The following is a 121,884-nucleotide window of genomic DNA, read 5'->3' on the forward strand; positions in this document are numbered from 1 at the left end:
AGAAACCGTAAAAAAGCACATATCACAAATACTCCGAGTAAAAATTCTATCGCCATGGTGAATCCTTTGTATGATTCATCATATTCGGACTGAAAGGATTTCTAGACAATATATATGTTCATCCTCAACGTGTTTTAAGTGTGAGAGCGTGATATGAGATTGAGAATACACCATTCTTTATTATTTTGTTTTATCTTAGTATGTCTATAAAAGTTACTCCCTCCCTTCCTTCGAAATTGCAGGTTGTTTTAGTTTTTTTCATAGATATTATTATACATCTAAATATAGTGTATACAACATAGCCATGCTGCGCCTTGTTGTTTGAATTTTGATATAGACTCATACACCCACCGATCTTAGGGGGTGTTTGGATCCCCAGGCTAAACTTTAGCCCCTGTCACATCGAATGTTTGGACACTAATTAGGAGTATTAAACATAGGCTAATTACAAAACTAATTTCACAACCCCTAGACTAAATCGCGAGATGAATCCATTAAGCCTAATTAGTCCATGATTTGACAATATGGTGCTACAGTAAACATTCGCTAATGATGGATTAATTTGGCTCAATAGATTCGTCTCGCGATTTAGCCTAAGAGTTTCGCAATTAGTTTTGTAATTAGCTCATATTTAGTCCTCATAATTAGCATCCGAATATCCGATGTGATACGGACTAAACTTTAGCTCGAGGATCCAAACACCCCTTTAATTTGCCGCGAGGGCTGCCACCGCTAATATATTTTATCGCAATTGCAGAGACACGAAAGGAAAGTAATGCTGTCCATTAGTAAATTCAATGATAACAGAGATCGAAGTGCACAATTCCAGATATCTTACCACACAGTGCTAAACATGCAATCGTCTGCTTTTAACCATGAACTAAGTACATCATTACATGCGTCATCACAAGAGCTACGAGTTCAAAGAAGATCGACGAGCAGTATCAGGCATCAGCTATGATTCAGAAACTCCAGCTTCAAGTTCTTGTATGTTAGAAAGCAACCTCCGATCTGCCTCCACATCTTCTCTTGAAACTAGCCTCCTGTCTCTGAAACTCCCCATCGGCCAACCCTTTCCTTCCATGGCATCCATCTTGGTAGTCGACCGGCACGGGGACGTTCGTGTAGCCGCCGGCGTAAGGTATGCCGTAGTACATGTAAGGATCACATGCCCACGGCGCCGCAGCGAAGGAAGGATCGTAGCAAGCCGGGCCGAACGGATTCCCGTAGCCGTACTGCTCCGGATAGCCGGCGTGCGCACCGGTTTCCGCCGTAGTCTGCTTCGTTCTTGGCGCGCTCTGCCGGAGGTGTCGCGCTCTTGGACGTCGATGACGCGCTCCCTTCGCTGTGCTCCGATCCTGCGTTCGCCGTGATGCGGCTGTGGCTCTCCTGCGAGGCGGCGGCACTCTGCGACGTGGGCTCTGCGTTGCTGCCGGCCGAGCTCTTCCGATTGCTTGTGCCGGCTGATCCGCTGCCGCCGGCACTCGTGGCAAGAAGTTTGGCGATCGTGGCACGCAGCGTAAGATTGGGGATGAGGTCGTCGGCGCGAGACTGCGCGCCGCACGCGCACCTGGACTTGGCGGCGATCTGGCCCCTGATGCACGCGTTGCAGAAGCTGCCGAAGCAGCACCTGGAGGCCACTACAGCATCGGCCATCACCTTGCTGCAGATCTTGCAGTGGAGCTCCCGCGGGACCTTGTCGTCGGGGCTCGTGGACACCGGCGTCGGAGTAGGCAGATTGGTGTTGGACGATGCCCTTCCCAGGTCGTATCTTGGATCGACATTGATGGGGCAGTGCTGGATGAAGTGCCCCGGGACGCGGCACCTGTGGCACACGTACCCAGCCGGCGGCGCCGCCCTCCCCTCGAGACCGCCACGGTGATCGTAGCGACGCCCTCCCTGAGACTGGTGGTGGCCTTCCCACTTGAGCTGCGCGGCGTCGATCACGGCGCTGATGGCCCTGTCCTCGTCGTCCTCGGCACTGGAACTCGACGTCACGGCGGATGGAGCGACGGCGATGGCATCGGCGGGGGGGCCGGCGACCCGGCGCACCAGCACCGTCGAGCTGCGGGGGACAAGCGCGCCGCCGTCCGTGTGCTCCTCGCCGGTCCGCGCGTCGTACAGCATGACGCTCTCCCTCGGCCCACGGCCGCGCGTCCGGCCGTCGCCGTGGCGGGCGGTCCTCAGGATGAGGTTCTTGAGGTCGGCGATGGAGACAGAGGGCGCCGCCATGGGCACGGAGAACGTCTGGACGCCGCTCTTGTACCGGTAATACACGGCCATGGTTTCGGTCGGCGGCACGACGCGGAGACTGGTCGCGGCGGCGGAGAGCTGCTCGCTACGAGGTGGTCGGCGACGTGAGCGAGTGATGACGCTGGGGTTGAGAACTACTCCGCGACGGGGATTTGCAACACCGACTAGGATTCAATTCTGGTGCACGGAGCACGGCGCACCGAGTCGGATTTGCATCACCGACTCGGATTCATGTCTAGCCGGTTGCTCTGCCTTGGCGACGATGGAACGCATGGGTGGCGATCCGTTCCTGAGCAGCGTGCGATCCATAGACCTCTGGCGATTAGGGTTCGTTGCAAGGGTTCCTCATCCGCTTGCCTGTTGTGCGACTCCTCCTTGATGCGCTCCGCTCGATTTCGCGAGTTGTTTTTTTTTCCAATCAATGGTGTGCCTCTAGAACAATCTATTTATCAACAACTTGTCCTAAATCCTAACAACTAACATGCTTTTCGGATAAATGACGATTCACCTTTGTAATTATTATACGGTGCTTACTTTCACTGAGAGTGCAGCTATCTGTTGACAAAGCATCAGGTTCTTATATGGTAACCACAGAGATATCAGTCATGTATATTTCCATCTGTTTTTGGAGCAGCAATGCACCATTGATTTAATCACTCCTTGTAAATACCACAACCTGCTACCACATTAGTACGATTTCTAGTAGTTCATTTCAAATAAATGCAGAATGAATTGTAGATCCCAAGCTGGACAAAAAAAATCTAAATCCACACTTAAAGTTGCCAGATTTGTCACTTGTAGAATCCAAATATGATAGATTCATTCAGTTTTTATTGGATTTGGACAAGCACATTTGCAATGGTTTAATCATTCTGCGGATAGGACATTGCTTTTGTTATCTCATCGTTATAGGAATTCATATTGTCTTATATGTATTCCTTCGAACAATTTGGGAGCAAGGAGACAAATGGATTAAGAGCAAGGAGACAAATGGATTAAGGATCCTTTTGGTGGAGCTTCCAAACCTGCTATTGCTTCTTAAAAAGCTAAAAGCGACGTGGTAAGTTTGGGGGTAGCGGAAGTGCCCTGCGAGGGATGACGCCGGGGTTGAGAACTATATATCGCTCCGCAACGGGGATTTGCAACACCAACTAGAATTCAATTCTGGTGCACGCGCACCGAGTCGGATTTGCATCACCGACTCGGATTCATGCCTAGCCAGTTGCTTCGCCTTGGCGATGACGGAACACATGGGTGGTGGTCCGGGGCAGGCGATCGTTTTCCTGAGCAGTGTGCGATCCATAGGCTTCAAGTCAATGCCCTGTGCCTCTTGACAATCTATTTATCAATACCTTATCCTAACATGATTAAGTTCGTCGACAACTAAGGATTTGGTAAAACTTTCTAATGTACGCTGCTCAGTTTTACTTAAAGTGTAACTACCTATTTTTATACAGTAACCATATAGATCAGTCATGTATATTTTCATCTGTTTCTAGAGCAGCATTGAATTAACCACTCCTTGTAAATACCACAAATCTGCTACCACCCATTAGTACCATTTCTAGTAGTTCATTTCAAATAAATGCAGACTGAATTGTAGATCACAAGCTGGACAAAAAAAATCCACACTTAATGTTGCCAAATTTGTGAGTTGTAGAATCCATTAATCCAAACACGATATTCCTTCAGTTTTTATTGGATTAGTACTGGAACATTTGCAATGTTTTAATTATTCGGCGGATGGAACATTGCTTCTGTTATCTCATCTATGAAATCTTAAGAGTGTGCGTAGGAATTCATAATGTGTCATATGTATTCAGTCGAACAATTTAGGGCTAAGGAGACGAATGGATTAAGAGGTCACCACACCTTTGTATGTTTGGTCAATAGAACCTACAATTATTTGGCTCGTCATCACCAAATGAGTTCAGCAGACTAATATTCTAATTTTTTTTTAGGAAAAAGGTTCCAAGTTTAAGGTTCAGAAAGATGAACCAAAGCAAAATTACAGAGTCTGAACATGACCTAAGCTGATGCAATTATTTGGATGAATTCTGAAAAAAAACAATTTCTTGTCCTCCACTTGTCTATACTTTAGTCATCAGCGTACTGGATGATGTTGACTGTTCCTAAATCGAGGTCATCTCCACACTTATGGCCCCATTGTCTTCACACGCCACACTCTGAGCAAAAATCTTCCACTCCTCTCACCATCCTGTTCCTATCATCACGTCTCACGGATCAGTGAACTCGCCACTCTTTAAGTCTCGACCGGCAACACAAACGATGCTGGTGCCCTGGTACACCAACCTTAACCATCCTCCACCTCCTGCCCCCTCCTCTTCCGCTGCCAGCAAGGCGAGCCCTCGATCTCGAACCTTCCATCCATCGCCCACCCGTCTCTCGACTCGCGGCGCGAGAAGCAGCCAGCAGCAAGGCCAAGCCGCCCCCAACCAGCAGACGCCAGACGGCGGCGCCCGCCCGCGCCCCCACGACGATGCGGCCGCCGCGGCGAGACGCGCTCCCGCTCGCGCTCGGGCTCTCCCTCGTCGCCCTCCTCGCGGCGCGGGGCGCCGACGCGTCCGTCCACGAGTACGCCGGCGGCGGCTTCGCGCCACGGGCCAACTCCTTCTTCTTCCACGGAGGGAGCGAGGGGCTCTACGCCTCCGACCCGTCCTCCAACTCCTCCGCATCCTTCATCAGGTACGCGCCCGCGCCCCCGCCCTTTCCCAGCAAATCCGGCCATTCCTCACTCCCTCGGCTCGAGGGTTTTGCGGATCGCGTACGCATCGCGGGGGTACCTGGGGCCAGGATCAGATGCGAATGCCGAATACAGCGCTTTGCGTTGATCTCGAATGGATTGTTCCGGGTAATGGCGCGTGCGGCGAGTAGTGTCAAAGGGTCAAGTTGGGACAGCGGACTTGCATTCCTTGTGGTTGCGCCTTGAGTGTTTTGGTATTACGTGTTGTTTCAGGCGGAAATTCTTTCAGTTTTGTGCTCGAATAGACTGATCTGTTGACTTAATTTGATACGGCTGCTACTAGTTAATTATTGTTTGATGTGAATAGTTGTGACCTATGTGTCGCAGTCATTTTGACTGCTTTACCTAGTTCAGCTCTAGTTTTGTTTGCCTGGCGTGTGGGGAAGCTGGGAATATGGAGGTCCTAAAAGTTGATGGATTTGTTGTTTTAATGGTTTGTGATCCACTGTGTACCAGGCAGCTCGACTACTACTTACCTTGTTAGCTTTTAATTTGTTTGGTTGTGTCTTGAGTGTTTACCCCAATTCCTAGGATTCTTGCTGTTGATGTTGGTATTATGTGTGAGGGATCAATCCTGAATTTCCTGATTTTTTTTAGAATTTGATCTGCTGACTTAGTTGGACACAGCTGTAGCTGTTGAAAGTTAGTTCTTGTTATATGTGAATTGTTGTGATCTAGTGTGTGCTGCAGTCTGTTTGACTAGCTCAACTAGTTCAGTTGATTTTTGGCTGCCGTGTTATGACTTATGGCGCTGGAATTAGGGAGCATAACTGCATCTTTGCACCAAGCCTCCAGTAAGGGGATACAAATAATTGTTATTTCGATGGTATGCATCTTTTGTGTATCAAATTGCAGTATGCTTTGCATGCTCTGATGCCACGAACATGTGGCAGACAGTAAAGTTAGCTTAGGTTATGTATCATGGCACTTGCTTCGTGACACTACTCTGTTATTATGCTGCAGAGCAGTGGAGTAATGGATATTAGGACCAATTATTTGGAGCATGCATGTCGTTAGGCATTGTTTCACAAATTTTTTGTGTTAAACTGCATGGGCTAATATTAAAGCAATGGAGATGAGAATGACGTGGTTAGATGTCCTTCGAATCTATGCCTTGTTGTCATCTAACGGACTGCTCTTTCAGGTTTGACACTGTCATTTTCCGCCGGACCCTGGAGTCAGCATCTAGGCATGAGGAGATGCAGCAAAAGACAGGATTGGTGGAGGCTATAATTGTTGAGATACAGGACAGGGACAAAATTGGAGGTTCATACCTTCATTCTGATGCAATATGCTGCACCCCTGAGCTTGATAAGGAGAAATCTTGTAGAGTAGGTGAAGTGATCATACGTCCAAATCCTGATAATCCTGAATGGCCTAAAAGAATCCAGACATTCTTTGAGGGTAAAAATGAAGAAACCACTATGTTACCTCAGTTGGTGTCAATAAACAAAACAGGGATGTATTACCTCTATTTTATGTTCTGTGACCCTCAACTTAAGGGATTGAAGATTACAGGCAGGACTGTTTGGAGAAATCCACAGGGTTATCTCCCTGGTAAAATGGCTCCAATGATGACATTTTATGGTTTCATGTCACTTGCATATCTTGCACTTGGACTTCTATGGTTCATTCAGTTCGTGCGGTGCTGGAAGGACATTTTGCAGCTGCACTACCATATAACAGCTGTCATTGCGCTTGGCATGTGTGAAATGGCTTTCTGGTATTTTGAGTATGCTAACTTTAATTCAACTGGAACCAGACCTATGGGCATTACCTTGTGGGCAGTTACATTTACTGCTGTGAAGAAGACTGTATCTCGGCTTCTTCTATTGGTAGTTTCAATGGGCTACGGCATTGTTCTACCCACTTTGGGAGGAATAACATCAAGAGTTGCTGCTCTTGGTTTCATCTATTTTGTTGCTTCAGAAGCTCTTGAACTTGTTGAAAATCTGGGAAATATCAATGACTTCTCTGGAAAGACAAGGTTATTCCTAGTGTTGCCTGTTGCAATACTTGATGCTACCTTTATCATCTGGATATTTTCATCCCTCTCTAGAACGTTAGAGAAGCTACAGGTAGCTACTTTATGACCTCAGAAATCCCCGAATATGTTTCCTTTTATGTTCAGCTAGATCATATGCACCATGCAATGTGCTACTACAAAGTATTGTCATGTATGATTGATTTTTAGCACTCCCAATCCTTCTGAAAAATATCTACAAGTCTCCATACTGCACTTGCTTACATTTTTGCAAATCCTTAGCTAGTTACACAGAATATTAATCTTCCAGTTTTAAATTATGATCACGTTTTTCATGTGTTTTACATGTTCACTGTTATAAAGTGACCGTGCTTTTATATCTTACTGAAATGAGCTTTTATCCTGTCACATTCCCAGCGTTTCATCTGTTTTTAATTTTTATTACATTGCAGCTGCGGAGAAGCATGGCGAAACTTGAATTGTATCGAAAGTTTACAAATTCTCTGGCTGTGTCAGTGCTTATCTCGATCGCTTGGATTGGCTATGAGGTATCTTTTATCAGCTCTAAAGTTTTCATCTATGTGGTCCATGTAAAAAAAATACGTGGTCCATGTAATGTAGATATCATGTAGCTACTCGAAAATATTTGCCTCATGCAAATGATTTCAGAATGTAAGAGCAAGAGCCAAGTTTTAGGTCTTTCCCCTCTTCTATACGTTTATCATAAAATAGATTGAAGAAAGATGTCCGTAGACATTTTATTTTAGCCATTGTGACCACAGATTGCTTGACAATGTTTAAGAGACAAAAAACAGTGGTGGCCTTTTTGCAACTCATATTGATTATGGTCTGCTTGTTTTGTCTTGAATCAGCTATATTTCAACGCAACTGATCCATTGAGTGAACTTTGGCAACGGGCTTGGATCATCCCTGCCTTTTGGAATGTCCTTTCTTATGCCCTCCTTGCTATCATATGCATTCTTTGGTCTCCATCTCGTAATCCAGCAGGGTAATTTTTTGACTATGAATTTCACCTTCTCATTTCAGTTAGATTGTTTGTTTGAGTTGGTTTTCCTTCTTCTTGTAAACATTACGGATTTGTCAATATTAGCACTATATCTCATCGTATAAGTTGCCATCCATTTATATCATGTCAAGAAGGTTCATTTGCTAAGTGGAGGTGGTTGTTTTTAGCAGCAGCACAAACACATATGCTGAAAGAGAGAATTTCAATCACATTCTTTATATTCAATAAGTAACTCTGCTGTAAAGCAACCCATTTGATCCTTCAAGATTTTCACTGTTTAAATATGTATTAATCAATTTAATCTTGGCAAATATCTAGCTCATATTGATAATTAATCTAAGCATGACTAATTCCTGATACAGTGTGGTTATTAGCTTTGTACTTCCATTGTGAACTATGTACGGGATTCCAACATTGGTTTTTGCTGTTCCTGTCATGGACAGATTTGCATATTCGGAGGATGCAGGCGAGGGGGTTGATGAGGAAGGGCTCTCTCTCGTAGGCAGTGCAATGAAAGGAACTGGAGATATGGTAAACATGCATATCTTTCCGGAGGATAAACGTGCATGATAAGTTTTGGCCCCAAATGCAGCTGTACTCCTGGCGGAATGCTATGGTATGTGCTCATTTTGTCAGGAAATGTACTTGTCAGTGCGTGGTATTGATGATATCTACTGTCTTGCCAGTTTGTTTCGCCCTCCATTTCTTTTTATAAGGCAGGCACGGTGTTCAAGACTCAAACATTATAATTTTCAACTAAAAATTAGTTTCACATAGTACAAGTGTTGTAATACAAAATTGATATCATTGGATTTGCTTTTGAAAGTACTTTCTTATGGCTATAAATTTGTTGGTACAATCATTATAGTGAGAAATCAGAAGCCAAAGTCTAGTTTTAGAAACTGTGCCTAGTCAAACACCATGCCTTGAATTTTAAAACAGAATAAGTAGCATGTTGGTGCACGGTGAATTTGTGATTAGTAGACTCTAGGTAACAGGGTTGGATATACATGGTCTAAACTATACTTTGACTTTTGTTATCCTTATCCCCACACTTCTTGTTGAGTGACCTCAAAAGCTTGTCCCTGGATCTTACTGACTTTGCACCCGTCTTGGACCTTGCCTCTTTCTTTTAGTTTATCCTGTTTGTATAATACATATTTGTTTACCACACATTTCACAATTTTACAGCAAATGCATAGCAAAAGCCATTTCCCTATTATACACTTAAATTATACTAATGATTAGGCTTGTAAGTTTCTTTTTAGCTAGGGATATCCATCTGTTTACTGCAGATCCCTATACGCCTATTTGCATAACAGATCCAATTACAGTTTTGTTTCTGTCTGGACCTTTGTTTAATTGGACTCACTTTAATATTTTTTGATATTCCTCAATTGCAGTGAAGTACCGTTTCCTCTGGATTCACGACTAGCTGACATGTTCAAAAGCTTGCTTAAGATTCCAGATGTACAGGTGGTAACTTGTTTTGAACGATTTGACCAAGAGATTTTTACTTGCCCAGTTGTGACTATTCAATACAAAAGGTTGGCGTAATAAACTATATCAGTTTGAGAGCATACGAGGGTTGTCTTTGTAATCCTTAATGGTGGTGTAGACTCGTAGCTGTAGACATGTAGCGTTGCCAGAGCTGAAATGCATCGCGAGTTAGTGTGGATCTAGTTATATATTGGCGATTACAGATGTACTTATCATGTTTATTAGCAACGCAGTATTCTTGGGTTCACGGCTAGAAATGTTGAATCGTTTGAAATGTTGAACCCTAAATTTGCATGTCTAGCGTTTTTGTTCTTGCGATGGTCTGGTCTTTGTTTTTATCGATTTGCCGTGGCATATGACAGTGAATTTACAATCTAATCCTAACCTTTAACTAACCTTCTTAGGTTTGAGTAAAAATTCCTCATTCCTCATGAGTAAACGCTGAAAACAACGAGAAGCGAATCCTATTGGGACCGTTAACTTCAAAATCGAAAGCAATTCCACGGTCCCGCGATGCCACGATCCGATTCCTTGATATTCCTAGGCAGTACGCAAACCTGTTTGGTCGTATAATTTTGTAGACTTTTCTCACATAATCTTTATGGAAACAGTACACTTTCTGCAACCATCATTGTAAGATGCCTTAAACAGAGTATAGCACTCCCGTACTCTCTCCATACAAGCTCCACCCAAACACCTCTACTCGATGCTTGCGTAGTAGCGCCATTTCATCCGAAAAATTACATCTAGGCAAGTAGAACTAGTACATGAATCATATGTCCAACATGTTCGATGTGTTTTGGAGCGACTGCATTAGGGAACTGAGCCTTGTATTGCTGCAACACTTAATTCGAACTGGACAAGCCACTACCTAAACGCCCTGACAGCTGGAAGAAAATGAAGGTGGTTAACATAGTCAGATGATACAAAAGATTTGCAGAATGCGAAAAGAATCTGTATCTATTTACGTCTTTGTTTCCTAAACACAAACTACCACAAACTCTACCTTACCTAAATACAGAGTGTATGTATCGTTTCTCCCATATCTGTACATTTGTGATCAGGGGAGCATATTGTTCTGAAATTTAAGATCAAACCTCTGATTCAAGATCTTTCTCTAGAACATACACAAGGAAGCTCCCATCAATTATCAGTGCTAGCTTGGTGCCATCAAAATTTGTCACTTTCTCGCTGTACTCTGACTTGTTACCAGCAACTCCAGTTAATTCGAAGTTTTGTATAGCACTTTCAGACATGTGGCCATTTGACGATCTCAATTTAGAAATATCACCATTACACAAACCTTCTGCGCCATGTGAATCCCTTCGAAAATCAGCAGACTTTATTCCATAATTCGATTTAGCCTCAGCTAGAAGACGCCTGCACTCAAACTCCGAGGAACCATTTGTGATAATCGAATGCATGCTTTGAGTCAACAACCCACATGACAAACCAATAGATATAGCAGTTTCTTGCTTATCTCCTGTGAGAACCCACACCTTGATTCCAGCCGGTCGAAGGGATTCAATGGCCTCAGGAACACCATCCTGCAACATATCTTCAATTCCGGTTGCACCAAGAAGAGTCAGATTGCACTCTACTAGACCTGCTGCCTGACGGAGCTTTGCTGATCTCTCCTGCATGGAGGTATTAGCTTCTTCATACCTTTCCTGCCATTCAATGAATTCGGCATCCGTCAGGCTTTTAACCAATCACTAAGGTTCGTAAACCCTCCGATGAATAACCTGACAAATGATTTTCTGTAGCTTCTCAAATTTTAGCATGCAACGAATCGTAAAGGCCATCACCAATCTCTGCTATCAAAATGCTCAACATTGATGTATCAGCACCTTTCACAAGAAACTTTATGTTGTTGTCCGGAAACCTTACAACAACAGAAATTCTTTTTCTGACACTATCAAATTCATGGAGACCAAGAACATCCAACCTGATTATAACAATAAGATTGGTTAGTAAATACACCCCGAAAAAAGTGAGAAGGTACAAAATGCATTCCTTGGAACTGATATTGGTGGTAGCTACAATTTTGTCACAGAGAATTTAAAAGGTTGCAGTATTTACCATAACCTCTCCCCCAGAACATCTATAACAATGTGACCGGTTGTTCTTTCCACAAGAGTATACCTGTAAGCAGAAACTGCAGTTACTAAAGCCTACTCATCAGGTCTCCCTGGTAACTAATTGCACATATCTCATCTACTTTGTTTGTCAAATCGTGAGAAGCGCAATCAATGGTTGATTCAGAAGCACCATCAGTGCTGAATCAACCTTGATTTTGGGCTTCCTGCCGCTTTGTCTCAATGACTCTGCAAAATGAGACAAGCTTATGTATGGATCGAGGAATGATCTATAATGAGGCCGAGAAAATAAATGAATAAAGACCACAATGAAATCATTAGATTTGCTGGCACAGAGACAAGAAATCTGAATAGTTCTGAATTTTGCATAGTATGGACCAGCTTTCAAAGACCATTTTTATAAAATCCAAGACCTCAGGCAGGAGCCAAGTTACCGCGGTACTGATTGTTCATTTAACCCAGACACTTCTTATTTTTTCAATTCAGACATGCTCACTATGGGCTATTCTAGTCGGGACTTGGAACCATGGTTTAGAGAATAATATAGCTGCTCTGCTATCCTAGTACGGTAGTACCTAGCAGACTAGCACCCAAATGAGAAGACCACATATACAGAAGTGCACAATGGTAACATTAACACACCTCTTTCAACCCTGGATAGCCAAGGAACATGGTCGGTACTAATTTCAGCTTTCGTGTGTACCATCAAACAAATCCCACAAAGTCAACTGACTTATTTTGTAAGAAGAATATAAAGCCAGCTGGTGGCCACAGTATTCAGGCCATGTAATTCCCAGTCAAACTTCACACTTGGATGAATGGTCAGAATCAGAAAGGGTGTCATCACCAGAAGTCCCCACAAGAGCATACACCATTGCTGAACTTGTGGAATCTGACAGCGTCCCTCACAAGAATATCACGGCCAGTTATCTTAGATATGAACTTGGTAGCATTGTGACAATCTACACAAACCCGCAGATTCTTGACTATACGAATCGGCAGTTCTTGTGGAACAAATATTAATCCAAAGGCAATTGCAAGCTTCTCGCTGTGATGGCTGAGCATGTGAACCTTATCAGAATCTGCCACATCATGCAACACTGAACTGACATCAGGTTTGTATCCTTCTTCAACCATCTTAGAGTTGAGCCACTCAAGCTTTTCATAAATCTCCTTGGAGAAGGGGTGAGACTGATCATCAGCTGAAAAGATGTGAACTTTATTCTTATATTTGATCCAGCTACAGCCTGGCTCCTTCTTCACTTGCCTGTCCCTCATTCCACGCCTTAGCTGTGCGACCTCATTCCATTGACCTTTAGCAGCATGCATGCTGCACAGCAACACATAGCTAGCCGGGTTCTGGGGATCGATTTCTAAGAGATTCTCGGCAGCCCATTTGCCGATTTCCATTTCACCACGCAACCTGCAAGCGCTCAGCAACGTGCCCCATCCAATTGCGTCAGGGTACACCGGCATTTGCTTTATGAACTCCTCAGCTTCTTTTAACCTCCCTGATCTGCTGTACAAGTCAATCATACAGGTGTAGTGATCATCTGCGGGCGCAATACCATGGTCCTTCTGCATGGAATAAAAGTAGCTGCGGCCTTTCTCTACAAATCCAGCACGGCTACAGGCAGAAAGGACACCAATGAATGTTACTCCATCAGGCTTCACACCCTTAGACAACATCTCCTCAAACAAATCAATGGTTTCTTTTGCCTTCCCAAATTGAGCATACCCAGAGACAAGGGCTGTCCAGGAGACCTGATCGTGAAATGGCATCTCATCAAACAATCTGTGCGCATCCTCAATGCTACCACACTTGCCATACAAGGTAACTAGTGCATTGGACACTGTGATATAAGGCATCAATCCTGACACAAGAGCTAGGCAGTGGAACTGAGCACCTTCCTCCAGGCTTGCTAGGTTAGCGCAAGAACTTATTACACTTCCAAGGGTGTAGTCATCAGGATCGATGCCATCTCTCTGCATGTCAGAGAACACCCTCACAGCCTCCTCACTGCATCCATTCTGTCCATATCCAACAATCATTGCAGTCCATGAGATGATGTTTCTGAATGCCATCCTCCTGAAAACAGTTTCTGCCATCCTGATGCTCCTGCATTTTGAGTACATGTCAACAAGCGCACTCCCGACAAAGACATTATCATCGTAACAAGTCCTGATTGCGTAGGTATGGATCTGTTTGCCGTGTTCCAAGGCTGAAAGGGCACCACAGGCCGTAAGGATGCTTCCAAAGGTGTACTGATCAATGGTGATACCCTGTACCCTCATCCTCCTGAAAACGTCCAGAGCCTCAGACTCCAACCCATTCTGCGTCAACCCTGTAACCATCGTGGTCCAAGTAATGGAATCCCTGTTCGTCATCACCTCAAACAGCCGCCTCGCCTCTTGAACCATCTTGCAGCGGAGCAGCCCAGTGATCATGGTGTTATACATCACCACGTTCTTGCCCTCCAGTTCATCGAAGACCCTCTTGGCGTCCCCGATGAGACCCATCTTAGCATACATATCCACCAGCGGGCTCCCGACAAAAGCGTACGCCCCAAACCCAAGCCGCAGTATCTGGCAATGAAACTGCCTACCGAGTGCGCGGTCGCCCAAGGCCGACGCCGCCATGACCATGGCCGACATGGTGATCCTGCTAGGCCTGATGCTGGCGTTGTCCTCCCGGAGCAACGCGCGGTACGCCCCGGCCGCCCGCGCAGGCGAGCCGGCGCCGGAGAAGCCAGCGACGAGCGCGTTGTAGGAGACGACGTCGCGTTCCGGCATTGACGCGAAGAGGGCCTCCATGTCGTCGAGGAGCCTGGCGTGGGCGAGCGTGGAGAGGAGCGCGTTGTAGGTGAAGAGGTTCGGGTGCGGCACCGCGTCGAACAGGCGGCGCGCGCGGGCGGGGCGGCCAGCCTTGCCGTAGGCGGTGAGCAGGTGGTTGAGGAGGTGGACCGGCGGCGGGTGCGGCAGCGTCCTGAGGATGAGGCAGTGGACTGCGCAGGCCACGCGCGCGCCGCTCCGGCCGCCGGCGGCGGCGGCGGAGAGGAGGGCGGCGTAGTGGTTGCAGAGCGGGTGGCTCATGGCGCGCAGGAGGGAGGTTAAAATGTTAAATTATGACCACGTCTCTCATATGTTTAACATGTTCACTGTTATAAAGTGACCCTGCTCATCAACTATATTTCAACGCAGCTCATCCGTTGAGAGCTTATGGGGGTTGCCTTTGTAATCCTTAATGGCGGTGTAGACTCGTAGCTGGTAGAGATGTAGCGTTGCCGAAGCTGAAATATATCACGAGTTGGCGATTGCAGATGTACTAGGAGTACTTATCATGTTTATTAGCAACACAGTAAGTAGCTGACTTTTGAGTAATAATTGAGCAGTCCTTGCTGCCTCATTCCTCTGGAGTGAACACTGAAAAAAATGAGACAACTGGGACCCTGAACTTCTAAAAAAGATGGCACTTCCACGGCCCGCCAGATTCCTTGGAAACACCTCCTGCAATCACCTTTTATAAGATCTCTTGCACTTTCAGCAAGATTAGGGCGCACTAGTACTCTCCGGAAAATGTTTGCGTTGAGTAGGCGCCATTTCATCCAAAAAAAATATACATCAAGCCAAGTAAAAACTGATACTTTATGAAACATACGCAACATGTTCGATGTGTTTTAGAGCGCCTACATTAGGGAACTGAGCCTTGTATATTGCTGTAAAACGTAAAACCCCAACTGGACAAGCCACTACCTAAACGCTCTGACAGCTGGAAGAAAATGGAGGTGGTTAACATATAGTCAGATGATACAAAAGATTTGCGGAATGTGAAAAGAATCTGTATCTATTTACGTCTTTATTTCCTAAGCACAAACTACCACAACCTCTACCTTAAAATACAGAGTGTATGTATCGTTTCTCCCATATCTGTACATTTGTCATTTGATTGATTACTAGCCCCCGAAGGCCCAAGCCGTTGTTGTCACTACCATTACAGTCAGTTCCCTTTGTCAGCTGTTCCGTCGCATCTTTAAGTCTCTTCCGCGACCCAAATTTGTACACCTTACCAATTCCTCTGCGTATAATCTAAGACCATGGTTTTCAAAACAAATAAATTAGTCATAAGTACAGATAGGCACTAGTAAATATGCTGAAAACAGTAGCAGCTAGATAAAGTGAAAAATGTCCACGTCTGACCTACAGATCACTCTGCAGATCAATCAATTTGATTCTACAGAAAAACAGCTAACTCTTGATGCAGGCACAAAATACAGATTGCAACTATAAATTCCTCTGCTGTGATAATGTCTAACTTGGCTGTAGTAATTTGATTTGTTCAAGTTTACGAGAAAATACTCCCTCCGATTACAAATATTAGTAGTTTAATTAGGTTTTCTAGAGTCAAATGTTGTTAGCCTTGAGCCCTTGACCATGGATAGCTAAAAATTCAAATAATTTTGCAAGATATGATGCTAGATTCATCATGAAAAGTAATTTCAGAATATATCATTTTTCCTATCTGCGATAAATACAATTTTAGAAAATTGATAGTCAAACTTTCACCTTTACATTTGTGATGGGGGAGCATATTGTTCCGAAATTTAACAAAGTGCACAATGAACACGGATCTCATGATGTATACATCATATAAAAGGGTAACAACTAGAACTTACCAAAACTTCGACAAAAATCAGCTCAACAAATGAATCAACACAGCCTCAAAGATGATTGACAAAATAACCATGTGAAACTGTTGTTAGCTGATGTCACTTTCAGGCCTTGAACCTAATGGCTGAGGCAGCTTTTTTAGAAGCTCAGCTTCTCTTGCTATTTGAATATCTGATGGCCAAAAGGTCTGATATATTACTTTGCAAAGGAACCGAGGAAGTAACCCAAGGACTATTATAAGACAAACACTAAGCCAGTAAGTCCTTGAAGCAGCCATGTTGTATATTGTCCTGCCAGGAATAAGAAAATAGAATCTCATGATGCTTGCCTTAGGTGATAAAGTAAACCAGTCAGTCAGAACTTACCCGTAGTTGGGGAAAATTGGTATTGAGTCTATTAACACCATGCACAAAAACGTAGCAGCTATAGAACCCCACACAGCAAGATGGGTAATAAGCACCCAACGTCGAATGTCCATGGCCAGATGAATATTGACAATTATAACCACGGCAATTGTCCACAAACTTCCCATACTCCATATGTCCATTGTACTGATATTGTATGTGAAGAAAGGAACATAGAAAAGGACAAGGCTCTGCCACAAGGTATCTACCATTGTGATCCAGAAGAGTGTCAGGTTGTAGCCCTCATTTCGAAGCCCTGCTTCATATAGTCTAGGGTAATATAGAAGGGTATTATGACTCAAGTCCTTGTCCAGAATGCCAACTACTACAGTTGGAACTGAGGTGTATATAAGGGAATAGAAAACACTACTCCAATCTGTTAATGCCAGAGTTGCAGAATAAGCTGTATATAAGATATACCTACAGAGATAATGAAACATGTCAAACTTTCAGAAAATAAAGAGTATTGCAATAATAATTTTTGGCACTTAGCGAACTCTAATGGATCTCAAATGAACAATTACTGTAAGTTGGGCCCTAAACTGCCTGATTGTCATTAAACAAACAAAATAAATATCAAACTTACAGTAAATCAAGATGTATATGATATCACAAATGAATATAACCATGTGCAAATGATTTCTCTACAAAGAATCACACATGGCACATGGACATGCATGCACAGATCAATTCACACCATCTGACAACCACCATTTCAGTCTTCTATACTGTTTTGCAATGTTTGTCCAGTTCACATATCTAAGTGGGTATTTGATTATTATTTAGAACTATGTCGAATTTGTACTCATTGGATAGACCAGTAGTTCATCTGTCGAACAAAACCAATAACGACCTGATTTCATAAAAACTTGCTTAGCTTATGAGCCTCCAAGGTATGTGGACCAGAAAAACATTGTAAAACAGAGGTGGTACTATGCAATGCTAAAATTCTGAAATCTAAATGCTCAAGCACCAATGAAAAAAGGCTCTACAGGGAACACACAAGCATAGTGAGGGGGAGGTCATACCAGAAAAGCATTAACACAAAAACAGCATTCCGATAGAAGTTGTAGAGGATCATGTAAGCGATGCGCTGATAATTCCAGTGCCCATGTACAAGAAGTAATCTCTTCAGAAAGCGGAACTGTCCCATAGCAAAGTCTGAAGCCATCACTGCCTGACGGCCTTCTTGACCGCATATACCAACACCAACATCTGCCATCTGTATCATTGAAACATCATTTGCCCCTGCCAAAAGATGAAACAGGATCACAATAGGAAGGTGTGTTGCTTGGAAGGTTAAAGAGTAGAAAAAATTATAGTCACAAGAATAAGATGACAAAAGGCAAATATAAGTGTAAGTATCTGTTTCATTGTGGTCCATCAAAAATTTTCATCTCTGCTGTTGAAAGATTATGTTCAACATATAGTGAATTAATAGTACAAACTATTACCAATATACACTTGAACAGGACCCTTTTGAAATGCAGCTATCAGATATGGTCAAGATAAATAAAACAATTTTTAGCTCTATTTACGGATAATGCAGTTCAATTATAACGGGAAAACTAAAAAGGACACCATTCACTAGAATTTCAACTCTTGTTTAAGAAAGTTTCCATCAGCCATTACTAGCAATCACACATAAAATTTTAAGCAATTGATTGTTAACAGATGGACTGAGGTACTAACTAGAAAAGGTATTCAGTATCTCACCATCACCAATCGCTAGGGTCATGTCACTCGTTCTGCTTTTAATCAAATCAACAATGCCAGCCTTTTGCAGAGGAGCAACACGGCAGCAAATGACGACTTTACATGAAGTTGCCAAGTCAAATAACTGTCAAATAGAAAGTAGCAAAAGGTTAATTCAAGAATGAAGGCACAAGAAATTCACTTCAACTCGATAATAAAGCTATTGCATGTGCATTGAGGGATGATCTGTGGAAACGATAGTGCATTTAACTGACCACCAAATTAAAAATATGTGACAATTATAAAAGGAAAAATTCCTCGCATGCCACTGGGTAAAACCTAAATCCCTCATATGCCACTGTCACTGGCTGCGGGGTCCCCAGATGTCATAGACACATCGGTGAGACGGTGACATATGATGGATTATGATTTTTCAAACAGGCATATAAGATTATAAAAAGTCAACTAGTGCAGATGAGATCAAACCTCAGATTCAAGATCTTTCTCTAGAATATAAACAAGGGAGCTCCCATCAATTATCAGTGCTAGCTCAGTGCCATCAAAATTTGTCACTTTCTCGCTGTACTCTGACTTGTCACCAGCAATGACTCCAGTTAATTCAAAGTTTGGAGTAGCACTTTCAGACATGTGGCCGTTTGAGGACCTCAATTTAGAAATATCACCATTGTACAAATCTTCTGCACCTTGTGAATCCCTTCGAAAATCAGCCGACTTTATTCCAAATCTGGCTTTAGCATCAGCTAGAAGATGCTTGCACTCAAACTCTGAGGAACCATTTATGATAATTGAATGCATGCTTGGAGTCAACAGCCGACATGACAAACCAATTGATATAGCAGTTTCTTGTTTATCGCCTGTAAGAACCCACACCTTGATTCCAGCCTGCCGGAGGGACTCAATGGCCTCAGGAACACCATCCTGCAACTTATCTTCAATTCCGGTTGCACCAAGAAGAGTCAGATTGCACTCTACTAGACCTGCTGTCTGACGGAGCTTTGCTGATCTCTCATGCATGGAGGTACTAGCTTCTTCATAGCTTTCCTGCCATTCAATGAATTCTGCATCCGTTAGGTTTTTTGAACCAATCACTAAGGTTCGTAGACCCTCTGATGAATATCCTGACAAATGATTTTTTGTAGCTTCTATAATTTTGGCATGCAATGAATCATAAAGCCCATCACCAATCTCTACTTTCAAAATGCTCAACATTGATGTATCAGCACCTTTCACAAGAACTTTTACATTGTTGTCCGGAAACCTTACAACAACAGACATCCTTTTTCTCACACTGTCAAATTCATGGAGACCAAGAACATCCAACCTGGTTATAACAATAAGATTGGTTAGTAAATACACCCCTGAAAAAAGTTAGAACATATAAAATGCATTCCTTGGGACTGATATTGGTGGTAGCTACAATTTGTCACAGAGAACTTAGAAGGTTGCAGTATTTACCTTAACCTCTCCCCCAAAACATCTATAACAATGTGACCGGTTGTTCTTTCCACAAGAGTATACCCGTAAGCAGAAGCTGCAGTTACTAAAGCCTGCTCATCAGGTGACTCTCCCTGATAATCAATTGCACCTATCTCATCCACTTCGTTCGTCAAGTCGTGAGAAGTCTCTGTGCTGACAGGGATTACTGTGTTGCATGCAGCCAGAGTAAGGAAAAAGTCATGAGCAGCAAGCCTTTCTTCCCCAATCAATGGTTGATTCAGAAGCGCCATCAGTGCCGAATCAACATTGATTTTGGGCTTCCTGCCACTTTGTCTCAATGACTCTGTAAAATGAGACAAGCTTATTATGGATTGATGAATGATCTAAAGTTAATGAGGTTGAGAAAATAAATCATTTGATTTGCTGGCACGGAGACAGGAAATCTGAATAATTCTGAATTTGGCATAGTATGGACTATAGACCAGGTTTCAAAGACCATTTTTTAAAAAATCCAAGACCTAGAAGGAGCCAAGTTACCACCTTACCAGTTGTTCATTTAATCCCAGACACTTCTTATTTTTCAATTCAGGCACACTCACAATGGACTATTGGAACATGGTTTAGACAATAATATAGCAGGTCTGCTATCCGAGTATGGTAGTACCTAGCAGACTAGCACCAAAATGGGCAGACTGCAGATACAGGCTTCCATTGTTCTCATCAACAAGCTGTGGTAAAATGTGGTGTTTTCTTTCTTCTCATTGGAGCATCGACTTTTAAAATGAAAAAAATTATAATTTGCTGTGCAACTTGGTCAGGCAAGGATCGCAACAGAAATGAACAAGTTATATGGTGTACAAGTTGGATTATTTATGCAAACAAGCTGCAAAATACAGCTCCTCCAATAAAAGCAGGATAGTAGGTGGAAATTTTATGGCTGATCAAGAAATTTGAAAGTTTGGGTTTAACCTAGTATAGTGATGGATGGAATATGGGGCCCAACTATGGTTGCTTCTCGGTTTTCTCCTAGAGAACAAGCTATCTAAAAGGTTACTCAAAGTTCTTAACACAAAAAGAAGAGGCTGATTCAAAAAAGAAAAGAAAAAACAGAGGTCGGTAGCCTTGCCTGTAGTGCTTATTTCATGTGAAAAGTCACTAGTGACTTGCAAAGAACTGCCATAGTTCTTCCCGTAGATGCTAGCTTGCTGAAATTCCATCTTGTTTTGTGTCAAGGTGCCTGTTTTGTCAGAAAATATGTATCGTATTTGGCCCAGGTCCTCGTTGATATTCAAGGATCGACACTGAAATCTTGAGCCTGAATTACTGTCATACATGCGTGTATCTCCAATCATGAAGTATGATTGCCCCACCCTGACTAACTCCATTGTGATGTACAGAGATATCGGTATCATTATCTGAAAGATTATCACGGAACTGAGGAAGGAGAAAAATATCTCTAAAGCAATGCCATAAAACTTGAAATCTTTTCGATTCTCCCGGCCAAAAGTAAAGTACTTTCTTCTATAGTATGGCAGGGCGTCCAGGTTTTTAGAATTTTTAAACAGCCAAACCCCCATCCCAGTAGCCACAACTGAGCATATGATCAAGAGGAAAGCTGATAACCAAAGTGTTTCCCTGTTCATGTAACTCTCTAGGTTGCTGCTCTTTGAAGGAGATATCGTGCTGTTCAACATAGCTTTTGTCTCCTGACCAGCATAGACGACGACCCCAATAATCCATTCTGTGTTTTTAAGCTGACATCCACGTAATACAATGTTTGATTGTCCAAGTGGAACCCTCTGGCTGTTCAACTCCATGGTAGCTGTAAACTCGTAGATATTTCTGTTGGGCTGCTCACATTTGATCAAGCCTGAATATGAGGCATCGCATATCATGGAAGTAGTTTCCTGGCGAGCATACCTTGTTTTTAGGTTGGACTCTCCATCTAAATTCATAGTTTGGATATAAGCGATACCATTTGGATCACTTGTACCCAGCAAAACCATGTCACATGGCATGGTTTCATTGGCATGAATTTTGACAACCTCCCCTGCACAAATGTTTTTCCACTTTTTCAACCGAAAATCACCATGTTGAAGGACAAGTGCCTCTCGGTTATTTTCATTTCTGTCGGACCTGTGACGCCGCCAATCCTCATATCCATCTTTTATAGCAGTCACAAACAACACAAAAAGCAGCGGGAAAAGAGAAGCAGTTCTTCCAAATACAGCTAAAGGAGGGAGCTGGTTAAGAGCAGCTATGACTAGGAAGTATACGTATGCCAGCCGATGAAACTGTATGAAGAGGTTCTTAGGCAGGAAAGTAATCAAAGTATACTTGCTTGTCCTGATCTCATTCCCAGTAAATTCATACCGATCGTTTGTCCTGTTAGGATCATTAATGTAAATTAACCTTGGCTCATGCTCAGATGAAAATGGATCTTCAAACTGTGAACTCTTGTTCCTGACTCTCTGGGAGCGATTTGGCTTCTCATGGGAAGTAGATACCATTCCGATATCTAGTGATGATGGAGAACGCTGCATCTCCATTGCACCACCCCAAGAAACCTTCCGCTGCCTCTCCTTCTGAGAGCATTCCACCGAGAGACGATGGAAGAAGTGTGAATCAGCAGACTGGAAGTGCTCTGCCACCCTGCTCACATCAGACACCTCCTGATGATGTCCTGGTTCAACCTCCCTTTCATCTGCAAGGCTTACAGAAGCCGTGTCACAATCCTCGTACAGTGATGAAGAGAATGAATCAGTAGTGCAGAGGCAGCCTAATGAGGCTACCGAAGGCCGAGCAGGAGCCTGCTGCTTTAAAGGTGAATCTGCACTTCCGGACGACGACGGGAGCAAGGGCTGACCAGTAGTCATATATAACTGCCGGCTCCCAACCCCAACATCATCACAATAAGAACTCCAGCTACAAGGAGGGGCTCAGTTGAACGATGCAGGATTCCAGCATACTGTGTGCTGAACCCGTCTCATCTTTGCACAATTTAACACCATGCGCAGCTCCACAATTACAGATTACTCCAACCTATTGAAACAAAACATACAGCAAAAGCTTTAGTATCATCAGTCCATGTACTACTCTAAGGACAATGGCTCACTCTGGAGCACACCTCGACAGCTATTACTCGAAGCTGGATCAAAAACTCCTCGAGCTTCTAGTGAATGCAGGTTAGTTAAAGTAAAAACAGCTGAATCAGCAACTACTGAACTTCGTAAATGTACAAAAAGGGAAACAATATTGCACACGCAAAGGGAAAACTCAAAACCTAATCAATCAATCGAGTACCGATTCAAGCACCTAAAATTCAAATTCTCTAATACCGGAGTTATGTCCAGAAGCTAGATCAAACAATTCGCACCGCTTTAACGAGATAAAATCAGCCGATAAACCCCCGAAGAAAAACTTCACGCGGAACATTTCCCAGATCACGCCAAAGGGAGACAACATGGGGACCAGGACAGGATCAGGACACGCACCGGCAGCAGGGGCGCCTCTGGATCGAGCCAAACCAATGCCGAGCCGAGCGTGCGGCGGCGCCCTCCCTGTCGGCGCGGCGGATCCGGCTGGGCGCCTCTGGCGGATCTGACCGCGCCGCGGCGGCGGTGGCGGGGGCGGCGGGCTGCGGCGCCGCGCTCCGGGGGTCGGATCGCGCGGATCCGGCGGGGCCGCGCGATGCGCCTGGGGTTTCGCCCGCGCGACGGCGGACGGCGACGTGGCGAGGGGAGAGGAGGAGAGCGGCGGGCGGCTAAGGTGTGTGGTGTGAGACGAGATGAACTACAATTTTTTTTCCTCGCCTTTTTTTTTTTTTGTCTTCGTTTTTCCGCGTTCGTGAGATCGGGGAGGCGAGGCGAGGGGGAAGGGAGGAGGCGCTGGAGCTGGGGTGCTGGACGGGTGGAGGAGCGCGAATTATTCACCCGATTCGCGTGTGATTTGTGCGTCGCTTCGCTGCGTTGTATCGTTTGCGGGGGTTATTTCCAGTTTTGCCCATGGCGTTGGGGTTATTTTGGGGGGACGAGCTTGTCGTGAGCTGATTCTGGCAAGTACAGTTCAGGTGTGGCAGTTCAAAATCTCCAACTTCTTGCTGCTGCCCAACAACTTTCGACCTCTCCAGCTCAGAAGGCATATTTTTGGCAAAGATTTCTTAATTTTTTTCAGGATGCCCTTGAAAATCTTGTGCAGTGCCAGCCTGCTAGGAAACAACACTTGAGATGTGGGAATTGGACTTCACTTTTGGTGAAAAAAATGGCACTGTTTCAATCAAACTCTCACAAAAACCTAAGTTCATTTTTGCAATGAAATATGTGAAAATTTACAAACCAAAAACCTACACATGGCTATTTCTCCAAGCATATTGAGTCAACCTATAAGCGTATAGAATGTCTTCTCCTTTTCTTTTTACACTTGTCTGTTTAAATACAAGACATTTACCTAAATACCATCATATGGATCAGATATTGGGATAACAATGTTCAAAAAGAAAAAGTATGTACTCCGTACAAGAAAGAAAAGACGCAGCGATACTTTTTCCCTGCTCTAGCGCATTTCATATATGTAGTCCTTATTTCTATTTTTTCATATTTCTCTCACTTAATATACATAAAAAAGGTAGCCATCTAGTAGGTTTTTTACGATAAAGAAAGCTTTATCACGCCACCTCCATCGCTTTTAAAGTGTTTTCTAGCATTGAAAGCAACTTCACATACAATGGACTCGTACAACTATTATCCACCTAGTGTAATATCGTTTTCCATTTATTATTATCCTTTCACGAATCAAAATTTCTTTATTATGAAGCGAAACACAATACATGTGATTCTTTTTCGATTACAAACTGAAAAATACTCCCTCCGTTCCAAATTGTAGGTCGTTTTAGCTTTTCCAGGTTCATAGATATTATTATGCATCTAGACATACACTGTATTTTAGATGTATAATAATATCTATGCACCTTAAAAAGTTAAAACGAACTGCAATTTGAAACGGAGTGAGTAGAGAGCAAAAGCCACCGAACGCAACCTCTGTTTCTCACCTTTTCATACTACTAGCGACCAACCATGCATATTAAATATTATAGTCATATTACTTTCACAATCAAAAGGTTTGCTTTCCCTTTCCTTAGTAGCATAATCAAAGTGCGCAATTCCGATAAAATTAAATGAATGTGTTGTTTGCTTCGCGAAAAAAAAAAGAGGAAATGCGTTTGCCGTGGCGTGTTTCCGCGGGAGGAGGCGACGTGAAGAGAGGTCTTCGCGCTTTTCTTCGTCCGTTGGGAAATCAAGTCACGGATATCCACGGGCCCACCACGCCACCACCGTCGTCCCCGGCCGAACTCGCATTTGACGACGACGAGTGGAGCGCTGGCAGCCAATACCCCTGGATTGGATCGCAGACGGAGTGCTTTGGTGGATCCAGATCATCCACTACCGCGTAGGAAATCCACTACAGAGACCCATTGCCGGCGCCGGTGCCCTGAACAGAGATCCCCTGATCTCTTCTTGTCCATGTTGCTGCTTCGAAGAGAACCCATGTGCTCAATGCTACGGAGTAGTAGCTAATTTCATCGCTGCGAACACAGGCATCCGGGCATGTGATGTACGGTACCCAAATCCAGACGCAGCACGATCCGGCCTCGGGGCCTCAGAGTCTAGTGGTCTTGCTCAAATTCTTTTTCGCAGAATTCACATGCAGGAGACTGGAAGAGTGTACTGCAAAGTCTCCGCCGATGACGAACTTTGCGGCGAATTTCGTCACATCGGCAGCGCTGGCCACTGAACTTCTGGAGTTCTGAATGCTGCTGCACCTGCACTTGCGCAGCTCGGGTTCTGGGGGGCCAATGGCGCAGAGGGCAGGGTCTCAGAAGATCCGGGGAACCCGTGCGTGCGCGCACGTTCGCCGACGTGGATCCGTGAACTTTTCCGGCTCGCGTCGTCGTCGCCTGGTTCGTTCGGTTGGGTTGGGGAGTTGGGACCATCTTTTTCCTGGGCCTTTCCCTTTTTCCTCCGCCGTATTGCTGCTTGCTTATCGCCACGACCCACGAGTGTTCCGGCCCAAAGGTAAACAAACACTATCCACAAATCATTCTTTCAAAGAAGGATTTGCACAAATCATCATGTCGTAGCGTGTCGCCGCGCGGTCGGTAACCGCGGAACGTTGCGTATCGAGCCTCGAAATTTCTGAATTTTTAGCTGCCAGCCTGCCACCATACTCCAAGTCTCCAATCCTCTCTGCGACTCTGCCTTGTTTCGTTGCGTCTGGCAAACAAAGAGGCGGCGAAAACCTACTTGCCGCACGCGATCAAGCCACGGAGTGCGCGTTCAGCAATCAGAACGGGAACGTGGGACGGCAGCAAGTGGAAATCGTGCAGCTGCAGATAAGCCAGCCGCACTGGCGCGCCCGGTCACTGAATCACCACCCCTCACCCGGGCCCAAAAGTCAGCCGTGATCCATCCGTCCGGTGCAGAAGCGGAACGTGCCGCGCTCAGCTGACGCCACCAGCCCATCACCGACGCCACAAGTCCACAGGCCAGGCCCCCACCGCCCATGCCTCGCAGTCGCAGTCGCAGGCGCGCGCCCGTCCATCGAACGCACGCAGGCACCACCACGTCGGTCGGGTCCGGCGGCAGCTCCGGCCCCAGTCACCCCGCCACGCCACGGCGCCACCTCTGCCCCCGCGACCCAACGCGTGGTCGCCCCACGCGTCTTGTCGCGCGGCCCCGCCACGCGCGCGACGCGCCCGGAATCTTCGCGTCCCGGGGCCGGCCCCCGCCACGGATAAAGACGCAGCATCCGGCATCTCCCACGGCCGGATTCTCCGGCTCCCCTGATCCCATCCCATCCCCTCCAAACGTGTTCACCGATCCCGACGAAGCGAACAGAGAGAGACATGCAGCCCGTGTCGCGCTTGGCCCCCGCGCGGCCGCACGCGCGCGTGGGGACGACGACGTCGAAGTGCCAGGCCCGTGCCGCGGCCACGACGAGCCGCGGCTGCGCCTGGCCCTGCAGGCGCGTGGCTCCCGCGCCGCGCCTGCGCGCCCGCGCGACGTCGTGCGGAGGCCGGGGCACGACGGAGCCCGTCGAGGCGCGGGAGGACAACGCGGAGCCGGCGGCGGTCGATGAGGCGGAGGCTGGGCTGGCGCCGGAGGAGCTGGAGGTGCTGGAGGAGGCGGCCATCGCGGGGGTGGACGAGGGGCGGCGGCCCACGGACTACGACCGCCGCGCGCACATCTTCGAGGAGAGCTCGCGGGTATTCCGGGAGCTCAAGCACCAACGGGACGGCGACGGCGGAGGCGGACACGGTGGTGTGGCCGATGCTGCCACGGCGGCTGGAACAGGAACGCGCGAACATCAGCAGCTTGGGTGAAGCACCGTAGTAACGCTACTACGGTAGCGAACTTGTACGGTTGGAGTGATCAATCGTGCACGCTATGCTCACCGTTCAGACAGCGTTAGCGAGAACAGAGAAACGAATACGAGTGTACGACTCGAACTAATTGCGTTGCAATGTAAATGTTCAGATGGCTTGACTGAGGCGAACGAAAGCTTGTGCACACTCCGGTTCTGAGCTGTATGAAGCTCGTGCGATTGTGGCGACTGACGTCGCGTAACAAGCCAGGGTCGTGCATTTCGGTTCACGTCATCTATCTATTATCTTCACGTCATCGTTCGCCGAGACATTAATCAGAAAATACAACTCTTAAAAGAAGTCACCTTAGTTAAAAGAAGTCACCTTAGTGTAACAGTCTATATTATTCTAAAGAACAAAGAATCTAAAGAATCCATATTAAATTAAACATTTGATATTGTTATCAAACTTGGAGTCCATTGTAAAAAGGCCTACTGCTATTTTCTACGGGAATTGGACTCCATATGGCCATCTTCCATAATCATGACTCCGGTTAAGTGCAAAAAGCCTCAAAAAAAGAAAGAAAGATGACATCATAAACCGTGTCCGTTTCTAAATATGTAAAAAAGGGGAAGTTCACGTCACGAGGTTAGGCCGGTCAGGTCCTATGACCGACTCTGATACATAGTATATGCTCACACTCAATGTATAAATAAAACATTAGTGCAATTGATACAATTAATTTTGGTTGCACAATTTTTTCTAGCAGAAAAGTATTTTCTATGTTCTGTCGACTGGAACTCAAACAACATGGACAGTGATTCTTCATTATCGTATTAATAGTAATTAAAAGAAACCACCATATTTAAAGAGTTTAAAAATTCTCACATTAATTAAAAAGAAAAGGATATGATGATCTAACGAACTACAGTAATCCTAAGAGTTCATAACAAATACAACTAATCAATATATATATATGAAATATTTAAAAAATAAATTAGAAGCGGACTTTTACAAGGTTTGGGAAGTAATAAAGCTAAATAAATAGTCCATGCCAAATACAACTAATCAATAAATAAATCTTTGTTTAAAATAATGAAAAAATGCTTCTCCAATTGCCCTGGATATTGGGAATCAAAATTCTTAAATGAATAACCCATTTATAATATAATTAGTTAATATATAAAATAAAATGTATAAAATGTTTTGATATATAAAGAAATAATCAAATCCAATTAAATGAATCGATACAAACAATGTAATAATAAATATCCCATGAAAGATGTAATTTAACTAAATAAAAATACAATCTTTGTCCATTTGGAATTATGATGGGATTAAAGAAAAGAGCGCTCCGAAAAAATGAGTTGGACGTAACCTTTTATTGCCATGCACCCTCTCGCCTTATACGTTCCTTTACATGTCATCTCTCACCTTGCGTGCATCGCCATGGTTAATACCAATGTCATTCATCGTCCGTCGATAAGTATTGATGGTCAAATATAAGCAACAATGTTGTTGAGGGACAAACTAGAAATTATCATGTTAACCGAAAAAGAAAAATATACACCGTTAGGTTTATGAAGATCTAACAGCCTAGACTAACTTAAAAAGTCCATGTTGAATACGACTAATAAATATGTAACGGTTCGAATCAATAGAGTAGACTATACACATTTGATTAGGGTAGATACAAATAAGAGTCCATTCTTTCCTACGTTAAAAAATAATTGTTCATAGTTGATACTCCGACAAAAGAAATAAATAAAAAATTCCCAACATATTCTAATACAACTACCAATCAAATGCATACAGTCTACTCTCTTATTTAGTATCCATATTAATATGATCTTCCTTGAATCAAAGGATAGGCAAATAAATAAATTCAAACACCCTCCTCCTACATGCACACGAGAAGAAAAATCAGTTGAGATGGCATTTCTTCTGCCCCCCTGGTCCGTCCTCCAAAAGTGTAGAAATTCCTTTGAGCCCCAATGATTCCAAGGAGGAACTAGCAGAGAAAAAAATCATGAAAGCCAAGGCATAATCACGGCCATGAAGCTGGGAAAGTCTAGGCAAAGTGATGGTGCGATCTAATTAAAAACAACTCGAAAATCAATGCTTGGCATGCGGGGCATGGCATTCTAAGTGTAGTGTTCAACGAGAGGGAACATTGATTATTCGGATACAATCAAGCATGCGTCTTTGGTGATCTAAGCATAGCAGGCAACTCTCCTTCAGAGCAGTAGCAGGAGAGAGAGGTGATGAGCATAAAGACTAATGATATAGCTTCCTAGCCACAACAACATATTGGGGAAAAGATGCAACAGTCATAAGTCAAATGGGATGATGCATGTACAGGGCTATAGCAACCGGTGATCGGAGAACAAATAAAGGAAAGGAGATTTGGATATATAATAACAACTACAAAGGTCAAACTCAAAATGAAATTCTAATTATTAGAACATTCTACTAAAATATAAGTCAACGTAGCAAAAACTTACAAACAAAAATGTACATCGCAAATAAAAAATCAAAAAAATTATATTAACGTGAAAAACGTATATATCTTTATGTTGCTTGGTAAATAAAAAATGTGTTTCTATATAAGGTATTCCCTTTTCTCATAAATTCCTATTGAAAAAGATACGCCACAGAATATGACAATAAAAAGGATGATAATATATTGGTTGTTAAAATAACATGACAAAAATACAATTATTTATATCTTTTTATTTAGAAATAAAATATTCAAATATTGGTATAAAAAGCTAGCTAGCGCGGGCCATCTAGTAAACTTTGTGGCTCAGGAATTTTTCAGGAGAAGCATACGCACGAAGTGGACCGATGGACAGCAATGCGCTACGAAGTACGAGCATGAGCATCACCTGTTGTTGTTTTGACTGGCAAACGGGGATGAGGACGGTTGCTTTCGTGCTTTTCACGTCCTGAAGAAAGCACAGCCCGAGCCAAACCTGCAGTTTGGCAGAGTTCAGCCATCCTGCCAAGCTGGGGGGAAGTCAGTCTTTAGCTCCGGTGGTCACCTCGCATTCGGCTGCCCTTTTCAGCGGGCTGAATCAGCCGTACTGCAGCTTATTCTCTCTCACAAAACACTATTGAATCAGCAGCAAAAAATCACAGCCGAACACATCAGCATCTGTGCCGAGTGCAAACTGCAAACCCTACATAGATACACACGTCAAAGAGCACACAAAAAATTGCCAAACCAACCAACTCTTCAAGCACAGATGAACTGCAAAGCAAACTCAACACACCGATCAGAATGCCTAACCACACTAGAAAACACCCATCAGAACGCCAGCGACTAAGCCTAAATCTAAACCTGTCGGCTGTCATGTTTTGTGCTGTCACCTCCTAAACTCGCTGCGCTCCTGCCAAGCAACAAATGGTCTGCGTGATCTACGATCTGAGCTTGAGCGATTCCAGGCTATGGATCCCCTTCTTCAGGATCCCCTGGAGCGGCAGGCCACCGCTCCTGGCCATCGATCGCTTCCCCGCATCGTCTGGTTCCCCTCCATGGCAGACGCCTTTGCCCTTCCTGTCGACGACATGATGCGCTCTCGCGTTGTTGGGCGCGCGCCCGTCGAAGCTCTCGAACAGGTCCGGGGAGTGGCGCAGCAGCTCGCTCGCCGACGAGTACCCCATCAGCCGGTGGAGCTTGCCGTCCCTGCCCCCCGCCCTCTCGTCGACGGTGTTGAAGGACGAGTTCCTCGACACGTACAGCGGCTGCCCGTCCTCGGTGCTGGTCGACTGGCTCACGCCGAACGAGAGCCCGTACTCCTCCGAGTAGGACACCGGGTCCGCCTGCTCGAAGCCGGCGGCGGCGTAGTGGTGGTCGTGGGCCTCGTAGTCGTCCGTGCTGTACTCGTCGCCCCCGAACGGCGACTGCGGCTTCTTCCTGCCGGGGTCCCTGTAGGAGTAGGACAGGACCTCGGAGCAGGAGCCGCACTGGAGCCGGCGCGTCCCTCTGCTCGGGACGGCGAAGTCGGTGGGCAGCTGGACGAGCCTGACGCAGTTGGAGCAGATCACGAACGGGGCACCGCGGAGGACCGGCCGGCAGTGGTTTCTGGGCACGGGGCGGCGCTTGATCTCCTTGGCCGGTGGTGGCTTGTGCATCGCCGCGGGCTCTTGCTTGCAGGATCTGTAACAGGGTGGCTGGCAGCTGTGGCAGCACTCGTGACGGCAGGGTCTCATTTCCATTTGCACGTTGTGATGGCACGGATAAACCCTGTGCCGGCGGTAACGCAGCGAGGGCAGGCCACGGGGAGCGACCTGGCCAGACCTGCTTATGCGAGCTGCGTAGCCAGAATGCTTGGCAGCAGGATGGTATGCTGCAAGCGGTGCACTGGATGTGAGTGCTGCACGAGTCATGTGGCCATCTTGTTTGGAAGGGCGTGGAGGATAAGCCTTCGGCTTGGATTCTGAGGGTTTATGGAACAATTCAGAAAGGTCGTCCTTCAGTTCATCCACCGTGTTCATGATCTTCGATTGGAGAGGTTCACTTGCCCTGAAGCTTTTTGACTGAAGAGAAGTCCGTGCGGAATGGAAATCAAGCGAGTTAACCGATGCTCGGAGATCACAAGACCGAGACAGTACCCTCACAAGATAACTCTTCTTGTTTGCTGCATGCTCGGCTTGGCCTGATTCCTTCTGCTCTTGGCTTGATTCCTTCTGCTCAGCATCTTGCATATTGACAGCTGCTTTGCTCATCTCAGAAGAAAGCATGTTGTTTTCAGAAGCATTCAAGTGGCATTCCGTACCATCATCTTCTCTTACTCTGCAAGTCTCTGAATTCTCTGCAGGTTGTTCCATGATGTGGTTTTCTACTTCGCCAGAATCTCCACATGTGCTCTTTCCATTGGAGTTTTCCAGATCAGCAGGATCTTCCATCCTTGAGTTGGTATCCTGGCCTTCAAAATCGTGATGATCTTTGCTCTCTTTATTCTCAACCTCCAAATCATTCTTCTCAGGTGGCACGACATCACCACTCTCATTGCTCCCTGTGCCATTTCTGCCATGCTCGGTGCTAGGAGCATCGGCAACGCAAGAGCTGTCCATGGTAATTTCAGTGGAAGCATGATCTTTGGTTTGCCGAGGCACGCCATTGCTCGCTGTGGTAGCAACCGAGTAATTGTCAGAGTCTTGCCGAACTTGTTTCTTGGCCACATGTTGTCCATTGCTAGCCCGAATTTTAGCTGCATAAGCGCAACATGAAGGCGCACTTGAGAAACAAATTAACAAACAAATGGTAAGCATTAGGTATCCTTGTTAGCACAGTGAATTGTCCTTACCTCGCAGAGTGGTGCCACATCCACCGCACCTGTAGACCGCAACATTGGGCGGTTCTGGGAGAACGTTCAAACACTTTGGGCATCTCACAAGGCGATAACCTTCTGTGTTTGCCATCAAGGAAGAAAGGACCATAACATCACCCACAGCTCACAATTTCAGGCTGCAGTTACCAGTGACCACCAAGTAGCTAAGGTTGTGAAGGATGTGTCTATCAATCCTGAGTTCTAATACCAGAAGACTCCTGCTGCTGCAAAAATTCAAGGGAAAGAGGATCAGAAATTCAGTTGCAGAGCAGAATAAGAGTCTTTGTTGGATTCGTAGCATGAAAACTTGCTCTGCAGTTAAAATTTGCACGCAGCACAATGAGAACAACCGGTCCTTCTGATCTAATGGCAAAATAAAAGTAGGAACCACAAGAATTCACTGACGGAAAAAAAGAATAACAAACTGAAAACGCTAGTGATTTCTTTAGAATTCAAAAGCCACTAATTGTCCTAACCCCTTTGTCCTGTTCATGAATCACGAGGTCATCAATCATCCCCCAGCTGCCCCCAGAAATCACAGCCTCCTGCAAAATTAATCTACAGTACTTGAACAAACACCCAAAATGTTCAACTATAACCAACGCTTTTAGAAAGAGTGATAATTTCGGCACCGTTACAAAGACCGCAAAAGACCTCTTTCAGAAAGAGTTAATGCTGCCATGATGGCTGGTAGGTAGCACAAAGCACCCACAAACGTCGGAGCAGAATCTCCTAGCCTAAAAACATGCGATCTCGCAAAGGCAGGACAGCAAGACAAGCAAGGAATCAACTCCTTGGCATCATCAACACCCGAATCACCCTACTTGTACATTCAGAATTCAGAGCAGCCCTGAACTAGCCTGGGGAAAAGGGGATAGCCGAGAGACGCTACCGGCCAGACTCCAATCTCAAGCCACCGACTGGATCAAGCTACCGTACCCGTGATTAGAATCCTCAGTTGGGGAGAGAGAGAGAGAGAGAGAGAGAGAGAGAGAGAGAGAGAGAGAGAGAGAGAGAGAGAGAGAGAGAGAGGGCAGCCAAGCCCAAGAACTCACCTTTCTGCAGGGGTCTGTAGCCTCTGGACGCTTCCTCCTCGTCCTATCCTCTTCCGAGCCCAGGCCGCGTCGCGTTCTCCTTCCCCTTGTTTCTTCCTCGAACCCCAGTTCTTGGAAGTTATGCCGCACTCGCTTCGCAAGAGGCCGCAAAAACGACCGGAACACTAATATAAATAGATAAGAAAAACAAGTCGCCGTTCCCGCGGCGAGGTGAGCAGTTGACTGGGGAAGGAGGGAAGCTAGCGCCCCATCACCGGTGTGAACGGAGCTACAGAGTGAGGGTGATTGGGAGGAAGAGGAGGGAGCAGGCGGAGGCCCAAGGGGACCAGGGAAAGGGACACGCCCCGGTCCGTGGTCAAACGTGTGCGCGGTAAAATAAACAGCAACAGGAAGCGGGCGCGGGTTGACAGTTGACTGGTTGGCTGGCCGGGGGATGTGTTGACCTGACGGCCGCTCGCCCTCCGCGGCTTCGTTGAACTTGAGCGGGTTGGCGTAGGCGGGCGGGCGAGACCGAGCCGCGTCGCGCGGCGGGGCAGCGGGGCGCCGGTCATGGTCGGAGACTGAAGAGAGGCGGAGAGCCCTCCCGGCCGCCACCTCATCCCGGCGCTCAGACTGGAGCTTATGGTGGAGTAGTGGACTCGCGGTGCCCGGTTGCCGCCGTAACGGCGTGCGGGGCCCGGGGTTCTGTCCGCGCGTGTCATGTGCCGGCGTGCCAATTTGCCTGGCGGTTAGTCACTTGGTTGGTTCCGTCCATGGACTCGCGGTGCAATTTGCCTGACTACCCTGTCGAGTCGAGCCAAGCCAGTGGATGGGACGGACGAGAGGTGCTGCGGGTTCCCAAAATTCCAACTTTGGCACTGTAAAAAAGAAGATTCTCCATCACATCAAACTTGCGGTACATACATGGAGTACTAAATATAGATGAAATCAAAAACTAATTGCACAGTTTTATTGTACTTTGTGAGACGATCTTTTGAGCCTAATTAGTCAATATTTAGACAATAATTCACAAATACAAACGAAATGCTACAGTTGTGCATTCATGGCAAAATGTCAATTTTACTACTTCCAAATTGGGAACCAAAGCTTAATAGAAGTTCCTCTTTGTCATCTTCTCGTCTTCTCGATCTGTGTTTGGTGGGTCGGTGGTAGTGCAAGTCTGCGACACACAAGTAGTAGCCCAGTAGGTCTTGCTTGAGTCAAACTCAACTCTCTATGACTTCACGTGGCGGTGATAGCCGCGGCCGATATCCGCTCCCCGTTCCGGAGTACGGAGTACTCCATGCCAGATACCGGGTCACGGAAGTGCAACGGTCTTGCTGTACGCTCCGTAACGGGTTCTGGAGAAGCGAAGCTACTAGCCACTAGGCTACTACGGTCGCGTACTGCCGCTGCTACCAGTTTACCAGCTGATCCGTATTGCATAGGAGGAGAGGGCAGCGAGTTCCCGGAAGGGCATAACGCATTCATAATTCAGGGAGCGTGGACTGCCGGTGAGACGGAGATCTCGCGCCTCCGCACGGGCACGCCCCATGTGCACGGTCGTCTGGAGATCCTCGTTTTGTTCGCTTCAGCTTATCAGCCGGTTTATCAGCCACCGAACAGTATTTTTCTCTCACAACAAATCAACCGTTTCAGCTTTTCAGCCAGCTTATAACTCCAGGAGAACAGCCCCTCACTAGCGTGAAAAGAAACGCGCGGCACTCTGCTGCCCCTCGGGCGGGCCATGTGAAGGGACGAGACGGCGCAAACGCCAGGTACCTTGGCATCACGAGAGGTATTTGGTTACTCGTGTAGCTGGCCGGCTGGCCCCCGTGGCCCCGTCTCCGTTCAGCTTCCAGGTTGGCCATCACCAGCGACGCGGACCAGGCGGCCAGCCAGCATCAGCCTGCAGCAACTGTGGGGAACGATGGCCATCTTCGCTGCACGCCGGCAGTATTGACTTTGCTCGGGCGAGCGTCGGCTGGTGCCATCAATTGGCCGGCGGAAACTGGTGGGCGTGAATGTAAACGGGGCATTCATCAGGCCAGGTCCCCTCCATTTCAACCCCTCAAAAATGCATTCACACAGGGACAGATCACAGACGGATAGTGATGGCTAAGCTGGTTGGTCGCTGTACTAGTGCCAAGAGTGTAGTGTAGGGCCCAGTTTAACTAAGGTCGGCAAGTCACTCGCTGCATATGGGCCTCCACTGGCAAAAGGTTACCAGGCAACAGAAAGTGAGACAATAGACTATCCATCAGCCATCACTGAATACCACCAGTAGTATAGTACTGCATCACTGTATGATTATACAGATATAGTGCATTCAGTGCCATGCGGAGTCAAAAGGGTTTGGCTCCATCATCACATGGCAAAACGAACTCGCTTTTCACTAACCCACCGGGCCAAAGCGACCAAACGATGACCATGTTGAAAGGGCCGGCCTTTCGTCAATCGTGATCCTCCAATATGTACAACAACTAAAGCAATATCCTAGTATTGACTACTGACCAGCAGAGAAAGTGGCACTAACCAGAATACTCAATACTGGCAGGGAGAGTTTCCTCGTCATGCAAGAATGCAACCAGTACGATGTATCAATAGTCCATTGGAAGCTCAAATTCATCCTCGGGATCCTTCGCTTTCCTATGGATTTTTCGGCCTCCCTGACTATTCGTTCTTCTCCCAGACCTACGGTACCCATCCATCTCACCACCGCCAGGTCCACGGATGTTTTGAGTGCCCAAAATGCCCTAAAATTCAGTTAAAGGTTACTTTAACTCAACAAAGGTTTTCTCTTAATCCAATATAAACACTTTTCAAGGTTTATTTAACAATGTATAAGTTAAGTGATTGTATCAGAATCAGTCAGTAATGCAGACCTGTGTTAACCGTTGAACCCGGGAGACTGCATCTTCGTGCACCACGATTGTATCAGAGAGTATATCCAGCACATCTTCCACAAACAAACAGTATGTACTTACCTGAAAACAAAACCAAGTGGTGTATCAAGACAGCAGCAGAATAGTATTCAGCAGGATTGTATGTAAAGCAAGATCAGGATTTGAATCGAATTACCAGACTAGAAGGGATGATAGAAAACCCAAACGAGTCAAGCTCAAGAGACTCCATAGCACCTGAATTGATGTCGAATGTGAAGCCACGCACCTAAGGGTTAAAAAAAGTGAACTTAAAATAATCCAAATTCAAGTTCAATATTTAGATGCAAATAGGAAATGAAATCATGCAGATTACCTCTCTTTAAAGACCACATGGACTCACCTTGCCAACATTGCGCCGCCTGGAAGTTACAACATTGTAGCCCACCTAACAAGATTATCATGTTGTTAAATATCAAAACATTTGAATAGTTTTTGTACTTGAAAAGAGGGGGGAAATCAAGCAGTGCTCACATTGTGAGCAATTTGAGACAAAGAAACTGCACCCTTTTGAAGGAAGATTGTACACATGGGAAAAAGAGAATTCCACAGAGGTTGTTCTTTAATTTGAATTATTCGCTGAACAAATATAGTTTGATGGACTATGGTTAATAAACCTTGTTCCAATTAATAAAGCTGACATACCAAGCTGTGCAATCCAACCAGATTATATTCATTCTCGATCACAGATTCATCCTCAACAAGCACCACATCTCCAACCTACAAAAGGTATCCATTCCTCGCACATCAGTTAAATTGGTGCTATACTGGATATAAGAACATATTCTCCCTTATGTTTGTATGGACAACAAAGATAGAGCTGTGCGTGTGTGTGTGGGGGGGGGGGGAGATGATCGAGTATTCAGTACAACGGCACCTGACATATGTCCTCAAAAAGGAATTTCTCTGCTTCCCCTGAAAGCAAGCTTGGCCTCACTTCAACCAGTGCAACAATCCACTGAAAAAAAAATAGAATGGGATTGTATAAAGAAAAGATGATATCACTTTAAGAATTGACTACTACCTGTTGTCATTTATGGTAACGCCTAATTCAATGTAGAAGCAGGTTTATCTTTTAGGAATAATTCCTTTCACGCCACTGTAAACTTGAAAAGATCCAGCTTGTCTCACTGACAATGTGGGTCCTGGGCTTCTGGCCCACATGTCATGTGCAACGGATGGCATAGAAGGGATTAGGAAAGTTTGCAATGGGAGATAAGGAAGAAACAGCAGAGTAGAATATAGTTGCCACACAGAAATGGTTGTCTTCAAACAAGCAGAGATGCCTAGCAACTAGCTCAAGAAAAGTGGAAGGTGAAGTGTGGTGTATACAGTATGCCTTCATCTATTTACTTGTAGGGAACAGTGGGGAACTACGGATCTTAGCTACTGCTACTAGATTCTCCATGAGATCTAGCCAGTGATTGTAGACCGTCAATAGGTTTCGGATGTCTGCATTGCATATTATTTTGAATTTTTAAACTTATACAACAATAACATGACTCAGTCATAAGGAATGTAATGATCCTTGCATAATTTGGGTAATTATCGCTGCGAAGGAGGCTGCATGGCAGCATCTTGGATGTTTCATTGAGGTAATAGGAGACTATATATGGGAATGTGTTGACACCGGATTTTGGCTGATAAAATCCCATAAAGCCTGGAATAAGGAAAGGAATATTCTTTTCTTAAAAGGAAAGGAAACATACATATCGAGCCTGTGAGATCCCTAGAGAGTCTAAGTGTTGCATGTTCAGGTTCATACGGAGGAAGCAAAGTTGCGTGTTAATAGCTCACGTATGAAAGGAAAGGAAACAAGAACCTGATGACGATACAAGACAAAAGCTTCATCGAGAGGGATTCTACATAAAGGGAATTAGAGTCCATGTATCTTAATATTTCCTTTTGTTTAGATATTTATTGTTAGGCAAGTTTTGTACGAGTCATTATCATAGCTGACTAGGAGTCATTAGTCTAGGGTATAAATATGTACCCCTAGCCATTGTAACAGACATCTCTCGATCAATCAATACAAACCTTTCGGCGCCCGCCACCAACCCTTAGGAGTAGGAGTAATGTAATTTCCCGATGAGTTTCTTCTAGCGCGCAGGGCTCCATCGGCTTCGATCTCAGGCGAGCTTGTAAGTACCGTCACCCGGTCATTACGATCTCTATCAGAACTTTCTAAGTTAAGTCTTATATTCTGATATTCGGTTGTGTGGCTAGTTATTGAGTTAACTTAGATTGCAAGTAGAACTTTCTAGGCTTTGTCCAATATTCTGCTTGTCTCCGACGTTGCTCACAGTTATCGAACAGTTTAGATCTGGTTAGGTTGTCTTCATCGGCTCCCTTGCCTTGTTTAAACGTTCACAGTTATTAGATCGTATCAGCTAGTAGATCTTGGATGCTTTTATTGCTTTATATATGCTAGATCCGATAGATCTTTATTCCTGCCCCTCGTATTGTTAACCGTCGGGCCCTTGACGTCAGCACGCTACTGTTGAGAGCCGATGCTTCGGTCGGGTCTTATCCGTACCTCACGGAAGCATACAAGGCCTTGCTGCTGCGAGCTTGTCTAGTTGAGTTAATGGGCCGAAGTTAATGCCCTCTTACCGTGTTACCTTGTCTAAGTTCAATTACACGGTCATGACATTGATTAGGTTTTATTAGCTTAATTAGCTTGTAAGCGGTAGCCAAGAGGTCCTTGTTTGTGTTCTAATCTTTTAGGTTAATAGATTGATGTCAATGCCCTCTCATTCGTGTTACCCTGTCTAAGTTCAATTACACTTATCAAGACATTGACTAGATCTGTTAGTCTATCTGATGTGCGCATGGTTGGCAAGGGCTCCCTTTCATGGTTGTTGTTTTACATTGCTTCTATCTTAGCCCGTCGGCTCATACTGCTAATGGCACATGCCATTAATGCTTCTATTTGTTTACACCGCATGATTACATTGAATATATCTTAACGGAGTTTATTCAAAGAACGCCTACCTATGAGCTCTAAGGCTTCGCCGCCTATCGGCTCATGAATTTTACGTTTATCTTATCAATTGCATGTCAAATTGACTGGCTCGCCGCGCACCTACGGGAGCCGATTTGGAGCCTGCACTGGAGTTAAGCAGATCTCCCAGGTCCTCCGTGTTGTTCAACGCAGAAGCTTGAAGCCCAGATTTTGCGTCAACAGAATGGCTTGTTCTTTCTTCATGCTTCATTCTAATGGTAGTATGTGCCTCTTCTTTATAGAGGTCGAGCCTCCCAATATTTCATTATAATATTCTCTAATCTCTATTCATAAGGATAACCTTCCAAATAGATAAGATTCGGTCCTAACACTAATCTTATAGGTCAGGAATCATAGGCAGCCCTAGGCTGGAAAGTGCTATGGTAACACAATATTGTTAGCTTGATAAGCACCATTGCACAGAAGAGGCATCTTAAAAAGCTTCACCAGCATCAAATGATAGATTAGACAATTTACTTTCACTACTATAGCCTACCTTCTCTAATATAGCTAGATTGACACAAATGATGAGGTGAAAAGGTGAGCAGAAGCCAGTTCTGAAGGTATGAACCAGAAAATTCAGGTAGGACTGATGACTTATATCAAAGAAGATACTGGCTGGGCATTACAAATTGCAATTAATTGAGGTGTGTTCTCCTGAAGATGATGCAGTGCTGGCGTGAATTTTATTGTCTATCGTCATCTTTGCTTAGGTATAGACCTTTTTTCCAGTGTAATTTGGAGTCAAGACCCACTGGAGCTGTAAGTTGTGAATGACAAAACCACCGCTTTTCGGTTCTTAGTTTTTACAGTCAGCAAGGGACTTCTCGAATAACCCAAAGATATAACCTATTAGTGACCAGTAAATGGTGAATGCAGATAAGACACACTAGGCCAAAGCCTGAACCCAAGCCCCTCTCTGCCTATACCTGTACCCCCAACTGGCACATAAACTTCCCACATCCTCCCAACCTGGCAATGGCGATCCATATCCTGTCCTGTACTAGGGCCTGTATAGAATAGAAACACTTCCATGCAGTGTAACACCACTTAGAGTTTAAGTTAGGAATTGGGAGATATATATTCTACACAACACTTTTCTGCTTGACCATATCGAACCTATCTTCTGAAAGTTGTTGAAACTCTAGCTGTTGTACTACGTGGACCTTCGAAACATTTGCACCCTCCCAGAGTTGACATATTGTTACACTAAGGGTATCAGAGACTCAGAGTTGACATTTCAAATAAGAAACTATGTCACAGTTAAAGCCAATCCAGCAAATACACTAAGCACATTACGCTGCGATCATAGACCCTACCATTGATACAGATATGAAAAGGACTAAAGCAACATGGCAACTGAACGATGCTGTAAACTGTAAATGCTAATCGCCGTCATGAACTGTCCAGAATCCAGAGTCACAACTCGCAAGCTCGCAGAGCTCCACCAAACCCAAACAAAACAAGTGCAGAGAGCAGCAGCCCGTACGTACCGAGGCGGCGTCGACCCAGAGCTGCGATACGAACCCAAGGCTCCGGGCCGAGCTCACGCTGATCACCTGCTTCGCTAGCAGAGCCGATCGCCTCGCCATCTGCCTCCGCCGCCGCCGCTGCCTCGTACCTCCCGCACTCCTCTCCGCCTCCCTCTCCCCATCGCCCTCGCTGACAGCTCCCCGTTCCTCATCCGCCTCGACAGCCACCACCGCCCCCTCCTCCTCCTCCAGCTCAAGCTCCCGCTTCAGCGCGAGGAAGTCGAAGCTGGACGGCGGCGAATGCGCGTCGTCCCGTGCGGCGGCGCCCGCGCGCGCGACGAGGGCACGACTCCGGGCTGGGGTCGGGCCTTGCGGGAAGGCGGGCTGGGGATTTGGGCTCGGAGTGGGCCTGAAGAGCGGGTGCGGGAGGCGCGCGCAGGCGCAGGAGCACATCGCTGCAACCCGGATTGATCGAGTGGTCGGAGAGGAGGTCCAGCGGAGACGACAGGATGGGATTGCGTGGATGGGGGAAGCGAAACGAGTTCGTGTACGTCGAAGTGAAACAGAGTTTTCGCAACGCTTCCTCGTTGAAGACACCGAAACGGTTCGAAATATGAGAATACGTCTCGCATGACGAGAAACGTATTTGTACGCCCACCTTGGAGGATAAGAAGATTGTGCGCCATTTGTGTGGTTCCGACTTGCTAAACAAAGAGAGGAGATAAGTCTCGTGGTAGCATTTGCATTTCTGTGATCACTAATTTGAGTCACCGATTTATGCAATATTTTTAAAAAAAACGATATTTACGACATGGTGTAGCTTTCTATCTTGATTATACAACAAACTGGCTCCATTATCACTTTGGACCATTTTTTAGAGGGAGAACACAGCATAAAAGGTAAACTTGCTCCACATCACTAATCAAGCTATACACTTAACAGGTATGCAGATCGTGTATATACTTGGTCAAGGATAAAAATCATTGTAACATCACGATGGAATTTTTAAATGCTCCCATGACTAGCTAGCGCCTAATCTTAAGATTAACATAGTCACTAAGATGTCTCAATATCAAGAAGCATGCCATCTACTACTTGCAAAAAAATACGCATTCATAAGACATAAAGGTTTTCAAAGATAAAAGAGGTAATGCTCTGTGCGCGGGCTACGTCCCTTGTATTGCTTTGTATTTCTCTGCACCAAATCCAAATATAAGAAGCTAATGGATCTACTTACAACAACCTTTAGCGGCTGCAGCTCCGGCTCCGGCTGGCAGCCTAGTTGCTCGGCTGCCGGGCTAACCACCTGCCGTAGCAGCCTAGCCACTCGGCTGCTGGCCTCGCAGCTGTCGTAGCAGCCCAACAAGTACCTGCGTAACATTTGGTTCCTCTCTTGGTTGCCTTGTTGTACTGCTACTGTGCGGCTGGCTGCAGCTTCTACAACAACTCTGCGGGCTGCATGCACTGGTTGGAGTGGCTCCTGCAACTGCATCTGCTCGGAGTAAAATATTTTGTACTATTCTTTCTGTTCAAAATTATAAATCATTTTAATATTTTAATAGTAGGTTTTATTATACACTTAAATATATGTTACATTTAAATATATAGGAAAAGGTACAACCCTAGAAAATCGAAAACAAACTTCTAATTTAGGACGGAGGAAGTATATGCTAACCAAAACCTAAAATAGACTTCTAATTTAGGACGGAGGGAGTACATGCTAACCAAATATTTAGCATATCTGCTATACTCCTATATGCATATGCTGACCACATCCCGAAGAATGAGTTCCATGTTGCCGGGTATTCACTTAATTCTCTGCTTCTTAGTTTGATGCTTACAGTAGTATCGTTCACTATCTCACATTCTCGTATTGGAATTAGAGCATGTCCAATCTAAAACCAATTATTACGATGCGCATCGTTGCTGGACAGAAAAAAAAAAGCTTACTAAGCACACTAGCTACTTCACGCAACCGCTAGGGGGGGTATTTTCTTTATGAATTTTCAAAGCGAAGAAAAGATGGGCGGCTGCAACAATTTGTGGTGGCCGGTGCGTGAGCTAGTGGCCACAGGCCGTCCCCGTGATTGTCCAAACAGGGAAGGAACCGACCGAGAATGCGATAAGGATAGCAAAAACAAGTGAGCATCTCGTTCGAAGCCGATAAGGTCTCCAATCCTCCATCCACGTCCAAATCAGTCGAAAAAACCCCTCAGTGCAGCCACGATCGAAGTGACGGGGACGGAAGGTTTGCCGGGGTCCCCGTTTCTCACGTTTTCTAGCGTCCCACGGCTCTTCCAAATTGCTCCGCGTCCACGGCCTACCACCAGGGCGGAAAGCCTGAAAAAGGGTAGGTGTCGAGGCATTGAGGGTGATCGGCAGGAATTTGTGAGCTACAGAGAGAAATCGACCTGTTTCACGTGGAACCAAATTTCGCTTGGGAGATGTGTGGTGAAAGTTCGAAGAGTTCACGTATCACAATCGATGGATAAAATCTAGTTCAAAAATCAATGGGTACAAGGAAAATCTGACCACTTCCCTTGTCGAATAAGACGAATAAGAGTATAAAAGTTCCGTATATGTATAAAGTACTTGTAGCTTTGTATCATCATGTGCCTAACTCCAAGGTATTTTTACGGATAATTTGTTGATTTAAGTGGATTGAGTTAGTCAAGTGCAAGTCAACGGCATTTTTAATCTTTCACCTTATTTATTCACTACTTACATATGTCAAAAATATTATTCAATATTTAAAGCTTTAATTTTTATGGCTTTAACAGAAGCACGCTATGTTAACCAACTGGTTTTATAGTCTAGTTGCTCGTCTGAATTAAAAACTTGATCGAGCATATATGTGAACTAGATCTTATCTATATGCAAAGATGACGTGACCTATAAATCAATTGGCCCAAATGCGAAACGAAAAGTAGAATTAATAGTCATTCGTGAAGAAAACGAATCTAAACACCACCTCCCATGCAAACCATCGCGACGAGTCGCTGAAAGTGGGCCTCAGGTCCGTCCAACTTGGCCACCCGCTGAGCGTAGCATATTCCCCGGCCCCGGCGGTATACCTTCACGATCTGAGGCGCTACGAAACCAGCCAATGCAACACCGCCACGCGTCCCCTCCCCGCCTTCGGAGCCCCGCGTCCGCCGCGCCGCTGCTAGTATAATAGCCCCCTCGCCGCGCAACCGCACGAGCTCGCCCGAGCAAACCGCCGCCGCCGCCCGTCGTTCGCCTCGCCGCTCGCTCCCCTCTGCGAAGGTACGTGGTCTCGGCTCCTCACGCCCGTCCTCTCCTCCCTTCTCCATCGCGGTTTCCTTTTCCCCTTTGGTTAGGCTCGCGCTTCCCTCCAAAAGAAAAAAAGGTTCGCGCTTCCCGATTACTTGACGTTCCTTGTTGAGCTATCTTTCCCCCGATCTTTACTTATAAGATTTTTCTCTGGTCCGCCAATATGAAGCTGCTCGCGGGGGGTGGTGTGCGATAGGTCTCTTGGGGCTTGGTTTGGGCGCCGGGATTCGTTTGGGTGATTGGATCTGTGGGGATTTGTTCATCCTTGGATCTGCGGGATAGGCCCGGGGGGCTGTGGATTTGAGGTTCCTAGTGGTGGTGGTGGTGAAATTTGGTTGCAGTATGGCTTGGTGACTGATCTTTGCGCTCTGCACTTGAAAATTTAGGTTCTGTAGGTCAATTTCGTGTGTGGTCTTGAGGAGGATTCATTACCGATGTGTTTGGCTTGCTCAAAAGCATCCAGGAGATCAGTTGGATGTTTGTGTTGCAAGGTGATAGATTTTGTTCTCTTAGCACTCGGGTATGCTAGGAATAACGGTGCAAGTGAATTGGACCCCCAGTGCTGACAAGGGCTGCACGTGGAGTAGCGGTGGTCGACTGGTCGTTTTCTAGATCTGGCTTGGGATGGACGAGTTGCCGTTATGGGTTAATTTTAGTTAAGGTCTTGGGTTTGGGGGCTAAATGCAGAATGCTGTCATTCTTCAATGTTGACTGCTGACCTATCTATTATGTTCAACAGTTTTACTGAAATCGTTTCACAGTTTTAGTCTTTGGTTCAATTCGACACTGAAAGTATCAAATGTCTTTTTTTAGCCACTCAGTCATTAGCATAGTTTGTCAACTCGAACAGCTAATTGACTGATTCTGATGCATTTCCCTGTATAGAATCTGATTCTTTGCTGTTAGTTGTCTCTTTGTTCTCTTTCATCCATATTAAATAAGTTTGGCATCCTTCTTGTGTGCTTCTTTGAATTCTTGCAGATCTTGTGAACATGCTTGACCATATAATTCTTGCTCATGCATATTCTCTACTTATCATAGCTTGCACAAACTTTTAATACAACAACAGAAATATACCAAGGAATGCTACGAGAATGCATGTTGCTCCCATAAAATGTGAGTTCATAGGTTCATAACATGAGCATTCATCTTATCACTGGATGTTACAATAATCTTACAGTCTGTGTGTTTTGTACTGAAAGCTTTGACCAATATCGTGTTACACATCATGCAGTAATCATCCAAGCATGAAGTTCTTTTTACTTAGTTTCCCTCTTCAATGTTCATCAAGCAAGCTGCCGTTCTGTGAAATAACAATATTATTATTCTTCCTGCAGCCCATAGACAAGTTGATCTCATGAGTTCAGGAAGAACAGTGGCATCCAAAGTTTCCTGTTCAGCGGGAAACAGTGGCAGCTTCCCACCCTGCCTCCTTCCAGGATTTCTTGGGTTCCCAGTTGTTTTTGTAAACTTCCACTTGTTCAAGGCCATTGTTCGCAGCCCTGCATCTTCCGTTGTCCTGGGAATCTGCGGAGGGAGCCTCCCTTAGTCAGCTGCCCTATAAGGCATCATTCTTGTTAATCTGGGAATTGGTTGTGGGGAGCTGCCCCGGCTAAATTGTGGCCCAAGACTCCTTAGGTCACGGCTCTAAACTGCTGAATCGCATAGGTTCTTGAAGATGGTTTCCTCTGAGATAACCTCTGTTTCAGCAGCTCGTGCACAGGGCCCCAAGCTCTTTAGAGGGAAGATACTTCTGCCTGGGGGGCCTCCAGATGTTGTCCCATCTGAAAATGTTGAGTTCGACTTTTCTGATGTTTTCGGACCTACTGCAGTCCAGACTCCCACAGAAGTGAGTATTCTCACTCCAGACAGTCCAGCACCTGTGGCTGAGTCCAACGATGAGGTTTACAATGACCCTGATGTCATTGTCAAGCGATCTCACTCTCTTGTTGGTCCATCATCTCTTGTTAGCCAAGCTTTGCCATTCAGCAAGCTTACCCTACGTGAGACAGAGAGCTCATTGGAACTTTCAGAGTGCTCTTCTAAGGAAAAGCCAATTAACCAAGGGCCCCTTAGTGATGATGAGCTTGATGATGTCAAAAAGGAGAATGAGGGTGTTGGACTCGATGACTTCGAAGTCTTGAAGCTTGTTGGCCAAGGAGCATTTGGCAAAGTCTATCAGGTGAGAAAGAAAGGTACTTCAGAAATATATGCAATGAAAGTTATGAGGAAGGACAGGGTTGTGGAGAAGAATCATGCCGAGTACATGAAAGCTGAGAGAGATATACTGACAAAAGTTGACCATCCTTTCGTAGTGCAGCTGAGGTACTCCTTTCAGGTAGGCAGTTGCCATTTATGTGTTTATTCTTTGTTGCCATGTTCATGCTCTACTTTTGGCAGTATCCTGTTGCCAATATTAAACACTACACAATTTTGGCAGACAAAGTATCGACTTTACCTTGTCCTAGACTTCATAAATGGGGGCCATCTCTTCTTCCAGCTTTACCAACAGGGTTTATTTAGGTAATTTAGTTTCATAGTTCTACTTTGTGCCTATCAAATGATTACTAGCTTTAATAAGCTACCTTTTGATCATGCAGGGAGGAGCTTGCACGCATCTATACTGCTGAAATTGTATCTGCTGTAGCCCACCTCCATGCCAATGGTATTATGCATAGAGACTTGAAGCCCGAGAACATCTTACTGGATGCTGATGGTCATGTAAGGAACCATTAATATATCTTCTGCCCCTCCTTCTGCCCCCTTCATACATTTTAATATTGATTTCTTTTTGTTCCTTCTTGACATGTCTGATTTCTAGGCCATGCTGACTGACTTTGGTGTGGCAAAGGAATTTGATGAAAACACTAGATCAAACTCAATGTGCGGTACTGTTGAGTACATGGCCCCAGAAATTGTTCAGGGCCGAGGTCACGATAAGGCTGCCGATTGGTGGAGTGTGGGAATCCTTCTTTTTGAAATGCTTACAGGCAAGGTGAGTTGTTTGACCTGGAAGCTTCTGACCGGAAATGTTTGCTTCATTGGGGATTTGTTTAATATCTCCTTTTTGTATCCTAATTCTTTTGCCATATATGGCAGCCACCGTTTGTTGGTGGAAACAGAGACAAGATTCAGCAGAAGATAGTGAAGGAGAAGATAAAGCTTCCAACATATTTGTCTAGTGAAGTTCACTCTCTGTTGAAAGGAGTAAGTTGCTTCTTGTCTTTACCTTGCTTCCATGCATTTATGCATGTATCAAAATTTACCATTTGGTAGAATAAAACTTCTCAAGTCTTCAAAAGAACAGATTGCTCGTGCTGTGCTTGTGGAGCCCCGGATCTAGAGTGGACTGAAATCTATATGCCCTTAACGCTACTGTCCCATCCATCGGCATTTTTCTTTATAGAGATTCATTCTGTCGACACCATCTCTAATCTCTCAACCCTTGCAGTTGCTGCACAAAGAAGCTGGCAGACGACTGGGAAGCGGGACAGGCGGTAGTGATGAAATAAAGAACCACAAGTGGTTCAAGTCAATCAACTGGAAGAGGCTGGAGGCCCGGCAGATCCAGCCAAGCTTCCGCCCGAACGTTGCTGGCAAGACCTGCATTGCGAACTTCGATGAGTGCTGGACGAGCATGCCCGTCTTGGACTCTCCAGTGGCCAGCCCTGTCGCAGCCAACAGCAACTTTGTGGGGTTCAGTTATGTGAGGCCTTCCTCGTTCCTGCAAAAGCCGAGTCCTCTTGGCTGAGGAACTACTTCCATTATCAGAGAAGATCGACCCTAGAGTTCGAATATTTATCGATTTCTACTTTTGTGATTTCGTGTCTGGAAAATCCTTCAAGACATCAGTGATGTAAGTGTAACTTGATTGTTGTGTTGTGGGGGGAGGCAATCTATTTGCTCGAGGACAACTGTTAGAGTGCTAGGCCAAGTGACCATGTGTAATAATTGCCAAAATTTCTTACTGAAGGGGGCATAATTATCTACTGCAATTGCTTTTGCTTCCCCTATTCGCTTACACATTAAGACTGCAAGTGTAGACCTAATCGGCTACTTTCTTATCATAGTTACATTGTACTATGGAAGAGGTTTTAAATGGTGGGAGCAACATGACATTTCAAGGTAGAGGTACAGGAAAATCTCCTTGGAATACCTTCAGGAAGGATAAACTGATTAACCAAGCATGGAGGCATTCAGGCATGAGGGGACAAGCCGCAAGGCATATCAGAATTGCTTTGCTGAAGAAAACAACTGATTCAGCTTGCATTAGACATCTCTTCCAATCAGAGCCTGGATTTGCCGCGGCGTGTGGACATTCAGCGTATGCCATTGATCGATGCCACTTTGCGGCACGGCAAGAGGGGACACGTAATAAATTGTTGCCCTACAGGTACAGCTGATCCGTTACGTTCCTGCAATTTCCCAACATTGTCCGGGTACCCCAAGTAACGGACAATGTAACGCGCAATGGCATCGCAAAGAACCGAGAATGGCCGCATGGCCGCCGGCCACCGGGACAGTCGATGGAGTCCCAATCCCATCCATCAGTATTCTCTTTTGGTTTTCAACCACCGGCTTTGTATGGCTGATTTATTTGATACTTGGCTTAAAAACTTCCCTTATAAATTAAGAAATCAAATTTTAATTGGTGCTGCAGCCCTATTTTGAACCTTGTGGTTGAGTAGAAATGATGTTGCCTCCTAACGATCGAAGCCTAACTCGCTTTTGCAGGTCATCTTCAGGTGGGCGTATTGGATGCGGAGTTGGTCACTGTTCTCTAAAGAGTAAGAGAGAGACTGCTTGAAGAAAGGGTGCCAAAGTTTGGAGGTCACAGTCATGGAAGTCTTTAGCAAGTTTGGATGGAACATCAGGAAGAGAATCGAAGACTAAGCTGTGTGGTTTTTAGTCTCTGTCCCCTTTTATTTGAACTTTGTTTTAGTTCTTTTTAGTTGTAAGCAGTCTAAGTATTGCACTATTGGTTACTCGGTTGTAAGCTCTCATGAACGGTGATTGCTGAGACCGGATTTATTTCCTGAATCTATAAAAAAGGAGCCTGGATTTGCCGCGGCGATTGGGCATTGAGCGCATGCCATTGATCGATGCAACTCCGCGTCAGTCCTGCCGGCGTCGGCAAGAGTAATCGCATTGGCAACGCAAACAAGAACCGAGAATGGCCGCCGGCTACCGGGACAGCCGATGGACAGGTCCCAATCCCATCCATGAGTATTCTCACCATGTCAGCCAGGCAGCTGATACAAAAAGTCTTACAAGATGAATGCACAAAGTATGCTGAAAGTCACGAACTCAGAGCTCAGAATCCGACGTTTTTTTTTCACTCACAGTACACACTCCCAGCCGGGCGGAACACGGTGCAGACAGCTCGCATCACGTACGAATGCATATACATCGCAGTAGTAGTTACAAAAAAGAGGTACTCGCTGAGCCGGGGCACGCGTGTTCCCGCCACAAGTTTAACCACGGCGATCGATCGCCGCCATGGCCGGCTTGGCTGGGGATCTTGAAGGCCTACCTGCCGCGGAGGAGCGCCTTCTCGGCGGTGTCCATCTCCTCGAGGATGCGGGCGCGGCGCTTGGCCGGGATGGGCGCCGTGGGGCCGAAGCTGATGTAGTGGCCCGACACGGCGTTGAGCGCCGAGTACATCTCCCGGAACGAAGGCCTCCCCAGCAGCGACTTCTCCCGCCGGTACTTGGCCACCCACGAGTTGGACAGCTCCCGGAGCTCCGCCACCGCGTCCGCCACGTCCGGGTCCGACTTGTCCTTGTTGATCGTCGACCGCACCTTCCCGATCACCTCCTTCGTCTCGCTCACGTACTCGTCGTCCGCCGCGCGCGCTGCGCCGCACGCCGGCCCCAGTGCCAGAAGCACCGCCGCCAGGCCCGTCCCGGCGAGCACGTCCCGCCTGCCGGTGCTCACGGCGGCGGCATTCGCGGCCGGTGCTGCGGCGCGAGGCGGCGTCTTTACGACGGCAGCGGCAGAGGAGGGGGCGGCGAGGACGGCGGCGGGCACGGGGGACGACGCGGTCCTCATCTCTACTGACGTGAGCAGTGAGCTCTCGGCGGGAAACAGAGAAGCAGAGGGAAGGGTCAGTGAGCCGTGCCAAGGCTTAGGTTTGTGGGCGTAAACCACAAGCCAGGAGGGCGGAAAGTGGGGGACGACACGTCGGCTTATCCTCTTATCCTCGACTCGTCTTCGTGGGAGGCTGTGTATGGGCTCACAGGATTTTGGAGGATAGGGCGGCCATGGTACATGGCAGAAACACGTTTTCGGTTACTCCAACTCATGAAAGCTTCTAACAGAGCATTTTAATGATGATGACCCAAATAAAAATAACAATTGCAAACACCAAGTGAGCCGCAAGCATAAATCCTCTCATATAAATTAAAATTCACAGCAGCAATCCAAGTATAGTGAACAGAAGAAATCCAGTAAACGGTGTAGGCACAACGGAAAGTGGAACGATAATTGTCGACGGACAAACTAGTTTTCATTGTGCTGTTGGGGCAGAGAGTGGTATGCAATAACTTAGGCTCCAGCCTTACGACGGCCAACTTGGGCGACGAATCCAGCCTTGATGGGAGCAACTGACCTCGACGAACCACACTGCAGGGTAAATAATTCATCTGTTAGTATCCCTACAGTAATAGGATGTAACCAATATGGCGCAAATCTCAACTACTGATACATATTTCATATCTTACTGTCCCGAGTAATGAACAAATGGCAAAACAAACTAATATTTGCACAAATTGACATCTCTATAGCAGTGAAATACTGAAGGATGTCGCTTCATTATCCTCAGATGTTGCACGATTTTCTCACAGTTAATCAAACAATGTAGGCAATCGATTTTGCAACTCATCACAGGCAAAAGCCTTGAGCGGTAATGGAATGCACGAAGTGAAACAACACGGCTTTTTATTAGCCAGAAAGCAAACAAATCTGAGACCAACGAAATGTAATGATACTGCTGCATGCCTCAGCTGTTGCACTTTTTTTTATCACACGGATACTTGTCAAACAATGTAGGCAATAATTCTGAGACTCATCATAGGCAATTTCATAAGAGTAAATCAAATGTCGCAGCAACTATCAAGCACTCTGCAACGATATCATGTGCTTAATTGGAGGTGAAATGCACATTTGAAACTAAATTATGACCATGTTTCAAGCCTCAGCTCTTGCAATTATTATCACAAAGATACTTGTCAGACAATGTAGGCATTAATCTTGCAAGTCATCACAGGCAAAGTTGATAAATAGATACCAATGCTATTATGATTAGTATATATGCAAGGTGACACCATTACAAGCCTCAGATCTTGCAACTATCATCATAGAGATATTAGTCGGACAATGTAGGCAACATGCAAGTCATCATAGGCAAAATATAACAATAAAATGATATTACACATTGTGGGACAAGTCATCATAGGGGACAGCAATGCGCATGCAAAAGTTTTCAAAGTCAGTTTGTGCTTTGCAGTAAATACACCCCTTCTGTCGATGCACACAATCTTATTCCCCCAACCAAAAATCAAAATAGAAATAAAATAGTAGGTAAAACTGTGAAAGTCAGAAACAGTGAGTTCCATTCCCCACCCCAATAATCATCCTTCAGGTAGAAGGTATCCAGGGTATTATTACAGTTTCCAACTTCTTATTGATTTTGCTCGGGAAGATAGGGCAGGTGAGCAATCACACATGCAAATATGCAATGTTTAATATGGAGGTGTTCCAGATAATATAATCATGATGTTCGGCAAAAAATATTCACATGATAAAAGTAGACAGGATAGGGAATGCCAACATATACGGAACAATTTATTTACCTGCTCACAACGGAGGAAGAACAGCCTGTTCTCCTTAGAAAGAATAGTATCCGGACTTTTGCACCCATTGCAAATGACATATTCATCTAAAGAGTGCAATTGCAAAAAAATGAAACTTTAGTTAGTCTAGAAAAAAGGCAAACCATTTTGATTCTCCACACAGGAAAAGAAACAACAGTAACTAATGCCTCTATCCTAAATGCAAGTGCTAACTTTCTGTTCATCTTAAGCTTCCCTAGCATCTGCTCTTGAAAAAAAAGTATGTAGTTAATGAAAGATTTTGGATTGCTGAGGTCATTTCAAGCCATCCGTTAATACTTGTGCCCAGGCTTTAAGTTTCCTGCTCTTGGAAAAAAAAAAACTTATATATGGAGTTGGAGAAAGATACAAGGTTGCTGAGATCACTTCAAGCCATACTTAATCCTTGTGAGCAGTTTTTGAAAAGATTCATGATTTGGGTTTGGAGTACAGAAAGCTACCACACACCACAAGCCAAGTAATGACTCAACAATCATGCAAGCTGAAACATTCTTGGGCTCGGCAGTGCCTTTTTACATTGTGTTTTTCATAATAACCAATTAATTAGGAAACTGAATCACAAGGACGGTAAATATGCAATATAATTTAATTCTTCGATATCACAGTTGCGGGTCAGAAGATTGAGAGATACTATTTTACTATAAATAATGGCAATGAAGAACAAGCACTTCCAGAGAGCCATGAAATAGCAGTAACTTACTGATATATCTCCTGAGTATGGCTTCGAAATTTTTTGGTGCAAATCTTCCTTTGATAACCAACCTTTGTTGCCCATCGAGGGATCCACTTGTTCCCATCTCAGCAAGCAAGAACATCATCACATGTTCTGGTTGCCTATGCATTCTGGAAAGAGAACATTTGCTTTTAGCTTGGCTGTTTATTCTTTTAAAATCAACACAGCACACAGGTGGTAATCATCAAATGAATGGGATCATACGTTTTGCACAAGTCCATGAAGTTCACAAAAACAGTCTTCTTTGTTCCTTCCCTGAGGACTTGTGGGGGCCTCATAACAGTTCTTCTTCTATCACCGGCAAGATCCGGGTTGTTCTCACGCAGAATATTGAATACTCTGCCAAGCAGCTGTGACCAAACATATTGAAGATAAGGTTTCACCACAAGAAAAAATATAATTGGATTACTGGTAACAACTAATATAATGAAAGGACAAGATTTCAGTATATCCTCAAGGAGGAAACAAATGAAGGATCCAGAAACACATGAAAAATGACATTTAAAGGCATATGAATAAACACTACTGCAAATAACATGACTCAGGAGACAACCAACTGATAATACAGGTGGAATGCTCTACCTTAGACCCATAGTAACACAGAGTAAACCGTTATTTATGCAAATTTTCTGTAGTACCCATGATCCATCAACTACAGGTTAACGAACAAAATCGAACAGGGTGTATTAAGTACCTCTTCGTACTTATAATCTCTGTCAGTTCCTTCCCAAGGGTATCCGGTGGCAACAGCACCACCAAGCACGATCCCTTCTCCTTCTTCATCATCTTTAACTTGATCGTCTGGAGCACAGATGTTAAACTACAGTAACAAATGGACAGTCAAAAACAATTGAGGGAGCAGTACATTTACCTTCAGCGTCATCACCATCTCCAACTTCGGTAAGAGAAGGATCAAGTTCCACCTGAAATTTAAATGATTACTAGTCAAACCATTTGAAACCAGATGATGACATAGTGATAAACTCACATGTTTCTTCTTCTTCTTTTTCATGCCAGCAAAGCTTGGCTCGCTAGACTCAGCGACTGCATAAACAAATACATATCGTTAAATAAATATTTAGTGAACTAGTATTTCCTTTTTCCAGATACTAAGCACACCTGCTAAACTCTCTGTCTTCTCTGCCAACTTATCCACTTCATCAGATGGCTCTTGGATCACAACCTTCTTCTTCTTCTTTTTCTTTGTCGGATCAAAAGGAGCAAGCTGCAAAATAGGGGGTTTAGTGATAAACATTACTCACAAATAGATTAAAGTGAAATAGTCCATCATGCAGTAAACTATTATATTCGATATCAGGTTATATTGAACAGCATGGATTTTTTTGAAAAATATTAAAATCCTTGATACACATGCATGACAGCAGTACACACTCCATGTAAATGAAACTACAGTGGAGGTACAACTAAGAATGTTTTTGCACGGCACATAATCCACGTTTGTCAAATACATTACAATGCAAGCAGCTCTACAAAAAGTAAATATACATGTATCCACCAGTTCTAAAGACACAGCACACCGAACGTTTCAATCCTACACAGAATAACGAACAGCATAGTACATCAACCATAGGGTCTAGCCTCTAGCTACTCACCCAACTTCAAATCCACCCTATACCTCAGCAAGGCAGCTTATCATGTTCATGCAGATTCCACATCTAGCGTTTTTGGGTAGCGGGGGGATGAAGCGGGGAGGGGTTTGCGCCCAAAGCCCGGCCAGCCCACGCAGACACAAGCACGACATCCAGGCAGCTTATTCGCCGCCGGACAGAACCTAATCGGACCTAACTGGATGCGCTGCGCAGAAGAAAGGGCCTCACCTCGGCGACCTCCTCCTTCCTCTCCGCCTGCTCGTCGTCCGCCATGGCGACTCCCTCCCCTCTTCTCAGCGCAGGCGGCTAGAAACCTAGACGGCACGCGCGGGAGGGATCAGAGTCAGGGTTCGGCGTCGGAGTAGGGGAAATTGGCGTGGCGAGTGGAAAGTGGAGACGGCGGCGTTGGGGGGGAGAGAGTTATGGGAAGGTCCAGCGCTGGGCGAGTCTTCTGTACCAATTTTTGTTCCGATCCAACGGCTGTGATGCGTTCCTTTGTTCCGTCATCGTCTCAGATTCCGGGATGCTTTCCGAGTTTCAGTGAGCCAAATTCCAGATTTCCAGGCCACGAACTTGACGGGCCCGTCAAGAAAATGGAAACAGCCAAATGAGGCAAAATTGTTACCGTAGGGGAACATCCAACATCGTCTTTAATGTTTTTGACTAGAGCTTTCTCTAAGCGCATACTATTTTGTAGTTTGATAAAAACATAATTATTTGAAAATATTGCTATATTTTGCCTACTGACACATACATCAAATAATATGCGACGTCTATCCTCGTGGTTCAAATTTCTAAATCCGACTATCGCCTTATTATTTTGTAAACTCTGGAAATTTTTGTAAGAAAAACTATGATCTCCCTTCTCTATCAGGCCGACGAACAAAAAAGAAAGGAAACAATAGGGAACAACTTCGGGCCTGGTAGGACAAGGACATACATTGGAAAGCAACTAAGACTTGTGTTTGGGCTGGGCCTATTTTTTTAGACTTTACTCCAGACCATGGGCCTACATCACGAGATGCCGCTGCTAATTTTGATGGCCCTCAGCCCAACCGAAAATTTCAGAGCAAAACTTTCAGCCCTCGAAACAGGATTTGCTGGCATTCACTCACCTCTTGTCCTCTTCTAGAGGGACAACGACGGCACTATCTTCCCTTTCGCTAGAGTACAAGTACGCAGACCGGCAGACCTCAAGCAGCGATTCTCTAAGAATCTAGCTACCTCGAGAAGCTGCTGTCCACATAATCTGCTGGTAGAAGAATCGAAGTGTTTGGCAACTTGATTTTTTTTTTATTTCAGCCCCCTTCTCCAGCGTGTGGACCGGCCTCCCCTTCCTCGTCTCCTCCGACTCCCCTTGCTTCTTGGCACGCGGACCGGCCGGGAGGGTGCGGAGGGGCCAATAGCGGGGCACGGCAGAGCGCGAAGGGGAGCGGAGGGGCCTCCGGCGGGGCATGGCAGGGCGCGGAGGGGCCTCTGGTAGGGTGGGTGGGGCCGACGGCGAAGCTTGACGGGGAACGGAGGGGCCTCTGGCGTGGCCGACGGCGGAGCACGGCAGGGCGCGAAGGGGAGCGCAGGGGCCTCCGGCGGGGCACGGCAGGGCGTGGAGGGGCCTCCGGCAGGGCGGGCAGGGAGCGGAGGGGAGCGCAGGGGCCTCCGGTGGGGCCGACGGCGGGGCGAAGGCCTCGCGCGGAGAGACGAGCGGGGCGAAGGCCTGACGCTGGAGAATCGGCGGGATTTTCACGCAAGTGACCCCCCGCCCGATTCTCCCGATTCCCATCTCACGTTAATACTTCAGCTCGGGAGAAAATTGGATTGCTGGAGAATCCACCGAGAATCGTGGTGTTTGGGAGGCTTGTTCGATTTTTTCCACTAGAATCGGCCCCAGAATCCTAAACAAACACGTCCAATACTTCGGCTCGGGAGAAAATCGGATTGCTGGAGAATCCACCGAGAATCATGGTGTTTGGGAGGCTTGTTCGCTTTTTTTCACCAGAATCGGCCCCAGAATCCTAAACAAACACGCCGGCAGGCACGTGATCACACGCATACCAATTCGATCTCAGCAACTTGCCTCGCGAAAGAAATACTCGTATATAATTTTCTTTACAGAATTTTACTTTTGGTGCGTGTACGCAGTCTTCCTTCCAAACAATAACGACCGCATGGTCCGCAGGCCACAGCACAAGCTAGGATACTACCCGGTCGGCGCACCGGCTGGCTTTTGAACGCGGCCGTGTAAACGCGTGTGATTCCGGACGCAACTGTTGACAGCTGCCAGCAAGTGGCTGGCAGGTGGTTGCGACCCCGGACCCCCATCCCTTTGCTCGATCAGGGTTCCCATCCAGGAATTCTTCCCTCGCTGTCGTCTCCCTTTCAATTTTCTGTTTTGAGCGGAGCCGATCGTTGCGGGAAAGATCAGGTTTAGCTGGATTGCAGGCACGAATTGCTCACCAATCGCCATTAGCTCTAGCCTTTGAGAACGTTCGGCGCATAACTGATGCAGAGTGACGCTGGCGCTTCGTGGTTGTGGCTCGTGATGATAGCTGGATGCGTGCTGGTTTGTACTCGCAACGGAAGGGTTGTGGTCTTGTGGAGTTGGGCAAAGCCACAGGCAGGCTTGGGGTGGTCTGGTACCCGGCGGCCAGAAGGGTCTGACGGTTGGGAGAAGGAAACAACTCACACATGGGATGGGAGTAGAGCAGAATCCGTCTATCATTGGGCAGATATGAATCTTTCAAAAAAAAAAAGGGCAGATATCAATCATACCCCCACCATGTTCTGTTGGTCACCATCACACAATCAATCAACATCCGCTATGTAGAAAATCGTATTAGACTATTACTGCCCCTAAGGCTAATCCCAGTAGGGGTTTCATAGAGGTTTCATGCACATTAAATACAGTGACACATCAGCATATGATGACATGGCATGATAGTTATGAAGTGAGAGAGGGAAGGAGTTTCATCAGGATGAAACTGTGTATACACTGTTTCCAAGACTATGAAACTTGCATTGGGGGCTATAGAGTTTCATTTCATCTAACCATATCCAATCACATGCCTCACAATTAAATATCATGATCATCCTATGAAATCGTGAAATGAAACTATGCACTGGGACTCTCTGTTTCATTCATGAGAATACACCTCATGGGATGATGTGGCATCCTTGAAAACAGTGCGATGAAACCTTGCACTGGGACTAGCCTAACACCACAAGAGCTCGCTTGAACCACTACACCCGACGTGCTCTCAACTTTGGGGACGTGCCCTCAACTTTGGGGTGTTTAGATACCAGGTGCTAAACTTTAACTATGTCATATCGGATGTTCAAATGCTAATTAGGAGAATTAAATATGAGCTAATTATAAAACTAATTGCAGAACCCTAAGCTAATTCGCGAGACGAACCTATTAAAGCTAATTAACCCATCATTAACAAATGGTTACTGTAGCACCACATTGTCAAATTATGAACTAATTAGGCTTAATAGATTCGTCTCGCGAATTAGACTCCATCTATGCAATTAGTTTTGTAATTAGCCTATGTTTAATACTCCTAATTAGTATCAAACATTCGATGTGACAGGTGCTAAACTTTAGTACGTGGGAGCCAAACGGCCAAACAGGCCCATGGTACATATCAATTTGTCTAAAGGAAGAGTGCCTGAGCTGTCAGCTCCGCTAATTGTAGGAAACGGTCAATCGATTGTTTGACCCACTTAGATTTAAAAATTGAAATTTGTCTTGAGGACAAAGACCAACGCCAGCTGTCAGTAATGCTAATCCACAAAACGATATATCAGTTCTTTCAATCCACCAAGATTGAAAACTGCAATCAAGTGTAGCTGTCGAATTCAGAGTTCGGACTACGTCCTATCCTAACAGCACATCACCGAAGAAAAGAAAGAAAGAAAAAACACGCATCACTTTCTCATGCAGTAAAACACTAGTTGGGTCAATAGCAGCAGTACAATACAAGCCAATAGGTGTAGTCATTACAATACTGGTGAAAGGTACAAGGCAAGGCAGAATATCTAGTATGAAACAATTCTCTGACTTCCGGTCCATAACTTGAGAGAACATCGACAGCACAAACTCATGAAAAATATGCTGAATGAATAAATTATGCCTGCGAGGGAACGAATGGAACCAGCTTTTACCTCACCGCCCCTTGGGGTTCATGATCTGTGAGAAGACGGCGCTAGGCGTCAGCCCGTCTGAGTCCATACTTGCGACACTTTGATCGCCCATGCTGATAGAAGTGGTGGTGGTTGTGGTGGTGCTCGATTCAATGGACGGGTCATTGGGATCCTTCTTTCCGACCATCACAAGGGGAGTGCCCTCGTCAGACATCCCACAGCCAAGGCTTCCACTCTCTTCTGCGCTTTCCTGCATTTGAAGGGCAAACTCCAAGTTCCAGAGTACATCCCCCATAGAAGGACGGTCAATGCCCTGATCAGAAACACACTTCTCAGCTGTTTCAGCGAACTTCTTGAAACACTGCGGAGCAATCTTTCCCTTCAGGTAGGGATCAACAATCTGATCGAGAATGCCCTTCTTCTGACAGTGCAATGCCCACTCTGCCAAGCTAACTTCTTCCTTTGCAAGAGTAGGGTTCAAGGCAGGCCGTGCACAGAGGACCTCAAACAGCACAACACCGAAAGAGTAGACATCAGATTTCTCGGTGAGCTGCTGCCTGCGGAAGTATTCAGGATCAAGGTAACCAAAACTGCCCTTTACCACTGTGCTCACATGAGTGTGGTCCATAGATGGGCCAGTCTTGGACAAACCAAAATCTGAAACCTTGGCAACCCATTTCTCATCCAGGAGAATGTTTGTTGTCTTCACATCACGGTGGATGATGGTGTGCTTTGCACCGGTGTGAAGGTAGTGAAGACCACGAGCTGCACCAATGCAGATATCCAAGCGCTGCCTCCAGGTAAGCGGTGGCTTCTGGGTCTTGTACAAGTGCTCGCGAAGAGTACCATGAGCCATGTAGTCATAGACAAGGATCATCTCATTCTTCTCCTCACAATATCCAATCAGTGACACCAGATGACGGTGGCGGAGCTTGGACAACATTTCAATCTCAGTCTGGAACTCATGAATACCCTGCTCAGACAACGGATTGCCGCGCTTGATAGCCACCTTGGTTGTTCCCCCATCAACCTCGCCACGGTAAACTTTACCAAATCCACCCACACCAAGAATAAGGGACTCATCGAAGTTGTTTGTTGCAGCCTTGATCTCAGCGAAAGAGAAATGGCGGCACAGGTTGGATGGCAAAGATGAAGCATAGCTACCAGTAGTGTGCGACTTGGCCGAACTGGAAGTGTGTGAATTGCCATAAAGAGACAAGGGCAGCCAGCCAGAATGGCCGTCGCTCATGCCTGCATCCTTCCCGGCACTCCTCCTGCGCCTGCAGAACACAAATAAGCAGTACCCAAGTGCAAGAAGCACCAAACCTCCAACCACACCACCAACAATAGGCCCAACAGCTGACTTCTTCTTAGTCTCCCCATCATCCGTTGGCTCAACACTTGGGATAGGGTTGAGCCCTGCAAGGCTACCATTGCTAAGCTGTAACTTGAACACCTCCAACCCATTGAGGATAGCATCATATCTCTCTGGCTTTGAGTCAACATCCGGGTGGAGAGCAACCCATAAATCCATAGGCCCTAAACCATATGTGCTCACCACATAGTCCTGATACACCGGAGTGCCAATACCGGTGGTAGCACCACTCACGGACGCCCACGCAATCACATCAGCACCATTCATGGCCGTCTGGTTGTTGATGTAAATGTCGAACACCCGCTGATTGATCTTTGTAATTGGGTACTGGATCTCACAGAAATGCATCCTGACAAGGTAATTGAAGCCAGCATCCACCTGCAACATCCATGTGAGATTGTAGTTCAAGTTCACATTCTTGTCCGGGCCCATCGAGCGTGCCGTGGAGTAGACGTCCATCGGTGCCACATACTCCGGCACATTGCTCGGGTACGTGATGGTGACATTGGGATCACTCGGGTAAGACACCCCGAACGAGGCGCCGAAGATGTAGGGCGAGTCGTCATCCCAGGACCGGTACCCGCCGGTGTCCTTGGAGGGGGAGATCGCCTGGCCTCCAACGTTGAGCCGATACATGGTCTGCATCGCAACGCTGGCATCGATCGAGAACGGCTGGTTGTTGCCATCCCCGGTGACCATATTCGGCGGGGTGAGGCCGAAGAGGTCGGGGGAGGAGACGACCTCGATTCCATTGACGAACGCGTAGGCGTTGGGGTGGCTCTTCTCCGGGGTGAAGGTAAGGTCGAGCGTCGAGGAGGAGACGTTGACGGAGAACTCCCGGACGAGGTAGGAGAAGGTGATGGCGGCGGCGGTCTGGTAGGCGCTGAAGTTGGAGAGGAGCGTGAGCTTGCCGACAGAGACGGAGAAGAGGCCGTCAGCGGCGTCGCGGTTGGAGTAGTTGGCCGGGTAGAAGTGCAGCCTGAGGAACTTGCGGCCGGGGCCGAGCGGGAAGGAGTAGGTGAAGGGCGAGGCCGAGACCCGCGCGGTGAGGTACGGCACCTGCGGGACCGAGGGGTCCTGCCCGGAGGCGGGGGCCGCGGCGGCGAGGTTGGAGGGCGGAGCGTACTTTGAGCCTTCGTCCCCGCCCCACATCCGGCCGTCGGTGTCGTTGCCCTGCCCCTTCGCGCCGCAGTCCAGCAGGATGTCGTCCCGCGGCACGAACGCCGTGGAGTTGCGCCCTCCCGCCGCCTGCGCCGCCGCCGCGGCGCAAGCCGCCAGGAGCAGCGCGAGCAGCAGCAAGGCCCTCATGGTGGGGGGGCGTGTCCCTCCTCACAGATCGGACATCAACGCGGCGCGCCCGCGCCGATCTGGGGGCGGATTCGCGGCAGGAGTCGGCGGCGGAGGCGAGATTTGAGGGCTAGCAGAAGGAGAGAGGTGGCAGCCGCAGGTGGTGGGGAAGGGAGGAGGAGATGGAGGGGGGTGGAGGCGTTAAGGGAGGGGGGAAGCCTCGGGATTACGGGTGGTGCGGCATTAAGTGGGAGGGAGAGGAGCGAGGCTGGCCAGCAACGGCAACGGCGACCTACCCTGCGCCACCCTCCGCTGCTCTTGCTTTCACTCCTGAGGTTACTACTGCCGTCGCGTTGGCGCGGGCGTGGCGTTTCGGTGGTGGGTCGCTGGCAGGTGGGGACGAGACGAGGTGGGCCGTGCGGTGACGGTGGCGCCGGGTGGTGGTGGACAGCTCGTACTGTCGTGCTCAGTTGAGCTTGCGCGTTCCGTTTCGCGAGTACTACTACCGGGTTGCGCCCATTGCCGTTGGATTCTTTAGCCTTTTTCTCCGGCAGCGGCGACGCGGTGGTGGGAATCGCGGGCCATGTGCGTGGGGTGGGCCCGCATGTCAGTGGAGTTGGGATTTTTAATGAGGCCAGGCGACGGTTTGCTAGTGTTCACAGCAGAGCACAGCCGATTTTCTTCGAGTGCGTGCCGATGACACGTGGGACCCGTGTCGTCCGGGGGCTCGAGCGGCGGCGAACCGCGTGGCGGGAGGCCGGGAGCCAGCTCTTCGTTGCGGCCAGGCTGCAGCGACAGGGCCGGCAGCTGCCACATGCAAGCTGTGAGCCAGCCCGAGGGGCTCGGCGGGCGGGCCCCGCCACCAGCCGGGTTGGTGCCCGCCGCGCTTATAATCTGGTGACGGCGACGCAATCGGCCGTCGAACGGGGGGCGACGCGGAATGCGGGGACCGCGCGTGGGCCCCACTAACATGCAGGGGTGTTCGGGGCATCGTGACGCGCACCGCCCCCCTCTCGTCGTCTCGTGTGATCGTGTCGTCTCCGCTCCTCTGCTGAGCCAGTCCTGCGCCTCTCTCGGGACTGACATGCCGTATCGTGCCAAGCTGTTTGATACCGCCACTACGCTGGCCCAACATATTATTATTATCATTCAGCTAAGCATATTATCTTATCACTTTATATCAACAAAAAAAATCGCCAGGTATGCCTAGTTCTCTGGGTTGTCAATTGTCGCTCTTGCACCACCTCATCAAACAGAGTATTTTTTTAAAAAAAAACAAGAGTCAGACAGAGTATTTCAGGGTTTCTATTCGTTCTCAACTTATCCAGAGTTCAAAGCCTGTATAACCATCAAAGTGTGCACTGTGCTATGTCAAATAGGACCACCACTACTGTACAATGTACATGTATATACTCGCAGGAAAGAAGGAAAGAAGAAATCTGATACGCCAGGCCGGATATTAACTCATTTTCCGTTTCACATGCATATACTCGTGCCGGAAAACAGCTATCGTCAAAGACGTTGTCTAGGACGTGGCCAACAGAGCTACAAGCACGTGCTATTGTCAAAGACGTGTCCTAGTCGGTCAGTACCAATAGCAGAACGTCGTCAGCAGACAACAGCGCGATATCACATATCACCATTAGAACATTCGGAAGCATCAAAATCGGCCCATTTGTTCGGTCCATAGGGTAGTATAGACTCCAAATTCACACTCCCAACATATTTGGGAGCTAAAGATCACGTGCCAATGACAAAACTCACGTTATAGCGAACAGTACAAAACTTGATGAGCGGCTAACTTAGGCCCGCAGGTAGCTGAATCCAACCCTGATGAGCGGCTAACTTAGGCCCGCAGGTAGCTGAATCCAACCCTGATGATCCATGCCTTTCCACCCTGATGTTATCGGAGCATTCGAACTCACCAGCTATCAACTGAGCAAGAGTGCGGCACATGTTGTGTGGACTGAGAGAACAAGCTCTGGGTTGCTGCTGGGTCCCTTAGGCATAGATCCTTTCTTCAGCTCATTGCGCTCATCTGCGCGCACGTTTCTTTTGCTTATCTTCTTCCCGATATCTCTCACGCCTCTCTTCCCGCTGTCGTTTCTTTGTTAGTTGTTCAGTCTTGGCTTTCTCTTTCTCATATGCTTTCTTCTTCTGCTGTTCCTTGATTTTCTTCTTCTTTGCCTACAAGAACCCAAGAAAGTAAATAAGCAAGATGCAGAACAACGCCACAGGATAGCATAGGCTGCTGTGCGCATGAGACTTTACCTTCTCCTGTTTGAGCAGCATTAGCTGTCGAATAGCTTCTTGTGTCTTCCTTGCACTGGGTTCCAAAATTATTGGCACCCTCTTTTCAACTGTTGGTTGCTTCTGCTTAGGTCTGTCCTTTGGCTTAGATTTAAAAGGAAGCAACTGCTGCAGTTTTGCAGGGATCTCTACAGGATTGAACTTCCGTGGTTTCCGCTCAATAGGCTGTGAAGCGGAGATAACACCACTATTATTGACAGGACTAACACAATATGTGATTACAAAAAAGTTAAAGGCTAAGAACCTTGTAAACCGAGTCCTTGTTGTGTGGAATAGGTATATTGTGCGCCCTCCGCAACTCAGCAGTTGTTCTCATGCCTTGCCAAGTTTCCTTTCGAGGTTGAAGAGCAGTTGTCACAAGGTTACAGTAAGTGGGAACTTCAACATTAACCCAGGCGCGAAGGAAAACAATGTCGCTCATAAGAATTCTGTCCTCAAATGTGCATCTTGCAATTCCTTCTGTATTTTCCCCTTTTCTCTTTAGCACATCTCCTGGTTCAATCTTTGCTGCCTGCAATGAATAAAATTTTATTTGCATGAATACAGTTTAATAGCTGTATTAACCCAAATTCATGAATTGTCAGCTTAGTGTGTCCCATGATCCAGATGACCCAAATTTCCTCTTCACTAACAGCTCAAAGAAAAAGGCTAACTACAACCCACTTATGCAAATAAACTAAAATCTGAAGAGGCCCCTTATATTAGAGCTTTTACTCTTATTATTAATTAATTTGCTTAACGTTTTGAATTAATACTTAAACTCCAAGTGCTTAGTCCTGAAGCTGTGAATTTATCTGAATGGTAACAGTGCAAGGGTGACAACAGTTTAGATATCTTTGTCGGCTTAGGAATCAAGTCTTTCCACTTCAAATTTACCATCCGCTACATATACTGATCACAAGAACTAAGCAGAAGAGAAAGAAGTTGCAACATTAAAAACGTCGTGACACTAAACAGTTTTGTGGTTACGATTTGGAAATTCGAAGATAGCTTAAACAGAAGAGTTTGTGTGACAAGCACCGGCGTGGTACACTATTCAAGCATATTGTTTTATGCATTACCTTTTTAACTTGTCCTCTGATTCCACTTACTGTCCGAATGGCCGCACCTTCAAACCTAGCAACCTCTAAATCAGATGTGAACATTCCTTTGATCAGAGCAGTCTTTTTAAATATCTTGCATGGTGTGCCTGTGAGCTTGATCTTCTTCACAATTCTGGCAGTATTGTTAAATTCTTGAACCCAGCCTGTTGCAGTTATCCTAAATGGCACCTGGGAAGATGTGTAAGCATTGTTGCAAATTATATCAGCCCAAGGACATAAAAATGGCTGATTAAAAAAAGAACGAGAAAAAAAATAACAGAAAGTTTGAAGTGGATCCCGAGGAAAATGATGAAAGGGCAACATAAAAATAACTAATAAACACATCCATCAACTAAAATTATGCCCTCTACTGACCAATTTTAGTCTTTCTGTATCATTCTATAAAGAGAAACAATGTTTCAACCCCGCTTCCAGTATAAAGAAACCAGATATGCCATTTGTTGCAAATGAGAGGATGAAACAAAAATTATAAGATAAAGTCTAGGCCAGAGTTCATGTTTAATGGTAGGACAACTATTTTTTATCTTGGTTCAGCTAGGATTGATTTTTATAGTATACTTTTCAGTAGTTCAGTTACCTAGAATCATAGTTGTTCTTCATACAAAGCCAGTAAAAGGTGAGAGAAGTACCCCAAACAAGGCAGGAAAGGCAATACATGGCATTAGTATGAGGAAGTTCTAACAACTAAGATGTTTCCTTTGTATCTTTGATCATGTATGAACTAATGTAAGCAGATCATTGATTCTACCTGATTGTTGGAAAGATTCTGGACTGCCAACACACCACTCTTTGGTGGAGCAAGTGGCCCCCAGAACATAGCAAAGCAATGCATATGCTCAGGCGTATACTTCAGCATGCGATGTCGACCATTCCGATCTTCTATTGCATAGATAGGAGTTGTTTGAAATCGCCTCCATCCAATTGAGACAATGATCGGGTCCTTTGTCTTCAGCACTTTCCTGTGCCACCTATGGCGCTTCAAACTTGCCTACATGATGGTGAATAAGATACACATGAATCACTAACAAGAAGACAAACATCCATTTGAACGATTGTAGTATTCAGAAAATTCAATGTTGTAATAACAAACTAGTTATATTTGAGTGATTGCATGGCAAGGATGTAAAAGTACTCCCTCTGTCCCATGAAAAGTGCAATCCTAGCTTTTGAAAAAAATCCCACAAAAGAGTGCAATCCAAAAAAATAGATTTAACTACCTGCCTAATTAAGTGGTCCGATCTGATTTGCATACCAAAACTTACTGCATGTGGCCAACAAATGAGGGTATTAGAGTCTTTTCACGCCACCACTAATCTGTCCTAGAAAAACTAGAATTGAACTCTTCATGGGACAGAGGGAGTATGTATTTAGTATATTTGAGAAATGAGTTCCGTTCATTATAAAGAGCACTCACAACTAAACATGCAGTTGTACTTGTTGTACAACTGGAACAACTATCTTTTTATCAATAAATCCTAGATCTCCCTTTCTTTCTTCCGATTGGCATCGAGCGAGCAATATTCCGTGGAATTGCTTTGGTTTTGCATATTGAGGGTACAAAATAAATTTTTCTGTAGGTATATCATAAATTGATTGCCAAGATCATAAAACTAAATGTACCATCATCTTATTCATGTCAAACCACCAGCATATTATCCCACCAATCCAGAGTGTTGATTGAAAAAAAAATTTAGCCCAGACAGCAGAGAGATGCTACCATCACAAGGAACAATAAATACAAACACGTATCAATCTAGCAGGTCAATTATTCCTATGGACTATGGAAGGCAACTGACCTGCATGTAACCTGTGTTCTCCTCACCAAGGCCAATACCCCCAACAAGAATGGGGTGGCAAGGATCAAAATGCTCAACAAGCTCAAATGGCACACCATGTACTTCTAATCTGACATAAGTGCCAGTCCTGAATCCCTCAATTTCTACTCGGGTATCCTCATCCAGATCATTAAGCTCAGATATATTCATTTGCTTGCGAATTTCCATCTCCTCCTTTAACTGAAGATACAAAAGCTAATTAGGACCCGGAAACAAAGCGAAGACCTAAAAGAAGCAACTAGGCAAAGCACATTAAGATATACTTTATCAAAATAGCCCCCTCCATTAGACTGTTCTCGTTTGGAATTCTTCTTGTCATCATCAGCTTCGTCGCCAGAAAGCTCAGATCCATTATATGTATGTTTCAGTCAAAGAATCAAAGGATAAAAAAGATAGATAAGGTACTTTGAAAATAAAACAACAAAAAAGCATCAAGCAATACTGTCAAAATAAACATACTATGGGGAGAACGCCTTCCCAGCATAAGAGATGAGCAAAAGAGCATGAAACAAAAACAGCAAATGAAAATAGCATGGAAGTAACAGTGCCTTCCCCTTAATATGATTGTTAGTAAGTGCGTAATGGCATGAAAAGATAATAAAACATTGACCATGTATTAAGGATATTGTGCATCGAATTTTGCTCTCAGGGCCAGCTTCTTAAGTTTTCTCTCTTCAACTTCTAGGTCATCTTCTTTGTGACCACCACTATTCCCTTCAGAATTTTCTGATGCCTGGATCCTATGTACCTCACCAGTTTCAAGATCTTCAAAATCACCATAGATCTCTTCATCATCCTCTCCATTTTCATTTAACTCCTGTCCTCTTAAAGCAGCTTTTGACCAATTTCCAGTCACAAAACGGTCACGGATGGCATTGATGAGATCTTCATTAGACCAATCTCTTAGCTCTGCTTTGAAAAACTTGGAGCAATCCTCAGCATCAATATCATCAAAGGTTGGTAAATCGTTATTTGTTTGCTGCGAACCAAAAAAAACACACATTTATGTTCCAAACCAATAATAAACTAGCATAACTTTTACAACCGTGGGCACTACATGAATTACTCCAAGTACAACCTAACATATAGGAATATAATCCGTCTTCCTCCACCCAAAAAGATAGATGAGGGAAGTACAAGAAAGAAAATATGGATCTAAAAACTGAAAGCGCAATTAGCGACTAACACTTTCATTGTCCAAACAGATCAGGGTGAGGACGGTATGGTGTTAGGGTAAGAGTGGTTCATTAACTTCCCTCTCCTGACGATCTCTTCTAACCAATTAACTTTCAAACTAATATGACAAATCAAACAAGGGGAAAATATAATTTATCCTACAGAAAAAATAGTATAGCTTCGACACATAAACCATGCAAGCAACAAACCTGTACCTTGTTTTGTCCTTTTGGTACGAAAAATTCTTCATCTGAGCTATTGGCTTCACTATCATTGTTTTCTTCTGACGGCACACCATCTAGCTTTGTTGAAGGTTGTTCATAAACACGCTGCATCAGACTGGCACTCCGTCGGGACAGTGTTCTTGCAAGCAAGGAATCTTTCCATTTTGAATTATTTCCAGTCTCGTCATCTAAAATTGCAAAATTACAAAAAAATTACTTGTCAAAACAAAAAATGATTTCACTTTTCTTTGCAAAGATAACTATTCCAGCAAAGAAATGAGCAACGACAATCTGCACGTGTGGCATAGGTCGCTGCAGCAAGCAAGATATCCATGTGTGTGAACATGTATTACCTGAAGCACTAGCTTCTCCACTGTCATCTGATGCTGCAGAACCTTCAGATAACTCGTCATCGCCAGAATCCTCATTATCACTGTCATCCTCATCAGTTCCCTACAAGGTAAATAAAGGATTGAAATATTATGTAATAAAGTACTAAAAGAATTAGTTAATGCAAAAGAACACCCCACTTTGACCAAATAGAATTCCCAGCCTGGACTATGACATTTCCTGGCTTGGTTGCGTATTACAAACAAATGCATATTTTTCAAAAGAGAGAACTATTTCCTACACATAAATCCATGCTCCAAATGACAAGGATCATAAACTGAATTCAACAGGATCCGAGACAATAAAAGCTATTCATTGATAGGAAATAAGGGTTAAATAATAAACCTCGTCGTCAATATCATCTTGAAAATTAGAGGATACAGCTTTCCGCCTCAACCTTCCATTGCAAATTTCTAATTTTTCCCTTAATTCAACATCACGATCCCTTAACTTATCATCATCATCATCATCCCCTTCACTATCACTAGAGCATTCAGAATGCCCATTGCTGTCCATGGTGTCAGCATTCACAATGTTAACACCGTCTACTTGCTTTGCATCTCCCTGGTCATCCTGGCTTGCAGAGATGGCATTGCCATCCACGTCACTGTCTTTGAATTGAGCAGAAGGCCCTCTGCCAAAGAGATTTATAGAACCTTTTTCCAGTTTTTCATTCAGGGAGTATCTCGTTTCTTGAAGTGATCTTACCAGGTCCGCACCAATATCTTTACCTTTCCCTGTAAAGTGACAGGTCAGCAGTCAAACCAAAAAAGGCATAAGTGCAAAGTCAAGTTAACAATTAAGGGTAATGGAAAATTGAAGCCAATACACTTTTAGTACAAGTGTACAAACAATGACATGCTTTTAAAAGCTTCATGCTGCACGGTAGATTGATGCCTGAAAAAACGAGCTCCCATATCCAAATGTTCACACAAACTAAATGTATCAATCAAAGGTGTAACAAATGGAATGATTGAAGAATCACAAAGATGGACATTCTAGTTTTGGTCAATAGCAAAAACTTTTGTTACTTGGATTTCTTCCAGGCGGACCATGCCGCAATCATGTACGCAACAGCCAGCCTCCTTTCACAATCCGGCATCAGAAATAATTTGAGACCAAGACACTCATTTGAATTACTAGAGAAGTTAAAAACACAAAACAGAAAATAGTTTTTTTGGCTTCATGGCCTGATATTTTTGTTAATGAAAGCATGTTTATGCATGCACTTCCATCAGGATAGCATTATAATGAATAAATATACTTCATGAAACCCCAAGACAAACATCACAACAAATGAATGAGGGACATTTGGGAATGGATAGGTTATAGACTAACCTTGCTTTTTAGGTATGTCATTGTCATCATTCTTTGAAAACTGAACAAAATGATCATTGATATTGATGTAAACCGCATCCTTGTCATAAAGTAGATCCCCAAGACCAGACATTGGTGCATAGAACAGCTTTTCCTTGTCACGCAATCCTCTTTTCTTTGCAGCTGATGGCAAAGGGCAAGGATCGGCCAAACCCGTCACCCCAGACAAGCTGAAATCACCTGCGCCTGTGATATGCACCTGCACAAATTATTGCGCATTTTAATATCACGCAAGTGCACTTGTCTGGGAAAGAAACACTATGTAGCTGTTTGTTGGTGCTTCAAATAACAAAGAAGCAACAAAATAACTCAAACAAGCTCCAATGACCATAAAAAGAGCAAATGCTCACCTTGGTCCCCCTTTTCATATTACAGCCACGAAGGTAACCATATAATGTTATTTTTCTGTCACACTTTTTGTCCAGGCGCACATTTTCTGGAGGGGTGACATCTTCAAACCTATCAACTAACAAATAAGGATGTGCCATCCGCCAACTCAATGGAACAGGCTTGATTACAGAGATGAATCTTGCAAGGTTATGGACTTCTCTTTTGGTGTATCTGAACGAAATTTATATGACAAATGGTCAGGGTCTAGACAGTAATTTCCTCAAAGAATGCAAAATGAGCAGGTAATATACATCTGCATCATGAAAGCTGCACTATGAGAGAAGCCGTAGCAATTCTTTATAGTATGGGGTGCTTGAACTGGTTACTGACATAACCATATGGATTGGTATTCCAGTTAATTAAATAGAAAATAATATATGAAGAACAAAGAAACTTACTTTCCATGAATGAGACCAGACAAGTAGAATAGTTTTGCTCCCTCCTTTATCTCAGCCCAGAATCGATGTTTAAGGCGCTGTTTAGTTTTCCTGAGTTTCTTCACATCTTTAAACTTATCAAGATGTGTAAGCACTCCCATCACCTTGGGGAATCCATGCACTTGCATGATATTAAGAAACTCAAATGTATCCTGGGAATAAGCGTTCATTTCCAAGAAAAAATTATGGAGTTAGACATGCAGATACCAAAAATAAAAATGGCAATTGACAATATAGGCCAATACAATATCAGCTGCACCCATCAGTACAAGCTAAAGTCAAAACCATGATACAATGTGGCTTGACATTTAATAGTTAACACTGTTGGACACTAGGTCATGAGGAAAGAAACAAACATATGAGCATAGCAGGATATGCAACGCTGGCAACAGAATACCCAGCCAAACATATAGAGAAAGAAGTCACAATGGATGAGCTTCTAAGGTGCATCTAGAGAGAAAAGGGGTATTCTAAATTCTTCTCAAGAGCTGGCTAGAAAACTTAACAGAGCAACATATTGAACTGGTAATATGTGTGAAAACAAAAGTCTGATAACACACCATTTCAAAACCATAGCTTCCATCAATGAGCAATAAAGCAAGATCAGCTATTTTAGCAGCATCAATCATTCCGTTTATATCATTTGGACACTCCAAGAACTGCACCCTCCTGCTTTTACCTGCAAGCAACAAAAAACATATATACAAAGCTTAGCATCTTCACAACAATCTGGCATATTTTCAACATGTGTTGACTTTCGATGTACAAGATGTAAAAGGTTCATTAACCTGATACAACAGTGATGGGACCATGGACTTCTGACAGGTTTTGTTTGGTGTAATGCTTTACCAGACATTTTATCAACAGCGACTTCCCAACCTAATAAATTTGGAGTTAAGTAATGATAAGATACAATAAATTAACCATCATTTGTGCACATCGTAGAGCATACCTGCGGAGGTCCTTGAACAACTACAACAAAAGGAGGAGGTTCACCGATTGAACGATCCATGACTGGCACATGAAGTCGCCGTTGTTCAATCTCTGCTGACCGAGCTTGCAGACGTTTGGCCTTTGTTGCTGACTGAAATGCAAAAGCCTGAAAGAATGGCAAGGTACTCTAATTAGAACATGGCATTCTCTAACACTGCTGCATGCTCCATAATGTCATCAAACACCTTGTACAATATATATTATATTTAGGTTGCTGATATAAGGACTAGTCCAAAGTTATCAACAATTCTGAATTTTGACCAAACTGCTCCAACAACCTGATTTGACTAGTGTGCAACTGTGCATAACTTGAATCAGGTGGCTAAACTACAGAATTATCAGGTTCTCAATAAAAAGGTAAAAGTGATTATCAGGATGTGTGTATTCCAATTAACTAGCAATCCCAAAATAGAGTATCGCTCTATGAGCAGAAACCCTTACTGCGCGCATCATTTAAACGGTCGAGCTATAACAATCTGAAATACTACTTCCCATACGATCTCCGCTAACAAAAAAAGAGGAGCAAGATCGCTAACGATCACATTTAATCATTGCTGAACCTGAACGCCCTCGCCCGGGTAGGTCACTCCACGGACAACAACCAAGAGCCTGCTCGAATCTGTATCGTACCTTGGGGTTCTTCTGCTCGCCCCCCGCGTCATCACCGGCTGCGCCCTTGCCCTTGCCCTTCTTCTTCCGCGCCTTGGCGCCGGACTTGTGCTGGCGGTGAGCCTTGTGCGGCTGCTCCCCGCCTCCGTCCGCCGGAGCCATAGTGCTAGCTCCGGTTCGCTCCCTCCCAAGTTTTCCCTGCGCGTGCTGGTGCGGGGAAAGAGGGTTTGCGGCGGTAGGCCTCTGCCGCCGCTGTTGGGAGTGAGCCTGACGAGGGTTTAGGGAGGCGGCGGCGGCGCCTCTCTCTCTCTCTCTCTCTGTGTAACGAGGAGCGACCGAAGCGTGCGCTTGGGCCGGGTAAGTGCTGGATAGAAGTGGGCCAAAATGGACCCATGGGATGAGCAGTCCGAGCCCAGATGCGGATGGGCTCCAAATCCAATGAGGCCCGTATTCCTGATTGACGAAAATCACGAGCGCCGCGACAGGCCGCCGGGCGTTGCGCTTCCGCCAGCACGTCCTCGTCGTCCACCTCCGAAGTCTCCACTCCTCTCCCCCGACAGCGCAGATCCCCACCCCATTAATCAAACAGACGCACGCTTCCCCCCGAAATCAACCCTCCCAGCTAATTTAATCCTCCGTTCCTTCTCCTCTCGCCGGCCCCAGATCCCCACCCGCCTCCGACTGGAACGGGGTAGCGGCGGCGGCGGCGTTTCTAGGGTTAGTTCTCTTGCTCCACGGTCATTTCCCAATACTTGCAGCGAATTTTGTGTGGCAATTTTTTTTGCCGCGAGTTCGGCGTGGATTACTTGTTAACCTGTTATGGTCGGCTGAATTGAAACTTTTTGCGTATGCACAAATTCGTGGAGTTAGATCCTTTTGCGTGGAACGGCGGCCTGCTGTCTTCTGCCTCTCCGGCTTTGTGAGTATTTAATCTTGCGACGTGCAGCCATTGGTTTCGCGTGTTCAAGACTATGGGCGACGGGGAAGGGGGATACTTGAAATTAGAAATTGAGGTGTTTGATACGAGTAGAATTTTTGGTTGCAGCTGTGAGGTTTCTTGTGTTAGCAGGCCTCTTCCTGCATTCATCACATAGAGGTGTTTTAGTTGCTGCAAGTGGGAAATTTGTATGATTTATGAGCTCATGAAGTTAAAGGTTCGGGTATTTTCAATCAATCAAACTTAGGTGAAACATTGGTAATGCGTTTAACATATTCATTTTGTTGATGGAACAGTTTGTTCATCAAATGTGGCTGAAAGTATATTCTTTTATGTGTATGTATTCATTAATATAAGGATTCATTGAAGGGCTGAGCTTTGCGATAAAAGATGGATGCCAAAAAGAAGAGGAACAAGAAGAAGAAGGGAAACCAAGGGAAGAACACCGCTGATGTGACATCCAATGCTGGAGAAGCTGCTCCCCAGAACCACAATCATGAGTCAGCCCCAAGAGATCATTATAAAGGTTCTGATGCAGATGATGCCATGTCCAGTGTTGGAGAGGGAGTTCCTCAGTACCAGAATCACGAGCCAACTCTTCCGTTGGATCATAATGACAGCACAAATGCCCATGATACTACATCCTCTATTGGAGAAGGGATCTCATGCTACCAGAACAATGAACCTACGCTGACACAGAATCATAAGGCCAGCAATGCAGTCCCTGCAGATCAGAGGAGCATTGGGATGTCAGAGTCTAGTGTGGAGCTTGATATGCATAGACTTTACGAAGCCAAACTCGTAAGTGGTTTGCTAGTTTCTGAAATTATAATGCTCATGCTCCATCTTTTTATTCATTTTTCACAGTGCTTGAACAAAATAACTATTTAGTATATAATACCTTCATTCCGCAACAGTATCAGTCGTATAGTTATGGGGATCATGTGACTTTATTTTAGTTCCGCACTTGTCTAAATATGAGACAATTAGACAATAAAGCAGTACATTACAATGCAGGATAAACTACATGAGACAATAAAGCAGTTGGAGGATGAAAAGAGTTTATGGCTTCAAAAATTGGTAGGGGCATGTTTGAAAAATCTGTTTTGTTTTGATTTTTCTGAATCTTTTATTTGGTACTGTAATTTTAGAGAAAAACATTGCAAAGGTATTCACCATTCCACCTCCATATTAACTTTCACAATTACAACTGCCAACATTCAGCCTACCTGCTTTCATGACAGAAATGAAAAAGATCTATCAAAAGCATATTTGCATTTACCACTTTACAGTTTGCAATTTTCTACTTTGATGTGGTCCCTATGAAGCCAGATATAAAACATTTTCAGACTTACTAATGTTTCCCTAAGTCTAAGTCATTCTACAACTTTGATGTACATGTTTCTAGTTTCTTCATTTTGCACCCTATTCATACTTAAGGTAAGATCACAAAAAGTGTAGCAAATAATGAAGGCACCAATATCATTTTCTCTTGCTCTTTAATTTATGTTTCCAGTGCTGGAATAACTTTAATCTGGTATTGGATGTACTATGTCAATAAAATGATGTAATATGTTTGTCCTTTTTTTCTGATTTCTTAGTCATGTACTGTGTTCTGTATACAGGACAGGAGTACAGGACACATGACACATGCATGCCAGAATAGTTCCAAATCTTGCTTTACCATATCTTATGTCATGTGTCTAAGAGTTTAGTGCTTTGGTTGGATGAATTCAATGCTGATGAGCGCACGAATATTGAAGTGCGGGAACCATCATATAAGAAATAATGTTTCATCCTTCTCCTGCAGAGCACCATGGAGGGTGAGCTTGAAAAGTTGCATAGCAAAGTGGGTTTTCATGCACAAAATGAGGTAGTCTTCGTGCGCTTGATGCAAACCATCATGTGGTTTAATCAATTGCAATTCCATGCCCTCTAGCATGGTGAATTGACCTAAGTTTATCCATCTAAAATTTTGTCATTCTAATCTGCAGGTACTTTTGAAGGAAAAATTGAGTAATCTACAGATTGGTTACGATATGCTGATTAAGAAGGAGGTATTTAATGTTTTTTCAGCTGATTTCTTTAATTGAGTAGGTGTATGTGGCACGAAGTCAGTCTTTCCTGGATTTAGATCGGGATTCAAGGTTAGAGTTGCAAACTTGCACCTAGGGTGACTAGGGCCACGGCCATAGGTGCAGGTTTAAGATGCCTTTAAAAGTACATATTATGCTATGGGAAAGAGTGAAATACAAATGTAGCACCTTCTGTTTTACTGATGATCTTGAAACCCCAAATTGAGGAGATAACTTTTACTAAATATACTCCTGTCCTGTAATACAAGGCATCTAAGGATTTGAAATTTGTCCTCATATACGTACAAGGCATCCTAGGTAGATCATTGCTCATTTAATTCCCCTCGGAGTTAGCTGATTGGTGGATTAGATGAAGCGGGTTCCTTGTTTTCTGCAACAGCCATTAAAACAACCAAGCAACACAACTCCCCACGCCATAACTCAGGGGTACATGCGTCTTTTGCCAGTTCCCCTAATCTGTCCTAAAAACTCTAGAATGCCTTGTATTTCAGGACAGAGGGAGTAGGTCCTGTTTAGTTTTGTCCTAAGTCAAACTTCTCTAACTTCGACTAATTTATAGAAAAATGCACGAAGATCGACAACACCAAATTCATTAAATCCACCATGAAACATGTCTTGATAGTGCATTTATTTGGCTAGTGAATCAGGGTTTAGGCTAGTGTGTTATCTCTTGTGTTACTAATTAGGCTTCAATTATGTTTGCTAAAACACCGCTGTGTTTCTCCTTTTTTTATTACATGCTCTTGTTACAAGTCTAATCCCTGATTCCATGTAGGAAGTTTTGGCTAACAAAGTCAGGTGCATAGATGACATCAATGGCACCTTAACTCATCAAGAGGTAATACATGGATAACGAGTTTCTCTTGCTGTGTTTTTACTTGAGATGCAGCACACATTTGAAGGCCTTTTCTCTTTGTTTCTTTGGGCTGATGTGTAACTGATTTTCTTTAGGCTTTGCTTAAAGAAAGATTAAGTGAGCTGGAGGAAACAAATAAAACCTTGGTGGAACAGGTATTGCATTTTTTTTACTTTTGATTTTATTTGTGTAGGGTTGGTTGTGCAATATCTGGTTACCTAGTTGAGGAAAAAAATATCAGCTAACTACTGAATAAGAATGTTGGTAGCTTTTATTTATCAAATAATCTGAATTTCTGGGTAAATTTACTATTTCAACATGCTCCATCATGTACGCTTAAAAAAAATCTCTTATTTTCTCATGGTTTATTTGCCAGAATGTGAACATTTCGAATTTGGAGCTTGGCATAATGTTGCTTATATTCCTCTGATATTACCATTTAATAACAAAGCCTGGCAGGTGAAGGTGCTGGAGGAAGCTTCAAACAATACTTTTGAGGAAAATCAGATACTGGTAAAAAAATCTGATGAACTAGATTCAAGACTACAAGCACTTGAAGCAAGGGCTGCTCTTAGTGAAGCCTTGAATACTGAAAAGGTAAAGGGGCACTATATTTTTATGGTAATTCTGAAGTGTTCCATTTTTATGGTAGAGTCTGTATTACACCCTTCAACTTCAATACCGTGCATCTTACACCCTTGAGGTATTAAAACCGGAGATATTCTGCCCCGCACTCAACCGAAGGTGGTTTCCATCATATTTGGCATACACATGGCAATAGTTTTGCCACTTGGACTTGTTTTACAGTTACAGTTATTCAGCAGCCCATGCATCTCTCTGTCACCTGAACCCCCCTCCCCCAAAAAAATGACTCTCCGCCCATGGCTTGTCGCCTAGCCGTATTTGTTAAGTAATCCATGTGGCAAAACCACTGCCACATGCCCACATGTATGCCGCATTGGGTGAAAATCACATTCGAGTGAGCATGGGGTTATAATCTGTACGGTTTCAGTACTTCAAGATTCATGTGTGGTATTGGGATTGAAGGTTGAAAATCGGACTCTAGCAAGAGTTGAAGGGTGGAAGATGGACTTTATCCTATATTATTATATGGCCTTATTATATCTCTAGCGAAATTACTACATATGAATATTATCCTCAGTTTCTAGAACGTAATAGAAATGGTAATGCAGGTCTCTGACAATAAGGTGGTCGATCGAATGGATTACACTAGTCCACTACTTCATCAGCAAACAATTGGTTTTACTGAGATGATGAGCAAAGTAAGTGATTTTTTAGAGGCAGACTATTTGAGTGTCTGTTCCTTTCATTGGACATGTATGATGAATTGGCAAAATTGGTGCTATCATTATCCTTCCATAGTTTCATCAAGTGTTTTGCCATACAAAGTTACTTCTTATTCATCCGATATTTGCACGCCAACAGGACATTATGGACTCTGCATATTGTAGTTAGTTATTTTTCATGTGTATTCCTGCTCATAGTTTAGGATTAGTAATTCGCATCTCTACAGGTAATAACTATTTGCACATGTTCCTTCCTGCAGGGTAATGAACTGATTGCTGACAGAGGTCTGAGCAGTTCAGTGGAAATTACTCCTGATAATAGCTATGGCCAAATCAACAATACTCCCAGCAATGCATATGCTAGTAATCATCCAGAAGAAACATCAATGCAGCTTCCAGAAATAGGCACTAGCAATAGTGTAGCACAAGCTCATGTTGATGTCAGTGAGCATCGATTTGATGGACTAACAAGTGAAGAAATCATTCCTGTTCCGTTGGATGATATACAGATTCATGAGGATGGCCCGCAGCAACCAGGAGCCGACGATGAGATAGATGAGGTTCCATTTTCTGATGCTCCGATCATCGGTGCTCCATTCCGATTGATCTCATTTGTTGCTAGGTATGTCAGTGGTGCTGATTTGGTGAACCAGAAATAACTGTCTGCATATCTAGAAGATCTGGATGCCAGGAGTCTTTTTTGGATTTTGCTGATAAATTCTTTATTATGTTAAAGATAGGATGGGTGGATTAGATTCAACAGAGTATGGAAGCTCTGTTCATTCTTGGTAGTGCTCATGTCACTGCCGATTCTTCTCCTTCCCCTGTCCTTTTTTCAGGCGCAGGAGCTGTGTTTCGAAGAAATCTGTGTTGACTTGTAGAAGAGGCTATGTATCATGGCCCTCCAATACCGTCTAACCATGTTAACAACTGAAATTTTGGTGCATGCCAGGATGTGAGAGATGCACTGACAATGTAACATGTGGAGATAGCTACTTGCTTGATATATTGCCTGTCTTGGGGTTAGTATGCAAAATAGTCGTTGTGTTATTGCCTTTTTCTTGTGACTTTGTTATGATTATTTGTGTCGTGCTATGCTACTCATTTTTCTCTTGTACATGATGCAATTCTCTGCTTGGTGCTGTGCTCCTCTATTCTGGGAGCCGTGGTATGTTGTTAGTTGTTTCTAGGACTGAAGAGCAGATGTTAACGCCCATTATATTTCCATCACAATAAGCGACTCAATTACACACTCGTGTAAACAAACACGTTCTGACGAACCAAAGTTACCGTACATCTGAGTAGGCAGATAATAAGAGCAGATATGCTAACGTCTCCCAGTTAACAGGCACAGGGAATAACGTTACAACTGTAATGATACAACGCTGTATGGTTAAAGTGTAGCTTTATATCGTGAAGGATATATCATCGATGTCATGGATATTGGATACACGAGTTCTGAATCAGAATCACATTGACTAAGCTGGAAAATCCAACAATTCACACCGATGGAGGATTGGATTCCCTGGGATTTCCATTGGAGGGAGTGCGGCTCTCCGAAGCAGACTGACGGAGTTCCTCCATCATCCTGATCACCTCTGCCATTGTCGGGCGTCGGTCTGGTGACCACGACGTGCACGCCATGGCGATATGGAGCATCTGGACCAGCTCATCTTCTATGTTAGGATATTTCATCAGCTGGACATCAAACACTTCGGCTGTCCACTCCTCGCGGACAACAGAATGCACCCATCTTGGTAGATCAACGACATCATCCTGCCCCTGTGACTGGAGGGGAGCTTTGCCGGTCAGCATCTCCATGAGGAGGACACCGAAACTGTATACATCAGACTTGTGTGTAAATTTCCTGGATTCAAAGGTCTCCGGAGCTCGGTAACCAGCAATGACCCGGGAGGTGTTGATTGGAAGGCTCATCAAAGCACTCAGCCCATAGTCTGACACATAAGGGTTGTGGCCTTGATCCAGCAGGACATTGGTTGACTTGATATTGCCATGGGCGAGCTTGGAGCCACCTTCTGCATGAATGTGCTCGATACCGCGTGCTGTTCCAAGTATGATCTTCATCCTGGTATTCCAATCTAACGGGGTCTTCTCACAAACGCCTTTAATACCTGTTTATCAGCATTTAGTAAGAAATACTATCAATGGACTGCATAAATATTGCACTGCGATATCTTGGTGCAGCAGGGAGTGGATGATGCAATATTACAAAGAGCCCTCTTCCTCAATAGAATAAACCTTTGAGAAAATAAACGGCAGAGAAAAAAGTACATGTATATCCTAATTTCATAGGTAATGGTGTAACTTGACAATCACTCAAATCATATTTCATACGCTTACAACTTGACAAGTATGCCATTCTTTCGGCATGTAACCTGGCTTTGCTAGGCAAGCATGGGCTTGTTTGGTGATTATTTGCTTGCAATGGACTGTTAGGCTCTAACTCCCTCTAGTCACAGAGGGATTAGTCATTAACGCACCACATTTACCACCATTGTGTACCATTATAAAGTATATTTTTATGACAAATTTGGAGGTATCATTATATATTCTAGACAATTTTAATGAGTTGGGATTCTATGGAGTCACCAGGAATAGTTTGCACAGTAAAATAGACTTGTATATTAATAATGAAAATGCATCGGTGAAAGTCATTAGCATACCGTGCAACAATGCTGAGAAGCTGCCAGTAGCAATATACTCATAAACAACAAGCTTCTCATCCTTTGAGTAGTAGTAAGCACGAATAGGTGCGATGTTTGCATGTTTGCCTACCCTCCCTATAAGCTCCATCTGCTGCTCAAATTCTTTCTTCCCTGCCACAACATCCTTTAGCCTCTTGACTACCACAATGGTGCCATCCTCAAGTATAGCCTTGTAGGCAGTTCCATAGCTCCCTTTGCCAAGAACTTCAGCAGAAGCTCTCAGTAAATCCTCCAAGTCAAAGTTATAACTGCATCCATCCAAGAATACCAACTTGTTCTTATGAGCCATTTGGACACCACTACTGACATCCTCTTTGTGCTTCTCAATCCTTGCACCATCAGTCACCTTACTGTTGTAACCAACCTCATCTTTCTTCTCCTTCCTCTTTGAAAAGCACACAAGGAACATCACCGCGGCTAGCAAACATATGACAAAGCCCCCAACAACAGCCGCAATTATCAAGCCATTGCCTGCCTTCTTCTCACGATGTGGCGATGATGGAAGTGAAGGCACTTGTGATGGTGTTGATGAAGGTAGAAAGGAGCATTCGGCTAGAGGCGGACCACACAATCCAGGGTTCCCTAAGAAGCAGCTATTTGAGAATATTTGGAGAAATGGAGGAATCGAACCCATTAGTTCATTGTTGCTGAGATTTAGCTGTCTTAGGCTTGGAAGTTTGAGATCAGGGATTGGCCCAGACAGGGAATTTCCGGCTAAATTCAGGACAGATAGTTGGGTAAGATTCTGCAAACCTAATGGGATTTGTCCGGTAAAGGAGTTGTAAGAGAGATCAAGGGTATTAAGGCTTGGAGAGAAAAATGAAGGCAAGTCTCCCGACAGTTCGTTGTGCTGAAGAAATGTAGCTTGTAAAGAAGGAAGTGAGGCAACATCAGATGGAAGGCTCCCACTCAAACGATTAGACCTCAGGCTCAAAACTTGGAGGGACGCAAGCCTGCCAAGAGTATTAGCAGGAATCGTACCAATCAAACCAGCCCCTGGTACCCTAAGGGCCCATATACATGATCGGTCCGGTGAGCATGTCACACCATGCCATGAGCACAGTGGGATATTTGGACCCCAATTGAGCTTGTTGCCATGGTAGACTGCAGAGGCAAAAGCAAGGAGTGCTTGCTTCTCAGAGGCTATATCTGCCATAGCAAAAGGAAGTAGTAGTAGCAGCAAAAGATGTAGGCAGAGCAGTAGAGGGAAATAGCTTTCATGATTCAGATGATCCATAGCTGATATCTTCGAAGCAATATGACTACTAGAGCCCCAGCATCACCAAATTATGTCTGAGAAATAACCAAGCCGTCTGCAATGAAATGAAAAGTTTAGGGCTAAATTCTGAAACTGAAAGTACAGCTTGAAAAGTAACTCAGTCTTGAACTCATCATAACTCAGAAGAAAACATGCATGCGCTGAGCCTAGCAGGAAGCACGGTACCATGTGCTTATGTGAAAGCATGTGCGCCTGTGAGCTGTGGAAGCCACAGTGAGGAAGCCCCTTACCCCACAAGTGACTCACGCCATGAAAATACCAAGGTACTTTCAAAGGAAAAAAAATCCAAAGTCTAAGAACTATAAGAAACTCTCTGTTCCAAACTAGTGCACAATGCTTTTTCTTTAAAAAATCAAATAGTGGTGGGAAAGTCATGATACCAAGAAATTGATCAGTGTGAACTGTAAACCGTGAAGCCTGCTTGATCACCCTTTTTGAGGGTCCTGGCAGTCTAGCAGACAACCACTTTACCGACACTTCTCATTCACTAAACTGCTAAAGAGATTCTTCTCTCTTACTACGAAGTAATGTTAAATCGTGGGACTAAAAAACCAATGGCTAGTCAACACAAGGGACAAGGATTCTACTTCCAAAGAATGGCTAGAAGGTTCAGCACGAAAGCAATTGAAATTGAAAGGCCCAAAAATAGCTGAAATGGTAGGGCCGGCATCTAAAGCCGAAAGGCATCCGTGAAAGCAGAGAAAGAGGAGACAATGCAAGAAGGGAACTAAAGCACAGCCATTCTAGCATCAAAGAAAGCATATCACATCATGAATAACTTTCTTGAATGAAACACCAAATTATGCTTAACACACAAAAAAATGACAAGGTGATCCCCTCAGACTAGGTCACATCGTTCAAGAATTTTTTGAATGAAACAACAAAGTAAGTTCCATGAAAAAATAGTCTAAACTCTATACCAGAGCCGCAGAGCATGCAAGTTAACTGCAGAACACAACATGCTTAAGCTCGCAGCCCAAGCATCAAATGATTGCAGGTTTGAACTGATCATTACCAGCCAAATCAAGCTTAATAATCAACCCCATTGGCATTTAGGATAAAGAAAAAAAAAATGGCAGCCTTACGACGCCCCTAGCGCCATACTATCCCCAGCACCCCCCCCCCCCCCCCCCCCCCCCGGGGCCCCATACATGGTGCAGCACGAGTGAGGCAGTGGCCACTACCAAAAAAGCTACACGATCAGCGAATATCACTAAAAAAAGGTGAAAGAAAAGTGGGGCAAACAAAGGCAATTCTGAATTGCTCTTTTGGCCAGAAAAGAACCGGAATGCTCCATCCTAAATAAAATATGTGAACTAGGGAAGGCAGGGCAGTGACAGGTAAACTTTTGTAAGAGATGAGCCGCGGTGAAACTGCAACTGAACGCACGGGTTTTCAACTTTCTAGGATTGTTTACTGACTACAAGATCTTGGTTAGTGCCCAGTTGACTACAAGATCACATTTTTTAATTCCAGAGAACAATCGAGTACTGGGCAGTCAGTCTTCTGAACCCGATGCTTAAGACATGATTTTGCAAGGGGCTCACAGTTCGGACGCCTTGTGCAATTGATAAAACCCGGTGTCATCGTGTGAATTACTACTACCGTGGTACAATGGCATGACATATATGGTAGTGCTGCTAGATCCATCACTGTACCGCACATATAACAAATTAAGCAAACAAAAAGGACAAAACTTACAGCGGGTGACAAATGCTGGTGAGTTGAAAACAACTGTAAAACCTGTGGAACCTTTAGGACTGTAGCGGCTCAACTTTGCAGGCCTGACACTGATTATTGGCAACTCATATATATTCATACGCATGCACCCCAAAATTGTTCTCTACAAATAGCAACAAAAGAAAAGTGCACCAAGGAAAACTTTCTCTGAACCTAGCAAGGAAAAAAAAAACTTGTTCCTTCCGCTTAGAGCTTTCAAACAAGCAGTCGGGCGATACCATAAATTTTTTAACGAAGTACAGTTACAAACAGAACCAACCAAAATTGAGAGAACTCGCCCCTCGCAGAATGGGCAAACGCCTGGTGCAGTGGACCGCACCTAATACGAAATAAATGCGCTCGGAACCCGAGTAGAAGTAACTGAAGCTCTTCAAGTGGAGGAGGAACGCCCTGTTCTGATTGCAGACCCAGCGATAAACCATAAATGCCACATTGAATCAAAATGCAGCGGAGAGGGGAAACACAGGCATGGCGAAGAATCAAAGAACCCTAACTATCGCAATTCCAAAACACTCTCCCTCCCTCTGCACGCTAGGGGGGAATTTCTCAAGAACGGCAACCATTCATAGAGAAGAGCACGAGAAGAAACAAGTGAATGGCGAGGAGGAGGGAGAGCGGCGCAGTACCTCCACCGCGCGGAGAAGGGACAGCTGCTCCTGGAGACGGATGCGGCGCCGGAGCCGCGGAGGAGGGCGGGTCCTATGACCGGAGAGAGATGCGATGCGCTGTGATCAGCAGTGAGGAGGGAGTAGGGGCCAGAGGGGGAGAGGAGGGGAGCGTTTAAAACGAGGAGGGGAGCCTGGATACCAGCGCCGCGAGGCCGCGACTGTTGGGTGCGCCACGCTCTTCTCGCTGCCTATCGGCTCATGGCGACTCTTCTCTCTCCTCTTTTTACCGTTTCAGCCCCGGCTGGTGCGGACCCCGCCAGTCAAAGCGAAACCGGCCTGTTTTTTTTTTTTTACCCATTCTCTGTTTTCACTGGGACGTCACGTAAGCATCCGTTGAGAAAAATAACAAGGAAAGAAAGCACATTATACGCTTCAATCGACCGCACTATACCCGCTGTCCGCTGATGCATCGCTCTGTTGCTCGGATACTCGAACGTAGTGGACTGTATCTTCTAGGTAACCATGCATCGAACAATGATGCCATTCTTGTTAAAAAGAAGAAACAATGATGCCATTCGGCAGCCCGCAGCCCTCCCTGTTCTGTTCGCGTGTTCCTACTCATTTTCGGCGCGAACAATGTGCGCGCGCCCAGGTTTTCCTGGGTTTCTTACTCGCTAAGAATTTTGCAGCGTCGTCGGGAAAGGGCAAAAGGCGGAAGGAGAAGGAAGAGCAGGAGTGTGAAGAGGGAACCAATGATCCATGGCCCCATGTACGCATGATGATGGAGTGGAGGAGGTCCAGCGGCAATTGCGGGAGGCCAATAATGATGGCATCATGGCCCATGCATTTGCATCAGGCTTCTTTTCATGCAGCAGCTGGGGAACCCATAAAGCCCTCCGGACTGGGACGGGCTGCCAAGAACTCGGCGACCACTTGTACCAGGAACCATGTTTCAAACCGGCAGTAGAAACTGCAATCCCGTTCCGGATTGGTGACGTGCAGTGGACTTGGAATTGGTACTTGCGCGATCCTTTCGCTTTCTGGGCGACAAAATGTGGTTGCATCAAGTTAGCTTCGTTGCGGTGCCATGCCAATATGCATGTTCAGTCCTCGACAAAATGAGATCAGGCACATTTTGGACGACTGAAACACAGAATCCTTGGCTATCACTTTCGTTGCTCCTCGTTCCAGCTCTGATCTGGCCACCTGGGGCAGCACTGCAGCAGGATCGGATCATCACGGGGCGATCGTTCTCTTTGCATCGGATGCAAAAGGCTTCTGCCTTAGCTTCTTTCTCTGCGGTCGTTGCTCCCTCGCATCGAAGCGCAGAGCACCCACGCGCAGCACCGAGGAATAGATCCCCCTGCCGGCTGCCGCGAGCCGTGCCGACAAGCCACGCGAAGCGAGGCCGGAGGAATCCGTCGGATGCCATGCTGCCATGCTACAGTGCGCGCAGGGCATGAAGGCCTGCCGTCGGCAGTGATACCGGCTGTCACTTTTGTATAGGGTGCACGGAGCTCGCATCCCCTCGTCGTCGCTGGCTCGCTGCCCAGCGCCGATCGATCGAGAGGTCGCTCTCGCGACGCAGACGGACTGACGCCTCGATGAACACAGGTGCGGCAGGACAGTCGAGGTCGTCGCAGCGGCGGGTTGACGTGCCAAGTTGCACCGGGCACAGTGGACACTCGTCTCTGCTGCGCTGCACGACCATCCTGGCGCGCAGGGCCGCTGGAAGGAGGCTACGGCTACACGAGGGGAACTGGGGAAGCAGACCTCCTCTTGCACAAACAATGAAGGATTACGAATTGTCACACGGTCACTTTACAAAGGCAAAAAAAAAACATTTCGTGAAGGATTACGGTTTTCGTTGCCGTGTCCTCAGATCATGACCACGGAAAAGGTGTACACAGACACAACTAACAACCCCGATCCCATCGCGAGGGAATGCTCGAACACGGCGTATCCGTTCGTCACATCGCGGAAGACTCTCCTGGACGTTCAGAGGATATAGCGTACGGCGGATGCCTCGAGTCGAGAAACGAACGTTGCCGCGATCCTCGAAATTGCTATGCGTCGGACGGAACGGGTCCCAGAACACGTGGACGTTGCGAAATCCGCGCGCACGGGCGCCGCCGGGCCTCACCCGGATTCCCCGAACGCGCCGCGCGCCCGTGCCCGAGCCGCCCCGGCGTTCCCGAGCCAGCAACAGGCGCAACAGACTGTCGTCTCCAGCATCTATTCTCGGCTGCCATCCCGTGGATGGAGTCCGACCATCGAATAACCTTCTTTTAGACTGCTAAATGTTTGTCAACGGCATCCATTTAGACGCAATAAGATCCGACGGGAACTGTAATATTTCAAAAATTTATAATATTTGTAAGAATGAAAATTTGCAAAAAATTAAAACTTTTTGTTTGAATTGTGTGCTCATTTGAAAAGCTAAATTCCATTTCAAAAATATGTGTAGCTTGATTTGGACTTTTATTTGAAGTTCATGTTTGAGTGTTGTTTGAATTTTGGATTCAATTCAAAATTCAAACTAAATTTAAAACCTAAATCTAAACCAAATAAAACAAAACTTAATCTAACCAGCCCGCTAATCGGCCCGCTAACCTCTCCCCTCAACCGCGCACCCAGCCCATCTCACCACCAGCGCTCGCTAGCTCGGCAGCCGCTGCTCGCCCGCGCCTTGCCCACCCACTGGGCCGCTCGCCCACTCGCGCCTGCGCCCGGCCCAGCTCGCTCGCGCTGCTTGCCCACGCCCGCGCCCCCGGCCCTGTTCATCTTCTTCCCTTCTTCGTACCGCACGCGCCCGGCGCGTGTGCGGTCACGGGCGGGCGGAGGGGCCGCGCTGGCGCGCACCACCGGCCAAAGGATGCCGCCGTGTCCCGCTCCCAGGAGCTTCCGTTTGGAGCAAAAGACGCTTGTACCCTCGCATCTCAAACCCTAGGGACGGGCCGCAGATGGGCGCCACACCATCCTCGAGCGTGGATGCTGAGGATGGACGGCCGGCACCATCCTTTCCCCTCCACCACCTTCTCCGCCCTATAAAACCAGTCACACCCCCTCTCCGGCCTCACCACCTCTCTAGCCCTTGGGGCGGCGCCGTCCACCACGTGAGGGAGGGAGAGGGCCATGGGAAGGAAAGGAAGGAAGGAGAAGGAAGGAGAGGAGGTGAATAAGAGGAAGGAATGAGGAGGAAGCCGTCCGTGGGAGCAACCGCCACCCGAAGCTGTTGCCACCACCGCTCGCCACCGACGCGTCGCGCCTCCGCCAAGCCTCGCCATGAGCCCGCTCGTCCCCTCTCCCATGCTCTGTTTCGATAGTGTAGCGTAGAGTAGACCGGGCCGCTGTCGCCGCCTTACCGTCGGCCGCCACAGACCCGGGTCTCCGGTGTTCCACGTGCCGCCGCGGCTAAGCCATGGCCGGGAGCCCGTGCCCGCGCGCTCGCTCGCGCCGCGCCCGCCTCGCCCGTGTGCCGCTTGTCGTGCGCGGCCACGCCCGCGCCGTGCCACGCCGCGCCGCCGCCCACGTGGCCGCCACGTCGGCGCCACGTGGTGCTGACATGGCCGAGCCAGGCCCATCGGTGGGGCCCATCTCTGACCGTTGACCGGTCAACGTTGACCGTTGACTAGGTCAACACTGACGTCAGCAAGACACGTGGCATCCCCTCAGGCTGCCACATGGACCAATTCCGTGCTGACACGTGTTCCCCTTAATAAGTATTTTCTGAAATTATTAAATAATTAAATAAATTCTTTAATCTTTAAAAATTCATAAGTAATTTATTTTAACTCGGAAAAATATAAAACCAGTTGCATTAAATTCGTAAAATCGGGCTCGTGCTGTTTGTAGCTAGGTTGGTATTATTTGGATCTTATAAATGTGGATTTCTTGGAGTTTTTTCCTAGATGTAATGCTGCTTAATTTACGCTTTGTTGTATCTCATTCTGTTCAGACCCGAGCTACGACCAGGAAGACCTTCAAGGCCCCGACTACGCCGAAGAGGACCCAATAAACTACGGACAAAGTGTCGTGTCACTCCCAATTATATAGATCCTATGCATGCTTAGTTGCTAGCGCTTTACTTATATTGCTTGATGATGGTGGATTGCATAGCCGATGATTTTAGCCATACCTTGATAATTGTTTATTCTATTTTCCTTATTTACCTACTTTTATGGACTAGCTACAGACCCTTAGCTTATTGCTTGATGATGGTGGATTGCATAGCCAATGATTTTAGCCATACCTTGATAATTGTTTATTCTGTTTTCCTTATTTACCTACTTTTATGGACTAGCTACAGACCCCTAGCTAGTCCACCGCTCATATATCCATATACATATTTTTGAGTTATGGATGGGCATTTGCCATTATTTTGGTGATAGAATTCCTTGAACACTCTCGCATGTGTTTTGGGTGAGTGTGAATCCTTGATGTGTTCGAGAGCAAGCCATGGTTGGTACTGAGGAGTGCATTGCCGGGAGAGAGCTTTCTGGACTCTCTCTGTACCCTGTACCTATGGCGGGTACCTTGTTTGTTACTGAGAAGCAGATGGCGTACTTGTACATTGCAGGTGCTTCGGCACGTACTTGTTGGCAGAGTGCTCGCTCTCAGCCGCTTAAGGACCGAGTCAGTTTACCACCAGTCGCAGTAGCTACTTTTTGCACTTACCACTCGCTTACGTTATGAGTGGGGTTCGATCCGAGACTAATAGTGGATAGTGCTCTGCATGTAGGCGGATTGGAGGATCGTGAAAGAAGTTCGAGGCGTTGGCTTGCTCGGACCAGACTGCACCCCGGTGTATGTAGGTTTCACAGCTTCGAGGTCCTTATTGGTGAAGGCGTGCCCTGCTGCTGAGGATGATTCCAGACTCGAGGAAACAGGAGAGAGCTATCCACTTACTAGGGCTCCGGCTGTTAGGTGGGGTTTGGACGACTAGCTACCGTTCAAGCTCAATCCGTGCAGGTACAGTTGTACAACCTCTGCAGACAGAGTATATAAGCTATAGCTATAGTCCGTGTCCACTGGTTATGGACAATGTTGTTGACTACCGCTACTTGTGACTAGAATTTTCTTATGCTTCTACCTTTCCTTTTTGAGATAGGTCGGCATTTGCCGTTGAGATGTGAGGGAAGGGAGCTCTCACATCGCCTAATGTGTTTAGGTGCTGGACCCTCGAGTGAGGGATCTAGTGATTTGTGCCGACTTCCTTACTTGAGGTGTTGACCTTGGAGATGATGTTGCTTTGCCGCTTCCTTGATGGCTGCTGCTACTGCATAAACCCCTACGGTCATATATAGGTTTTACTCATGCATATAGTATAATTCCCCCGTTTTCTTGGCTTTGCTGCTTTTGGGAGTTGACATGGCCTACCCGCTTCTCGGGTAAAAGGTGGCTTTTCATGATCAGAGCTCAACTACGACTTTGACAACGACGGCTGAGAAGACTAGGGACCGTTGTTCGCTCGAGTCGTCTTTGGAGATGGAGTTCACCATAGCTTTTGTTTTCCACTACGTTGATGTTTTACCTTTCTTGATTTAGTCCTGATGGATTTGTACCGGCATGTGCCGCTAAGATGTACTCGTACTCATATTATCTATGATATTTGTACTCTGTTACGCTTTCTTTTTCTACGTTGGTATGGATTTGTACTATTTGAGATAGGGATTTGCACGTGATAGCCTTCCTGAAACTATCACCGAGGTACGTGGGTTTAAATTCTCAGAAATGGAAATTCGGATCAGTTTCATAAACGTTCGACCTTAACACACTGGCCGGCACGACACTAACGTACATTGGATGTTAGCAAAAAAACATCTATCTAAATTATCACACGTTTCCATTTTCTTGGTCTTTTTTTCTTGCACCAGGCTAGCTTACCTAAGAAAAAAAATAGGATACGTTTTTAAACAGGCCTGCGTAAGGCACTTTCAAAAGCTTATCCCACTCCCGGCCAAATAACCTTCTTTCTTTACTCTCGTTCACCCTTCCCGGGGGTGGTGGTATTAGGGTCGCACTCTTTGCATTGCTGACCCTCAGCGACCTGCTTAACTAGTAGCGCGGCCGCGAGACGGGCAGGCGGCGGCTACTGGTGGCGGCGGCGGCGCGGCCGCAGAGGAGCGCGTTCTCCGGGATGGGGAGCTCGTCGCGGAACGAGGGCGTCGGCGTGTACACCCGGAGGTAGAACTGCTGGCCCAGGTACCGGCGCGCCCACACCTCCGACCTCATGTTCCACATGCCCACGTTGTCCAGCGCGATCAGAACCGCCGTCCACCCTCTTGGGTATACCTGCACGTACAGAGCAACGAGTGAGCATAGCCACTTAACAGTTGACAAACCTATGCCTGGCAGGAGAAGAATGATCAGAAGGAAAAAAAAATGTCTTTACTTGCACGGTGCATCGCGATACTGCATCCACGAGGTTGTAGCTGTCCCTGCTCTGCTCGGTCCACGTCCCCACGTCCATTCTACGTTAATCGTCAGCCAAAAGTTCACAGACCATAAGGTTGCCGGTTCTAACGCGAGTTTATTTAAGCTTAATCTCTGAAGGAGAAGGTATTCACGTACCCGACGACGAACACGCTGTGGCCGTCGAGGTGCCAGCTCTGGACGCCGTCCTCGCTGTTCTCGAGCACGACCTCGACGAAGGACCGGTGGTCAGAGTCCATGACGGCCGTCTCGCTCCGCACCTCCTCCGTGGCGCCGCCAGCCGGCGGCGTGTCAGGGATGCCGCCGAGGCGGAACACGCCGCTGATGTTGTAGTAGTCCGCCAGCTTGAGCGGCGTGTCGGCCTCCGCGAACGAGACGCCGTTCACGGCGTACCGCAGCTTGCCGCCGACCGACCCCGCCGAGTTGGCCAGCCGGATGGTGCGGGTCACGTTGATGGAGCCGTAGTGGTACGAGCCCTGCGGGTTCGGCCTCGGCCCGCTCGCCGTCAGGTTCGTCCTGCTCCCGCGACAACAAAGCTTCAGGTTCATATACGAATCGACCGAGATGTGTGCATGGTGAGCTTTGGATGTCCATGGCCCGGATGAGTTCACGTTTCTACCTGATGGAGCGAGCCTGGTTCAGAGAAAAATCGACGTCGCTTGGTGCATCGGGTAATGCCTCGAAAGCTGGGCCACTTGAACCAGCGTAGCGGATGACGGCGGTAGAGCGGAGGGTGGTGTTGATGAAGCGGGTGGAGACGGCGATGTAGTAGTCCCTGGCCTGGCGGTCGGCGGTGAACAGCACGGAGAGCGACTGGCCGGCGTGGACGTCGACGGAGGTGTACGAGTTCTGAACCGTGTGAGTGCCCTCCACCTCGACCAGTGTCATATTGTGCCCTTGGATGAGGAAGTTGAGCGTGTTCTGCAGACCGACGTTGGAAATGCGCAATCTGTATGTCTTTCCTGAATGGAAGAAAAAAGGAAAGCAATGTGAACCATGACTACTTTCCCAGGTCAGTTTTTTTATGAGTTTGTTTAAGGCAATTTTTTTTGATTTGACCGGGATATATAAGAAAACAAACAGACATGGCCGTTTTGGCAACTAGGTTTTGATCAAACTAATCCCACAAAGTAGCTTGGAATTTAGAAGTCAAAGTCACCTTGCTCAACTGTGAAATTTGCACCGTCTGGACTCCTCTTCCCGTTGATCAGGATGCCATCAGGGGAAGGCAGTTCCTTTCCACAGTCCAGCAAATCTTGTAGCGCCTAAATTGACAGCAAGAACAAACGTCTAAGAACCGGTTGGGCCAGTAATAGCAATACGATATTTCATCAAGCCATACCTTGTGGCTAGCGGTGTACCAGTCGCCGATGAGCACAGTGTACTCGTCGTCCGGCGAGGGGAACGGGACGGGGATCAACGGCCGGCTGTGGATGCGTATTGCGCCGAAGCCGCCGGCAGCTTTGTGGAATGCCAGCGACGGGAAGTAGAAGAAGCTGCCGATCTGGTCCTTAGCCTGCAAGTGGTAAGTGAAATTCTGGCCCGGCGGGATTGGGCAATTGGTGCCGGACACGCCATCCTGCCACGAGTCCTTGCGTTGCTGCAAACCGTTCCTGCCAATTTAGTAAAAATGTAGCAAATTAGTTAACATTCACTTGGACAGTAACTCTATATTTTACTGAAAAATAAATAGAGCAAATATTTTCCCTAACTAACTCGTCAACGCTTTTCATTCTTTAATATGGGAAATCTTGTAGCCGATAATAAATACTCTGGCATATATGTAGTACATTGAACTTCATGATGCTCTAGGTTCCGTTTAGATTACAATTATATCTCAATATTGAATTAAATCTAGACCATCATTTCATAGCCATCCATAATTCTATCACAATGCTACCCGTGAATATCCAAGTCCTCCAAGAGATGTAGCTATAAGCCATAATTCTATCAAAAAAATAATTGCTTAGCATCCAATACAAATTGGTATTCAATTCAAGCAACAATCATCAATATAGCAGTTTTGTTGCTGCACAACTCTAATAAACATATATCATCAGGTATAATTACATGTAGTACTCATCTTAGAAACCCACCGAATTTGACAAGACAAGCAAATCAATGAATACAATATTTTTTTATAGATTGATCTGACCATACCATGAAAGCAGAAACGGATCGGGTAAATTGTTGTGAACATTGATGATCAAGTTCTCGTTAGTCTGGCTTTCAATCGTCGGACCCGGAAACTGGCCATTGATCAGAATTCCCTAGAAAAAGAAGCAAACACATCGCTCATGATGGGTGATTTTCAGGAAGCGAAGGAAATTGTAGGGCGATGCTACACGTTCCATGACCTATAGCAGATTGTTACGTTACCTGCTGCGAGACGCCCAGTGGTCTTATTTCGCCGTAGGTGATGTTCCAACCAAAGAATCTATAGGGTGCTTCAGCCGACGCGGAGTTGATCAGCAAGAAGATGCAAGCAAGGAGCAGGTCTCGCGTGTTCCCGGCCATCATCTCCTCCCACGGCGCGCTTGCAATTCGGTAGAGGCGGAGGAGATGGCGCGGCTAGCCGGCTACTATATATAGGGCAAGGCTGGCGGCGGCGGATTTCTTTTATTTATGGTATGCAGGCGTGGAGGCGACTGCGGATATGCAGGCGTGGAGCCCCCACTCCCTGATGTGCGTAAGGCCCACGTCCGAATGGGCTCCATTCGCGCGCCGTTTGAACAAGACCCAGGCCCTTATGCGGGCTCATTCTGATGCTGAGAGATAGGCTAGCCCAAAAGCAACGCGGGCACCCAACGCTTGCTGCTTTACCGAGCGACGAAAAAGCCCATCTAAAAAAAGAAATAGAATGACCAAATAGCCCACACTGCCTCCGGCGCCGTCCGGTCCCCGTCGTCATCCGAAGCCGCGCCGCGACGAGCGAAGAAGGAACAATCCGGAGGCGCACCACCTGCCTCACCTTCTTCCTCCCATGGCGCAGCCCCTCGCCGCCGCCGCCGCTGTATCCTCCTCATCGCCCCTCTTCTCCCTCTCCTCATCCCGCCCCCTCGTCCGCCGCCACGCGCCTCCGAGCTATGTCTCGATGCGGACGCGTCGCTGTTTGCAGCTCGCCGCGGCGTCGGCGGCGGCCGAGACATCCGGCAGCCCGCTTCTCGAGGTGCGGGGGCTCACCGCATCCGTGAAGGAGACCGGACAGCAGATCCTAGCCGGCGTCGACCTCACCATCCGCGAGGGCGAGGTTCGTGCGGGTTTCTCATTGGCTGGAAATTATTGGCGGCTTGTGGTGTATTGCTTAATTGGGGCTGCAAGGGGTTGACCGACGATGGTTTTAATTTCTGTGCTTTCTTGTTATAGATTCATGCGATCATGGGGAAGAACGGCTCCGGCAAGAGCACCCTCACAAAGGTAAGGTGCTTCTGGTCGATGCACCTGCTCTTCGTGTTATAATTGAAAGCATTGAGAAATAGGACGTTTCTGCGGGCATGCGTTTATTTGGATGTTTATACGAGGCACTACTTTGCTAAGATCAAGGGCTGTGCTGAAATATTCCTTGTTACTCCTGTAATCTAATTTTGTTCATTTTAGTTTTCACTATGCATTGTCCCCAATCGTAGTGCTAGCCTACTGCACTAAAATTTGCTTCACTAAAAGAATCATGCACTACTACTGGTTCAGTAATCTAGCCACGTATACCTTTTAAAGTTATTAATCAGGAAATGGCCTGTATACAAATTGTAAAAAAAGTGTGCTCTTTGCTTTGGTACCTGCACATTCGGTTGAACCTTTCATCCTTGCTTTGCAGGTTCTTGTTGGCCATCCACATTATGAGGTAACTGGCGGTACCATCCTCTTCAAGGGTGAGGACTTGGTTGACATGGATCCAGAGGATAGATCTCTTGCAGGCCTTTTTATGAGCTTCCAAGCACCTATTGAGATTCCTGGAGTGAGCAATTTTGATTTTCTGCTCATGGCAGTCAATGCTCGCAGAGAAAAGAGTGGTCTACCAGCACTAGGACCCCTTGAGGTTTGATTTCACAACTGCTGTGTTGAGATATATAAATTTTCACAAGCCATAAATATAATAAAACATTGTCCTAATATATTTACAACATTACTCCATCTGTGATCAAATACTGGTATGTTATATAAAAGGCAGGAAAGGGACGAACAAAGTTAGTATTTTGTTTGATTTGGTGGATTTCAAATGAAGCTTAGCTTGCCATATTAAATTGTAGCATCATACTAGTTCTCATGCAGTAAGATATTGCAACTATGAATTTGTGAGAAAGATGTAGATATACCTCTTCAAACATATAACCCAGGCATTGATTCTGAAATGTCTTTGCTTTCTCATGCAGTTTTATTCGGTTGTATCGCCCAAAATTGATGCCTTGAATATGGACCCTAAGTTTCTTGATCGAAATGTGAATGAAGGTTTTAGTGGTGGTGAAAGGAAGCGCAATGAGATATTGCAACTTTCAGTAAGATATTGCAACTATGAACTTGCATGGAATCTTGGTTTGTACGCCAATGAATATTACACTTCAGTGCCTGTGAACTAAGCATGAAGCTGCACAGTTTTTTAACTTTTCATATTACAGTCATGACGTTTTTAAAACATCTCAGGGTTAGTTATATAGGATTGTAGTAAAAACATATTTCTTGGCTTGCAGCCTTGCATACGGTTTCTTTTTTTTTATGACTATGGAGTTGGAATTTCTTTTCCTGTCTTATGAAATCTGTGGTAGATTTGTCTGCCAGACCTTTGGAATTTGGTGTCCCCCATACATTTTTGAAGCAAATGTATTTTACATGAAGTGTATATTTGATACCATGATTGTATTCGGTTATACTTATATTTGGTATTCAGTAGGTCTTTTTCCCCCAATGAGGATCACCTTTGAAAACAGTTTTCTTATTTGTGCATATCGTTGTCATTGTTTTGTTGAGGTTTTTTATGTATATATTATGTGCTTGACGAAGTTTCGATGCATTGGCATAATAACACTTTTTTTCTTAGACGAAGCTTATGTAGTAATGTGAATATACTAGGCTTCAGAATTTGTTTTGTCTATCTATTTGTGCACTTCATCAATAGATTACCATCTCTGATTCAGGGTGTTTGTTTGTTAATTAGGTCATCGGAGCAGATTTAGCTCTTCTTGATGAGATAGATTCCGGATTAGATGTTGATGCACTTGAAGATGTAGCTAATGCAGTGAATGGGCTCTTGACACCCCAAAACTCTGTTCTGATGATTACACATTACCAACGCCTTTTGGATCTCATTAAGCCCAGCTATGTTCACATCATGGTAAGGCTGATTACTGTTTGATCATTACATCTATTTTTGCATCATTATAGAGCATTTCCATACAAAAGACTGCACTCGTGGTCCCTCTTTCTACGATGTTAATCTGGGATAAGGTGGTGAAGAGCTGTTGCAAACAGCTAATGGCCATTATCCCACCTTCCCACGGAGGAGAGAGACTGCGGGGATTCTGTATTGGTTGCATTAAAGAGGCTAGTCTATGACAGGGATTGGGATGCTACATTTCCATTTCATCTACTACTAAATTCATGCGCACAAGTTTAAGATAATTTGTATCTTTAGTATTTATACTGGACACCGTTCAGATGTTTATAAGCAATACTCGCTTTTCTTTCTTATTTGATGTTTGATGCTTACGCACACTTATTAAATAAAAGCACTAGATGAACCCATACTCCTATTCATTAAATATGTGTTTTTCCTAAAACCCCCCGTTGTGACCAATTAACACTGATATTGAGTCTTATAAATTATATCACACACTAAACGTGGTTACTTCAGAAAGATGTTGGTATCTCTCTTTGTTAAAATCAGATGGAAAAAGAAGACTTGTATAAACAAAACCAAGAACCAAGAATGGATGTAACTCTAAATAAAATTTACAGGGAACATCGATGGGTCCAGTCATGTGGCCTCCACACTAATTAAGACCTTGTTGGCGTCTTTGTAATCCTTACTTTATTTCCAGGTTTCAGAATATGAGATCACTGCTTGTATTTTTGTGCTTCAAACTTCTTAGAATACAGGGTTTGTGTTGTTTCTGATAGTGCTTCTGATTGATTATTCCAGGAAAATGGCAAGATAATCAAGACTGGTGACAGTTCTATTGCCACACAAATTAATGAAGGTGGCTTCAAGTCGATCGCCCTTGTATAGCTTGAAAGTAGGTTCTATTTTCTTCCTTGCGCCTTTTCTTATATATTTTGTGGGAATATTCTCGGTCTTCTGACTGATATGAAGTTGAACTATGCATAGACATGGTGGCAGTGCCAGTGATTTTCCTGATAAAAGAAATAAAATGATCAGAAGGAATTTGTTTAGATTGGTCTGTGCAAAAGTAAATGAGGTTCTTAAGGATTAAAAAACTCACTGCAGGTCAAATACTTGAGATGGCTTGTTGGGAGCCTACTTGTAAGAATAGAGTGGCAGAGTGGCTGCTGAGTGCTGACTGCTGCCTGGGGTTCGCCATTTTGCATTACTAGACCAACTATGCATGCTGGTGCAGCATGTACTGACTTCAATAAAACTTTTGAGTAGAACCCCATTCAACCAGGCATGTTATCTTTTAAAAGGTGAAGGGATATGTCACCTTTTCTCTGTAAGAATTTTAGTCATACCCAGGGAAAGTATCTTAGTACAAGATCCACAATTTTTGTATATTTGAGTGTAACTGGCTGCCTCAGGCATCTGGTCATCAAGATTGGTTTTGCATGCATCTTTTGTATACAATTTTGAGACTTGTAACTAATATGCATACCTACAAGGTTACTTGGTTGTCTCCACACGAGAGAATTTGGTCCTATCATCAATGTACATGTGTGCAGCCTCTCTAGGCTGCCGATTTACCTATTTCTGTTATGTTTTATAGTGTGCAAAAGCACCTGAGCTTCAATCGGGCTTAATGACCTATGACTCCACTAATGGTATTGGTGCTGGATTTCTGTTATTCCCATTGCAGTTGACCTCTGTCCCAAAGAATATGATTCGGTTGTTCGCTTGTTGGGACTGGTGGACCATGCTGAAGTTTTCTTATGTGCATTCCAGACAAACGTATTCTTAGGCTGTTAACCTTTATCCGTCCGCCACTATATCACTAATGGTGAGTGGCTACGGGGCTTAGCCTCTCCTGTTACAATTTGCAAGTGCTAGCACCATCCAATAACAAACGAATCTTTATGAGGTGGCGGCTTTCTTGCTGCTTAGTAATAAGCATTGATCAAGGTTGCAACTTGCCGTTGACTCTGTGCACTGTGGTCTGAATTCAGTATAAAATATAGAGCATGGTAATCTATTTCAGCTTTGACTTCTGTTCTTCGGCGCAATCGGAGGTGAATTGAGGAAGGTGTTATCAGATTCAGTCGAAAAGCTAGGTGAAAGTGGTCAACCTCGCACTCTGTCGAAGACAGGAATCGGAGAACCTTCGGTGGATGCCTGAGCATCTGGCCAATTTCGAAAGGCTACAAATCTCGAGCACATGAAAGTCAACTGCTTCGTACTATAAAGATTTCGAGAATTTCGAAGGTCCTGCAGAACCTACATGGCTGCATTATCCATGGCCGTCACTACATCTTCATTCGGGTGGTCAGTAGCACAGCATCCTCCTTTTCGTCCGGCCTCCACCGCACACGCCATGGTTGGCTACTACTCTATCGACCAAAAGAGGCCGCCGGTAGCCGAGGTCGCCGTCGCACGATCGCGACGTCGCCGTCACGCTGCAGCGGCGGCGCGGTTGGGTCCACGTGGCGCGCACCGCGGGCGCTGGCGGTGCAAATGGGGCTCATCATCCTGAGGTGGCCGTGGCCTCACTCCCCCCGTCACCGGCCGGGCGAAACCTAATCCTCCTCCTGCCTGAATCGGGTCGCATTCGGGGAATGTCTTCCGGCCGGCCGCTAATTCCGTGGCGTAATCATGCCTTTTTGCATTAGCCGGGTTTGCTTTTTGCGCATTGGGCGGTGACTCATGCCATCATCCTGAATCTTTGCTATAAAACCCATGCACCGGGTGTTACTTGGACCAAGAGCCTGCAGCCTGGTCTCTGCTCTTGGTTTGGCTGCCGCATTGGCACACATCCAGGTAGTGGCAGTTCTGTCTCGGATAGACATTTTCTTCTTTTGACTCTGGCTTCTCTCTTCCTTTGGTCCTGAAACGGGTTAGGATGGTGACCTGAAATGAATCTCACTCATGGTTTGTTCACACGTGCGTGCAACTCAGTCTTGAATGATGCCTGCAGAGGCTGCGGCACCTCGGTGAAACCTGAGCTACCTGATGAGCAACATTGCTCCGATGGCCTCGCGGGCGCTCGCCGCGTGGCGGCAGCTCATCATGCTCCTCGCTCTCCTCTTCCTCGACGCCGCCGTCGCGAGGCAGTGCTTCTGGCCGGGGCAGGCGCCCGATGACGCCGGGTGCCTGAGCTGGCGCGTCATGGTGGAGGCCAACAACGCCCGGGGCTGGCGCACGGTGCCCGCGCAGTGCGTCGGCTACGTCAAGGGGTACATGACCCGGGGCCAGTACCTCAGGGACCTGGCCGGCGTCATGGAGCAGGCCTCCGACTACGCCGACCAGGTCGACGCCGGCGCCGACGGCCTCGACGCCTGGGTCTTCGACATCGACGACACCTGCCTCTCCAACCTGCCCTACTACGAGACCAAGCAGTTCGGGTACGCACGACGCACTCCCCTGTCCAGGCATCTCGATCGCTACCGATCAGATGATGATTCGGTCTCCTTCCTTTTCCAGGGCGTACGACCCGTCGGCCTTCAAGGCGTGGGCGAGCAAGGAGGCCTGCCCGGGGATCCCGCCGGTGCTCGGGCTGTTCACGGCGCTGCTGGACAAGGGCTTCAAGGTCTTCCTCCTCTCCGGGAGGGACGAGGAGACCCTGGGCCCGTGCACGACCGGGAACCTGGAAGCGGAGGGCTTCTCCGGGTACGAGAGGCTCATCATGCGGTACGAGCGAGCACGCAGCTTCCCTGTTCGGTTCCCACTGTCCGAGTGTGCGAACTTTGGCACCGTTAGTGCGTCAGTGACGTGGACGGCTGAACATTCAGATTCACTGCCAAATAGGAAAAGGCTGGACGGTCCTCCCTTTGCGAGCAAACCAGTCACGATCCCTATCCCGAAATTGCCGTCGAGAACGTCATCCGGATTTCTTTTCTTCAATTTGCGCTCACAATTTGCTTTTACTGAAATGGCATGACTCGTGACGGCTTGCAGGACTCCGGAGTACCGCGGGCAGAGCTCGTCGGTGTTCAAGTCGGCGATGAGGAAGCAGCTCGTCGACGAAGGCTACAGGATCCGCGGCAACGTCGGGGACCAGTGGAGCGACCTGCAGGGCGACTGCGTCGGCGACCGCGTGTTCAAGATACCCAACCCCATGTACTTCGTCCCCTGAAGGAAAATTTCTGCCTCGACATGCCTGACCGATTTCATCAGGATCAAAGGTTGAGCGTACAAGCTATGTGGAGAAAAAAACGTGATGTAAACGCATGGCCAATGTGGAAGAAGCACAGGCCGTAAAACAAATGCAAACAAAAAAAAACAAGATGAAAAACCCTCTTCTTTCACTCCAATGTCTGAATCACTGAATGTGCTCGTAACAAGCAAGTCAAACTGAACAATCCCCTGGCGAAGCAGTAGGCTGCAGTGCGGATCCAATCGCTCAAGACGAGGCGAGGCAAATTTGGCCAAGTTCTTGCCGGCGAGGCGCCCCCGGCGCGTCCGTGCTGCCGTGCGCCGCAACCCCGCTAGCAGTTCACATCGACAGGCACGGCGATCGACCACGACTGCCGGGGCGTGCCGGACCCGAAGATCCGCATCTTCGACGTGGGCCAGAAGCGGCGCGGCGTGGGTGAAGGAGAACGTCTCCAGCGAGGCCCTGGAGGCGGCCGGCCCGGATCGCGTGCAACAAGTACATGGCCAAGCAACGCGGGCAGGGAGCCAGGGACGCCTTGTTCCACCTCCTGGTGCGGGCGCAGCCCTTCCACGTCCTCCGCATCAACAGGATGCTCTCCTGCGCGGGCGCCGACCGCCTGCAGACCGGGATGCGCGGCGCCTTCGGCAAGCCCACGGGCACCTGCGCCCGGGGTCAGCATCGGGCAGGTACTCCTCTCCGCGCGGTGCCGCGACGCGCACGCGCCCCAGGCGCACGAGGCGCTCCGCAGGGGATTGGAGCAATGGTCCATGACGTTGCACACCAGTGCCCTATATCGATCTTTGAATAAATAGTTGTATTGATGAGACACACATGACATACACGATCACTTCTACGAATCAATCAAGCTAATGGTTCTCGGATGGAAACATGATATCGTAGCGACGAGCTGTGCGAGACTCACTAAGAAGTGTAGAATCACACGGAAAATGAGAGAGTGGATATCACCTTAGAAAAGTTGGTGGTCTTATACCCCTTGCACCGAATTCGTCTTTAGAGTGCGTGTTACTTCCTTTATTCACGAATTCAAACATGACATCCACATGTCCTTATTACCTTACCTAATTTTTTTTTAAAAAGAATGTCATTCCTTTTCTTTTATCAAAGTTTCATTTTCTATATCTCTCTAGTCTCACTCATTTTTGCTAGATTTTATCAAAAGATTTCACAAAAAGTTTTTATGGGATAGTTTCCACAAAATTCCTTTAAATTTTTTTCCTAAAGATATTTCTGAATTGTTATTGCAAACTCTTTGAAAAAGTTTCTATATATTTTATAATTTCTTTAAAAAAGCTGTAAAATCTTTTGAAAGATCCTGATGAGTGATGAGATTTTTTTTGAATTTTTGTGCTTAATGTTTTGGACGAAACTTGTAGGGGTGGTGGGAAAAGATAGAGCCACTAGGGGCATGGCCTTAGGTGTGGGTCGGTGCTTTCTATAATGTAGTCTAGCTAGTTCAATCCTTTTATTGAGTGGTTTTAGGTCTAGATGTGTCAACCTCCACCCATAATCAGGGGTGGTTCCAGGACTCGAGCTGGGGGGTCGGGACCCGTGCAGATTATCCCCTTAGGACAGTTAAATTTCTATGATCAGAAAAAAGGTCCAGCAGCCTAGTTCATCCACGGACCACTCGGGACTTGGTCAATTTCTAGGTACGCCACCGCTCCTAATTGATATTATTCATGGAAGGAGAAGAAAACAACATGCAACGAGTGTTCTTCGAAAAGCTTCGTTTCACTTATTCTAGCATTTTATCTCGCTCCTTTCTCACCTGAATTTGTGGCAATCCGATCTATGCTAACATCCATGCATGTTGTTAGGTTAGTGTACTACCAATGAGTAATGACACATGCATATTTTGGATCATTTGCGGTAGTTACTGCTGTAAATTAAAATCAGGGGAGGGGTTTTAGAGTCAACAGATACTCTAGATCAAACTTAAGCCATAGGTTTTCTATCTAACGATTGCGTAATTCTTTGTGACAACCCTTCGATATCCCCATCTATTCTTGTTTTGGGTGAGCTTTTCGAAAAAAAAAATGTTTGGGTGCACACAGGATGGATTGGGCCGGGCTGATGACGAGCGACGACGACGATTGGCGACCGTCGCACCTGTGTGAGACCACAGACACAGAGGATCACCTCGGGCTCCGGCCTCCACACCGCTGCCGGCTAGCAGTCGGCTTCGTCCCCTTCCTCCCCTTTCTTAAACCTTCCGTACCCACTCGTCGGGGCTTCGCTCGTCTCCAGAGATTTCGCCTGAAGAGAAGAAACCCACGAGGGATCCGCAGATGAAGATAATTCCGGTACCTTGCCTGGAGGACAACTATGCCTACCTGTACGAATCGGCCTCTGCGTCGCTTGTTTGCCCCTTTCCTTCAGCGATTCGTTTGGAGTCATTGAGTTTGAGTTCCTGATCTGCTATTTGTTTTAATTCCTTTCCAAGAATCGTGGACGAGAGCACCAAGAAGGCGGCGGCCGTTGACCCGGTGGAGCCGGAGAAGGTTCTCAAGGCTGCCAGCGAGGTCGGCGCCTACGTCGACTGCGTCCTCACCACCCACCACCACTGGTATACCATCGTCTCCTTCCAGCTCTCTTTGGGTTCAGTACTTGCTAGTGTTAGAGCATCCTGATTCTTGCTTGCTAGAGTTGTTGAACATCATCTTATTACCATATTAGAGTTGGGGTCACAAAAGGGCTTCATATGTAGGCATTTATTACTAGCTAATAGATCCGGTTAGTGCCAGGGATTGGTCCAGTCACAAACACTCAATTAATCCAGTTATTACATAATTGCTGTAAGGGTTTGTGAGTGACTACAGATATGCACATAGGAATTCAATAGATGGACCTTCCCAACTTGCGATTTTGCTATTCTCTGAGTCTAATTGCTACATGGACCGTGGAAGTAGAAAACTATTGTGTAATACATACCGTGTTGAATGTTGTTTGCTGGTAATGAAGTTCACAAAGTATTTGCTATTGCTAAAACGTCCTTGCAAAAAAAAACAAAGAAAGAAAGAAAGAAAAAAGGAAAGTAAGGTCTCAGGGAATATGCAGCTAGCAGCTTCTTGTTCACTATGCTATGTTGAAGAATGCAATTTTAAGGAATGAAGAAACCAGCTTCCAGTCAGGAAATGCGGTTGATTATGCAATGGAAGTGCTTGACGTATGTGATGTGTTCTTGGGCTTAGTTGTTTTCCATTCTTAGAGTAGTCTATTTTCACTCTAAATTTGCAACATGCTGTTTAGACTGCTGGGGAGTAGGCTTTCTCATCACTCATCTGTGATGTAACATCTAGTGTGAAGTGTACTTATGTGATGCTTTCACCTCTTCAATGGAATGGGGGATTTCTCCTGCTCCACTTCTAAAAAGTGCAAATCGACTACAATGTCAAATAGGTAGTCAAAAAGGTCTATGCTTTAAAAATAATTATCGTGTGGCAGAAAGTACTCTGCGTGAACCAAAAATGAACAGGTGTTGGTGAACTTCATGGCAATTTTCTACTATATTATTAATGGATCGTGCAACTGATTTTGTGCTTCTAGGGATCATGCTGGTGGCAATGAGAAGATGAGACTGCAGGTGCCAGGGATAAAGGTCTATGGAGGATCCCTGGACAATGTGAAAGGCTGCACTGATCAGGTGGAGAATGGAACAAAGTTGTCACTTGGGAATGACATTGAGATACTATGCCTACACACTCCTTGGTATGCGATTAACTATGCTATTCTCTTGGCCTATTTCACTTCCCTAGCGTGCTTTTTTTTTCAGTACCATAGAAACAGTCACTTCTTGAGTAAGGCTGATTTATTTACAAAATTCAAACTACCAAATAAGAGTCCTTTGAAATTATGAATTTAGTATAATATACAGCTCCTAGTTCACTTTAGAAAAATTTATAACTTTCTCCTTTTGAGGCTCTTTTATATCCAAGGAACCTGCATCAAGGAGCGGCACATACACGCTATTAGTGTTACTTAAAAGACTTAGCTGAGCTCTGATAAATCCTCACGTGAATTATGCATGGGAGTTTTATTTGTGTTTGCTTAGTAGAAGCTTTTTGATAATTTTTTTTCTGGTCCCTGCCGTTTTGTTTCTTCAACAGTCACACAAAAGGTCATATTAGCTACTATGCTACTAGTAAAGAGGGGGAAGATCCAGTGGTCTTCACTGGAGACACTTTGGTTAGTATATGCACCTGACTTACTCTGATGTCTCCTTTCATCTTTATATCCTAACCTTTTTATAAATAAACACAGTTCATTGCTGGTTGTGGGAGGTTTTTTGAGGGTACTGCAGAGCAAATGTATCAGTCCCTTATTGTTACATTGGGCTCGCTGCCAAAGTCAACTCAGGTTTACTGTGGGCATGAGGTATGATCTCTTGTTTTCATACCGGATTCTTCCTGTCATCCCATAATGCTAGGCTTTCATCCTGGAGGAACCTGAATGTCATTGAATCTGTATTGTATATAAATAACTATGTTGTTCCTTTACCATTTAGTATGGAATATTTTATTATCAATGACCGAAGGGCATGTACAGTTTTACTTTGCATTTTCTGGTTTGTTCTCTTAGGAATAGGTAGTTTCTAGATTGTCCAATGATTTATCAGATGTCTTCTATAATTGGTTGAATGCCTTTTTAATGCATTTGTGTTCCCCAGAATGGAATCCAGTAGCAATGGGATAATATGATGGATTTATGTTTTCTTGTGCCTCCTTTTGTTCCCTCTAATAGAGGAGAATTATAGATATGTAGCATATACGTTCATTTGTTGCTGGGCTCTTTGCTTTTCCATTTCATGTGCTATCTTGATAACAGATGATTTACATGTGAGCTACTTGTTCATGTTCTTTGTTATTCCCATTGTTGAATTTCGACTTCCTTTTGAACTTCACTTGTAAAAGATGCTGGAAACTTGAGTGAAAACATGCATCATAACAGCCTTAACAAGAAGACAATAACCACCAATATTCGATCATTTTGGTTTATTTTCTTAATATGGTATACTAATTGGCTTGGTCGTAGATACATACTATTTTCTTAGCAGTTGCATGTTGACTTGCAGTACACTGTGAAGAGCCTAAAATTCATGCTGACACTCGAGCCGGAGAATGAGAAGATGAAACAGAAACTGGAATGGGCTGAAAAGCAGCGTGAAGCAAATCAGCCTACAGTCCCTTCAACTATAGGAGATGAGTTTGAGATCAATACCTTCATGCGCGTTGATCTACCAGAAATACAGGTGAATTTGCTAATTGAAAAGCACTCATTTTCTTGCATTACTCTCCACGTCCATGCACAGAAATGGGTAACATCGTGTAAAGTTGAAGAACACTTAGAAACTTAATTCTCTTGCCAATCCTAACTACTAGCATTAGGAGTAAAAGATTTTTGTTTGGAACAACTTCATTTGGCATGCCGGACATTGGAGATAGTAGCTTTACGTTTCTTTAATTTAAATGGATGGTCTTTTAGTTTGCGAATTGGTTTTTGAGTCGTCTTTGTATCTTTTTTAAAAAAAAATTTGTGGGTGTAGCAACGTGCTACTATCTGTAATAGTAGTGGACTGATTCTCTTCTTTGAGGAGGTTGAAGCCGGAATATTATCCATTATCTAAAAAAAAATGATTTTGCAGGCCAAGTTCGGTGCCAAGTCTCCGGTTGAAGCGCTGAGAGAGGTCAGGAAGATCAAGGATAACTGGAAAGGTTGATACCCATGCGGCCATGCGGTTGCCACCACTCTGTTGGACGGCCAGCCTCTCAAAGTGAGCTAATGCAGAAACCTTTGCCCTGTAGGTGGGAATGAGATTTACTGCCGTGCAATGCTTTGACAGGTATGGCGTGGGGATGGAGAAGACTTGTAATAAGCTCCGTGTTAATAAAAACAATAATCATGTTTCCCTTGTAACTCGTGGACTGTTTGCCAAGAGTAATGCATGAACTATGTTACACTTTGACCTGCCCCTCTGCCAAACTTGAAAAATCTGAAAGTTCTCTGATGGGTATAACTTGCCTACATTACATTTGAAGTTTATGGATCGCTGATCAGTAGTGTGTTAATCCATTGCAAAATGAAATATGGTAGCTAAATCATCAAATTATTATGTATCTTTCTTCAACTTGAAGACACAAGATTCTGATCGACAGAGACACGGATGACATAGGACGGCAACTACAGCCTACAGGTGACTTTTCATTCACGAAATTTTCTTCTTGCCGGCAGCATTCGACGACGTCGAAGGCTTCGACTTCAGCTTGAACGGCTGCGCAGAAGAGCCGGCGAACTGGCCGAAGCCCAGCCGGCCGGGGACCAGCTTGGGCGGCGCGAACGGGCCGCACGCGGCGGCGGCCGCCGATGGCTCGCTCGCGCCTCTCTTCTGCCCGGTCTCGGCCGCCGTCGCCGCGCCAACCCTCGCCCCGTCGGCAGCCCTGGTCGCCTGCCCCTGCCCATCCTTTCTTGCGCTCTCCTCGCGCTCGCCTTCGCCGAACATTTTCTTGGCCCTTTCCAAGAACGCGGCGGGCGTGCCCATGAGCACGAAGAGCTTGAGCACCTCGTCCGTCTCCAGCTTGCACTCGGGCGCCGCCGCCGCCAGGTCGGCAGCCGACGGCGGTCGCGCTGGGGTCGCCTCCGGGGCGGCGGCGGCGGCTGCGCCCAGGGGACGCGGCGTCGGCGGGAGGAAGCCGGCGCCGGGAGCGAAGCCGTTCCAGCATTGCGGCACGTGGCTGTGCCTGGCGCGCGCGACGCACTCGAGCGTCCTGAACTCGGCGGCCACGCGCGCCTTGAGCCCCGCGTGCCGCACGAACCCGTGCAGGCTGTTGCGATACGTGTGCTCCTGCGGCAGCTGAACAATTTGCAACAAGCTCACGTAGGTTTGGATTTGAATTTGAATTTGATCATGAGAAGTTGTGATCATAAAAGTCACCCATATTCTCAACTACGATTAAACAAGAGAATATATGGCGAACTGAGCGTAGCTCAGCTGGTACTTGTGGTGGAACCTGACCATCAGGGTTCGAGTGCTCGACTCAGCACTGATGCTCGTATATTTCTGGATTTATTTCAGGATTTAACCGGCGCTATTCTTTCAGTGGTAGGCGGCAGCGACAGCGAGGCGCTAGTGGTGACTTTATCAATCTCGAGGATTTGTCGGCTCAGTCTTTCGAAGGTGGTCATAAGGGTAGGGTTGCGTGCGTGTATGTGAGTATCTGCATCTGTAATGCGTGATCCGAAAAAAAAATATATGAACTCATTTGGAACACAGGTGATCGAGCGGGTCTTACACTATTGAAGGTAACGTGCCGGCCTTGGAAGACAGGCCTCGCCATGGTTCGCCAGCCTTGATCGGCGCCAGCACCTTCATTGTACGTGAGCCTCCTTCGCGCCACCACGCTGGCGCCGGCAGCGCCCGCCGTCGTTGCTGCATCTCCGGCGAACTACGTCTCAGCTTACATTTAAACGTTCTGAAACAGCGCTGGCTTACGCCTTCATACCTTTTCTCGCCTTCTTTCCCGGCGCCGTGCCCTTGCTCTCCTTGGCGCCTCGCTGCCTTGCTCTCTGGTTCTCCGGGGTGTTGCCGCCGGCGCCGGCGCTAGCGTTCTCCTGCTTCTTCGTCTCGGCGGCGCTCTTCTTCCTCGGCGTGGTGGCGGGCAGCTGCGATGGCGTAGCAGCTGCGTGGCGTGGTGGACCCCTGTTGCCCACCTCTCTTCCCTCCGGCGTGATCGGCTGCTGCAGCTGGTCTAGGTACCTCTTGCGCCATGCCGCGAGCTCCGTCTCCGAGAACATCTGGTTGTTCTTCAGGGACATGAACACTTGCTTGGCTTGATCTAGCAGTGACATCGCCTGCACAGATCCAAGGAAACATTGCTCCTGGATTAATACAATGTGAAGGCAAATGATAACCTTTGTTGCCGTGCATTGATGCATACCTCTCTGAAAGGCACGGTGTTCTGGCTGTTCATCGTTATTGCTCTCTGGAACACCATGTAAACATCGTTCTGCGATCGTATAGAGAATGAAGATCATGAACAATCCAAGGATGGAACATAAAACTGTAAAACAAAGGACAAAGAGGGTCAAGTGCGCTAAGAAACTGACCTCAAATTGCTCTAGTGCCGTGTACATGCCATCTTTGTTCTTCTGCCTCAGTGTAGCAAAGTCACCGGGCCTGCTCACTCTCTCTGCATAGTCAGTCACCTGCACTAACATGTCGATGTTTCAGTCTGTCGCATGAAACAAGAAACAGGTGCATTAAAAAAAAAAAGAGTTTCAGCCTTTCGATCTATCTACACAAATAATTCAGATGCATCGCATCATTTCTCGCCTGGATGTCATCTGGCATCGCAAACAACTCATGCCGATCTCTCCTGCAAAGAGATTAAGATACATGCACATATATATAAATCTCAATATGTAACAGGAAACAAGGTGACGCCTGATGGACAAGCAAAAAGAAGAGAGAGCGCAAAGCTTACAGCTCCAATTCGTCAAGGATATACTCGATGATTTGCCCAACTGAGCTTTGGCTTGTTGAGTTATCTGGAATGAAACCAAAAGACATTCACATGTCTCCTACAATCAGCCCGGCAATACTGAGGTAACAAAAGAAAAAAAAACAACGTACTGCTCTTCGCTGCATCTAATGGTTGTTGGTGGCTACATGAGGCTTCTCCCTGCAACTGCTGAAAAATCACCCGGCAGATGAGAACCAGGAAAAGGACATATGAAGAGAGCTGGAAGCACCCAATGGCTTCACAATTTACCTGGGTTTCTTCATTCCTTTTTCTCTTCCCTCGCGCGCTCGAACCGGAAATGCTGTTCCGGATTATTTGCCAAGGATCAAGGAGGCAGACGCCGGCGGAGTCGCCGTCGTTCTTCTCCTCTTCCAGCTTCAACAATCTAGCGCTTCGCCTCTTCCCTTTTCCAGACATCTCCGGTACCTGTTCTTCTTCCTCGCTGCTTTGAACAAAAACAAGGGACGGAGAGGCTGTGTTGATGGCAATGCATCTGCATTAAGCTTCCGTGCTCTTATGTTGCAAGACAGAGAAGGTTTCAATTTTACAGCTGGTAGCTCGTGTGTGTGAGTTTTCATCCTCAGATGGAAACTTTTACTGGACAAAAGAGGCAACGGAATGCCATGATATTCTAGGTCTTTTAAGGCCTGCAGTTTTGGAATGACAGATTATAGATAGGAGGAATGCAGCAAAAGCTGTGAGGAGTGATGACCCGGAGCTGAATGTGAGGAGTATCCCAAATATTAACTTTGGATCACAAGACTATTTCGAGCATGGTTGTAAGGGCAAGCCCAACGCAAGCACACAATACTAGTAGCCCCATGAAAAAGTTGTATTCCACATAAGCACTGAAATTTTAAGATCTTCAAGCACCCAATGCAGGCCACTCTTACTTTTTCTACCATGACCCTACTCATCTTGTTTCTCTCCTCCCAAGTTAGCTTTTTCTCGGTGCTTTTCCTCTCTCACAACAGCCACAGCGATTGCTTTTTAATCCCAAGCCACTGCACCTTCTGCAGGGTGCACTGACAGACTGCAAGCGCCCAAACCGTTTGAGCTGGACATTTGTGTCAGGCGGGTAAACTTGAGGCTACCAGCCACGTCGGAGCGTTGGGCCTGCTCTAAGAGCTTTTGTGAGCATTTCTCTTGCACAGAATTGGAATCTTAGGAGAAGATTATTGGATAGGCAAGAGTAGTGACTACACCAAGTAGCATTCCAATGCGTCAGGGTAAGAAACAGTTGGCCTCATGGCCACAGTACATGAACAGCTGTGCACTGAGGTGTTACGGCAGGTTATGGTCTGGTTTAACTCGAATTAAATGGCCCTTAACCATCATGAATCACCACCATTTCACTTGCTAGATACAATGCACAGGTTGCGTGATACTGCGCCGGGGTTCTACGTAGCATAGTTGCCATCTGTAGGTATTCTAATTTGTTGCGATGCTGACTTGCAGCTTTTGCTGGGTGCAAGAGGAATGAACTTGCACACGTTTGCAAATCCAAATAGAGCACAATCTGCTAGAGGGGGGAAAGGAACTGTAACAATGTCTATTTGTATAGGCATGTGGAAGCCAAGCTTGAGAAACTGGAAACATGAACAATACCAGAACAGGAAGGTAACAACGACCAGCCTGGCTGTCGGCGGTATAACAGCCAAAGTTGCTACTAGGGTGTTTGAATTTGACTGCATGACAAGCAAACATTTCCCACAATCCAAACGCCACCTTACGAGAAATTACTTTTTTTTTTGGGCACGCATGTTGTAGTAGCAAGAAACGATATTATAACTGCAACACGTGTACACAGTAACATCATCTATACCAAAATGGTAACTGAGCTGAGACAACTAAATATTTACTAGGCTTATTCCTTGTGATACAGAAATGTTACATTGCCATGAAAAAACTGTAGGGATTGTCTATATAATCCCAAAGGAGAAATGTTAATCGCCCAGGCTATCTTGGAGTGGATCTCTCTCTCCTAAACTGTAAGTTTATGTCCTCGCATATCTAAAATCCTACTCCATTTACAAGGCGCAGATAAGTTGAAACCTGCACCCTCTCAGTTGTGAATCTGTTTCCCCTTGCAAAAAGGAAAGTTATACACCGGCAATCAAACCTGCAGGGTAACTGCTGCAGGGTCAACAGCATCACTGTTGTTCTGTTGGAACCACAATTCTGCGTAACGCCCACCCTTTGAAAGAAGAACGTCATGTGGTCCTTGTTCTACTACCTTCCCATTCTCCAAAACAATTATCTGAAAATTCAAATTTGTAACAGGACTCATCAACATATCAGAGAAAAGATGAAACCAACAACCATTCACCACTCTAGAGTGCACTGGAAGGTTTTGAAATTCAAATATATGGTCTGGAAAACTTGAACAGGACTCATCAAAATATCAGAGAAAAGATGAGACCAACAAGCATTGCACAACTCTACGTGCACTGGGAGGCTGCAAAATAGATGAGTTCGACGAATACTGAGGTTTCTTTGAGAAGTTGCAAAAGCATACCTGATCACACTGCATTGCAGTTGTGAGTCGATGAGCAATAAAGATTGATGTTCGGTCAACAGATAACGACTTCAGAGAATTCAAAATTGAGGCTTCAGTAGTGCTATCAAGAGCACTTGTTGCTTCATCACATAACCTGACATAGTTCAGAAGAAAAAATATCAAGACAAAAGGGCATCGAATAAGCCTATTATTTGTAAAAACGTTTACTATGAGTAATCTGAAATTAGTTTAAATACATTCAGCAGGGCCAACTTTGACATAGCACGCGACTATGTGAGCTCTCACAAAAGCACATAAACAGAGGTCATAACTGAGTGGCTACCTTAAACACATTCCTCAAGTCATTGAGATCCAAATGAAAAAAGGAGTAACGAAAAGCAAGGGGTACTCACAGAATGGAGGGCTCCTTCAAGAATACGCGAGCTATCGACACTCGTTGTTTCTCCCCACCACTTAGCTGCAACAAGAAAACCACAATTTATTAGATATTTTGTCTGTAGAACAACAGCTTACACCATTTCTTCATCTGGCACATTACAATATACTGTCTCACCTTCAATCCTCGTTCTCCTACTACTGTGTCATACTTGTCTGGGAAGTTCATAATTGTATCATGAATAGCAGCACGTCGGGCAGCATCATAGACCTGTATGGAAACAAACTGTAACATTCCAAAACAAAACATATAATCATGCTATATGCACTTCAGAATGTCTTGGAAGAAAATAGGTACCTCCTCATCTTTTGCTGATAAACGTCCATACTGTATATTATGCTTAATCGTGTCGTTAAAAAGTACCTGCATTCATGTTTATAATGTGAGATTGGCTAGTTGGCTGGCCTTGTAACAGTGATAATTAGCATATGTTAACATGAATATACTATAGACACAATTCCCTGAAAATGTGTTAAATAGAAAACCCTCAATATAGCTAGTGATCCACTACGTTGAAGAAAGATGCATAAGGACACCAGAAAATTATTCAGTGACTATTGCATTTCTCTTGTACTAAATAAATCCACAATCCAGAATTCCAGTAATGTAGCTTTACTATTTTTTTCTCTAACTAAATTGGAGTATTGGACTAATTGTTTGAATGTAAAAAAAATAATCAAAAGATGTTCACAAATGATAGTTAGCAGAAGCCAGATTATACAACAGAACTTGAAGAAATGCAAATGCCCACATTCCTCTATAGTTTGAAAACTGCAGCATTGACAAATGTATATCAGAAGGCTTTACCGTGTCCTGAGGTACAACACCAAGATGTTTTCGAAGGCTCTCTAGTGTCACTCCTCGGATATCTTGCCCATCAATTCGTATCTGCCAGCAGAAAAAATCACATGAATAAACCATGAGATGGGCATCGGTTAGATTAACATGAAATTAGAAAGGAGATTGATGCTTCTATATCCTTACAGATCCTGAAGTTGAATCAAAAAATCTGAACAGAAGCCTAAGAATAGTTGATTTCCCTGCATAAGAAAGGTGCAGTTAAGGAACCCCTGAGTGATGCTCATAAAGAACACAAATTCACTAACAGAAGTTCTAAGACCCCACACTAAAGCACAAAACAAGATATTCCCATTATTACACAAAACAATTCACCGCTACCAGTTGTTAATCACTGTCGACAAGATTTATGATAGAAATCTCAAACAGATAAAATATAGAACCATGCCAGTTGATTATTAACTAACAGTAGTTAGGTATCAAAATGGACATTGGTTTCAACATCGTTTTAGAGAAGAAGCTTAGCTATAACTTGCTGAACACTAGCTGGGAGTTGCTAGTTTTGGCAGTGAGCATATAGAGAAGATAGACCAAGCACGAACCAAAAATATGTGCACATCCCCAATGTTAGTAACATGCATCAACTGCTGGAAACCCCCGTGCCCTTCACCATGAACACAAGGGGTGGACGAACCAGTATTAGTCAATGCTTAGTTTATACTGTGTCATGTCCAGCCCATTTGGGCCCATGTGATGGATGAAGCAGCAGCAGACCTCCCTAGGGCTGGCGCACTGTTCACTACATAACTGTTCAGGGTGGGTTTGTTGCATTAGAGATTAGATGAGATCAGATTGAGTTGTTATCATGACATACTGTTTCAGTGCTGATAAAATATATGAAGACATTTATACTGGACAGTTCTGGTAATCCAAAAAGAGGTCCAGTTTGTGGTTGACTTGTGTTTAACATTTGAAGATGTTAAAAAGATGGAAAATACTGTAGTTTAATTGGAAAGTAAAATAATGTTAGCTAATTCTGCGGCCCAACTATTGTATGTCATAATTGTCTTGTAGTTTGACAAACAACATCGCCATTTGCAACTTAGATTAGAAGCAAAATAGTTGATCCGAACACCAAAATTTTGAAGATTTCCATCAAACAAGATTATCATGATCCACCTCAACACCAAGTGAAGTCTAATAAATACTATCTTTTGTGGCCAACTATGAATATTATAACCCAAAATCACATCAACTCAATACCAGAACTCCTGTGCAACAGTAGCAGCAAACTAACGAGTTCATTAAGAAAATAAAAACAGGGTTCTCGGCTCTAGGTATAACGTGAACATATCTTAAGCAATAGAAACCTTCAAATTTTGTTCGGTCACAAAAGCATTAGGTATTTTTTGATAAATAAAAAAGATAGTTTACCACTGCCACTAGTTCCGACAATGGCAATGCTCTGTCCTGCAGGTACAGTGAAGGTGGCACCATCAAGAATCTTCCTTTCTGGTACATACCTGGAAGAAATCAAATCATTCACTGAATCATATATAAATACATCACTATGTCAGTTTACTCTAGTTTACAGCATATACAAAACAGGAAAACACCTTCAATGGGTATCTCAATATTCTATCTAAATTATTATTGCTAGTTATAATACAATACAAGTCTACAACACACATGAAAAATAACTTGTTTCTGGTAAATTAGAAACTAAAGTTTGTAGGTTGTGTGTGCACTAATATGTTCTTGTATTGACATCTGCCTATCTGATAAATGATATTTACTAAGATGACTTATGCAAAGGACTTTGTTAGAAACAAACAGGTGACATTTCACAAGTTTGACCTTTTAAGTGACTACAACAGAGACTATAAACATAGGAATAAAAATATTTAGCTCACCAAATGGTAGTTTGATCGCTATAATATCAGGTGTCAAATAGGTTTCAGCAAGGAAATATTCACTCACAGTAATACTTCCATATTTTTCCAAAAAAAAGTAATGGTTAGAAGAAAATAAGTGCATTGGTGCTAGTTGTTTGAGACTTGCATAGTCTTTTTCAGAAAGAATATAAGCACTTTGCTACGCTCAACAAGTTATTAAAGAACAAAACTTACCCAAAATGAACATTCTCGAATTCAATGCATCCTCCCTTGAACTGCAAAGGTTGTGCATGAGGCTCATCCTTTATTCCAGGTTTTTCCTAAGAAAAATGAAACAACGATTAGGAAGTATCAGAGAGCAATGTTTAAGAATGAAACTAAAACTACAGGCCCTTAGACATTCGACAATTTAACTACCAAACTTTACCTCCAGCAACTGAAACATAGACTTCATGTCAATGAGGCTTTGTCTAGATTCTCGATACACACTCCCAAGGAAGTTTAGAGGCAATGAAAGCTGGAATAGAAGTCCATTAACCATGACCTGCCAAGGATTCACCACATTAATCAAAAGCAACTAGCAAATGACTAGAGATTAGTGTGTTCGAGGAAAAAAAGACTAGAGACAAAATTGGCAACAACTGAAGCCATATAAAATCATGGTTCAATTAAACATTGGTTCTTGTTAAAAACATATTAATATAGCTCGTAATTCATTTTTATTTATCACAATTTCAAATCTTGCAGTCATCCTGTGATACGGATGAGTTACTAACCATACCAAAGTGTGAGACATGAAATGTCAACACTAGATGATATAAGAAACAAACAGACAATGGATGGGATAAATAGTTACCAAATCACCCACAGTAAGAGCACCACTCATTACTCCATATGAGCTCAAAACCATTGCTGTAGATAAAGCCGAGCTAAAGATAACATTTTGACCAAAGTTCAGGTAGGCAAGGCTACTTTGGGTCTTCAATGCAGCATCCTCATAATCTGGCCACGTGGTAATAAAAATAGTTAATAGATCAGATCCCTTAAACAAAATCAACTTATGATGTGTGTCAGTGTTTAAGAACTTTTAAAATAGTCTACAGATCATCTCTTTAACAAAATAGTCAGCTGGGATTCATCAAATCTATGAAACATAACTTAATGTCCTATTTAAGCACTTTTAAAACAAATTCTACATTCTGAACCCTTAGTTTTCATGAAAAAGACCAAGTCAATAATTCAATTATAATCCTTGTTACCTTTGGGGAGCACATTCAACATATCAAGATGCAATTGATTCACATCAATAATTATCCCCTTTGTATCTCCCAAATTCCCAAACTTTTGCAAACTATTTTTTAGGGGACTTCTGTAAAATATTTTAGGGAATGCTGAAATTAATGTTTGAAGGAACATCTGGTTGTGCACATCTACTCTACAATGACATTTCAACCAAGAAGAAAGACGTATATGCACTCACTCCTTAAATATTTGTCGTACTTCGCAACTTCAAATTGTTCGTTGTTGAAGTACTTCACAGTCTGTACACAATCAAAGAAAGATCAATAATTTGTTACAACTAGAATAAAGAAGGTAAAATGGAGAAAACGGAGTAATGGACATGAGGTGACCTCATAATTCAGAAGAGAGTCAACTGCCACTGTACTGGAAGCATTATCAGCTTTATTCATGGCTGTCCTGAACTTAGTCCGCCACTATAATAATATTTAAAAAAACAAAAGGGGACCAGTGACAAACAGAGTAAAACATAATTAGACTTCACATGACGACATCATTTGAAAGATAAATTGAACAGTTGAGACAACAAGGATATCTTGAGAGATCCAATGCTATAGAATTGTGTTTGCACCTGTGTGACAGCCAAAGTGAAAGCTATATAGGTAGCAACTGAAACTGAAGTAATCCAAGCAAAAGTGGAACCAAACTTGTAAGCAAGTATGCTTGACACCATACCAATCTGTAAATGAGAACCAAAATCACAAGGCTGAGGTAACAGAAAAGCCCAAAAAATAAATGCCATATATTTCTGAAGTGAAACAAAATCTCAGGCAATATGCATAACTAATGGACTGTACATTTACACGATAATTTATAAGTACCTCTAGTATTGTGGGCACAACATTGAACACCATCACTGTGAGAATGTAATTTATTGCACGGCTGCCTCGATCAATTATGCGATTTAGAGCACCAGTTTGCCGGCTAGAAACAAAGAAGCAGGTAAGAAGCATAAGAAAAATTTCAAATATTCTCCACCTCGTACATATCAACGCTAAAAAATTTACTCCCTCCGGTCATGATAAAATGACTTTAGGACAGCAAAACTAAACTCGCTCCGGTCATGATAACATGACAATAGGACAGTAAAACTAAACTCCTCTGGTCATGATAACATGACTTTAGGACAGCAAAACTAAACTCCTCCGGTCATGACAACATGACGTTAGGACAGCAAAACTAAACTAAGTTTAGTTCAATTTTGCTGTCCAAACATCATTTTATCATGATTGGAGGGAGGGAGTATATATATAATAAACATTGCTGAATTCTTATGACTTGTTTCCACAGATATCTACCTAGTCCCTTCCTCACTGTGAGTAAATGGGACTATTGTTACGAAAATAGTGCAGTCCACTCACTAGAGATTTTGTCACTTCCAACAAACATTGTCAATTTCATACTAGTAGTCAAGCAGTCAAGTTATCTAATTCTCTGATGTTATCTGCATAACCCTCTACTTACTTTTGAGTTATGATGTTTTTCCAAATATACCACGAGTTAAATAGATGATTTATTCCTTACAGAGACTGAGAAAATTAGTAGAATGACCATTTCCTACAAGTACCTTAGATGATAACGAAGATCAAGCTCATGCAAGTGAGAAAATACCTGCAATACCAAGAGATCACGAATTAAGGCAATCATAATTTTAACATTTAATTATTTGGTCCACATCAATAATAGAAAATAATCAGACGTATATGATGCCTGAGATAGATCAAAGGATGCTGCTTCAATTATGTTTCTAACATTTGGAAGTCTTCAAAACATCTTCATTTTTTCAACATACAAGTATCAGAACAATAACATGCTCATCACTCAACCAACAACTGGAAGTAACAGTAGTTATCCATGAATACGGAAATATATAGGAGAACTCTGCATAGCAAGATACTTTGTTCCAGAAAAGATTCATATTGCGTTGGAACATCTGGGCAGTTACACACTACAGCATGGAAAGAAAACAATAAGTTCCAATATTTACCATTCTGGATACTGAACGGATGGCTCTCAAGGTCACTTTAGAAAATAAAGCATTTCGCAGTTCTGGCAACAAAGAAATGACCATTTTAGGGACGGAAAAGGTAGTCATTTGTGTTCCAAGAGGAGGAACAAAGAAGGGTATCCAGGAATGCTTGAGAAAGTGTTTACCTGTACAGGCCGACACTCCTGATCGTGCAATTCCATAACCAATCAACACAGCTGCTGGGCTTGCAAAGAGAGCCAATAGGGTGGCGTTAGTTTCCGTGAACGATGCCAGTGAGGCTTCAGCACCACCAAGGGCTGCAAGCCAATCGATAGCGAGCTTAAACAAGAAAGGCACTTGAACATTTATAACCTGGTGTTCATATCAAATACAAAAGGTCGGGTAAGAAAGTTGAAAGTTTCATGTAATAACTTCCATATTTTTAGTTCAACCTGTTTTATCTATCCCGATTAAAAGGGCACTGTTCTCCCTCTTATTCCACATCGATGATATGTGGCAATTGTGCCCTTGTTTGACTATGAACCAAGCTGAAGTAAAGGATTCGGTAAAAGGAAAGTTTGAGATGCACATCCAACAAATGAACCGCATCTTATAAATTACCAAAGTTACATCACAATAGGACAAATGCTGAAGTAAGTCTTTTTCATAAAGGAAAAGAAGTTTCAATGTAGCGTGAGTAGTGAAAATGCACCAGGAAAGCAATGGGAATATTGATCTTGAGCCTACAACATGATGGTCAATGCTGACTTTTATTAGAAAAGGCAGCCAAATGGGTAGTTTGCTCATTAATGCCTCTGATAAAAGAAACAAAAGGCTTCCTAAACATGAGCAGTGCAATATCAAACCACATATGCCTTAATGCAGGTTACCGTTTTCAAACAAGTACTCCCTCAGCTTTCAAATATATGTCCACCTAGCCTTTCTTATTCTTCTACAAACATAAGTCCAAACCATAGATTCATTTTATCATCAACCTTAATCTGTGCATAAGTCCACAGACTTACATTTGAATTGGAGGGAGTAGCTTTACCTTTGCACCAACTAATAGGCCTAATGACAACACAAGCCTGAAGCGGAAGTCAGGGCTGTCATTCAACAATAAGTACTTCCCAAGGTTTTTCAGTATCTGAGAATCTGCTATCTGCTCATCGACATCCTTTTTTGAAGCATCTTTCGGGACCTTGTCAACCGGCTTCCCAGCTGTCACAGCATTGGCAGATGTGGAGAATGCATGTACTCTCTGCATATATAGCAAGAATCACAAAATAAGAATTAGAAAAACATTCCTTTTATTTAGAAAGACAACAGAAAAAAAAACCAGCAATTTGCCCCTTAGACCAACCGTGAGAAACTACAAATTGTTTGGATGGAATTAATACCGCGCAAATATAAAATTAGGTGTGATACTCCTTTTTCTCTGCATGAAATTTGCACTTGTTTAGTGCCTTGATGGACTAAACACAAATATATCATCATAAGCACCTCAATACAGATTACTTTATAGAAGCAAAGCTGCTAAGGAAACACTATTACTTTTTCCCTTTGTTTTACTACCAATATTTCACTTGTCACTAGGCCTACTTCAACATATGTATTGTGCCTAGAGAAAATGCTAACACCCACTACTGCCTCTAAACATCCCATAATCCAACCAATCACAAATGTGGAAGTACAGATTACCGTGTCTCGGGTAAGCCGCGCGCCGTGCGGCGGGTAGGTAGAGTCCGGCAGGAAGCTGCCGAGGCGGCCGAAGGGACCCCCATTCCCGGGCGGGACACCACAGTTAGGTCCGAATCCTCCGAGGAAAGGGCTGAAGAGAGGTTTCGGCACGCCCGGCCTGTTGGCTCCGTTCAGCCGCCGGAATCCGGCGGCGGCAGGGGCGGCGGTCTGGGGGTTAAACCGGGAGCCGCGGAGGAGGTTCCCCGCCGCTAGTATGCGGGACGAAGGCCGCATGGCGCTTGCCGGCGGCGGCGGTGGCCGTGATGGGTAGGGTCAGCGGACGAAAGCGTGGAGGCGGAGTTGGACTGCCAGTGGCGAATAGGGTCTTTTCTTCCTCTTTTCTTTTGTTTTCCAAATGGAGCTCAGTTATTCCCATTTAACACTTTTCCTTTTTCTTTTGCGTCATGGTGTTTAAAACAGGACGATTCATTGTACCTAGTCAGATTTGTGATGTGAGTCAGATTTTAGTACCAAATGACCTTACTATACTAGCCTTAAAAAGCTGGCATTCATATGGTATTTGTCCAAATTCGATGGTCCAGTTTACATTGTAGTAGCTCTTGCAAAAAGTGATGAGACTTTGACAAATCAACTCCTTCGACAAAATGCATGTTCGCTTCAGCTTATAAACCGGCTGAAAAGCTGAAATAGCTGATTTGTTGTGAGAGGAAAATACTGTTTGATGGCTGATAAACTGGCTGGATAAGCTGAAGCGAACATACCCATAGTGACCATTCATAGGGACAGATTGAGAGCAAACGAAACAAGCACACTGTTCATTTTTCTTTGACGATAGCAAACAATTGCACCTTTGCCATATTAGGATAGAAATAGCGTGTATCCTAAGCGATGCAATTATGGTTAAATCAAGTAGCATACAGCTTCCTCCGTTCCAAATTTTAGATCATTTTAGTTTTTTTAGTTTCATAAATATTATTATATATCTAGATATAATGTATGTCTAGGTGCATAATAAGATCTATAAATCTAGAAAAGTAGAAAGGACTACGACGAGTTGGCAACGTGTATATAGCTTAGATAAAATGTGCACTACACAACATGTGCATAGCAAAAATTATATTTAGATAATTTGAAACGAAGGAAAGTATTATTTATAGGATTTAACCGTAATGAATGCATTTTTAGGAATTGATCATATCAAACGCCTAGGACATACTCTCTCCGTTCCAGAATATAGCTACGTTTAGACTTTTTTCAAATCAAATATTTTCAACTTTAACGACAAATAGAGAAACAATCAAAGAGACTAATAGTATAAAAATTATGTCAAAAATTATGTCAATAGATTTATCATGAAATCAACTATTATAATATGTAATTTTTTTATTTGAAATAAATTATTTTTAAAGGTATTATTGGTCAAAGTTAAAAAGATTTAATTTTTGAAAAAACTAAACGTAGGACGGAATACAAAGCTCCAAAGCGCACCAGCCAAAAAAAAGTCACAACACAACGGCGTGACACGTTCGAACGAACCGTCGAACTCTGACTGCAACCAATCACGGGCGTACAGGTCCAGTTGCAAGACGTAAGGAATGGAACAGTGCAGAACGAATATTGGTCAGCCAGGACGATTAAAAAAACAGAGAGAAAAGGGTAATTTCAGCCGCTGACGTTCTAAACAAGTAAACATTGCGCTCTGACTTTCACTTGGTCCCGGGCACGGGCAGACGGTTGCGCAGAATTTGAGCCACAGCTTAGGTACTATCTGTGTGGCAGCTACGGTCTGTTCGAGCCATAGACGAAAGTTTCGTGCGGCGTAGCATGCGGCATGTCCAATACCCTTTCGCTCCTCGCCACACAAAACGGCAGCTATCCTATCGAATTCGAACCCAAATACAATAGCACCAAGCCCACTTGAGCAGCAAGCACGATGAATCTTCTACTGCCGGCCGTATCTCACGTTTTGTTTTGTGCGACAACTACTCGCTCGTATCAGCGAACCTTTTTTGGGGGGAGTGACTACCCATCATCCGGGTGATTTAGGGGGTGTTTGGGAGCACTCCACTCCACAAAAAATTGCTCCACTCCACCAACTCTAAAAAACTCGCAGCCAAACGCGTCTAGCTCCAGCAACTCCGGCTCCAAGAAAAAGGTGGAGCAGGGGGTAGATCCACGTTTTTTGTGGAGTACCTCAAGAGGTGCTCCAAAAACTCCATCTACAGACCTCCTCGTGGAGTTGGTGGGTATTTACCCACCATTGCCACTCTTTACACATGGTACCGGTTCGGGAAAGGGAAACAAAAGATGCTCCCGTCGCACTCTCCACCGCGCCGCCCGGCCGGCCGTTGCCGCCCGGCCGGCCGCCGCCGCCGCCCGCCCCGGCCCCGCCCGCCCCGCCGCGCCGCCCGCCCCGACCCCGCCCGCCCCGCCGCCGTCGCGCGCCCGCGCCGCCCCGGCCACCGTCGCGTGCCCGCACCGCCCCGGCCGCTGTCACGCGCCCGTCCCCGGCCGCGGCGGCCGCCCGCCCGGCCGCCGTCGCGCGCCCGTCCCCAGCCGCCGTCGCGCGCCCGTCCCCAGCCGCGGCGGCCGCGCGCCCGCGCCGCCCGCCCGGCCGCGGCGGCCGCGCGCCCGCGCCGGCCGCGGCAGCCGCCCGCCGCGCGCCCGCGCCGCCCGCCCGGCCGCGGCGGCCGCGCGCCCGCGCCGGCCGCGGCGGCCGCCCGCGGCGCGCCCGTCCCCGGCCGCGGCGGCCGCCCGCCGCGCGCCCACGCCGCCCGCCCGGCCGCCGTCGCGCGCCCGTCCCCGGCTGTGGCGGCCGCCCGCGGCGCGCCCGCGCCGCCCGCCCGGCCGCCGTCGCGCGCCCGTCCCCGGCCGCGGCAGCCGCCCGCCGCGCGCCCGGCCGCCGTGTAGATGACTCCGTGCTGCTGCTCTTGCGATGTGCAAACAGGAAGAAAGATGAATTGCTTGCTCGTGTAGATGAGATGGTGTTTGAGTTGTGATTGGTTCTCGTCGTCATTTCTGATTGATGATCAAGATTGTTCTACATTTCGCATGATAATTTCTTGTAATATATGTAGCATTGTTTAAAACTGA

The 121,884-nt window shown here is 45.4% G+C and overlaps 19 protein-coding genes, 4 non-coding genes and 1 pseudogene across 36 annotated transcripts; 8 read left to right on the forward strand and 16 right to left on the reverse strand.

The window, feature by feature from the left end:
* Positions 1-992: 992 nt before the first annotated feature.
* Positions 993-2,283, reverse strand: LOC117835723 (E3 ubiquitin ligase PQT3-like). The gene is made up of 2 exons (XM_072290540.1): positions 1,334-2,283; positions 993-1,296 (listed from the first exon to the last, which is right to left on the reverse strand). The coding sequence occupies exons 1-2, from the start codon at positions 2,281-2,283 to the stop codon at positions 993-995; spliced, it is 1,254 nt and encodes a 417-aa protein (XP_072146641.1).
* Positions 2,284-4,531: 2,248 nt separating this feature from the next.
* On the forward strand, positions 4,532-9,828 carry LOC117838313 (uncharacterized). The gene is made up of 6 exons (XM_034718289.2): positions 4,532-4,959; positions 6,162-7,095; positions 7,454-7,549; positions 7,874-8,010; positions 8,472-8,644; positions 9,432-9,828. Exons 1-5 carry the CDS (start codon positions 4,754-4,756, stop codon positions 8,596-8,598), a joined length of 1,500 nt encoding a protein of 499 aa, XP_034574180.1. The 5' UTR covers positions 4,532-4,753; the 3' UTR covers positions 8,599-8,644; positions 9,432-9,828.
* An 82-nt stretch (positions 9,829-9,910) lies between these two features.
* Positions 9,911-15,097, reverse strand: LOC117838312 (putative pentatricopeptide repeat-containing protein At1g68930). Of its 2 annotated transcripts, none has more exons than XM_034718287.2 (3): positions 12,270-15,097; positions 11,611-11,673; positions 9,911-11,476 (listed from the first exon to the last, which is right to left on the reverse strand). In XM_034718287.2, exon 1 carries the CDS (start codon positions 14,718-14,720, stop codon positions 12,471-12,473), a length of 2,250 nt encoding a protein of 749 aa, XP_034574178.1. In that variant the 5' UTR covers positions 14,721-15,097; the 3' UTR covers positions 9,911-11,476; positions 11,611-11,673; positions 12,270-12,470. The 2 variants fall into 2 exon arrangements, with proteins under 2 accessions (XP_034574178.1, XP_034574177.1); XM_034718286.2 differs by having other exon boundaries at positions 11,611-11,855.
* Positions 15,098-15,397: 300 nt separating this feature from the next.
* Positions 15,398-23,706, reverse strand: LOC117838311 (phospholipid-transporting ATPase 1). The gene is made up of 9 exons (XM_034718283.2): positions 23,347-23,706; positions 20,979-22,894; positions 19,871-20,195; positions 18,881-19,736; positions 18,416-18,539; positions 17,728-17,947; positions 16,661-17,119; positions 16,301-16,585; positions 15,398-15,713 (listed from the first exon to the last, which is right to left on the reverse strand). The coding sequence occupies exons 2-8, from the start codon at positions 22,726-22,728 to the stop codon at positions 16,384-16,386; spliced, it is 3,936 nt and encodes a 1,311-aa protein (XP_034574174.1). The 5' UTR covers positions 22,729-22,894; positions 23,347-23,706; the 3' UTR covers positions 15,398-15,713; positions 16,301-16,383.
* Positions 23,707-26,655: 2,949 nt separating this feature from the next.
* On the forward strand, positions 26,656-27,419 carry LOC117839659 (uncharacterized). Its single transcript, XM_034720052.2, has one exon. It carries the CDS (start codon positions 26,754-26,756, stop codon positions 27,228-27,230), a length of 477 nt encoding a protein of 158 aa, XP_034575943.1. The 5' UTR covers positions 26,656-26,753; the 3' UTR covers positions 27,231-27,419.
* Positions 27,420-30,370: 2,951 nt separating this feature from the next.
* On the reverse strand, positions 30,371-33,969 carry LOC117839596 (uncharacterized). Of its 4 annotated transcripts, none has more exons than XM_034719972.2 (3): positions 33,604-33,969; positions 32,525-32,772; positions 30,371-32,428 (listed from the first exon to the last, which is right to left on the reverse strand). In XM_034719972.2, exons 2-3 carry the CDS (start codon positions 32,655-32,657, stop codon positions 30,633-30,635), a joined length of 1,929 nt encoding a protein of 642 aa, XP_034575863.1. In that variant the 5' UTR covers positions 32,658-32,772; positions 33,604-33,969; the 3' UTR covers positions 30,371-30,632. The 4 variants fall into 4 exon arrangements, with proteins under 4 accessions (XP_034575863.1, XP_034575866.1, XP_034575865.1 ...); XM_034719975.2 differs by lacking the exon at positions 33,604-33,969 and adding an exon at positions 33,441-33,555; XM_034719974.2 differs by lacking the exon at positions 33,604-33,969 and adding an exon at positions 33,409-33,522.
* Positions 33,970-35,823: 1,854 nt separating this feature from the next.
* On the reverse strand, positions 35,824-41,522 carry LOC117838487 (uncharacterized). Its single transcript, XM_034718532.2, has 7 exons — positions 41,022-41,522; positions 37,402-37,482; positions 37,170-37,244; positions 36,868-36,912; positions 36,664-36,753; positions 36,468-36,569; positions 35,824-36,338 (listed from the first exon to the last, which is right to left on the reverse strand). Exons 1-7 carry the CDS (start codon positions 41,451-41,453, stop codon positions 36,183-36,185), a joined length of 981 nt encoding a protein of 326 aa, XP_034574423.1. The 5' UTR covers positions 41,454-41,522; the 3' UTR covers positions 35,824-36,182.
* A 2,584-nt stretch (positions 41,523-44,106) lies between these two features.
* On the forward strand, positions 44,107-48,289 carry LOC117838485 (serine/threonine-protein kinase AtPK2/AtPK19). Of its 2 annotated transcripts, none has more exons than XM_034718531.2 (7): positions 44,107-44,267; positions 45,632-46,632; positions 46,735-46,817; positions 46,895-47,015; positions 47,116-47,289; positions 47,394-47,501; positions 47,746-48,289. In XM_034718531.2, exons 2-7 carry the CDS (start codon positions 45,973-45,975, stop codon positions 48,043-48,045), a joined length of 1,446 nt encoding a protein of 481 aa, XP_034574422.1. In that variant the 5' UTR covers positions 44,107-44,267; positions 45,632-45,972; the 3' UTR covers positions 48,046-48,289. The 2 variants fall into 2 exon arrangements, with proteins under 2 accessions (XP_034574422.1, XP_072147266.1); XM_072291165.1 differs by lacking the exon at positions 44,107-44,267 and adding an exon at positions 44,457-44,785.
* A 1,293-nt stretch (positions 48,290-49,582) lies between these two features.
* LOC117838489 (photosystem II repair protein PSB27-H1, chloroplastic) lies at positions 49,583-50,461 on the reverse strand. Its single transcript, XM_034718534.2, has one exon. The coding sequence runs from the start codon at positions 50,343-50,345 to the stop codon at positions 49,824-49,826; it is 522 nt and encodes a 173-aa protein (XP_034574425.1). The 5' UTR covers positions 50,346-50,461; the 3' UTR covers positions 49,583-49,823.
* Positions 50,462-50,665: 204 nt separating this feature from the next.
* On the reverse strand, positions 50,666-54,958 carry LOC117838488 (eukaryotic translation initiation factor 2 subunit beta). The gene is made up of 9 exons (XM_034718533.2): positions 54,758-54,958; positions 54,039-54,144; positions 53,908-53,963; positions 53,791-53,842; positions 53,614-53,720; positions 53,124-53,269; positions 52,887-53,029; positions 52,148-52,233; positions 50,666-50,918 (listed from the first exon to the last, which is right to left on the reverse strand). Exons 1-9 carry the CDS (start codon positions 54,800-54,802, stop codon positions 50,841-50,843), a joined length of 819 nt encoding a protein of 272 aa, XP_034574424.1. The 5' UTR covers positions 54,803-54,958; the 3' UTR covers positions 50,666-50,840.
* On the reverse strand, positions 51,108-51,188 carry LOC117841231 (small nucleolar RNA SNORD34). Its single transcript, XR_004637252.1, has one exon. It is a non-coding gene; the product is annotated as a small nucleolar RNA SNORD34 (small nucleolar RNA).
* On the reverse strand, positions 51,288-51,375 carry LOC117841230 (small nucleolar RNA SNORD34). Its single transcript, XR_004637251.1, has one exon. It is a non-coding gene; the product is annotated as a small nucleolar RNA SNORD34 (small nucleolar RNA).
* On the reverse strand, positions 51,483-51,567 carry LOC117841229 (small nucleolar RNA SNORD34). The gene has a single exon (XR_004637250.1). It is a non-coding gene; the product is annotated as a small nucleolar RNA SNORD34 (small nucleolar RNA).
* LOC117841232 (small nucleolar RNA SNORD34) lies at positions 51,624-51,704 on the reverse strand. The gene has a single exon (XR_004637253.1). It is a non-coding gene; the product is annotated as a small nucleolar RNA SNORD34 (small nucleolar RNA).
* A 3,502-nt stretch (positions 54,959-58,460) lies between the features above and the next one.
* Positions 58,461-61,612, reverse strand: LOC117837831 (receptor-like protein kinase FERONIA). The gene has a single exon (XM_034717606.2). It carries the CDS (start codon positions 61,353-61,355, stop codon positions 58,695-58,697), a length of 2,661 nt encoding a protein of 886 aa, XP_034573497.1. The 5' UTR covers positions 61,356-61,612; the 3' UTR covers positions 58,461-58,694.
* Positions 61,613-62,963: 1,351 nt separating this feature from the next.
* Positions 62,964-72,492, reverse strand: LOC117838055 (uncharacterized). Its single transcript, XM_072291162.1, has 18 exons — positions 72,200-72,492; positions 71,529-71,675; positions 71,365-71,455; positions 71,137-71,255; positions 70,538-70,728; positions 70,100-70,310; positions 69,711-69,948; positions 68,718-69,109; positions 68,336-68,435; positions 67,974-68,170; positions 67,205-67,561; positions 66,846-66,935; positions 66,544-66,762; positions 65,496-65,735; positions 64,706-64,915; positions 63,889-64,155; positions 63,606-63,809; positions 62,964-63,521 (listed from the first exon to the last, which is right to left on the reverse strand). Exons 1-18 carry the CDS (start codon positions 72,338-72,340, stop codon positions 63,369-63,371), a joined length of 3,567 nt encoding a protein of 1,188 aa, XP_072147263.1. The 5' UTR covers positions 72,341-72,492; the 3' UTR covers positions 62,964-63,368.
* Positions 72,493-72,666: 174 nt separating this feature from the next.
* On the forward strand, positions 72,667-78,424 carry LOC117838057 (uncharacterized). Of its 4 annotated transcripts, XM_034717930.2 has the most exons (11): positions 72,667-72,895; positions 73,049-73,097; positions 73,485-73,916; positions 74,133-74,195; positions 74,926-74,988; positions 75,110-75,172; positions 75,987-76,049; positions 76,163-76,222; positions 76,527-76,664; positions 77,261-77,350; positions 77,635-78,424. In XM_034717930.2, the coding sequence occupies exons 3-11, from the start codon at positions 73,506-73,508 to the stop codon at positions 78,031-78,033; spliced, it is 1,350 nt and encodes a 449-aa protein (XP_034573821.1). In that variant the 5' UTR covers positions 72,667-72,895; positions 73,049-73,097; positions 73,485-73,505; the 3' UTR covers positions 78,034-78,424. The 4 variants fall into 4 exon arrangements, with proteins under 4 accessions (XP_034573821.1, XP_034573822.1, XP_034573820.1 ...); XM_034717929.2 differs by lacking the exon at positions 73,049-73,097 and having other exon boundaries at positions 72,668-72,895; positions 73,473-73,916; XM_034717928.2 differs by lacking the exon at positions 73,049-73,097 and having other exon boundaries at positions 72,668-72,895.
* A 340-nt stretch (positions 78,425-78,764) lies between these two features.
* Positions 78,765-83,964, reverse strand: LOC117838056 (probable inactive receptor kinase At5g58300). 4 transcript variants are annotated; one of them, XM_034717924.2, is made up of 3 exons: positions 83,746-83,964; positions 80,059-81,413; positions 78,765-79,506 (listed from the first exon to the last, which is right to left on the reverse strand). In XM_034717924.2, exons 2-3 carry the CDS (start codon positions 81,335-81,337, stop codon positions 78,875-78,877), a joined length of 1,911 nt encoding a protein of 636 aa, XP_034573815.1. In that variant the 5' UTR covers positions 81,338-81,413; positions 83,746-83,964; the 3' UTR covers positions 78,765-78,874. The 4 variants fall into 4 exon arrangements, with proteins under 4 accessions (XP_034573815.1, XP_034573817.1, XP_034573816.1 ...); XM_034717926.2 differs by lacking the exon at positions 83,746-83,964 and adding an exon at positions 81,760-82,188; XM_034717925.2 differs by lacking the exon at positions 83,746-83,964 and adding an exon at positions 81,545-81,722.
* Positions 83,965-89,555: 5,591 nt separating this feature from the next.
* LOC117840353 (L-ascorbate oxidase homolog) lies at positions 89,556-92,958 on the reverse strand. Its single transcript, XM_034720861.2, has 8 exons — positions 92,542-92,958; positions 92,323-92,432; positions 91,505-91,775; positions 91,322-91,427; positions 90,782-91,124; positions 90,301-90,678; positions 90,122-90,200; positions 89,556-90,021 (listed from the first exon to the last, which is right to left on the reverse strand). Exons 1-8 carry the CDS (start codon positions 92,680-92,682, stop codon positions 89,785-89,787), a joined length of 1,665 nt encoding a protein of 554 aa, XP_034576752.1. The 5' UTR covers positions 92,683-92,958; the 3' UTR covers positions 89,556-89,784.
* A 94-nt stretch (positions 92,959-93,052) lies between these two features.
* LOC117839344 (ABC transporter I family member 6, chloroplastic) lies at positions 93,053-97,468 on the forward strand. 3 transcript variants are annotated; one of them, XM_034719650.2, is made up of 7 exons: positions 93,053-93,412; positions 93,529-93,579; positions 93,977-94,198; positions 94,533-94,655; positions 95,312-95,488; positions 96,296-96,389; positions 97,185-97,468. In XM_034719650.2, exons 1-6 carry the CDS (start codon positions 93,146-93,148, stop codon positions 96,380-96,382), a joined length of 927 nt encoding a protein of 308 aa, XP_034575541.1. In that variant the 5' UTR covers positions 93,053-93,145; the 3' UTR covers positions 96,383-96,389; positions 97,185-97,468. The 3 variants fall into 3 exon arrangements, with proteins under 3 accessions (XP_034575541.1, XP_034575542.1, XP_034575540.1); XM_034719651.2 differs by lacking the exon at positions 97,185-97,468 and adding an exon at positions 96,482-97,008; XM_034719649.2 differs by lacking the exon at positions 97,185-97,468 and adding an exon at positions 96,602-97,008 and having other exon boundaries at positions 93,054-93,412.
* A 143-nt stretch (positions 97,469-97,611) lies between these two features.
* On the forward strand, positions 97,612-99,786 carry LOC117839345 (acid phosphatase 1). The gene is made up of 4 exons (XM_034719652.2): positions 97,612-98,299; positions 98,457-98,883; positions 98,963-99,169; positions 99,437-99,786. Exons 2-4 carry the CDS (start codon positions 98,492-98,494, stop codon positions 99,612-99,614), a joined length of 777 nt encoding a protein of 258 aa, XP_034575543.1. The 5' UTR covers positions 97,612-98,299; positions 98,457-98,491; the 3' UTR covers positions 99,615-99,786.
* Positions 99,787-99,791: 5 nt separating this feature from the next.
* On the forward strand, positions 99,792-100,678 carry LOC117835724 (large ribosomal subunit protein uL16y-like; annotated as a pseudogene).
* A 1,071-nt stretch (positions 100,679-101,749) lies between these two features.
* On the forward strand, positions 101,750-105,618 carry LOC117840790 (hydroxyacylglutathione hydrolase cytoplasmic). The gene is made up of 7 exons (XM_034721327.2): positions 101,750-101,991; positions 102,100-102,222; positions 103,203-103,364; positions 103,763-103,841; positions 103,917-104,030; positions 104,728-104,904; positions 105,298-105,618. The coding sequence occupies exons 1-7, from the start codon at positions 101,945-101,947 to the stop codon at positions 105,370-105,372; spliced, it is 777 nt and encodes a 258-aa protein (XP_034577218.1). The 5' UTR covers positions 101,750-101,944; the 3' UTR covers positions 105,373-105,618.
* A 4,357-nt stretch (positions 105,619-109,975) lies between these two features.
* On the reverse strand, positions 109,976-119,161 carry LOC117838627 (ABC transporter B family member 25, mitochondrial). Its single transcript, XM_034718724.2, has 20 exons — positions 118,792-119,161; positions 118,142-118,351; positions 117,276-117,462; positions 117,109-117,170; positions 116,689-116,732; positions 115,943-116,045; positions 115,693-115,800; positions 115,454-115,537; positions 115,303-115,363; positions 114,679-114,824; positions 114,250-114,366; positions 114,057-114,142; positions 113,362-113,450; positions 112,114-112,169; positions 111,937-112,017; positions 111,427-111,492; positions 111,247-111,339; positions 111,086-111,150; positions 110,691-110,826; positions 109,976-110,432 (listed from the first exon to the last, which is right to left on the reverse strand). The coding sequence occupies exons 1-20, from the start codon at positions 119,062-119,064 to the stop codon at positions 110,289-110,291; spliced, it is 2,211 nt and encodes a 736-aa protein (XP_034574615.1). The 5' UTR covers positions 119,065-119,161; the 3' UTR covers positions 109,976-110,288.
* Positions 119,162-121,884: the final 2,723 nt, after the last annotated feature.

The sequence above is a fragment of the Setaria viridis genome, chromosome 9, assembly GCF_005286985.2.
Source record: "Setaria viridis chromosome 9, Setaria_viridis_v4.0, whole genome shotgun sequence".
In the NCBI taxonomy this organism is placed as follows: domain Eukaryota; kingdom Viridiplantae; phylum Streptophyta; class Magnoliopsida; order Poales; family Poaceae; genus Setaria; species Setaria viridis.

What these genes read in the sequence shown, in the direction of transcription:
- LOC117839344 (XM_034719650.2), top strand. Translation starts at nt 93,146, where the DNA reads ATGGCGCAGCCCCTCGCCGCCGCCGCCGCTGTATCCTCCTCATCGCCC. An exon ending in CAGCACTAGGACCCCTTGAG is followed by an intron (nt 94,199 to 94,532) that starts GTTTGATTTCAC and finishes TTTCTCATGCAG; the next exon opens with TTTTATTCGGTTGTATCGCC. An exon ending in CCAGCTATGTTCACATCATG is followed by an intron (nt 95,489 to 96,295) that starts GTAAGGCTGATT and finishes TGATTATTCCAG; the next exon opens with GAAAATGGCAAGATAATCAA.
- LOC117838312 (XM_034718287.2), bottom strand. Translation starts at nt 14,720, where the DNA reads ATGAGCCACCCGCTCTGCAACCACTACGCCGCCCTCCTCTCCGCCGCC.
- LOC117838489 (XM_034718534.2), bottom strand. Translation starts at nt 50,345, where the DNA reads ATGAGGACCGCGTCGTCCCCCGTGCCCGCCGCCGTCCTCGCCGCCCCC.
- LOC117837831 (XM_034717606.2), bottom strand. Translation starts at nt 61,355, where the DNA reads ATGAGGGCCTTGCTGCTGCTCGCGCTGCTCCTGGCGGCTTGCGCCGCG.
- LOC117839596 (XM_034719972.2), bottom strand. Translation starts at nt 32,657, where the DNA reads ATGGTCCTTTCTTCCTTGATGGCAAACACAGAAGGTTATCGCCTTGTG. An exon ending in ATGTGGCACCACTCTGCGAG is followed by an intron (nt 32,429 to 32,524) that starts GTAAGGACAATT and finishes GCGCTTATGCAG; the next exon opens with CTAAAATTCGGGCTAGCAAT.
- LOC117838057 (XM_034717930.2), top strand. Translation starts at nt 73,506, where the DNA reads ATGGATGCCAAAAAGAAGAGGAACAAGAAGAAGAAGGGAAACCAAGGG. An exon ending in GCACCTTAACTCATCAAGAG is followed by an intron (nt 76,050 to 76,162) that starts GTAATACATGGA and finishes GATTTTCTTTAG; the next exon opens with GCTTTGCTTAAAGAAAGATT. An exon ending in ATAAAACCTTGGTGGAACAG is followed by an intron (nt 76,223 to 76,526) that starts GTATTGCATTTT and finishes AAAGCCTGGCAG; the next exon opens with GTGAAGGTGCTGGAGGAAGC.
- LOC117838487 (XM_034718532.2), bottom strand. Translation starts at nt 41,453, where the DNA reads ATGTGCTCCTGCGCCTGCGCGCGCCTCCCGCACCCGCTCTTCAGGCCC. An exon ending in TCTGGGTCGACGCCGCCTCG is followed by an intron (nt 37,483 to 41,021) that starts GTACGTACGGGC and finishes TTTTTTTTTCAG; the next exon opens with TGGATTGTTGCACTGGTTGA. An exon ending in TTTTTGAGGACATATGTCAG is followed by an intron (nt 37,245 to 37,401) that starts GTGCCGTTGTAC and finishes TACCTTTTGTAG; the next exon opens with GTTGGAGATGTGGTGCTTGT.
- LOC117838313 (XM_034718289.2), top strand. Translation starts at nt 4,754, where the DNA reads ATGCGGCCGCCGCGGCGAGACGCGCTCCCGCTCGCGCTCGGGCTCTCC. An exon ending in TCCTCCGCATCCTTCATCAG is followed by an intron (nt 4,960 to 6,161) that starts GTACGCGCCCGC and finishes CTGCTCTTTCAG; the next exon opens with GTTTGACACTGTCATTTTCC. An exon ending in GAACGTTAGAGAAGCTACAG is followed by an intron (nt 7,096 to 7,453) that starts GTAGCTACTTTA and finishes ATTACATTGCAG; the next exon opens with CTGCGGAGAAGCATGGCGAA.
- LOC117839345 (XM_034719652.2), top strand. Translation starts at nt 98,492, where the DNA reads ATGAGCAACATTGCTCCGATGGCCTCGCGGGCGCTCGCCGCGTGGCGG. An exon ending in TACGAGACCAAGCAGTTCGG is followed by an intron (nt 98,884 to 98,962) that starts GTACGCACGACG and finishes TTCCTTTTCCAG; the next exon opens with GGCGTACGACCCGTCGGCCT. An exon ending in TACGAGAGGCTCATCATGCG is followed by an intron (nt 99,170 to 99,436) that starts GTACGAGCGAGC and finishes GACGGCTTGCAG; the next exon opens with GACTCCGGAGTACCGCGGGC.
- LOC117840353 (XM_034720861.2), bottom strand. Translation starts at nt 92,682, where the DNA reads ATGATGGCCGGGAACACGCGAGACCTGCTCCTTGCTTGCATCTTCTTG. An exon ending in GGTACACCGCTAGCCACAAG is followed by an intron (nt 91,428 to 91,504) that starts GTATGGCTTGAT and finishes CTGTCAATTTAG; the next exon opens with GCGCTACAAGATTTGCTGGA. An exon ending in CACAGCGTGTTCGTCGTCGG is followed by an intron (nt 90,201 to 90,300) that starts GTACGTGAATAC and finishes CGATTAACGTAG; the next exon opens with AATGGACGTGGGGACGTGGA.
- LOC117838055 (XM_072291162.1), bottom strand. Translation starts at nt 72,340, where the DNA reads ATGGCTCCGGCGGACGGAGGCGGGGAGCAGCCGCACAAGGCTCACCGC. An exon ending in GAAGCTATGGTTTTGAAATG is followed by an intron (nt 70,729 to 71,136) that starts GTGTGTTATCAG and finishes GCTTATTCCCAG; the next exon opens with GATACATTTGAGTTTCTTAA. An exon ending in CAAAATTCGATGCACAATAT is followed by an intron (nt 66,936 to 67,204) that starts CCTTAATACATG and finishes AAACATACATAT; the next exon opens with AATGGATCTGAGCTTTCTGG.
- LOC117838485 (XM_034718531.2), top strand. Translation starts at nt 45,973, where the DNA reads ATGGTTTCCTCTGAGATAACCTCTGTTTCAGCAGCTCGTGCACAGGGC. An exon ending in TACCAACAGGGTTTATTTAG is followed by an intron (nt 46,818 to 46,894) that starts GTAATTTAGTTT and finishes TTGATCATGCAG; the next exon opens with GGAGGAGCTTGCACGCATCT. An exon ending in TTCACTCTCTGTTGAAAGGA is followed by an intron (nt 47,502 to 47,745) that starts GTAAGTTGCTTC and finishes CAACCCTTGCAG; the next exon opens with TTGCTGCACAAAGAAGCTGG.
- LOC117840790 (XM_034721327.2), top strand. Translation starts at nt 101,945, where the DNA reads ATGAAGATAATTCCGGTACCTTGCCTGGAGGACAACTATGCCTACCT. An exon ending in GAGGACAACTATGCCTACCT is followed by an intron (nt 101,992 to 102,099) that starts GTACGAATCGGC and finishes TTCCTTTCCAAG; the next exon opens with AATCGTGGACGAGAGCACCA. An exon ending in CTATGCCTACACACTCCTTG is followed by an intron (nt 103,365 to 103,762) that starts GTATGCGATTAA and finishes TTTCTTCAACAG; the next exon opens with TCACACAAAAGGTCATATTA.
- LOC117839659 (XM_034720052.2), top strand. Translation starts at nt 26,754, where the DNA reads ATGCAGCCCGTGTCGCGCTTGGCCCCCGCGCGGCCGCACGCGCGCGTG.
- LOC117838627 (XM_034718724.2), bottom strand. Translation starts at nt 119,064, where the DNA reads ATGCGGCCTTCGTCCCGCATACTAGCGGCGGGGAACCTCCTCCGCGGC. An exon ending in TCCGTTCAGTATCCAGAATG is followed by an intron (nt 116,733 to 117,108) that starts GTAAATATTGGA and finishes TTGGTATTGCAG; the next exon opens with GTATTTTCTCACTTGCATGA. An exon ending in CTCTTACTGTGGGTGATTTG is followed by an intron (nt 114,367 to 114,678) that starts GTAACTATTTAT and finishes AATCCTTGGCAG; the next exon opens with GTCATGGTTAATGGACTTCT.
- LOC117835723 (XM_072290540.1), bottom strand. Translation starts at nt 2,283, where the DNA reads ATGGCCGTGTATTACCGGTACAAGAGCGGCGTCCAGACGTTCTCCGTG. An exon ending in GAGCACAGCGAAGGGAGCGC is followed by an intron (nt 1,297 to 1,333) that starts GTCATCGACGTC and finishes CCTCCGGCAGAG; the next exon opens with CGCGCCAAGAACGAAGCAGA.
- LOC117838056 (XM_034717924.2), bottom strand. Translation starts at nt 81,337, where the DNA reads ATGGATCATCTGAATCATGAAAGCTATTTCCCTCTACTGCTCTGCCTA. An exon ending in CTTCTCAGCATTGTTGCACG is followed by an intron (nt 79,507 to 80,058) that starts GTATGCTAATGA and finishes GCTGATAAACAG; the next exon opens with GTATTAAAGGCGTTTGTGAG.
- LOC117838311 (XM_034718283.2), bottom strand. Translation starts at nt 22,728, where the DNA reads ATGACTACTGGTCAGCCCTTGCTCCCGTCGTCGTCCGGAAGTGCAGAT. An exon ending in ACATGAAATAAGCACTACAG is followed by an intron (nt 20,196 to 20,978) that starts GCAAGGCTACCG and finishes CTCATTTTACAG; the next exon opens with AGTCATTGAGACAAAGTGGC. An exon ending in TTTGTGTTAATGCTTTTCTG is followed by an intron (nt 17,120 to 17,727) that starts GTATGACCTCCC and finishes TTATCTCTGTAG; the next exon opens with GTATATCTTATATACAGCTT.
- LOC117838488 (XM_034718533.2), bottom strand. Translation starts at nt 54,802, where the DNA reads ATGGCGGACGACGAGCAGGCGGAGAGGAAGGAGGAGGTCGCCGAG. An exon ending in GAAGACAGAGAGTTTAGCAG is followed by an intron (nt 53,964 to 54,038) that starts GTGTGCTTAGTA and finishes TTGTTTATGCAG; the next exon opens with TCGCTGAGTCTAGCGAGCCA. An exon ending in TCTTCCTCCGTTGTGAGCAG is followed by an intron (nt 50,919 to 52,147) that starts GTAAATAAATTG and finishes TTTACCCTGCAG; the next exon opens with TGTGGTTCGTCGAGGTCAGT.